The sequence below is a fragment of the Balaenoptera ricei genome, chromosome 11 (assembly GCF_028023285.1).
Source record: "Balaenoptera ricei isolate mBalRic1 chromosome 11, mBalRic1.hap2, whole genome shotgun sequence".
NCBI classification, from domain to species: Eukaryota; Metazoa; Chordata; class Mammalia; order Artiodactyla; family Balaenopteridae; genus Balaenoptera; species Balaenoptera ricei.
The window spans coordinates 3,055,483-3,199,297 of NC_082649.1; the positions used below are offsets into that span (position 1 = coordinate 3,055,483).

At 42.8% G+C, this 143,815-nt stretch overlaps 4 protein-coding genes across 12 annotated transcripts; 1 reads left to right on the plus strand and 3 right to left on the minus strand.

Annotated features, from left to right (window-relative positions):
• Positions 1-17,747: 17,747 nt before the first annotated feature.
• PRPF4B (pre-mRNA processing factor 4B) lies at positions 17,748-60,193 on the plus strand. 9 transcript variants are annotated; one of them, XR_009505627.1, is made up of 20 exons: positions 17,748-17,945; positions 26,487-27,686; positions 30,403-30,579; positions 38,713-38,868; positions 40,202-40,283; positions 41,594-41,804; positions 45,190-45,263; positions 46,491-46,581; positions 47,297-47,444; positions 49,141-49,278; positions 49,927-50,080; positions 52,673-52,787; positions 53,346-53,497; positions 54,802-54,888; positions 55,612-56,353; positions 56,867-56,912; positions 57,429-57,515; positions 57,773-57,845; positions 58,301-58,345; positions 60,008-60,193. XR_009505627.1 is itself a non-coding variant. In XM_059937828.1 (15 exons), the coding sequence occupies exons 1-15, from the start codon at positions 17,809-17,811 to the stop codon at positions 55,813-55,815; spliced, it is 3,126 nt and encodes a 1,041-aa protein (XP_059793811.1). In that variant the 5' UTR covers positions 17,748-17,808; the 3' UTR covers positions 55,816-56,912. The 9 variants fall into 9 exon arrangements, 1 of the variants encoding a protein (XP_059793811.1); XR_009505624.1 differs by having other exon boundaries at positions 57,773-58,345; XR_009505625.1 differs by having other exon boundaries at positions 58,301-60,193.
• A 4,029-nt stretch (positions 60,194-64,222) lies between these two features.
• On the minus strand, positions 64,223-72,438 carry FAM217A (family with sequence similarity 217 member A). Its single transcript, XM_059940627.1, is given in 9 exon segments — positions 64,223-65,722; positions 68,099-68,166; positions 68,264-68,338; positions 68,973-68,986; positions 69,154-69,238; positions 70,340-70,465; positions 71,418-71,579; positions 71,812-71,974; positions 72,371-72,438. Coding segments are annotated over 6 exon segments (1,506 nt in total). The 5' UTR covers positions 70,388-70,465; positions 71,418-71,579; positions 71,812-71,974; positions 72,371-72,438; the 3' UTR covers positions 64,223-64,506.
• Positions 72,439-87,004: 14,566 nt separating this feature from the next.
• LOC132375381 (low molecular weight phosphotyrosine protein phosphatase-like) lies at positions 87,005-87,672 on the minus strand. Its single transcript, XM_059940628.1, has one exon. The coding sequence runs from the start codon at positions 87,646-87,648 to the stop codon at positions 87,172-87,174; it is 477 nt and encodes a 158-aa protein (XP_059796611.1). The 5' UTR covers positions 87,649-87,672; the 3' UTR covers positions 87,005-87,171.
• Positions 87,673-89,432: 1,760 nt separating this feature from the next.
• Positions 89,433-110,862, minus strand: ECI2 (enoyl-CoA delta isomerase 2). The gene is made up of 10 exons (XM_059937830.1): positions 110,759-110,862; positions 107,787-107,949; positions 105,549-105,647; positions 105,135-105,323; positions 102,742-102,811; positions 99,245-99,347; positions 98,377-98,497; positions 92,592-92,681; positions 90,894-91,037; positions 89,433-90,242 (listed from the first exon to the last, which is right to left on the minus strand). Exons 1-10 carry the CDS (start codon positions 110,812-110,814, stop codon positions 90,087-90,089), a joined length of 1,191 nt encoding a protein of 396 aa, XP_059793813.1. The 5' UTR covers positions 110,815-110,862; the 3' UTR covers positions 89,433-90,086.
• Between the last annotated feature and the right edge of the window lie 32,953 nt (positions 110,863-143,815).

Here is a 143,815-nt window from a genome sequence, read left to right on the forward strand (position 1 = left end):
TAAAGCACTCAGGCTGGGTCTTTCTATCTTTCCTACCTGATTTTAGCTCAGAGGACATTAGCCACAGGAGAGAAAGGCCCGTTAGCAGGAACTGTCCAGCTTCTTCAGTGTGCTTGATTCACGGGCCCACGAAGACTGTCACTGTGACCACCCGGGGTTAGGATCTGACACAGAATTTAGGTCTGGGAGCACTCAGTACGTTGGTAACAGAAAAGGCATCGTTTCCAGATTTTGTTTGTTTTCTGACTAATCTGCACTCTAAAACTTGAAGTTTTCGTCTGAGTCAGTTTTCATTTCTGGTTCAAAACTGTAATGGCACCTATCATTCAACAGGAAATTAAGATGTGGTTCCTGAGGCGTTCTTTGTGTTGCTGGTGACCTAGCAAAGCTTGCACTCAGGGCTTCCCTGGTGGCACAGTGGTTGAGAATCCACTTGCCAATGCAGGGGACACGGGTTCGAGCCCTGGTCCGGGAAGATCCCACATGCCATGGAGCAACTAAGCCTGTGCACCACAACTACTGAGCCTGAGCTCTAGAGCCCGTGAGCCACAACTACTGAGCCTGCGTGCTGCAACTACTGAAGCCCGCGCACCTTGATCCTGTGCTCCGCAACAAAAAGCCACAGCAATGAGAAGCCCGTGCACTGCAACGAAGAGTAGCCCCCGCTCGCCACAACTAGAGAAAGCCCGCGCGCAGCAACGAAGACCCAACACGGCCAAAAATAAATAAAATAAATTTATTAAAAAAAAAAAAGCTTGCACCCACACGTCTCTAAGGAAAGTATTTCTCCCAAGCTTGCAACTTGAGCTTCAAAGTCTTCCCCTAGGAACCCTAGGAAAAAGGATTTGGACATTATGCTTTCCTCTGATAAATGTCAGGATCACAGGAAATGTACTGGAATTTAAATTCAAATTCATTAATTTAACAACACAGACCTACCTATGAATAGAAAAAAAAAAGAGAAAAGAATGTATAAAAAGTTATTTTAAAAGGCTGGTGTTAAATCCTTTTTTTCCCAGTTTTATTGAGATACGATCGACATACAGTTGGGTGTTGAATTTTCACTACAAGGCACACAATTTTAAAAACAATCTATTGTAAATGTGGAGGGGAAAATGTTGCTGAAATGACATCTAGTTATCTGTGACTCCACCCCGTATACAAAGACACCCTCCCCCATACACTCACAACATACAGAGGTCTACCTCACAAATTTGATAGCTAAGCTTTTTAAAAAAATAGACTTTATTTATTAGAGCTTTAGGTTTACATACAACGGAGCAGAAAGTACAAAATGTTATCGTATACTCCCTCTCTCCCCATCCTCAGTTTCCCCTACTATTAACGTCCTAAATAGGTGTGCTACATTCATTACAATTAATGGACCAATGTTGATACATTATTAACTAAAGTCCATAGTTTACTTTAGGGTTCACTTTTGGTGTTGTGTGTTCTATGGATTTGGACAAACGTACAATGACATGTATCCACCATTATAGTATCACTCTCGTAAAAATCCTCTGTGTTCAGCCTATTCATTTCTCCCTCCCCTTGGGCCCCTGGCAACAACTGTCTCCATAGTTTTGCCTTTTACAGAACGTCACATAGTTGGAATCATACAGTATTCAGCCTTTTCAGACTTCTTTTACTTAGCTACGTGCATTTAAGATCCCTCCATGTCTTTTTGTGGCACGATAGTTCATTTCTCACTATCTTGGAATAGTATTCCATTGTATTGATGTACAACAGTTTGTTTATCCATTCACTTACTGAAGAACATAGCATACAGAGATCTACTGCACAAATTGCTGTGTTTGCAACTGCAACATAAAAAAAAATTTTAATACAAAATGCTCTGACTTCTAGGCAGATCTTACCTAGAAGGTAATTTTATGTGAAAAATTAAATCATCTTTCCCTAAACTTCAAAAACATTCTAAAGTCACTGAGAAATGACATATACATCAAAATTCTAGTTTGATCAGTCACGTAAAGACCTATAGTGAAAATTACAAACTCTGGAGTACATCTGGTGGAGTACTTTGTAACAAAATGTAAAGTTGAGGGAGATTTTTTTTTGCCTGGTATTTATTTATTTATTTGGCTACGCCAGGTCTTAATTGCAGCATGCGGGATCTTTTTCTTTTTTCAGTTGCGGCATGTGAACTCTTAGTTGTGGCATGTGGGATTTAGTTCTCTGACCAGGGATCGAACCTGTGCCCCCTGCATTGGGAGCACAGAGTCTTAGCCACTGGACCACCAGGGAAGTCCTGAAAGAGGAATTACTGGGGCAAATGGCATTGACATTTGTAAGGATCTTGAAGCACATTACTAAATTCATTCCTACCAGCAGTGTATAAGCAAGCCCATTTCACCAAACTCTTGCCAGCACTGAGTACAGGAATTTATATAAGTACCTGGAATTTGAGAAAGCAAGAATGTGTAGTTATCCAATTTTAAAGAATAATAGGTTGCGGTTGGAAGGTACAATGAGGCTCTCGTCATCACCTAGCTCCACTCCTTCATTTTAGTTGAGGAAACTGAGATTATACAACTCACTCAAGGCCACACGCTATTACTTAGCTGCAGAGCAGTTAAGGAAATTGTTAAGTGCCTCCTAACTCTTTATGTGAATTTAACGGTTTTTCTCTAATGGCACCTAAGTGATAATGCTTACTGCCAATCACCCTAAAATAAGCATGGCCTTTAAAACCTTGCCTACACTCTTCTTCATCTACCCTCTTGCCCAGAACCTAAGCGAGTTTGGTCAATCTCATTCTTAAAATGCATGCACACGCCATGTCTCCAGAACATCTGTCTCCGGCTCTACTTTCACCCTTGAACTCCAGACTTGTCTATCCACTGCCTACTTCACATCTACAATTAGACATTTAACTGGCATTGCAGTGTGAGGAGTTCCATGAACCTGCTCCCCAGCAAACCTGATAAAACGTATTTAAAACAATCACTTATAGTCTCTGGAAATTATCCTAAGGGCATGCAGCAAATGAAGAAACACTCATTCAAGAAAATCTACTATAATTTGGTAAAATCAGTGAGAGTTTGTGGTATTTGAACCAACACCTGCTCCCTCCTTCTCACCCTCCCAAATCAGAGAGACAGAAACTCCACCCCACGTAGAAGGACGTGCTCTCACTCCCTCTTGCGAGAACATCAGAATCACAACTAGTTGCTGGACAATCATGGACAGGAGGACACTGGAACTCACCAAAAAAGATATCCCACATCCAAAGACAAAGGAGAAGCCACAATGAGATGGTAGGAGGGGTGCAATCAGAGTAAAATCAAATCCCATAACTGCTGGGTGGGTGACTCACAGACTGGCAAACACTTATACCACAGAAGTCCACCCACTGGAGTGAAGGTTCTGAACCCGTCAGGCTTCCCAACCTGGGGGTCCGGCAACGGGAGGAGGAATTCATGAAGAATCAGACTTTGAAGCCTAGTGGGAATTGATTGCAGGACTTCGACAGGACTGGGGGAAACAGAGACCCCACTCTTGGAGGGCGCACACAAAATAGTGCACGCATCAGGACCCAGGGGAAGGAGCAGTGACCTTGGGGGAGACTGAACCAGACCTACGTGCTAGTGTTGGAAGGTCTCCTGCAGAGGCGGGGGGTGGCTCTGTTTCACCGTAGGGACAAGGACACTGGCAGCAGAAGTTCTGGGAAGTACTTCTTGGCGTGAGGCCTCCCAGAGTCTGTCATTAGCCCCACCAAAGAGCCCAAGCAAGCTCCAGTGTTGGGTTGCCTCAGGCAAAACAACCAACAGGGAGGGAACCCAGCCCCACCCATCAACAGTCAAGTGGATTAAAGTTTTACTGAGCTCTGACCGCCACAGCAACAGTCAGCTCTACCCACCACCAGAGCCTCCCATCAAGCCTCTTAGATAGCCTCAACCACCAGAGGGCACACAGCAGAAGCAAGAAAAACTACAATACTGCAGCCCGTGGAACAAAAACCACATTCACAGAAAGATAGGCAAGATGAAAAGGCAGAGGGCTATATACCAGATGAAAGAACAAGATAAAACCCCAGAAAAACAACTAAATGAAGTGGAGATAGGCAATCTTCCAGAAAAAGAATTCAGAATAATGATAGTGAAGATGATCCAGGACCTCGGAATAAGAATGGAGGCAAAGATTGAGAAGATGCAAGAAATGATTAACAAAGACTTAGAAGAATTAAAGAACAAACAAACAGAGATGACCAATACAATAACTGAAGTGAAAACTACACTAGAAGGAATCAATAGCAGAATAACTGAGGCAGAACAACGGATAAGTGACCTGGAAGACAGAATGGTGGAATTCACTGCTGCGGAACAGACTAAAGAAAAAAGAATGAAAAGAAATGAAGACAGCCTAAGAGACCTCTGGGACAACATTAAACGCAGCAACATTCGCATTATAGGGGTCCCAGAAGGAAAAGAGAGAGAGAAAGGACCAGAGAAAATATTTGAAGAGATTATAGTTGAAAACTTCCCTAACATGGGAAAGGAAATAGCCACCCAAGTCCAGGAAGTACAGAGAGTCCCAGTCAGGATAAACCCAAGGAGAAACATGCCGAGACATGTAGTAATCAAATTGGCAAAAATTAAAGACAAAGAAAAATTATTGAAAGCAGCAAGGGAAAAATGACAAATAACATACAAGGGGACTCCCATAAGGTTAACAGCTGATTTCTCAGCAGAAACTCTACAAGCCAGAAGGGAGTAGCACGATATATTCAAAGTGATTAAAGCGAAGAACCTATGACGAAGATTACTCTACCCAGCAAGGATCTCATTCAGATTTGATGGAGAAATCAAAAGCTTTACAGACAAGCAAAAGCTAAGAGAATTCAGCACCACCAAACCAGCTCTACAACAAATGCTAAAGGAACTTCTCTAAGTGGGAAGCACAAGAGAAGAAAAAGACCTACAAAAACAAACCCAAAACAATTAAGAAAATGGTCATAGGAACATACATATCAATAATTACCTTAAACGTGAATGGATTAAATGCTCCAACCAAAAGACACAGGCTTGCTGAATGGATATAAAAACAAGACCCATATATATGCTGTCTACAGGAGACCCACTTTAGACCTAGGGACACATACAGACTGAAAGTGAGGGGATGGAAAAAGATATTCCATGCAAATGGAAATCAAAAGAAAGCTGGAGTAGCTATACTCATATCAGATAAAATAGACTTTAAAATAAAGAATGTTACAAGAGACAAGGAAGGACACTACATAATGATCAAGGGATCAATCCAAAAAGAACATTTAACAATTATAAATATATATGCACCCAACATAGGAGCACCTCAATACATAAGGCAACTGCTAACAGCTATAAAAGAGGAAATCAACAGTAACAAAATAATAGTGGGGGACTTTAACACCTCACTTACACCAATGGACAGATCATCCAAAATGAAAATAAATAAGGAAACAGAAGCTTTAAATGATACAATAGACCAGATAAATTTAATTGATATTTATAGGACATTCCATCCAAAAACAGCAGATTACACTTTCTTCTCAAGTGCACATGGAACATTCTCCAGGATAGATCACATCTTGGTTCACAAATCAAGCCTCAGTAAATTTAAGAAAATTGAAATCATATCAAGCATCTTTTCTGACCACAACGCTATGAGATTAGAAATGAATTACAGGGAAAAAAACGTAAAAAACACAAACACATGGAGGCTAAACAATACGTTACTAAATAACCAAGAGATCACTGAAGAAATCAAAGAGGAAATCAAAAAATACCTAGAGACAAATGACAATGAAAACACGACAACCCAAAACCTATGGGATGCAGCAAAAGCAGTTCTAAGAGGGAAGTTTACAGCTATACAAGCCTACCTAAAGAAACAAGAAAAATCTCAAGTAAACAATCTAACCTTACACCTAAAGAAACTAGAGAAAGAAGAACAAACAAAACCCAAAGTTAGCAGAAGGAAAGAAATCATAAAGATCAGAGCAGAAATAAAATGAAATAGAAACAAAGAAAACAGTAGCAAAGATCAATAAAACTAAAAGCTGGTTCTTTGAAAAGATAAACAAAATTGATAAGCCATTAGCCAGACTCATCAAGAAAAAGAGGGAGACGACTCAAATCAATAAAATCAGAAATGAAAAAAGTTACAACAGACACTGCAGAAATACAAAGCATCCTAAGAGACTACTACAAGCAACTCTATGCCAATAAAATGGACAACCTGGAAGAAATGGACAAATTCTTAGAAAGGTATAACCTTCCAAGACTGAACCAGGAAGAAACAGAAAATATGAACAGACCAATCACAAGCAATGAAATTGAAACTGTGATTAAAAATCTTCCAACAAACAAAAGTCCAGGACCAGATGGCTTCACAGGTGAATTCTATCAAACATTTAGAGAAGAGCTAACACCCATCCTTCTCAAACTCTTCCCAAAAATTGCAGAGGAAGGAACACTCCCAAACTCATTCTATGAGGCCACCATCACCCTGATACCAAAACCAGACAAAGATACTACAAAAAAAGAAAATTACAGACCAATATCACCGATGAATATAGATGCAAAAATCCTCAACAAAATACTAGCAAACAGAATCCAACAACACATTAAAAGGATCATACACCACAATCAAGTGGGATTTATCCCAGGGATGCAAGGATTCTTCAATATACACAAATCAATCAATGTGATACACCATATTAACAAATTGAAGAATAAAAACCATATGATCATCTTAATAGATGCAGAAAAATCTTCTGACAAAATTCAACACCCATTTATGATAAAAACTCTCCAGAAAGTGGGCATAGAGGGAACCTACCTCAACATAATAAAGGCCATATACGACAAACCCACAGCAAACATCATTCTCAACGGTGAAGAACTGAAAGCATTTCCTCTAAGATCAGGAACAAGACAAGGATGTCCACTCTCACCACTATTATTCAACATAGTTTTGGAAGTCCTAGCCAGGGCAATCAGAGAAGAAAAAGAAATAAAAGGAATACAAATTGGAAAAGAAGAAGTAAAACTGTCACTGTTTGCAGATGACATGATACTATACATAGAGAATCCTAAAGATGCCACCAGAAAACTACTAGAGCTAATCAATGAATTTGGTAAAGTTCCAGGATACAAAATTAATGCACAGAAATCTCCTGCATTCCTATACACTAATGATGAAAAATCTGAAAGAGAAATTATGGAAACACTCCCATTTACCATTGCAACAAAAAGAATAAAATATCTAGGAATAAACCTACCTAGGGAGACAAAAGACCTGTATGCAGAAAACTATAAGACACTGATGAAAGAAATTAAAGATGATACCAACAGATGGAGAGATATGCCATGTTCTTGGATTGGAAGAATCAATATTGTGAAAATGACTATACTACCAAAAGCAATCTACAGATTCAATGCAATCCCTATCAAATTACCAATGGCATTTTTTACAGAACTAGAACAAATCATCTTAAAATTTGTATGGAGACACAAAAGACCCCGAATAGTCAAAGCAGTCTTGAGGGAAAAAAACGGAGCTGGAGGAATCAGACTCCCTGACTTCAGACTATACTACAAAGCTACAGTAATCAAGACAATATGGTACTGGCACAAAAACAGAAACATAGATCAATGGAACAAGATAGAAAGCCCAGAGATAAACCCACGCACCTATGGTCAACTAATCTATGACAAAGAGGCAAAGATATAGAATGGAGAAAACACAGTCTCTTCAATAAGTGGTGCTGGGAAAACTAGACAGCTACATGTAAAAGAATGAAATTAGAATACTCCCTAACACCATACACAAAAATAAACTCAAAATGGATTAGAGACCTAAATGTAAGACTGGACACTATAAAACTCTTAGAGGAAAACATAGGAAGAACACTCTTTGACATAGATCACAGCAAGATCTTTTTTGATCCACCTCCTAGAGCAATGGAAATAAAAAAAAAAATAAACAACTGAGACCTAATGAAACTTAAAAGCTTTTGCACAGCAAAGGAAACCATAAACAAGACGAAAAGACAACCCTCAGAATGGGAGAAAATATTTGCAAACAAATCAATGGACAAAGGATTAGTCTCCAAAATATATAAACAGCTCACTCAGCTCAATATTAAAGAAACAAACGACCCAATCCAAAAATGGGCAGAAGACCTAAATAGACATTTCTCCAAAGAAGACATACAGATGGCCATGAAGCACATGAAAAGATGCTGAACATCACTAATTATTAGAGAAATGCAAATCAAAACTACAGTGAGGTATCACCTCACACCAGTTAGAATGGGCATCAGCAGAAAATCTACAAACAACAAATGCCGGAGAGGGTGTGGAGAAAAGGGAACCCTCTTGCACTGTTGGTGGGAATGTAAATTGATACAGCCACTATGGAGAACAATATGGAGGTTCCTTAAAAAACTAAAAATAGAATTACCATATGACCCAGCAATCCCACTACTGGGCATATACCCAGAGAAAACCGTAATTCAAAAAGACACATGCACCCCAATGTTCACTGGAGCACTATTTACAATAGCCAGGTCATGGAAGCAACCTAAATGCCCATCGACAGACGAATGGATAAAGAAATTGTGGTACATATATACAATGGAATATTACTCAGCCATAAAAAGGAACGAAATTGAGTCATTTGTTGAGACGTGGATGGATCTAGAGACTGTCATACAGAGTGAAGTAAGTCAGAAAGAGAAAAACAAATATCGTATATTAACGCACGTATGTGGAACCTAGAAAAATGGTACAGATGAACCGGTTTGCAGGGCAGAAGTTGAGACACAGATGTAGAGAACAAACGTATGGACACCAAGGGGGGAAAACTGCGGTGGGGTGGGGATGGTGGTATGCTGAATTGGGCGATTGGGATTGACATGTATACAGTGATGTGTATAAAATTAATGACTGATTAATATATAAAAAAAAAAAGAAACTCCACCCCAGCCTGGTGTCACCCAAAACACGGGGCTCCCTGTCCCCCAGCTCCCAGACAGAGGGCCACCTTCTGGGGCTGTCAGCCTTTCTCGTTCTGCCCCCAGCTCCCTGTTCCTCAGGCTAAGTTCCAGGAGGATGCAGCCAAGAGGAGAGGACTTTCTTCTGCCCAGCTCCCGTTTGCGGACTGAAGGCTTTACACCTCAAGTGTGGCACCACTGGGAATACTGGGGCCCTGACTGCCTTTGCCATGGTCCCAAGGCAGAGGCACTGGGAGAAGGAGAGGACCTGTGGCTACTGTTGTCCCCTTCCACCGAGCGCCCAGCTCCTAACACAAGTGTCACTCAGAGAGAGGCATGTCATTGCTCCCCTCCCAGCTCCAGAGTCCTGGATCAGAGATTCTGCCAGGAGGGTACAGGAGGCTGTAAAACAGATAGCTCCTCGTCTCTTCCCAAAAGAAATGGCTTCATTTGCAACAGAGGAGAGGAAGTTCGAGCTTCCAGATGCTCTCAAAAACAGTGGAGGATGTGGGGAAAGACAACCCGGAGGAGATTGGTAGAATCATTGCACATGGAGGTTAAACTGTAGGCCAGCCGTTTCTAACAGAGAACCAGGCATAGAGAGACTGCTGGTAGGAACCCACCTTGAGTCAGACCAAATCTCAGACAGTGACCTTAGAAACTATCCTTTTAAATGTCCCTGAGTTTGATTGGTTTAGTCTGCGGACCAATTTATGCCCTAGGGTAATGTTTAAAACAATACAGCAATCAGCCAGCACCTAGTGGACCTTAACACCTGGGTATGGCCAGGACAAGAAAGGGGCAAAGAGAACCTTTACAAAACCACTGTCATCCCAGAGTGACTGTAGGAATCCCCAAGGCTGCACTCCCTCAGGAACAACATCAGAGACTTCACACAGCATGGGGTGAGGAAGGAATAGACTTCACTAGAATAACTGGGTCACTAAACAAATAGACAAGCATAATAATAACAAGACTGGAGAAGGGTGGAAACCAGTAACCAGAGTTGCTAAAACATACCAACTTCCAACAAAAGATTACAAGGCATGCAAAGAAACAGGAAAGTATGACCCCATACCATGGAAAAAAAGCAGGCAATAGAAACCGCCTGTGAGAGTAACCAGATGTTGGATTTAACAACGGCTTTCAAAGTAGCCACTGTAAACGTGTTCAAAGAACTAAAAGAAACATGGTTAAAGAAATAACGTATGATGACAATGTCACATCAAATACAGAATATCAATAAAGAGAAATTATTAAACAAGTGGGGGGCTTCCCTGGTGGCGCAGTGGTTGAGAATCTGCCTGCTAATGCAGGGGACAAGGGTTTGAGCCCTGGTCTGGGAAGATCCCACATGCTGCGGAGCGACTAGGCCCGTGAGCCACAACTACTGAGCCTGCGCGTCTGGAGCCTGTGCTCCGCAACAAGAGAGGCTGCGACAGTGAGAGGCCCGCGCACCGCGATGAAGAGTGGCCCCCGCTTGCCGCAACTAGAGAAAGCCCTCGCACAGAAACGAAGACCCAACATAGCCAAAAATAAATAAATTAAAACAAACAAACAAACAAACAAAAAACAAGTGGGAATTCTGGAGTTGAAAAATACAATAAATGAAATAAAAACTTCACTAGAGGGGCTCAACAGTAGATTTGAACTGGCAGAAAAAAAAATTAGTAAACTTGACAATAGATCAATAGAAATTATGCAATCAGAAAACAGAGAGAAAAAAGAATTTCTGAAAAAATGAACAGAGCCTTAGGACTGTGGGACACCGTAAAGCACACCAACATACATGTAATGAGATTGCTAGAAAGAGAGAGAAGAAAAAGGAGCAGAAAAATATTTGAAAAAATAATGGCTGAAAGCTTCCCAAATTTATTGAAAAGCCATAGAACAAAGAACTCCAAGTAGAATAAATGTAAAAGAGATCCACATATAAACACATCACAGTAAAATTGCTGAAAGCCAAACACAAGGAGAAAATCTTGAAAGCAGCAAGAGAAAAACAATTCATCATTTAAAGGGGACACTGGGACTTCCCTGGTGGTTCAGTGGTTAGGACTCCGAGCTTCCATTGCAGGGGGCACGGGTTTGATCCCTGGTTGGGGAACTAAGATGCGGTGTGGCCCCAAAAATGTTAACCTCAATGAGATTAACAGCAGATTTCTCAGCAGAAACAATGGAAGGCAGAAGGCAGTGTAATAACATGTTCAAAAGGGTCAAACAAAAACCTGTCAACCAATAATAGTATATCCAAAAAGTTATCTTTCAAAAATGAAGATGAAATAAAGAAACTTCCAGATAAACAAGAACTGAGAATTTGCTGCTGGCAGTCCCACCCTACAAGAAATACTAAAGGAAGTTCTTTAGGCTAAAAGAAAGTGACCACAGACAGTAATCTGAATCAACACATAAAAACAAACAGCACTGGTAATTAGGTAATTACAAAAGACAGCATAAATGCATTTTTGTTTCTTCTCTTAAGAGATTTAAAAAACAACTGTATGTATTCATACAATGGAATATAATTCCTCCATAGAAAGAAATGAAGTACTGATACATACTACAATGTGAATCAACCTCTAAAACAAGTAAAAGCAGAGATACAACTGGTCACATAATATATTATTCCTTTTAGATAAAATATCCAAAATAGATGAATCCATAGAAACAGGATACCGACTGGTGGTTGCCAGGGGCTGTGTGGATAGGGGAATGGGGACAAACAGCTTACTGGGTACAGGTTTTATTCTGGAGTGATGAAAATATGTGGGACTAGATAGACGTAGTAGTTGCACAAAACTGAGAATGTACTATAAAATTGAAAAAGAAAAATACAATGATTGCCTAGAAAAGACAAATCCATAGAGAAAGGAAGTATATTAATGGTTGCTTGGGAGCAGGGGTGAGAATGGCGAGTGACGGCAAGTGGGTATGAGGAAATATTACAGGGGTGATGAAAATGTTCTGACACTGGATTATGGTGATGGTTCACAATTATGTAAATTTGCTGAGAATCACTGAAGTGCGCACTTAAAATGGGTGATTTAATGATATGCAAATTATACCTCAATAAAGTTGTTTTTAAGATGCACACATGAAAAAAAGCAATTGTATAAAACAATACATTTTATGTATATAAATAATAAAATGTATTGTTGGGTCTATAACATATAGAATAGAAATGTAACATATTTGCTAACAGCAGTACAAAGGAGGTGGGTAGTAGCAAGGCTGTACTGAGCTAAAGAAATTACTCCAGATGGTAACTTGGATCCACAAAAACAAGAAATAAAGAGAAGCAGAAATGATAAATAAGAAGGTCATACATAATAAAAGCTATACAGTCGACCCTTGAGCAATGTGGGGTTAAGGGCACTGACCCCCCTCGCAGTTGAAAACGTGTTATAACTTTACAGATGGCCCTCCATAGCCAAGGTTCTGCATCCATGAATTCAACCAAGCACGGATCATGTAGTACTGTAGTATTTATTGAAAAAAATCCACGTATAAGTGGATCCACAGTGTTGTTCAAGGGTCAACTGTAAATATGTATTTGCTTTCCTTTCTTCTTTCAGTTTCCTTAAAAGATATAAAGTAATCATCATAACAATGTACTGTTGGGTTTGTAACATTTATAGATACAATATATATATAACAATTATACCGCAAAAAATAGGCAAATAGAACAAAACTATATTGGAGTAAGGTTTTTAATCTCATTGGAATTATGTTAGTACAAATTTGGAGCTAATTCTGGTAAGTTAAGATGTATGTGGTAAGCTCTAGAGCAACCACAAAGGAAACAACTAAAACAGTGGGGGAAAAAATCACTTAGAGATTAAACCACTACATTAGAAAATATTCACTTGATTCAAAAGAAAACAGTAAAGGAGGGACAAAGGAACAAAAAGACATGAGATATACAGAAAAATAAAATCATAGACATAAATCCAACTATGTCAATAACATTGAATGTGAGTGGATTAAACAATCTAATCAAAAGGCAGAGATTAGAATAGATTTAAAAAAACAAGACCCAACTACATGCTGTCTACAGGAGATATACTTCAGATTTCATAGTAAAAATCATGCAAGCAGCAACCACAGAAAGTGGGAATGACTGTGCTAATGTCAGACAAAACAAACTTTTAAATTTTTAAAAAGTTACTACAGAAAAAGAGGGACATTTTGTAATGCTAAAAGTGTCAATCCAATAGGATACAATGTTTATAAACATGCGTGAACCTAATAACAAAGAACCAAAATACATGTAGCAAAAACTGACAGAAATGAAGGGGAAAATGGACAACAATAATTGAAGTCTTTAAGACCCCACTTATAATTAGACATCTAATAGACTCTGAAATCATAGTATGACTGAAACAGAACTCTTCATTCGCCCCCAATCCCCACCAATTAAATCTGCTCTGTAAGTGGCAATTGCATTATATCTGCTCAAGCCAAAATACCTTTAAGTCACCGTCTCTCACACCCCACATCCAATTGATCAGTGAATTCTACAGCTTGTCCTTTCAAAATATATCCAGAATCCAACCACTTTTCCCCACTTTCACCCTGTTCTAATCCACCACCTTCACTCACCAGGATTACTGAGTTACACTCCTAACTGGATTCCACCTTTCCTCCCCTGGTCCCTGGCTGTCTAACTCCTTAGAGCAGCCAAGAAAACATTCTAAAATAAATTATGCCATTCTGCAACCCTGCACTTACTCTGTCCAATAAATCTTAAGTGAAATCCAAATCCCACAAACTCCCTTTCCAGCTTTATTTCCTACTCCTGTAATCACTGCACTCTCTCCACACTGACCTCTTCGCTATCCTTGGCCCGTTATGAGACTGAGTTCATAATGCAATTGCAGTTTTTAAAATGTCATTAATATATGAATGCAAGTATAAAAAAGGGAGAAAGGCTAGCTAGCCCTATTATAAAATGTGAATAATAATTATCTACAGGGAGTAGGATGACAATTTTCATTTTTTCTTACTGCAAAAAGTGCTTCTAATTTATGTATTATTTATGTGTTACTTATGTAATAAAACCATGAAAAGCTGTGTATAAAACCCCTTATACCCAATGTAGCAATAGTATGTAACTACATAGAAAATCTGGAACTAAACAAAAAAATCAGAACAAAAGAAACAAACTAAAAAAAAAACCCAAAAACCTTGCCTATCGAAATAGCTAGTATTTATCAATACATGCTCCAGGGCCTTTCATCCATTATTTCATTTAATTCTTGTAATAATGCTACATGATGGGAACTATTACCCTCTCGTTACTGAGGTGTAGAGTGAGGCTCCAAAGGTTAAACACGTGGTGAAGCCCAGGTCTTCCTGACCTGAACAGTCACGTTCTGAACACCACTGGCGACACTGCCTCATCAGAGTCACACACAACAGAGCAACACTGACCCTACTGGACACCCAGTAACAAAGGAAAGGGCCATCGTGTAGTTACGAAGACATTTACTAAAGCTAGAATTATGTAAAAATTGATAGGCATGTTACGTGGAAAAGCAAACTATCACATTCCATACAGGAGTACAAGAAATTTTAGTATTTCACGTGGAAATAGGCCCCAATAGACCCATACATTAATTTTGGTTCCGTTTGGGTAATGGAACTCTGGGTGGTTTTCGTTTTGTTTTCTTTTGCTCTCTTGTATTTTCCAGATATTCGTGAATGCATTGGAGCTGCTTTAAAACAAAGAACAAGAAACTATTTTCATGTTTTTGTTTTGTAATAAAGGAGAAACTCAATCCAGTGTTTTCCCAAGCATCTACAAATCCCAAGTCTAGATCTAAACTGAGTCAAACCTTACGGGTTACCTAAAAGGTCGTCGACATTCTTTGAATTGACATCTGGGGAGTCTGCGCGGGCCAGTTTTCCTCAAAGGACTTAGGAAGCTGTTTGTCTGAAGCCCACGCTATAACGAGCCTATGAAGAGCTTGGCGCGATCGAAGGACGGGGTAGCTTAGAAGGTCCAAGTTTAATACATCGCTCGGCACGGGAGGAACGTCACTCTAAAGCACCGCACTATTTCGGGAAGGTGCGTCTTGCAGGAAACCACTAATACTTGGAAGACGGTAAGAAAAAGTCCAGTGTGCAAAAATGCATGCTTGTCCCCAAAACCTTGTCCTCGGGCCAGAGACTGTGTCCGGCGTCCGGGCGCTGCGGTCCCGAAGATCCGTCAGCAGCACCCTCACTGGTTCGCTCGCAGGCGCTAGGCTGGCTGGGCTCCGAAGGGCGGGGAGGGGCGGGGCTGCCGCTCTCCTCAGCCCCGCCCACCCCTCCCCAGGCGCACGCACGCACGCACGCGCCTCACTGGGCCGAGAAACGCGCGCTCGCCGAGGCCCCGCCCCTCCAGCGACTTCCGGTGGGCGGGGTCACCCCTAAACTCTCCCGCGGCGCGGTTCCGACCCAGCGGCCACTACCGCGGCTGCTTTCCGGTGCAAAGGTTCCCGAACTAGGACAGGAAAAAGTAGCGAGGCTGAGAGGATGGGCTTCAAGTTTGAAAATGAAAAGTTGGGCTTAAGTTTGTCGCTTAGTAAACGTTTGCTGAATGATTAAAGTAATAAGTGGATGTTTGTTTTAACTCCGCCTTCAAAGAACCCCGTTTTTCCCAAAACTTCAACGGCAGTATATAGTTCGGGCTGAGTCCTTGACAAATCCTGTCCTAGTGCATCCTCCGAGAGTAGTACCGAGCGAGCGAAATGTGTTTGCCAGCATCATTTTCTGAAACTTGATTTTTACTATGTTCTTGTTGAAAAACTTGGTTTGTCCAAGTCTAAACTTGAGCCAGTCATAATCAGGCTCCAAGCCTGAACCTTAGTTCCTGTGTTCCCCACCTATCCTTCGCCACACTCGGTATGCTTAGTTTAATGTCTACATGAAAGCTGCTGCAAAGAAACGCGGGGGGGGTGGGGGGGGGTGGGGCGAGGGAGGGCAGGGAGATCACGTTAAGACTGAGGAAAGAGATTGGTTTATGAGCGTTCCACGAATCAGCAACAAGGAAGAGACTACAGCTTACGGACACAGAAAAAATAAGGAATTTCTGGGTGCCAATCCAGTGCTCTTTCCGTTACCTTTATTCGAAAGGAGTTTGAAAACCAAAGAGCTGTGTGGTGGGTGCTCAATAAGGGGATGTTAAACCAATGACATTTCTGTGGGAAGCAGCACAGTAAGGAAGAGCACAGACTTGAGAAATTTCAGTTCAAACCGTGGCTTGGCACCTAGGAACTGAGTCATCACAAGCAAGTCACCTTACCTCTGAGTGCCAGTTTGCTACGCTTCTTTGCCTTAAAGTATATCATTCTACTTTATATCCAAGGTGAGATCTCTTACAGGCTTGCCCTCAATTCTAAGAAGAGATCGTAATAAGTCTGTTACACTGTTTATTTTCATTTTAAAATTATTTATTTAAAAATAATGTACTAATTTTCTGTCATTTTAATAACATATTTGAGCTATTCTTAACACAATGACACATGGCCTTGCCTTCGTGGGACAGAGAATATAATAAACTGTAAATACAAGGCTGCCATATACAAAATACCTTTGAAAAGATATATAGGGATGAGAATCTAGAGGTAGGAACAATTAGTGGAACTCTGAAATCCCAACCTACACACTATTCGTACATAGATAAATATATGGTTGAAAATATAAACCATTCTTAACATATTTCTGAAAACTATTTCCTTTGAAAGAAGCCTTCTAAGTTATTATACCTGGATTTGATTATTAAGGAGAGAGAAATCCTTCATAAGGAAAACAATATAATTAAGGACCATATAAAGAAATGCAACAATGGGGGAGGGGAAACCCACAAAAAATCAATAAATATCCAGGGATTGATTTAGTGTTCCATGTTAATAAAGTCCATGAGGGGAAAACGCTTAACATTTTAACACGTTTGGGATTCCAGCCACCCAGGGACTTATTTTGTAAGAATATTTGTAACTCTTCCTCTCTGAAAATCAAGAGATATATACGAAGCTCAGATATTCCGAACTCAAATTTCTAGGTCAAACCCAAACTCAGTGGATTATAAGAATAAAAGTGATCATCACCCTGCTTTCCGGTTCCAGAGTATGGAGAAAGATATGTCTCTTTTGAGAGACAGAGAACGTAAAAACCTCCATGGTATTGAAAGCTCTCCAAGAGACAGTAAATGTTTTCTCATACAATGTTTCATTTAATCTCGTTATCGTAGATTCCATTATTATAGAAAAACAAAGTCACAAAGTTATTCGGACCAATTACAGAACCAGCGAAACTAAACAGGAGTAACGGATTCCTGAATCGTTACCCCCGTACTTAGCAACAGCTGAAACAAAGTTCAAAAGTTTCAAAGAAATGTATCAATAAAAATAGTTCCCTATGTTCTAGGTACAGCCCTACGTTTCCAGTACTCTTGCCTTTCTACAAACTTTCCCTTAATGCCGTTTCACATTGACTTATCTAGACAGTAAAAAGGCATTTAAAAGCAAAGTCATCTTGTTTGCCCCAGTTTGAGAATTTTAACCCAACTGTGGGCCCCGCAATGAAACCAGCTCTCGGAACCGCGCCCGCAAGGCAGACACCCCCTTTCTCCACCGGGGTCCTGGAACGTAACGTCGGTTCTAACCCAATCAACGCGCGCCCTTAAAGCCCCAGCCCTCGCTGCCGCAGACCCGCCCCGTCGCGGAAGTGCGTCATGACGCTCGTGCGCCCTGTCCCCGGATGCAATTTTATATCCGGATTCTCCGAGCAATTCTGAGCTCCACGGTTCCCGACGCTGTCGGCACATGCGCGACGGCCCTGCTCCTTCTTCCTCCTCCTCCAGTGGCTTCCACCGTCCGGGCGGCCACCGCCACCGCCGCCCAGGAGTCAGGAAGTTCAAGATGGCCGCCGCGGAGGCTCAGTCGCTGCGGGAACAGCCAGAGTAAGTAGTCTAGGAGCGCGGAAGGCCGGCGCCCGGGGCTGGCCGAGGGGGAGCGGGCGGAGAGCTGCCCGGGCGGCGGGCGGGAAAGTTCGGGCCCTGGGGCCGCGGCCAAACTTTGCCTCCCGCGCGGCGTCGTGGAGCGCGGGCGGGCGGCCTGCGCGCTCCGCTCGCCGGGAGGCCGCGGCTGCTGGGTCGAGGGCGGCCGGGCCTGCCGCGTCGTTGCCCCGGGAGGCGTGGGCGCGAGCGGCCTCTACAGGTCCCGAGCGCGCGGTTCCAGCGGGGGCGCGCCTGCCCGCCTGCCCTCCGCGGGGACGAGCGGGGCTCCCGGCGGCCTCGGTGCGGGCCCCCGAGCAGCAGGGCGGCGCGGGCGAGCCCTGAGACCTTCCCTCCGCAGGCGGTTCCCCTGGTGCTTTTGCTGCCCTTGTCAGCCTTAGGACCTGAAAGCAGGGAGGAGAAGGGGTGCCGGGGCCGTGCTCCTTGACCACCCCAGAGCTGCAGTTTGCGGCTGGCGGGGTGCTTCCTCCTGCCACCCTGTACTCTGTACTCTAGCATCCCCCCGATATCCCACCCCCCCTCATCCCCCCGTCGCCCCCCCCCCCCCAATTGCAGCAATTTGCCAACTTGCAAACTTGAGACAAAGTAGGATCAAGTCCTCGGTTTTGAGGCCTAGCATTTTTGGCCTGAGTTTATAGTGCTTCTTTGGGAGTACGAGTGGAAGAAGTGGAAATTGTTAGCTACTTCCAAACCCAAGCACTTCTTGTCTGTAATTAAGCTAGTATAAGGATCGATGCGGCCGAGCAAAAACAGACTTGTACATGCTGCAAGGGTAACCGTTGCTTAACTAAAAGCAGTATCTTGTTTTTCGTGTGTTCCTTAGGAAAACTCAAGAACCTAGAAGAGAATGGATTTTAAAATAGTATTCCTATAGCGACCTTTTTTTTGCATCCGCATTATCTGATTTTGTTTCTTGCTGTCTTTGGAAAGAGGTAGATACAATCTCCCAGCAACTTTGGACTGAGAGAGAGGAGAAATCTTTGCCACCAGCCGGCCCATCGCTTCATTGCTGTGCGTCCAGTTCTGGACTGCTCAGTCATTTGCTTTACTTAGGTAGACAGAGATATTTATGAAGTTTTTCATTAAAGACCTCTGAAAGCTGCTTTATTATCTTCATTTCAATTTGACTTAAAAGAGAGCAAATGGATTCCGAAGTTCTGGGTAGACTTTGCCTCTTTTTGTTTCTCCTCGAGTTCACAGTGAGGCTCAGTTCCAGTCTTCATGACAAGATGGTCCAAATCTTAGGCAACGCGGCTGATTTTTCTAGTAATCTGTGTAAAGTTCTGTAGTATTATGTCCATTTATTTGATTTCAGGGACAGTTCAGATTCCTTTTGAAGAGTGGCTCAGCCGTATTTATTTACATATTCAAATAACACTAGATTTAATAATAATATTTATTTTGGCCCCTGCAGTATGAATGACCCTGAGATAGTCTTTAATTCCACCTCCCCCCTCCTTGACACTTGTTTTGCATGGAATGTGTGGTCTGTATGTGTCCCTCTTTCACTTATTTGAAAATGTTTTGCCATAGAAAATGACAGTTTGCTAAGAAAGCAGGTACCATGTTGGCTGCCCGCAGTGAATGCTGGAATGTAGTGTCTGAATAGTTTTTTTGAGGACACACTGAGGAGTTCACAGTTACATGGAGTCTATTCCAAATGGAACATTTAGAAAAGGTAAACGTATAAAATAGTTTTAAGCTCCCTGAAGGCTTTTTAGTGGCTTTTACATTTGTCAGTCTCTTTAGCTCAGCCTTTTTCGATGGTTTTAAGCGTTTAAATTTTTATATGCGTTGACTTACTTGCACTTACCAAGACCAGGTACTGAACAAATATTACCTCATTCAGTCCTTCTAACAACCCAACGGGGGTGGATACTGTTATTTCCCACATTTTACAGATGAGGAAACGGAAGTACAGAGAAATTAAGTTAGCTTGCCCAAGGTCACACTAAGTGACAGATGCAGGATTGAAACCCAGGCAGTCTAGTTCTAGAGCCCTGCTCCTGACTTTTGTACTGTTTGGTCCCTCGCTATACAGTGTGGCTCCTTTTAAAAATAGCCTTTAGCATTTGAAATCATTTTTATTTACTTCCAGTGTCCTAGAAAGGTCCGTTTTCATGATATGACAGTTCTAACTCTTTGAAACTTAATATCCCACTTGGAAAAGATGGGGGGCGGGGCAAGGTTCGTTTTAAGACTAGTTGGTCTTTTGAATCCATTTTTATTTTTACATCTACATAGTCAGAGAAACAGGCTTAATTATTTTCTTTATAAAATGCAGTGACATTCATTTTGCTCCCCCTTGCCCCCAACTGCAAAGCATGAATTGAATGCTTCCCAATTAAGATGTTATTAAGAATACTCTTTGAAAAATATATGTGAAAGAGGAAGTTAAAATAACGCTAGAGGGCTTCCCCGGTGGCGCAGTGGTTGAGAATCTGCCTACCAATGCAGGGGACACAGGTTCGAGCCCTGGTCTGGGAGGATCCCACATGCTGCGGAGCAACTAGGCCCGTGAGCCACAATTACTGAGCCTGCGTGTCTGGAACCTGTGCTCCGCAACAAGAGAGGCCGCGATAGTGAGAGGCCCGCGCACCACGATGAAGTGTGGCCCCCACTTGCCGCAACTAGAGAAAGCCCTCGCATAGAAACGAAGACCCAACACAGCCATAAATAAATAAATAAACCCAAAGTTTAAATTAAAATTTAAAAAATAAAAAAATTTAAAAAAAAACACTAGAGGTTGGTAATTGGTCACTTTATTTTAAAGTTGTTACATGGCTGTTTTCATTGTGCCAGATGCCCCAAGACCCTGGGTTGTTTGAAGGGTGAAACTTGTACAATGTATTTAACCAAACACGTGAATGAATACTGTTTAACACTTCCATACTGTCTGCACTTTGAATTCAGCTTTGTTTCCAAGTGAGATTTGAAGGATGTTACTCAGCTCTCAGTGAGTACTGGTTTATGACAAACCTGTTGTAGACCAGTTTAGTGTAGACACTAACTAGACCTGCTAGTTACTAGACCTAGTGTAGGTAACTAGACCTAGTGTAGACCTGCTAACTGTGTAGTGTTAGGCTGCAAAATGTAAACGTTAAAGTATAAATTTATGTATATGGGATTTATATACGTGTATTTATTGTTAATATGAACCATCCAAGAAGATGATCAGGTTTCTTTACAAGAAACCTTTTCCTAAAGCTTTAGAGGAAAGTTGTTGCTAATGAACCTAAATTAACTGATCTAGCACAAGCTCGTGCATTGATACGTTACGAGTGTCACTTGCTCGTTGAGTTCAAGTTTCCCTGATTTACCTAGTCAGACTTAACTCGTTATTTTCTTTGAAATTTGCCTTGAGAGATCAATGGAAGAGGCTGAAGGTCTGCTCTCTGCCTAACCCCAGTGTAGGAGGACTCCGGGGTTAGTTATTAAGGTTAACCTGGCTGGCCCTAAGGCGCTGGTAGCGTTTCATTAGTAGCCTAGTCATTATTTCTTGAATTAACATTCATTAAGTTACAAGGAAAACTGGGGTCACTCATGGGAATGACTGTTTAGTAACATTGGGTACCGTGAGGTCAGTCCTGGTTCTCAGAAGCTTTTGGAGCTAGATTTTCTTTTGAAGGAAATTACTTCCTGTGTGGGTAAACTCTTAAGAATTTTGATTTGAAACTCCTTGGAAGACTTGTAAATTATAGGAAGCATTGGAAAAGGGTTAAAAGAGCAGATTTTTCTGCGGGAGGTGATTAAATTTAAATCGTTTGAGGGTATTGCCGTCAAGAAATAGGCGTGTGCGCCGTATGGGGCACTGGGGGTGTTAGTGAGCGAAAACAGTGTTCACCGTCCAGAGCTGCGAGCGCGCGTGCAGACAGTGTAAACCAGCTGTAGTCCGTGACACACTTTCTGTGTGTTACTCTATGTAGATCGTTTCTTTGACACGGCAAATACTTACTGAGTACCTGCTCTAGCTTAGATCATCTTATGGGCCTCAGGGATAGAGCAGCCAGCTAGACAGATTCAGATCCTGCTCTCATAGGGCTTGTGTTACAATAGGGAGAGACGAATAAGAATTCTATGAAGTGGAGGGCAGTTAAGCAGAGAAAGCGAATCTGTGCGCGCTAGGGTGGGGTAGCAGTTAAAAGGAACTGGCCCGGAGACCTGGCTGAGGAAGTGTGATTTGAGCAAAGGCCTGAGGTGGGCGAGGGGGCAGCAGCGCTGTGTCTGGGGGAGGCGTGCCAGGCCCTTTGGTGGGAGAGCACCTGCTGTAGGAAGAGAGCAGTGAGGGTGGGAGGGAACGAGGGGTTCAGGGTGGTGGACGGGTTGGGCTGATAGTATAGGACTCATACAGAGTTTAAGTTTTTGCTCTGAATAAAGTAGGAAACAGTAGTCAGTTTTCACTCAGAGTGGCGACATGACCTGACATTTTAAAAGCATCTTCGAGCAACTGCAAGAGCTCTGACTTTGAATGTAATACCAGCCTTCTCACCAGCTTGAGATACACATGCCCTTAGGCGAGTCCCGTCCACCTCCTTGAATGTGAAGTCTCATCTGTCCTGGGGACATAGGCAGAGGCAGTACTTCTTGAGCACTTTGTGTGACAGTTTTATATGTATGAACTCATTGCTGCGACAAACCTGTGATTTGCCAGTACTGTTATGTCCCCCGTTTTTACAGTGGAGGAAACTGAGGCACAGGGGAGTAGCTTGTCTAAGGTCACACTAGAGGTGTCCCATTGCAGGCAGCATTGGAACAAGGCCATTTGACTCGAGGATCCTTGCTCCCGCCAGGATTCCTTAAAATAACATTCTTAGTGTCCGTCTGCAGCCCCACAGTGCCCACAGTGGGGAGCAGATTTACCCCGTGTCTGAACAATAAGAACAACTTACTTCTGGGGCCCTACGGTTGTGCTAGGCCTCGCTACCCTTGATGTCTGTTAGCCAGCACTGTGCCGTCCTTACCGCTGCCTTGAGGTGGGTGCGGCTCTTTTCTCCATCAAGCTTAAGCTCACCTAAGGCCACACAACTGGTAAGTAGTGAGACCAGGAACTGAGCCCAGGTAGTCTGGCTCTGGAGACTTTACCACCCAACTATCCTTTTTCTTGAGGATACTTAGAGGATCTTCAGATGGTCTGTTTGTTTTTTTGCCACACTGTGCAGCTTGTGGGATTTTAGGTCCCCAACCAGGGATTGAACCCAGGCCCTTGGCAGTGAGAGCGTGGAGTGCTAACCACTGGACCACCAGGGAATTCCCTAGATCAGGGGTCCCCAACTTCCCGGCCGCGGACCGTTACTGGTGCGCCGGTGCGTGGCCTGGTAGGAACCGGGCCGCACGGCAGGAGGTGAGCGGCGGGCGAGCGAGCGAAGCTTCACCTGCAGCTCCCCATCGCTCGCGTTACCACCTGGACCATCTCCCCCGCTGCCCCGTCCGTGGAAAAACTCTTCCGTGAAACCGGTCGCTGGTGCCAAAGAAGGTTGGGGATCGCTGCCCTACGTTATTTGAGTTTTAGCTTATTGACTAGAATTTTGTACTTTGGACACTTAGGTTTTATATACCTGAAAACCCTTCCCGACCTTAAAAAGGTTCTCCGTACCTACTTCTGTATCTTGAACTAGCCTAGTTCTCTTTTTCTCAAGCTTTTCTCCCTGTAACTCAAGGTTCAGAAAAATCGACACGTAGCTCACCTTCTGGACTGTGGGCTGGGAGACTGTAGGGAAGGGAGGTGGTTACCTGTATGAGATTGTAGCCTATACAAGGATCAAAGTTGAAATGTCTTTGTATCTTCACCCTAAATCTGTGATTTTCCCCCCTCCTTGATAAAGCCATGTTGGTTTTTTCTTTTTTAAACACAAAAATTACACTTTCCTTTTCCAAGTCTCTGAGAAAATTTGATGATCCTAGAACACTACTTCATCTGTCCTGTGTCTTCTTATACCCTGTTTGAGAAAAGTGAGGCCAAACTAAAACCTGACTCAGCTGAAGACTCGGCTTCCTCTGCAGCACTGTTTAATACTTGCTCCTTTCCCACAGTGCATAGTGCCAGAAATGGACATTGGCAGTCTGGCGCCCCACATTCAAAGTTCTTGCCATGTGGTAGTTGTGTGTTCTCCATATTCTCCACACCCGCTCATTGTTGTGAGCTGGTAACTTCACAAGCACACTCCCGCTGTGTTGTGCTGCTTGCCCCGCCCCTCCCCTCCCCTCCCCTCCCCTCATCCCCCAAGTGTACTGAAGACGGAGACCTGCTGGAGGACCATAACAGCAGCATCACTGCAGACCATCCGTCCAGTAGCTTAACCTTGCAGTTCCTGAGCCTCTGACTGTCTCAACCGTGTGCTCCCAGAATCCCATGCTATATCTTTTCATCTCCTGGAGTTGGTCTGCTTGAGATCTTAACCTCCGTTAGAGCAGTCTCTTCCACAAGTTTGACGCCCTGGTAACATTGATCTTTTTTCCTATGTCTAAAGTACCCCTTAACCCTTCTGGTTAATTTCTTACTCATTCTTTAGCACAGTGTTACTCATCCTATTTTTTAATCCAAGTACCTTGTCGCTAAATTTCTCTCCCCCCAAAGTCCCTGCTGAACAGAAGCTTGGGTTTTTCTGTGATCTGCAAGATACCTTCCTTGACTGTTTCAAATTGATTTAAAGTGATCCTTCAGTGTTCCCATAATGCCCTTACTCGGGTCTTTATCATTGCAGTTCTCCAGTGTTTCATGTGACTTTCTTTTCCACCAGAAATTTCCTTGAGAGAGGCAAATATTGGTCTTGTACATTTTTATTTTCCTGTTATCTGACAATGCCTACATTACGTGTAGGTGATTTTCTTTTAAATGTTGAGATTGAATAGACTCATTAATTTTTAACTTGCAAGGAGCTATTTGTAGTATATGGTACAAATACTAAGCTTACTAAAAGTACGGGAGTATGTAATTCGGAGGACTTGAACAAAATAATCCATGTCTTCTTCCAAAAATAGTGTGATGACCTGAATCTAGATAATTTAAAGTCTGGCTTTGGTCTCAAACTCTAGGACATGATGGTTTAGTATGAAGTGATTTTAATGGGGAAAGTTAAGTAATGCTGGTGCAGCCTGTGTTTAACCTAGGATTACTGAAGAGCAAGGATTTAGCAAAATAATTTGGAATCATAAACTCTAACTCAGTCCAAACATTTAAGCACAGAAGCCACCCACCTTAGACTAAATAGCCTGCTGAGCAAATGCTTGGCTGAACCATATGAAATTGCTGAGATAGACTGTTGCTGGCGTGTTGAAGACTCTGCCGTGTTGAAGACTAATGCAGCAGAGGCCCCCTTGTGCGAGGAGGGCACGTCTCAGCACCCCCAATGGAGGCCTAAAACCAGGGATGGTACCCGGCCTGAACGTACTGCTTTTTCCTGTGTGTACATACTTATGATAAAGTTTAATTCAAAAATAAATTAGGCACAGTAAGCGAGTAACAACAGTAACCGATAATAAATAGAATAATTGTAACAATGTACTGTCATAAAAGTTACATTTATGTGGTTTTTCTCTCTCAGCATATCATGCTGTACTCTCCCTTCTTGTGATGATGTGAGATGATAAAATGTCTGTGTGATGAGATGAAGTGAGGTGAACGACCTAGGCATTGTGACATAGCGTTAGGCTACTAGTGACCTTCTGACCATATGTCAGAAGGAAGATCGTCTGCTTCCTGTCATCCTGGATTCTCAGCCGTGATGATGTGGATGGTTGGAGGTCAGGAGCAGACGATGTCCGTGATGGGGGAACCCAGGCAGGATGGCGCAAAGATTTCATCGTGCTACTCAGAACAGAGCAGGGGTACTGCTGTACCACATGGTTGCGAAGTGGCCACTTATAGGCCTAGAGCCTAGAGTCCTAACTCCTGTCAGTTCACTTTGAAGTTTTTAACCCTCGGGATGTGTTGACAATATCAACATCAGCCATCAGCCGCCTGTGCACATTGAAGGGACTGCTGCTTTTGGGTGTAGCTCTGTATTGGCTCTAGAGATTTAAATATATATATATTTCTGAATCCAAGTGGAGAAGGAGATGAGTGTCCCAATATATGTCGTTATTAATGTTTTACGGAGGAAGAAAATGGGGGGGGGGGTCCTTTGGTGTTGAGTTGTGTGGGAAATGCTGGTTTAAAAACCAAATTACTTGAGTGACTTTAAGAAAGTCAGCATTAACAATTTGTTGCACCTGGTTTGGATTCCCTTATTCTATTAAGTATAATTATGTTAACCTCCCGCATTATGTATTTCCTGTAATACTTTTGGTATTTGAGTTCAACCGTTAGAAACAAATTAAAGTTAAATCACTGTTCAACTCAGTTCTTGCCGTATACCTTTGAAATAAAATATTTCAGTGATTAATTTCATGTATCTTATTGAGGTGTATTTTATCATTGCTATTATTTTGTTATGATTCTGAATGCTTGATAAATGATGTGACTTTTAAATGTGTTTGATACATTTATAGGATGGAAGATGCTGATAATTCTGAAAAGAGTGTAAATGAAGAAAATGGAGAGGTATCAGAAGACCAATCTCAAAATAAGCACAGTCGTCACAAAAAAAAGAAGCATAAACACAGAAGTAAACATAAGAAACATAAACATTCTTCAGAAGAAGACAAGGATAAAAAACATAAACATAAGCATAAACATAAGAAACACAAAAGAAAAGAGGTTATTGATGCTTCTGACAAAGAAGGTATGTCTCCAGCAAAAAGAACTAAACTTGATGATTTAGCTTTGCTGGAAGACTTGGAGAAACAGAGGGCCTTGATTAAAGCTGAACTTGATAATGAGTTAATGGAAGGAAAGGTCCAGTCTGGGATGGGGCTCATATTACAAGGTTATGAGTCTGGCTCTGAAGAAGAGGGGGAGATTCATGAAAAGGCACGAAATGGAAATAGGTCTAGTACTAGATCTTCAAGTACGAAGGGGAAACTTGAACTTATGGACAATAAAAATAGTACAAAAAAACGAAGTAAAAGCAGATCCAAAGAACGGACTAGACATAGGTCTGATAAAAAGAAAAGTAAGGGAGGTGTTGAAATAGTTAAAGAGAAGGCAACGAGGAGCAAGTCAAAGGAGAGGAAAAAGTCCAAAAGTCCCTCCAAAAGAAGTAAGTCTCAAGATCAAGCAAGAAAGTCAAAGTCTCCTACCCTTAGAAGGCGGTCTCAAGAGAAAATTGGGAAGGCCAGATCTCCTGCTGATGACAAGGTTAAAATTGAAGATAAAAGTAAGTCAAAAGACAGGAAAAAATCCCCAATCATAAATGAAAGTAGAAGTCGCGATCGAGGCAAAAAATCTAGATCCCCAATTGACTTGAGAGGTAAATCCAAAGACAGGAGGTCACGGTCCAAAGAGAGGAAATCGAAACGGTCTGAAACTGATAAAGAGAAGAAGCCAATTAAATCTCCCTCTAAAGATGCTTCCTCTGGGAAAGAAAATAGGTCACCCAGTAGAAGACCTGGTCGTAGTCCCAAAAGAAGAAGTTTGTCTCCGAAACAACGTGATAAGTCAAGAAGAAGTCGATCTCCACTCTTAAATGATAGAAGGTCTAAGCAAAGCAAGTCACCTTCTCGAACTCTGTCTCCTGGTAGGAGAGCCAAGAGCCGATCCTTGGAAAGAAAACGCAGGGAGCCTGAACGGAGACGCCTTTCTTCGCCAAGGTAACTTGACTGCAAAGCTGTAGTGCTGCAGATTTCAGAGGAGAAACTAGAACTTGTGGACAATAAAAATGAGATGGTAATGAGTTTTATAGTGTTACTTATAATCCTGTCCACTAACTATATTAATGTTTGCACTTTTGTCAGTGAGTCTCTTGACTCTAGGTGATTTTTAAATATTGAACTTATTGACATTTTTAAAGCTCTTAATTTAGTATCTAATGTGCGGAATCACTCCTTTAAATCCAAGTAATTTGGCTGATAAGTCTCCGTATGCCCATTTTACGGGAAAGGAGATTGTATAGTTTCCAGAGTAGGGATTGTTCTTTGAACAGTATGGGCTGAAATTTTTAAAAATGGAGGTATCAGTTTAAGGATTGTGATCTGTCCATTCTTTTGAATTGGCATGATTTTGAATTCTGACAATATGATTGGAACTACAGTTGTCTTTTTTGGTCCCCAAAATATAATTAAATTAAAAGTGGAATTTTTTTTCTGTTACTAATTCATATACTTGTAATCTCATTGAAAAAAAAAATACCTCTTAAGTTTAGGAAGAATAGTGTAAGAAGTGATTTTATTTTTTATCAATAATAATGAAAATATTTCATATACATTTGGTCCATCAATTTTTTTCTCTTAAGTTCTCATGATTGTCTCTCATGAAGTGGAGTGATCCTCATACTTAATTTTTTTTTTGTCATCATTTTTTTTCACATCTTTATTGGAGTATAGCTGCTTTACAATGTTGTGTTAGTTTCTGCTGTACAACAAATTGAATCAACTCTATGTAAACATATATCCCCATAATGCCCTCCCTCTTGCGTCTCCCTCCCATCTTCCCTATCCCACCACTCTAGGTGGTCACAAAGCACCGAGCTGATCTCTCTGTGCTATGCGGCTGCTTCCCACTAGCTAGCTATTTTACTTTGGTAGCGTATATATGTCCATGCCACTCTCTCACTTCGTCCCAGCTTACCCTTCCCCCTCCCTGTGTCCTCAAGTCTGTTCTCCACATCTTCGTCTTTATTCCTGCCCTGCCACTAGGTTCATCAGTACCGCTCTTTTAGTTTCCATATATATTTGTTAGCATACGGTATTTGTTTTTCTTTTTTTGACTTAATACAGAGTGAAGTAAGTCATACTTAATTTATAAATGAGAAAGTAGATTGAGAGGTTATCTGACTTACCTAGGGTCATAGAACTGATGAGTAAAGGCACAGAAGGGATTTTGGCGGGGAGAGGAGGGTGTTGTTTAGATTAGTCCAAAAGCTACTTTAGAAACTGATTTTTTAATGTCTTTATATTCAGTAATTAGACGTGCGAAATTACCAACCAAGTTTCCCTTAAAAGAATGTCGGCTTATACCATGCAAAGATATTCTGAATTCCTAGCCATCTACTGTTGCATGTTAATGTTTTCTGTGTATGGGTATAAATCTGAACTGGCCTTGAAGTTTAAATAAATCATCCTGTGTTTTGAGAAGCTTCAAGAATGCTGTTTTCAAAGTGCTGTATCTTAAGAGATCCTGTTGACTCTTTACTTCTAAGCAGTGTAATGAAACGGCTCTGCCTGCAGCTCTGTGGAGACAGTGTTGCTGGTGTTATCTGACGTCGTTCTTAAGGTCCTGTTCTCTTTCAGTTGCTTTCAGTTTGAAAAGGAAATTCTGAGGAGTTTATCAAGGACTAGAGTTGAATATTTGAAACAAATTTTTATTTTTAGTTGCAGAAGAGATACATGCTAATTAAAGAGAAATTTAAATCATGCTGGAAGCCTGTAAATTCACTTTTTCCATCCCTCCTCTGCTGCCACTCCAAAGAAAACTGTCTCTTTCTCTAGCCCCTTGACTATGCACATACGATTGTATGTATGCGGTTTTTCTTAAGAATAGGATTCATACTATTTATGTTAACAGTGATTTTCTTTTTTCATGAAACACTTCTGTGACAATACATAAGGATCATTTTTAATTCTTCATATATCAATAATAGCAACATGATATTTCACAGTGTAGATGTACCATAATATATTTAACCATTCCCTTGTTGAAACTGATGAAAGTTGAGGTTGGTTCCAGTTTTTCATGATTGTTTGCAAAGACATCCATTGGTTCTGTGTAAAGTTTCTTTTAGAATAGATTCATGGAAGTGGAATTGCAGTCTGAGATTATGTACATTTACATTTTAGAAAGTTAACTGCCACATTTCCTTCCAGATAAGTTATACCAATATTTACTTCCATGACTAGGTGGACTGTCCTTTTCCCTAAACTCTTACCTGTATTTCCTCTTCTGAGGTTAATGTTGATTGTAAGGGGGATTTATTCTTAATTGATACATTAAAAATAAGGCTCTTAATTGCAAAGATGTCAAAAGTTTAGAAAGAAAACAGTCTTCAAACCAAGGGAATGGAATATTATTACTTACTTGGGCAAGTTTTATTTGTTTATCTGAAATTAAAATCAGTAGCTTTAACAATATGAATAATCTTTAATAATTCTTCAAATTGTGAGACCAGAGGAAATAGACCTTCTATTGTGTGTCTACTATAACACCAGATGTCACTGTGATCATCTGAATTTTTGTTAAAAAACATATTAATCTGTGTTTACTAACTTTAGGTTAATGTGCCCTTTCTTAAAGTGTTCTTTACATGTAGAAGAAATTCATTTATTCTAATTTGATTTATTCTTCTTTGAACTTGTATTTGGTCCCCTTAAGAACACGACCTCGAGATGACATCCTCAGTAGGCGGGAAAGGTCAAAAGATGCCAGCCCAATCAGTAGGTGGTCTCCAGCCCGAAGAAGAGCCAGTAGATCTCCTGTTAGGAGGAGGTCCCGCTCCCCCCTCAGACGGAGCCGATCTCCCAGAAGAAGAAGCCGGTCTCCTCGGAGAAGGTAAAGATACCCGTTTGATCCATCAAACTCTGACTGTTTTTGAAGCTCAGTTGGTAGGTTTTCTTAACGAACAGTTTTCTCTGAAAAATTGTAGCTGTGACGCCATATAGTTTCCTGTTACCAACATGTGATATTTCACACACACTGATTTTTCTTTAATAGAGTTTTCCTTCAAATTTATATAAATCCGTGTTCATTAAAAACACAAATCTTTTTTTTTTTTAAGTAGGACATTTTTTTCCCTCTGTTTTAAAGAGAGATAAATACTAAATGAGCTAGGCTTATGATTTTTCTTTTAATTAGCAGGCTAGATCACAGAGTAATAAATAAGTATCCTGTCATTTCATAGTTGCAGCTCTGTATTGATTTTTCTGTGAACTTGTATTTGGTCCTCTAAAGAACACAACTTGGAGATGATGTCCTCAGTAGACGTGAAAGACTGTTTGGGTGAAGATCTCTTTTAACTCACAGCAGTAGAAACCAGTCTTTATGTATGTATCTTTGAATGTTTTTGTATACTAGATTCTCAGAAGTGGAAATGCCTTGACAGTGTGTTTGTCTAAATTTTTTTAAGTTACTGCCATATGTATTGGTTTCATTAGTTTTTTTAATACTGTTCCTCACACGTTTCTGTTCTGCCCAGTTTCATCACATTTCTTGCAGATGGACATGGTCGAGGTTAATGTAATCATTGTGATCGTATACATACCGTTCATTCCAGAGCGAGCAGTCGGTGGGAGAGGGGAAGAGAGGACTCTCATGCTCCCAGCCTTCTGGCTCCAAGCTGACGGTAGTTTGCGTAGGATTTGCTTCCCTTTTCCAGAGTCCCTTGTTCTTCTCTTACGTTGTGATTCCGTTTCCTGTATCCAGTTTCGTGCTTTACCTCCTTGTTTGCTAATGCATTTCCAATAGCTTTTTGAGGAAAGTGAACAGAAAGGACAATCTTGGGGACCTGTGTCTCTAAAAAATGCCTGTTATTCTCATTGCTGATTTATCAAGGAATAGAATTCTAGTTTGAGATCATTTTCTTAAGAATTTTTAAATTGTTATTCCACTGATTTCTAGCTTCCCTTATTGCTATTCAGAAGTCCTCCTCTGATAAGTGGGCGTTTCTTTATAGGACTTGCTTTTTTCTCTCTCTTTTTATAAGAAATGTCCTGTGTTCCAAAATTTCACTGTAATAATGCCTTGATGAGCAGCTCCTTCTTTCCATTTATTTTGCTGGGCACTAGATAGGCCCTTTAAAGCAGGAAGATTATGGCTGCCTGTACCGGGAAATTTTCTCATGTTTTTGTTTGCTTTCTCCCCCATTATTTTCTGGGTTTTTTCCAATTAGACCTTATAAACTGTTACACTGACTTCCCCCTCTCATCTTTTTTTTTTTTTTTTAATTTAATTTTATTTTATTTTTATACAGCAGGTTCTTATGTTATTCCCAAACTCCACCACCACCGCCCCCCGTCGCTTTCCCCCCTTGATGTCCATACGTTTGTTCTCTACATCTGTGTCTCTGTTTCTGCCCTGCAAACCAGTTCATCTGTATTGTTTTTCTAGGTTCCACATAATATATGTTAATATACGATATTTGTTTTTCTCTTTCTGACTTACTTCACTCTGTATGACAGTCTCTAGATCCATCCACGTCTCTACAAATGACCCAATTTAGTTCTTTTTTATGGCTGAGTAATATTCCGTTGTATATATGTACCACATCTTCTTTATCCATTTGTCTGTCGATTGGACATTTAGGTTGCTTCCATGACCTGGCTATTGTAAGTACTGCTGCAGTGAACATTGGGGTTCATGTGTCTTTTTGAATTATGGTTTTCTTGGGTATATGCCCAGTAGTGGGATTGCTGGGCCATATGGTAATTCTATTTTTAGTTTTTTAAGGAACCTCCATACTGTTCTCCATAGTGACTGTATCAATTTACATTCCCACCAACAGTGCAAGAGGGTTCTCTTTTCTCCACACCCTCTCCAGCATTTGTTGTTTGTAGATTTTCTGATGATGCCCATTCTAACTGGTGTGAGGTGATACCTTATTGTAGTTTTGATTTGCATTTCTCTAATAATTAGTGATGTTGAGCAGCTTTTCATGTGCTTCTTGGCCATCTGTATGTCTTCTTTGGAGAAATGTCTATTTAGGTCTTCTGCCCATTTTTGGATTGGGTTGTTTGTTTTTTTAATATTGAGCTGCATGAGCTTTTTATATATTTTGGAGATTAATCCTTTGTTGATTAGTTTGCAAATATTTTCTCCCATTCTGAGGGTTGTATTTTCGTTTTGCTTGTGGTTTCCTTTGCTGTGCAAAAGCTTTTAAGTTTCATTAGGTCCCATTTGTTTATTTTTGTTTTTATTCCCATTACTCTAGGAGGTGGATCAAAAAAGATCTTGCTGTGATTTATGTCAGAGAGTGTTATTCCTATGTTTTCCTCTAAGAGTTTTATAGTGTCTGGGCCTACATTTAGGTCTCTAATCCATTTTGAGTTTATTTTTGTGTATGGTGTTAGGGAGTGTTCTGCTTTCATTCTTTTACATGTAGCTGTCCAGTTTTCCCAGCACCACTTATTGAAGAGACTGTCTTTTCTCCATTGTATATCCTTGCCTCCTTTGCCATTGATTAGTTCACCATAGGTATGTCGGTTTATCTCTGGGCTTTCTATCCTGTTCCATTGATCTATATTTCTGTTTTGGTGCCAGTACCATATTGTCTTGATTACTGTAGCTTTGTAGTATAGTCTGATTCCTCCAGCTCCGTTTTTTTCCCTCAAGACTGCTTTGGCTATTTGGGGTCTTTTGTGTCTCCATACAAATTTTAAGATTTTTTGTTCTAGTTCTGTAAAAAGTGCCACTGGTAATTTGATAGGGATTGAATTGAATCTGTAGATTGCTTTGGGTAGTGTAGTCACTTTCACAATATTGATTCTTCCAGTCCAAGAACATGGTATATCTCTCCATCTGTTTGTGTCATCTTTGATTTCTTTCATCAGTGTCTTATAGTTTTCTGCGTACAGGTCTTTTATCTCCTTAGGTAGGTTTATTCCTAGATATTTTATTCTTTTTGTTGCAATGGTAAATGGGAGTGTTTCCATAATTTCTCTTTCAGATTTTTCATCATTAGTGTATAGGAATGCAGGAGATTTCTGTGCATTAATTTTGTATCCTGCAACTTTACCAAATTCATTGATTAGCTCTAGTAGTTTTCTGGTGGCATCTTTAGGATTATCTATGTATAGTATCATGTCATCTGCAGACAGTGACAATTTTACTTCTTCTTTTCCAATTTGTATTCCTTTTATTTCTTGTTGTTCTCTGATTGCCGTAGCTAGGACTTCCAAAACTATTATGTTGAATAATAGTGGCAAGAGTGGACATCCTTGTCTTGTTCCTGGTCTTAGAGGAAATGCTTTCAGTTTTTCACCATTGAGAATGATGTTTGCTGTGGGTTTCTTGTATATGGTCTTTATTATGTTGAGGTTGGTTCCCTCTTTGCCCACTTTCTGGAGAGTTTTTATCATAAATCGGTGTTGAATTTTGTCAAAAGCTTTTTCTGCATCTATTGAGATGATCATATGGTTTTTCTCCTTCAGTTTGTTAATATGGTGTATCACATTGATTGATTTGCGTATATTGAAGAATCCTTTCATCCCTGGGATAAATCCCACTTGATCATGGTGTATGATCCTTTTAATGTGTGGTTGGATTCTGTTTGCTAGTATTTTGTTGAGGATTTTTGCATCTGTATTCATCAGTAATATTGGACTGTAATTTTCTTTTTTTGTAGTATCTTTGTCTGGTTTTGGTATCAGGGTGATGGTGGCCTCATAGAATGAGTTTGGGAGTGTTCCTTCTTCTGCAATTTTTTGGAAGAGTTTGAGAAGGATGAGTGTTAGCTCTTCTCTAAATGTTTGATAGAATTCACCTGTGAAGCCATCTGGTCCTGGACTTTTGTTTGTTGGAAGATTTTTAATCACAGTTTCAATTTCATTATTTGTGATTGGTCTGTTCATATTTTCCATTTCTTCCTAGTTCAGTCTTAGAAGGTTATACCTTTTGAAGAATTTGTCCATTTCTTCCAGGTTGTCCATTTTATTGGCATAGAGTTGCTTGTAGTAGTCTCTTAGGATGCTTTGTATTTCTGTGGTGTCTGTTGTAACTTCTTTTTTATTTCTAATTTTATTGATTTGAGTCCTCTCTCTGTTTTTCTTGATGAGTCTGGCTTTGTTTATCTTCTCAAAGAACCAGCTTTTAGTTTTATTGATCTTTGCTATTGTTTTCTTTGTTTCTATTTCATTTATTTCTTATCTGATCTTTAGGATTTCTTTCCTTCTACTAACTTTGGGTTTTGTTTGTTCTTCTTTCTCTATAGTTTCTTTAGGTGTAAGGTTAGATTGTTTATTTGAGATTTTTCTTGTTTTTTGAGGTAGGCTTGTATTGCTATAAACTTCCCTCTTAGAACTGCTTTTGCTGTATCCCATAGATTTTGGATCATCATGTTTTCATTGTAATTAGTCTCCAGGTATTTTTTGATTTCCTCTTTGATTTCTTCAGTGATCTCTTAGTCATTTAGTAACGTATTGTTTAGCCTCCATGTGTTTGTGTTTTCTACGTTTTTTTCCCTGTAATTGATTTCTAATCTCATAGCATTGTGGTTGGAAAAGATGCTTGATGTGATTTCAGTTTTCTTAAATTTACTGAGGTTTGATTTGTGACCCAAGATGTGATCAGTCCTGGAGAATGTTCCGTGTGCACTTGAGAAGAAAGTGTAATCTGCTGTTTTGGGGTGGAATGCCCTTTAAATATAAGTTAAATCTATCTGGTCTATTGTGTCATTTAAAGTTTGTGTTTCCTTATTAATTTTCTGTCTGGATGATCTGTCCATTGGTGTAAGTGAGGTGTTAAAGTCCCCCACTATTATTGTGTTACTGTCAATTTTCTCTTTTATAGTTGTCAACAGTTGCCTTATGTATTGAGGTGCTCCTATGTTGGGTACGTGTATATTTATAATTGTTTTCTCGGAGTGATCCCGTGACCATTATGTAGTGTCCTTCCTTGTCTCTTGTAACATTCTTTATTTTAAAGTCTATTTTATCTGATATGAGTATTGTTACTCCAGCTTTCGTTTGATTTCCATTTGCATGGAGTATCTTTTTCCATCCCCTCACTTTCAGTCTGTTTGTGTCCCTAGGTCTGAAGTGGGTCTCTTGTAGACAGCATATATATGGGTCTTGTTTTTGTATCCATTCAGCGAGCCTGTGTCTTTTGGTTGGAGCATTTAATCCACTCTCGTTTAAGGTAATTATCGATATGTATGTTCCTATGACCATTTTCTTAATTGTTTTGGGTTTGTTTTTGTAGGTCCTTTTCTTCTCTTGTGTTTCCCACTTAGAGAAGTTCCTTTAGCATTTGTTGTAGAGCTGGTTTGGTGGTGCTGAATTCTCTTAGCTTTTGCTTGTCTGTAAAGCTTTTGATTTCTCCATCAAATCTGAATGAGATCCTCGGCAGTTAGAGTAATCTTGGTTGTAGGTTCTTCCCTTTCATCACTTTAAGTATATCATGCCACTCCCTTCTGGCTTGTAGAGTTTCTGCTGAGAAGTCAGCTGTTAACCTTATGGGAGTTCCCTTGTATGTGATTTGTCGTTTTTCCCTTGTTGCTTTCAATAATGTTTGTTTCTCCTGGGGTTTATCCTGCCTGGCACTCTGCGCTTCCTGGACTTGGGTGGCTATTTCCTTTCCCATGTTAGGGAAGTTTTTGACTATAATCTCTTCAAATATTTTCTCGGGTCCTTTCTCTCTCTCTCTTCTCCTTCTGGGACCCTTATAATGCAAATGTTGTTGCGTTTAATGTTATCTCAGAGGTCTCTTAGGCTGTCTTCATTTCTTTTCATTCTTTTTTCTTTAGTCTGTTCCACAGCAGTGAATTCCACCATTCTGTCTTCCAGGTCACTTATCCGTTGTTCTGCCTCAGTTATTCTGCTATTGATTCCTTCTAGTGTATTTTTCATTGCAGTTATTGTGTTGTTCGTCTCTGTTTGTTCTTTAATTCTTCTAGGTGTTTGTTCTTTAATTCTTCTAGGCCTTTGTTAAACATTTCTTGCATCTTCTCAATCTTTGCCTCCATTCTTTTTCCGATGTCCTGGATCATCTTCACTATCATTATTCGGAATTCTTTTTCTGGACGGTTGCCTATCTCTACTTCATTTAGTTGTTTTTTTGGGGTTTTATCTTGTTCCTTCATCTGGTACAAAGTCCTCTGCCTTCTCATTTTGTTTCTTTCCATGAATGTGTCCTCTCTCATCTTTTATGTTTGTCCTTTTGTTCTACGTTCAGTCTTGAGAAGCTTTCTCAATCTACCTTCTTACCTTTCTGTTGATTTTTTTTTTTCTCCCTTCTGCACACTCATAATTTTTTAAATTTCCAAGACCTTGTTGGCTGTTTATTTTTTAAGAACATTTTACTCTCATTTTATGGAAGTAGCATCTTTATGTCAAAGATGATAATGAGTTTATTTTGTGGAGCTTTTGTTCTTTATAGTTTTCTTCTCTTACCAATATATTGTTTCTACCCAGGTTTCTTTTGCTGCTTGTTTGCCTTTTCATTTGAGGACTTTCCTAGATCAGGTGGATCCTTCCTTGCTGCCTCTTCTGATTCATCTGCCTATCCTCTCCATGAGAGCAGGATCTTAGGTCCCCGACCAGGGATGGAACCTGGGCCCCCTGCCGTGGAAGTACAGAACCCTAACCACTGGACCGCCAGGAAAGTCGCAAATGACTATTTACGTACTTATTTATTTATTTTTTTATTCTGGTTTAGAATGCTAAATGGAAGCTTTCTTCCATTCTGACAACCTGGAACTTGTGGATTGGTGGCGGATTAGCGTATCAGTGACTGTAGATCTTTCCTTTTGGGCTTGAGAGTTTTCCAGAATCTTCTCATCTGCTGGAGAGTAAGACATGGCTGCCAGTAGAGTTCCGGTCCTAAATAGTGTGGGTCCCCCCTTAACCCTTCTCTTCCCAGTGCAGTGCCCTCCGGTACCGTGGGCCAGTTTTCACAACCACCACTACCTCTCTGTAAAGTGAATATTAGGTTTCCTGCGGTAGTGTGGGGAGGGGCGGCTGGTGGCATTCTCCACTGAGTCAGAAAGGAGAATATACCAAGTCAAGCTGTTCCTAAAGGATTTCAACCAATTCTCTTTAGCTTTTCCCTCGTACTCCATCCTTCAGAGGATACGGTATCTCCAGATCTTGAGGCTTTCTGGGGCTTTGTGGCAGGCACTGACTTGTTTCTTATTTACCTTGTATGTCCCTGTTGGACTAAGATTTAGATTTGATCTGCTACTACTTTTCTGTCCAGTTTGCATGTTTCAAGCTTTTATTGGTATCTGTTGTCACATCTCTTCACATTGTCTTTGACTGAAGGTTTTATTTTGTCATTGTTCCCTTTAATGTTGTTTTAGTAAGGTTTCCGAAGAAATCTGAGATAAACATGGTCAGATGTGACATGAACAGTTTACCAGCCCTTTGTAGACTCACAGCCTTTTCTTTTGGGAGTCCCACAGCACTTTCAGACACAAACTTCCACCTTCATACTTGAACTCTGATGTCACTTTCTGTTTGGTTAACAGGGTATTTATAACAATGTCTGAGGGCCATATCAATTAGACTTAGAATTTCTGTCACCTTTGTCTTTCCCGTACTTTATTCAGCAGTGATCTTTTAAAAAATCAAGTTTATTGAGACATTATTTACATAAAGTAAAATTCACCCTTTTTGTTGTAAAGTTGTGAGTTTCGACAGATGTGTGGTCGCTCAGCTGCCATCATCGAGGTACAGAGTGTTCCCATTGCCCCGACAGTTCCCTCGCACCCCTTTGTAGTTGGTAAGAAGAGTAGCTATGGTTTAGTTGTCATCAGTTAGGCTGGGTATCTGAATCTTACTGATGGTATGTTAATTTTGTTTTAAAATTTTAACTAACTGTTTTTAAAGATTTGACTTTTAGAACACTTTTGGATTCACAACAGAGCTGAGCTTTTGAAAGGTACAGAGAGTCCCTGTACTACCCCTACGCCCAGCAAACTCACAGCCTCCTCAACTTTAATTGACCTTTAAAATTTGTCTTCTCCTCAAACAGGGACAGAGGTCGAAGGAGCAGATCACGCCTGAGAAGGCGGTCTCGGTCACGGGGTGGTCGTAGACGTAGGAGCAGAAGCAAAGTAAAGGAAGATAAATTTAAAGGAAGTCTTTCTGAAGGAATGAAAGTTGAGCAGGAATCTTCATCTGATGATAAGTAAGAACGGAACTTTCCTATAATTTCCTTTTTCCAAATCAGAGAAACACTGTGTGACTTGGAAATCTTTAATTTCCATCTGAATATTTTAAGCAAATCCATTAATTTGACCCTGAATTTAAGTTCATCTTCTGTGCAGGTTTTATAGGTTATGTGACAGAGGTCATGGTTGTCTGAATTTTGGTTTGGCTGGAGTGAATATGGGCTGTCACTTTATCACGAGCCTTTCCTTCTATATTTTCATTAGGAACCATAGAGGTATCCTGCCAATCTCAGTTACCAGTTTTGGTGGGGGGATTTTTATACTAAGTTTAGACTTTCCATTTTGTGTAAACGATACACACTTGCTATGCCTGTTACAGTGTGAAAAATGCAGAAATATTCAGTGCCTAATAAAATAGTGGGGAAATTTTTTTTAATGCAAACTTCGTTGTCTAAATGGCACATCTCAAAAATAAATGAGACGAATTTAGAGCAGTGGTTCTCAGCGGGGGGAGATTTGCCTCCCAGGGACGCTTTGGCGATGTCTGAAGACCTGTTTATTGTCACCTAGTAGCGGGAGGCCAGGGACACTGTTCTGCACCCTGCAGTGCATAGGATACGCCCCAGCACACAGCGCTGTCCTAACGTTAGCAACGCTTGCGCTGAGGAGCCCTGGTTGGAGCTGGGAGATAAGGAAGTTGAGTGGAGGGAAAGTGTCCTGCGTAGACCTGGTACCTTCAGAGTGCAGGTCGCTTACACCTCTGCAGTGAACGTCCAGCAGGTCGTAGAAAAGGCTGCGCTGGGAGGGATCATGAAGAGGGCGGGGTTCTCTGGGGGTACCATCTGAACCGGTCAGGGGCAGTGTTGGGAGGCAGAGCCACTTTCCCTTCAGATTGTATGCAAATGTCTACTTGTGCATTTTTGGTGGGGAAAGGATCTATAGCTTTCAAAGGCTTCTGTGACCCAGAAAAGGTAGCAGTTTACTAGTGTGTCCCAGCCCCCCTCTTGTTGTATAGGTGTGAGAACAAGGGCTGCAGAGGTGAAATGACTTTACTACAGGGCACAGCTAGTGATGACTTTTAAACTTAGGCATCTTTCTTTTGTTCCCAGTCTCTGTGCTGTGAAACAGGTGAGGAGAAAAATGAGACATAGAAGGTTAAATTACTTGCCAGGATTCCAAACCAGGATAGTTTAAAAGCAAGGATAGAGTGGGGTGGCTTAAGATTTTTGCTCAAATGTACTGATGACCTACATTTTCCAGCTTTTATTTCTTTAAATGTATAAACGTAATGCTTTTGGAGTCTCTATGTTTGAAGTTAATTACACGGATGTGTGTGTAATTTTTTCTAAGCCTTGAAGACTTTGATGTTGAGGAGGAAGATGAAGAAGCCTTGATAGAACAGAGAAGAATACAAAGGCAGGCCATTGTTCAGGTACATGGTTTCAGTAACATTTTGATCAACACTCCTTCACCACTATTTTAACAAAATTAAGGATTTTTACCTTGACAATGCAGTGACAGTAGTAGCAATTGAATAGGTCTTGAAAGGAAGGTGGCTCCTTAATAAAATTGAAATAGTTAATCTTTTTTGTTATACATGGGATTCTGATATAAACCTCTTTTATAAGACAAAATTTGGAGTTTGCTTTCTTTTTTTTTTTTTAAGTTGATGAACAAGAAAACCCTCATAAGTGAGTATAAATAGGAGGAATTTCCTTTAGCACAAATTTATAAATAACCTGTTAATATGTGGAAAAGATTTTTTAATGCCTTATAAAATGGCACATTTTCTAATGCAGATGTGAATGTTTAAATGGAACATCTCAATAATTGTAAGACTCCTTGAGAGCCGAGCGATGCAGGGATTGGGTGGGAAAGGGTGTCAGACTCAGGCCTAATGGTAAGGTGAGCTGCCTGGGAAGGCTGCTGGTTCCCCCTGCCATCCTGAGATGAGGCCTGGCCACTCCAACCTTGGAGGATGGTGGTCCCTGTAAAGCGCCTTCTGTCACCATCATGTGATGGGGGTGAGTGATGGAGCTGAGAGGAAGAATTCTGGAAGATATGAAACATGCTTGGGTGCTGTTAGGAGGACAGCAGACAAGGAAAGGACAGTCGTAGCAGCTTGGGTAAACAGAGAGGGCAACCACAGCATTTCAGAGTGAGGGAAGGAATTTGAATCACCTGAGTATGTAGGGCATAACTAGAATTCCATAGGAAACTTACCTTTGTGGGGCACTGATGAAACTGGTATTAAACTGATATCCCTAAAGACTTGGTTGAATCTTTTTTTGTTCTTACCCAGGTCCACAATCCCTTATCTCCAACCTTTGGGGCCAGATGTGCTTCAGAACTCAGAAATATGTGAATTTTAGAAAGGTAATGTGGTGCATATATGTATGTTCCTTTGCCCCAACAGTGGGGTCTAGCACAGCACCCCATTATCAGCCCCTAGGAGAGTTTTGCAGTGAGCGAGGCGCGTCACGTTCACGCTGGGGAAGCTCAGACCGCTCAGAGCGCCACGTCTCTGCAGCGCAGGTCTTGCCGCCTCATGAATGTGCACCAGACATAGGAAAGCGTTCAGTTTTGTGGATTTGGAATTACATATAAGGGATTGTGGATCTAATTCAGTTAAGACTTCAATACCTTTAAAACTTTTTTAGCATTCCTCGACACTTAACTTTTCAGTTCAGGCCCTCTTAGCACCAGATGTTGTGACAGTAATACTCTGTGTCGTTACCGCAGAAGTACAAATACCTTGCTGAGGACAGCAACATGTCCGTGCCGTCTGAGCCCAGCAGCCCCCAGAGCAGCACTCGCACCCGCTCTCCCTCTCCTGAGGACATTCTGGAAAGGGTAGCTGCCGACGTCAAGGAGTATGAACGGGAGAATGTTGATACGTTTGAGGCCTCAGTCAAAGCCAAGCATAATCTCATGACAGTCGAACAGAATAATGGTGAGTCAGTTACAGTTTTGTTTCGACCATGCTTTTCTCTGAATTTGCACCCCTGTTACTTCATAAGGAGAGAGGTTATTTGGGGATGGGGACGGGATGGGGACGGGAGGGGGACTAGGAAAGCTATAAGCATGACCTGAGTGTCGCCCTGAGCCCCACATGCGTGTTCACTGCCTTTGGTTTGGCTTGCTGGGCTATTTTCAGGCAAATCCCAGCCATGATTTGATTTCATCTGGGAATACTTCAGTTTGTATCTGCTAGATAAGGACCTTTTAAAAAACATTACTTACATTTGATAAAATTGATAATTTTTAGATATCTGATGTCTAAAGTTGGTTGGTTTGAGTCAGAATCCAAATAAGATACACGTTATGTTTGGGGTATACATCTCTGAAGTCTCTTTTTTAATAGTTTTCTCACTGTGGTGTGGTCTGTCCCCCGCCCCCCGACGCCCCCTTTACTTCTGAAGGTGCTAGGGCCTGTGTCCTGTGAACTTTTCTACTCTGATTTTGTCTGGCCACATTCTTGTATTATTTATTTCCTCTCTCCTCTGTATTTCTTGAAAACCAGTAGTTAGTGTTAGAGACTTGAATAGGTGTCGGTTTAATTTTTTTCGCAAGAATGCTTCATTAACTGGCGGTATGTACTCTTACATCACATCTGGCGGCACGTGCGGTGTGGTGTGGCTGTCCTGTTTTTACTGGCACTGAGGTGGTGTGTTAGGTAAGATACTCCACTGAAGTTTCTGTTCAGGTGTCCGCCTCACGCTTTTAGCGGCCGTTGATGGTCCCTGCTTAGATCCGTTATTTCATTGGGGGCAGCAGGGTTTCCAAAGTGGTGATTTTTAAAATCTCTATCATTACTTTTGAATTATTAGCTCTAATTTTGTAAAAGAGGAGGTTTCCATTCTTTGGTTACCCCACAATATAGTTCATATAGGAAAGGCAGGTTAAATACTTGATTATTTTCGCTTATTGACCAGTTTTTAGCATAGCATAGAGTTGGTGCCTGAGCAACCTCCAGAGGTGACCAGTGAAATTTTGGTTTTTTTGTTGGGTTTTTATTATTTGGTGTCATTATGCTCTTGTGTTTGGATCCACTGCTGCCATTTTTCTTTTTGAAGCTTAGATTGTTCTCTCTTCATCCGAGGAGGGAGCCCCCCCCCTTTTTTTTTTTTTTTTTTTTTTTAAATAAATGAATTTAGGAACTAAAGAAAGATACTCGCCATGTATTTCTTCTTTAGGTCTTTTTTTTTTTTTAACTTATTTTCATATTTATTTTTGGCTGTGTTGGGTCTTCGTTTCTGTGCGAGGGCTTTCTCTAGTTGTGGCAAGCGGGGGCCACTCTTCATCGCGGTGCGCGGGCCTCTCACTATCGCGGCCTCTCTTGTTGCGGAGCACAGGCTCCAGGCGCGCAGGCTCAGTAATTGTGGCTCACGGGCCCAGTCGCTCCACGGCATGTGGGATCTTCCCAGACCAGGGCTCGAACCCGTGTCCCCTGCATTGGCAGGCGGATTCTCAACCACTGCACCACCAGGGAAGCCCCAGGGAGCCCCTTTTAAATGGGTTTCTGGTGTCTTTTTGAGGCAAACCCTGCAGTATTTATTTAACATGGCTGTTTTACTTTCTAGGACAGGGGCTTTCTGTAAAATATTCAATATTTTAGGCTTTTGTAATTATTTTAGACTTTTTTCTCTGGTCCAACTGCTGAGCTCTGCTCTCGTGCAGAGCGGCTGGGCCAGCACAGCTGGATGAGCATGGCCACGTTCCCAAAACACTGGATGGGCTGAAGTTCATGTGGTGTTCACGTGTCAGGGCCATACAGGAACAAGCAAGGGGCAAATTCGGCCCAGTCTGTAGTTTGCTGACTCCTGTTCAAGGCAGTAAGACATCATAGGCTCACCTTGTGTGCATCTTGCCCCAGAGCAGAATCAGTTATTGTTGCAGGGATCCTTGGTTCCACTTAGTAGGAAATGCCGCTTGGAGACTACAGGGCACTTAGGGATGCCCGTTACTGATGGGCCTTTTCAGTGGACCAAACTAGGAAATGCATACATTTTTGGAAAGGAGGAGTTCATACTGATTTGCCAATTCAAATTCGAGATTACAGGGTTTTTATTAACTTTCTTGACTTTGTATTTCTCTCTTTTACAGTAGAAAAACTTGGTTCCTAATAAACACAGTTACTTAGGTTATTTTGAAACTTTCATACGCAGAGTTATCACTGCGATTGTCAGTATTAAATGTACTGAATGCAGTTTGAAAATGTAATGGTTTTGTCCTTAGGTTATATTTCAAGATGTATACAAACCTGTGTTTGTTTTAAAGTTTTTTGAAGTAGTTCTCCTCTGTATGGTTATATCACCAGTTTGATTTGGTTTAGGCTTATTTTCATTTGCTTTTGATTTTTAGGAATATTTTGGGTTTTTAAAAAATCATTAAAACATCTTTCATATGTGCATGTGTTTATATTCTGTCTACACATGCACACAAAAAATTATACTCATCTGTATGAAGTGACCTTCATTCCTTTTCACAGCTGCATATTACTCCAGTGTGATGAGTGCGCCAGTTTATTCAGTTAGTCTTCTAATGGTAGATGTTTGGCTGTTGATTGGAGCATTAATGATAATAGCGTTGTGCATTAAGTCGTTTTTTTCTGCTTGTTACTGTGTCTTTGGAATGGTTTCTTAGAAGTGGGATTGCTGGGTCTGAATGAATATGTCATTTTGCTGTATACTTCCAAATTCCCCCCTGTAAAGGTTGTACAGTTTTGCCATCCCACAAGCAATGTCTGAGGGCTTTTTATCCAGGGCCTTGTTAACAGAATGTTGTCATACTTTTAGATTTTTAGCCAGTCTCATAGGATGGTATTTCATTGTGATTTTAATTTGCGTTTGAGATGGGCGTATGAGATCAGGCATGTGTTCATATGATTAAAGCCCTTGCATTCTTTTTTTCTAGGAGCTCCTTACATTTATTCTTTTGCCCAGTGTTTTAATGGGGTTATTAGGCGTTTTAGGAGAGAAATACGTAGATCTGTATTCATAGTGCGGGGTGCTAACCTTCTGAGAGAAATTGCAGTTTAGAGAGGAGCTTCCCTTGTAATACCTAATCGTTGCTTAGTTATTAGCATATTAATTCAACGTTAGTGGAAGTATCGATATTAAGTCTTTCAACTTTCTGAAGTGCATTCTCAGTAAAAAGTGGATAGCTTTATATGTCTTAGTGTTACAAAGTGATTTTAAGTTGGGTATTGGTGAAAAACGGATGTGCAAGAGGAAAAAAAAGTTTGAATTGCTGTTAGTGATTTTCCATTGATTTATTATTTGTGTTTCAATTTGTATCTCTTCATTTTTCAAATATTAATGCTAATTTCCATTAAGGTTCATCTCAGAAGAAGCTTTTGGCACCCGATATGTTTACAGAATCTGATGATATGTTTGCTGCGTATTTTGACGTGAGTAATTTTAAGTCATAAAAACACAACTGTTAATCAAAAAATGGTATATAACAAATATGTATTTCAGTGGTATATACATATAGAGAGAGAAAGAAGGATAAAGCAAATTAATGCTAACATTTGGACAGTCTGGGTGAAGTGTATCTAGAATCTCTTTATACTAGTTGGCAACTTTTCTCTGTCTGAAATTAAATCAAATTTTAAAACAAGTACAGCAGAACAATCTGAGGGCTTCATAAAAGTTAAATACCAAATGACTTAAATGTGTAGTTATTTTCTTTTTAAACAACTTGCTTCTTGGATTTACAAGCCTCTGTGTATGTGTGCTGTAGTTAGGGGAGACGAGGTGATGTCAGTAATTTTCAGGCCTAGAGTCCACTTTGGGCCTCTACATTGTAGGCGATTGGGAACTTAAGGATTTGGAGCCTAATAGCAGTCATGGAAGAGTTGGAAATGTTATAAGGAGTGGAATAAGAAATTTTGTACCTTTAGCCATTTTATCAGTGGTTTTTCTTGAAAAGATTTTCTTGAAAAATGGTCTCAAAAGTAGCAGACCATTTCCATCATAAATTTAAAAGAACATGAGAAATACAGAGGCTTTGATGAAGGGAGGTGGGGGAGATAAACATATAACAGGGAGATTAAAAATAGACTAGGATAAGCAATAATGTCCAGGACCCTGAAGACACCGGTGATTGGCTTAAGTAACGTGTCCCGTGTGTGGTGTGCTGCCACAGGAACACGCAAAAAAGATGGGTTAAGAAAGGGTGAAATGATTTTGAGCCAGTTAAAGTATTGGCACCCATCATCCACCTGGGTGATGTTGAAGGGCTTTCTGGGTATCATGGAGAGTGATGTGAGTGATGTGCAGTGAAGACTCTTCAGAAGGACCAGATGTTCTTAACCTCATCGTCTAGCACAGCCAGTGACATTCCATCCATAGATGGGAGGAGACAGGGAGGGGGTGTTACGTGACTAGGGCAGGAAAAGAAATGTGAAGATAACTTGTTACTTTTTTTCTTGAGCATTATTGTGATACAAGAGACTTAGATAATCATGTTTCTGCTATGTTGCATTTACGTAAGTCATAGTAAGAGTTTATTTAAGTTGGCATAAAATGTTATCAAATTTTAGCTGGTTTTGCCTGTTTTTCTTTTAAAGGAAGTGCTTTAAATGTCTGCCTGTTTGGTGGCTAAATAGCTCATGTTGCTGCCTTAATTTCAGAGTGCGCGTCTGCGGGCTGCTGGCATTGGGAAAGATTTCAAAGAGAATCCCAACCTCAGGGATAACTGGACTGATGCAGAAGGCTATTATCGTAAGTTCACAGTTCTTTTTTTTTAACTTTTTATTTTCTGTTGGAGTATAGTTGTTAACAATGTGATAGTTTCAGGTGTATGGCGGAGTGACTCAGTTATACATGTATCTATTCTTTTTCAATACAGTTCTTATTCATTTTAGAGTTCATTGTAACATCTTGTAAAAGTATGTGGTCTAATGCCTTCACACTTGGGAGGACTCTGAAAGTCACATCACAGTGCCGTTACTTCAAAAGTGTGGCACATCTAGCAGCTTCATGAACCTGTGTTACAGCCCAGAAGCATCACAAATTGAAGTGAGGTGAAGACTTGATGTGCAGCTTAAATCTATTCAAAGTTATTTTCGGCCGTGAGATCCTCCTCCAGAGGGAAGGGGCGCCAGACACGCAGACCACAGACAGAAACCCTGCAGGGAGCACAGCTCTTCCCCCCTCAGTGTTAGGGTCGTCAGCGGTTGCTAGGAGAGCAGAAAGTCTTCCTGCAGTGGTTGGCAGCCGGCAACTTGAACCACATTACTTACGCAGGAGGGTCACGATGGGGGCGAGGCCTTGAGTCTCCGTGGTGTCCAGGAAGCCAAGTACACAGCAGAGATTTGACACAGTTTTTAAGTGACTGCACTGTGTATCCTACTTTTCGACTTTTATGATGTATCTCACAGTTTTGTTCAGTAATCTATTATGGTCAGAATTCTAATCTTTTAGCTTACCTTTTTAGGTGTGAACATAGGTGAAGTCCTGGATAAGCGTTATAACGTGTATGGCTACACGGGTCAAGGCGTGTTCAGTAACGTGGTCCGAGCCAGGGACAATGCGAGGGCCAACCAGGAGGTGGCCGTGAAGATCATTAGGAACAACGAGCTCATGTAAGTTCAGGAGACAGAACAAAACCTTCACCAACACGGGTGTTCACAAATAAGCCTGTTTTTAAATAGTGACCACAATCTGTGTAGGACAGGTATTGGGCTTATAAAATGACAGAGCAGCTCTGGGTATTTAGTTGATAGTCACATGTTGTTCTGTGTGAGGCACTAGAACCGTCGGCTGATTGTATTTAATTCATTTCAGTGCATTTCAGCACTTGCTTTGTGCACTGATGTCAGCTCAGACTCCTTCCATCTACCGCTTGTCTTACGACCGTCCTTTGCTGTGAATAGCTTAAACTCAAGACGAAAGGTGAGAAATCAAAAGGTCAGATTGATTAGCTGTCACTGAGCATATGGTGGCCTGCAAAAGGTGTGAAATCAGATAGTTCTGGGAATTATTTGTATCTTTGTCTGTTGCCTCCTCTCTTTATGAGCAAGGAGGTAACTGCCATACCCATGTGCTTTAACGCATAATCTATGCCACACACTGAGCTGGCATTAAAGTCAACTTGGTACTGGTTTGGAAACACAAGAAAGAAGTGTTTAGGTTTATACTGAAGTCTTAGGTTGCCTAGGCTTAGAAAGTTTGTTTGATGGAAATCCCCAACTTCTGTATTATAGACACTAATTTTAAAATGTAGCCTATTGACAGATTATAACTAGAATTTCAGAGGATAATATTTGCATCAAGACATCTTGAGATAAAATGTGCAAGATTGATTTCCGTTCAAGCAAGGTGGGTTTATTCCTCGATGTTTCTGTTTTGTTCATTGATTATTTTGGAAATTAACTCCATGAAAACAGTATTTGGCTAAGAGTAAAGTATTGTGTGAATGATATAGAGACTTGTGTTCCTCAACAGTTCTATTATTAGTACTTAAAAAAAAAAAACCAGACTAAACACATCACTAAATAAATACATATTATTTAGTTTTCCTAAATTCTTTTTTTTTTTAATTGGGGTGTAGTTGTTTTACAATGCTGTGTTAGTTTCTACTGTACAGCGAAGTGGAGTTCCCTGTGCTATACAGCAGGTTCTTATTAGTTACCTGTTTTATACATAGTAGGGCATATATGTCAATACCAATCTCCCAGTTCATCCAACCCCCCCACCCCCCCGGCGTCCATACATTTGTTTTCTATATCTGTGTCTCTATTTCTGCCTTGCAAACCAGTTCATCTGTACCATTTTTCTAGATTCCACATATATGCGTTAACATATGATATTTGTTTTTCTCTGACTTGCTTCACTCTGTATGACAGTCTCTGGGTCCATCCACGTCTCTACAAATAACTCAATTTCGTTTCTTTTTATGGCTGAGTAATGCTCTATTGGATATATGTGCCACATCTTCTGTATCCATTCATCTGTCACTGGACATTTAGGTTGCTTCCATGACCTGGCTGTTGTAAATAGTGCTGCATTGAACATTGGAGTGCATGTGTCCTTTTGAATTATGCTTTTCTCAGGGTATATGCCCAGTATTGGGATTGCTGGGTCATATGGTAGGCTCTATTTTTAGTTTTTTAAGGAGCCTCCATACTGTTTTCCGTAATGGCTGTATCAATTTACATTCCCACCAACAGTGCAAGAGGGTTCCCTTTTCTCCACACCCTCTCCAGCATTTATTGTTTGTATAGTTTTCCTAAATTCTTGATGTATCCAATTTTGACCTAATTTTCTTTTTCATTTCAGGCAAAAAACTGGTTTAAAAGAATTAGAATTCTTGAAAAAACTGAACGATGCTGATCCTGATGACAAATTTCATTGTTTGCGACTCTTCAGACACTTTTATCACAAACAGCATCTCTGCCTCGTGTTTGAGCCTCTGAGGTACAGTGTCAAAACTTGTACATTACCCTGAAAACTCAGCTTCTTTACCTTTGCCAACCTCAGTTCAGATAAGTGCCGTGATAAATTTTCTGGGTATTTGATGTGTTTTTTCCAGTTGGCTCTGGGTTTTGTTTTTTAATTATTGGTGAAGAGCTAGCTTCTTGACAGTTGTTAATGTGTAAACAGTGATTGGCTGTGTACTGTGTGTCACACACTCACCTCGTGTGGCCTTCAGCTCAGCAGAGAGTTCTCTGAAAATTAAATACTTCAAGAAAGGATTAAGCCATAGTGAAAAGAAATGGGAATAGTGGAGTAGGAATATGACGTCCATCTTCAAAACTGGCTTCATGTTTACGCTTTCGAGCGGAAGCCCATTCCAAATCAGTAGGAATTTTAGCACTGCATACCTTCCCTTCTCTTCATTTTGAAAACTGTGTTGTGTACACACAGTTTCATGCGCTCTCATTTCAGTGTAGGATAACTTATCAAACGTTTGGGCTGTGGGAGGGGGTTCTTGAACAGAGTGTTTTCATTGTAATTCATGCTTTGAACTTGATTTTACTTTATGCTTGAAAATGGTTTTGCCTTTCTTAATTTCCATTTTGCATTTTAACCCCTAATTTTATTTGTTTTTTTCTTTCCTAAAAGTATGAATTTACGAGAGGTGTTAAAAAAATATGGTAAGGATGTTGGCCTTCATATTAAGGCTGTACGATCCTATAGTCAGCAGTTGTTCTTGGCACTAAAACTCCTTAAAAGATGCAATATCCTCCATGCAGATATCAAGCCAGACAATATCTTGGTAAGTCAAACGATCAGACTGCCTTGTACATCCATGTAACTTCTACTATAATGTGATTACCACTGTGTTCTAGAAGTGACGTCTTTGAAGAATAATTCAGTGTATTACCCATTACAAATGACTTTACCAGTTTTTACTCTTCTAGAAATTGGGCCATGAAATTTTATAGTAAAGTATGAAGAGAGAGGAGGTAGGCTGCTGTCCCAGTTTTTTCCTGTTGACTGATGGATTTGATGAGTGCACACAGACCCCAAGAATGCTTTGATGTAGTAACGATGGGCTTCCTCGGGTACCTAGAAAAATGCTGCAGTGTTGCTGTTTTGAAATAAGGAGTGTTCACAGTCCTTTGTTCTCTAGTTTTATAGACTGACAGAGAGAGCGAGGGACATTTAAGGGAGTTACCCTCTCTGAAGTAGATGCATGGGGTTGAGTTTAGGGTGTCCAGGAATAATTCTTTTTCATTTATTCTTTATGCTTTAGAAGCTGTGGCTTCTGGCGGCCACACCCAGGAAAGCTCGGTTGTTCTTGGGCCTTGTATGGAAAGGAGCCTTTCCCAGTCTTGACCTCTCCTAGCTCGTGCCTTCTGGTGTGGTAGATGCAGATTTCCCAGTGTTTATGTTTTTGAAACTTAGAAACACATCTCATCACAGTGGAGTGATTGGCGTGTGCGTGCCCCTTCCCTCCCCAGCCCTTTCTCTGTCATGCTGTCAGAGTCGGGGGCGTGTTAACAGCTGGGGGATTCTAGCTCGTCTGCCCATAACATGTTCCACATGTTTTAAGAAAGATATGATCCCGTTAAAGTTTGTTTTGGACTCCTTGTCAGTAACTTAGCTCTTAGTTCAGATTTCCCTTTCTCTTCTTTTTTAATATCTTAAAATATCTCCTTCCAGGCCACCACATTAATGAGGCGTTCCATTTTGTACGTTTGGTCTGAGTAAAAGGAAGGTACTGCATCTCTCACGTCACCTGAGGTTAGAGTGGCTGAGTAATTTCAGTGAACTGGTAGATACAGTACAGGTTGTAGGCTTGCGGAGTCCACTGCATCGTTGATTTTTACCTCAATTTTTCTTTCTCTTTTTTGAATTGTGAAATACACCATCCATATCAAAGAACGTATAAACTATGTATAAGGTAAAGGTAATTACGCACTGAACATCTGTGTAACCACCGTGGAGGTTAAGTAATAAGACATTTGTTAGCATCTTAGAAGCTCTTGTTTTTAGAGCTTCATTTTCCTTTGAGTTAGTGCTAAACTAGTATAGGTTTTCACGTGGATTTCAGATAGTTTGCCCTTCTTCCTGAGAACGGAACAAACAGACACCTGCAGCCACGTGGTGCTGTTTGTCAATGAAAATCCAAAGCTTTTAGCCCAGGATTTCAGCCGTCAGTCCGGCAGAAGTGCGCGTTCCCCGCGGGCGAGTGGAGGGAAGTGTCCGAGTGTGGGTCGCTGCTGCTGAGGGCATTTCACCCAGCCCGAGCGTTCCCCCGACAGACTCGGATTTTAAAGTGGCCCCGGGCTTTTCTCCGCTTACTGCAGCTGCACCCTTAAGTGGCTGAATGCAGTTTATATTTAAAAACTTTAAAAGTACTTTTCCTGTATTATCTTAATTCCGTGGATGTGGTCTGTAGTGGACCAGTCTGTAGCGCTGACCAGGCGTTATGATATCCCAGGAGAGACTGCCCGGGGCTGCTTATTTAAAGTGTTAATGTTTCTTTGGGGTGGGAACAGTAGGCCAAGTTCAAGTCCCAGCTCGGAATTTGTGTGTGTCTCTTTTGAAGGGGGGAAGGGACTCTGGAATGTGAATTATCCTCACTTGGTAATCCCGAACATGCTTCTGCCTCATGAGTGGCAGCAGCTGTGGGAACACCTCCAGCCTCTCAGCAGATGTCACTGTCACTGTGTATGTGGGAGTATTTACAAAGGAGAAAAGAGACAAATGACTAATACAGTGTTCGTGTTTATCCGTCTTGCCAAATATATTTAACATCTTCCTGACTAATACTTTCTTTACATTTAAGGGATTTAATATTTTTTAGACTCGAAGTGAGTGCTAAATTTGGGATGGTCTAGCAGCTTCGGATGAAGAATGTTTTTATTCTCTTTTTGTCCAAATTTAATCTGAATCATTCTGCTTTCATTGCCATCGTAATTTTCTGGCAAATGAAAGTTAACTTAAGTCAGTTGTAAGTTAATCTAAGTCTGATTTCTTCTCAGTGACAGTCTTCGTGTTCCTTTAGGCAGTAACTTGATTGGTTTGGGTTTCCTGGGGGTTTTTAGAAGATGCTTTGCTTCAGTGCTTTCTGTTACTATTCCACCCTTTTCTAAATAGCTTTGGTTCAACTGACTTGGTATTATCTCTTATTTCCTCACTGAAGAAAGTTCTTTTACTAATTTATGATCAAATATTTGAGAGCTCTTAGTTCTTCATAATTAGGAAATTGAATTATAAAATAATTAGAAAAGGAATTTTCAAGTGAGTGACTTTGTTCTCAGTATTGGGAATAACTTCTCAGAGCCAGTTTTTTTAATCTGATCATGTGTCTTAATTTCTCCTGGCGTGAGTTAAACTTCAATTATAAAATGTTTTGCAGGTTAATGAATCAAAAACTATTTTAAAGCTCTGCGACTTCGGGTCGGCTTCACATGTTGCGGATAATGACATAACGCCTTACCTTGTCAGTAGATTTTATCGCGCTCCTGAAATCAGTAAGTTTCTTCCGACGCTCTTGGACCTGGGCCGCCGTGTGCAGTGGGAGCAGCATGTTGACTGTCTAAGCTCTGTTCTCCGTCGCACTGCAGCAGCTGCTTGAGTCACTCACGAGGAAGGGAACCCTAGCCAGTTCATCCTCCTCAGGTGGGATGACCGTAGTTGCGGCAGGTGTGGAAAGCCCTCGGCTTCGGGAGACTGCTCTTACTTCCGCAGGGTCTGACTGTCACATTTGTGCATTGTCTGGGACCTGTGTTTTTCCCCTTCTTTTGCCTTGGCTGAGCCTGGTTAGCCCCTCCACCAAAGGCGAAATGAAAAGATAGAAGAGATACACACCTTCTTCTGCCCCTTCGGTTCCTTCCCCACGCCCTCATTTTTTTAACGTTTTTAAGAGTCCCGATTAAGAATTAGTGGGAAAGAATCTGTAACTAATGTGGAAGTGAGGTACTCAGATTGTGGTTACAGAGTCCGAGCTAAATTGATGCCCCTGTTAATGGAAGTAAACAGTAGTTGATTGTTTTTATCATCATGTGTTAAAACTTGTATTATGTTTTCAGTTATAGGTAAAAGCTATGACTATGGTATAGATATGTGGTCCGTAGGCTGCACCTTGTATGAACTCTATACTGGAAAGATTTTATTTCCTGGCAAAACCAATAACCATATGTTGAAGCTCGCCATGGATCTCAAAGGAAAGATGCCAAATAAGGTAGGATGTTAGTGTGAGCTTGTTTCCAAGGTCTTAGTGGTACCTTCCGATAGATTCGTGGGTTGCTGACACTCATCTCTAGTGGTTATAAAACAGTTTCTGAGAGGCAGGTACATGGCTACTCTGATTCCTTAGCTCTTTCTCACTTCTGGTGTTTAAATTAGTGGTTCTAATCAGCCAAGAGCTATCAAGAGAGAATAAGAGGATCCCCATTTTCCTTTTCTTGTCTAAAGTCTGTCTTTGTGCTTTTCTTCACTCTCCTGAATTAAGCAGAAGTGTAGGGCCTATAGTTTAAGGTAGAATTGGAATTGAGGGAGAGAGGATACACGCGACTATTTTCACATCTCTGTCCTTCCCTTGTTCCACTGGTTGTCGTTCGGTGATGGGCACAGCAGCGGCAGGGCTCCTGGGAGCACGCCTTTATTGGTAACAGCTGCAGTGAGGAAAGATGCAGGTCCAGGTAGGCAGGTGGCGGAGGAAGGACTCAGTCATCAGAGAACGAGAGGGGGACTTGGCGGCAGTCCGTTTATAGAGGTTGGAAGCTGCTTGGGAGAGAAAGAAGGTACCGAGAAAACTCACGGAAAATGACATCTTTTTAACCTGAAACTCACTCTTAATGCTTGAGCTGTAATATTTGTTTGATTAACACAAATCAAGAATTTTATAGGCATTTATAAAAATGTCTAAAGACCGTATCTTAGGCTTTTATGATTTCAGCTTATGTGCTGACTTTCTGAGAGATTTACAGATTTTTCTCCCTATAGGTCAGAAGCCATTATGTATTTTAAGTTCTGTCCAAATTCTGTTATGTTGGACTCGTTTAGACTGACATACACAGAAATTAGCTATGTCGGTACTTGTTTTAACGAGGCCTGACCTGCTATCACTTTAGGGCTGTTAGAACATAATTTTTTCAATGTCATTAGGTTTCTTAACTGCCAAGAGAGAAGGCCCCAATTGTGTAATATTTTTCCCAGGAACCACTGGTGTAAGTCTTTGCTTATTAGTCTTCAGTTTTGAATAGTGAAAGCACAACATGATATTTATTGTAATTGGTCTAAGTCACTGCCCGGGACAATATAATTTCATGTTGTTAAGTAGTCTTAGGTACAGCATTTGTATGAGCTTTTCCGAAGGTGTTATTCTCTCGAGAACAAGGAATCGGAGATCATTCTCAAATAAGGAAGCAAACCCAGAGAGACTAAACAGGAACACTTGTGTGACTTGTGTATCGGGTCATCGGTAGACCAGGCTACCGATGTTGTCTAAGAGCTCAAAATCCAACTGTTCTGTTTTATTGCCAGATGATTCGGAAAGGCGTATTTAAAGACCAACATTTTGATCAAAACCTCAACTTCATGTACATAGAAGTTGATAAAGTAACAGAGAGGGTAAGTGTCCTTTAGGTGTGCTACATTAGATGATTATCTTATTGTTAACGGATTGCGTGCTGGGTGGTTCTAGGAGATGCGAGTATTTTAAAACACTAAAAATAATTCCTGTTGCTGTTGGCCAATTCCTGAATAAGACACGTCAGGTTATGGAAAAGATTTTAAAATGTTTGCCTAGTATAATGAGTTTATTTTTTATCATATTTAGGCCCTTTTCTCTCTCCTTGGGTCACTTTCTTGGTCTGGCTTCCCATCCAGCTTCCGTACTGCCGCCAGAGTGATCTTTTTAAAAACAAATCTGATCGTGTTACTCTCCCTGCTTAAAAATTCTTCCTTGGCGCCCTCTTACCTATAAGATAATGTATTTAACTCCTCAGAAAGACTGCCGTCCTCAGCGGTTCCCCGTCCTCAGCGGTTCCCCGTCCTCGCGGCGGCGTGGACCCCACCATTCCGCACCTGGCAGTGGGCCAGCGGGCATGCTGCGTGTTCGAGACCTCCATGCCTTTGTTCACACACCATCCCGACCTTCATTACTTAACTATGGTTTGGAATTCTCATAGAATTCCTTTCTGTTGTCATTCTGATCTGTTTATAAAATTAAATTACAGAATGATGTTTAAACTATCATGGCTAACTTGGGGTTGACCTTGTTCATTCAAGTTTTTTAGGTTATATGTGTTTAGTAATTTATTTAGAGATACACATTTAAAAAATTATTTGTAGGAGAAAGTTACTGTCATGAGCACCATTAATCCAACTAAGGACCTGTTGGCTGACTTGATTGGGTGCCAGCGACTTCCTGAAGACCAGCGTAAAAAAGTGCACCAGCTGAAGGACTTGTTGGACCAGATCCTAATGTTGGACCCAGCTAAACGGATTAGCATCAACCAGGCCCTGCAGCACGCCTTCATCCAGGAGAAGATTTAAACGAGATGAAGACGCTCCAAGGGTTTGAGTAATTAAATACAAAGACTGAAGAAATTTCACAGCAGTTTATTAATGTATATAAACTTATAAATATTTCTCCAGCAAATTTGAGGAAGCATGATATATTTGAATTAACACCAAGGGTGATATTTCTTTTAGAAATGCTAGTTCATCTGTTTTGTGTCTTATGTGGAATTTCACTGTAGAAATGTTTCAGTTGCCAAGACTGCACAGCGTTACAGTGCTAATGTAAACGGTTGCAGTTCTCGTAGAAGACAGAAGCACCTGTTAGCAAATGAGTAGTAATACTGGGTGGTTGATTTATTTTTAGCAAACTTGGCTTCATTTTGGTCTTCAGATAAAATGGCCAGCATAAATGCTGTTTATATTCACGTTTTCCTAGGTGTGTGTGTGCAGGCCACAGCAGCATGCCCTGGGTGTAGTCAGTGCCGAAAGGGGTCTGTTCCTTCTTGAGCCTGCCTGCAGGGATGGTCTCCTCTTTTAAAGCAGGTTGTGTACAACATTCAGTACACTGAAGGTAAGCTAAACCATCAACATCACTGGTGTTTTAAGATGTTATTTTATTGGAACAATTGACAAATGAGGGATATTAGCGTTGTGGCAGAATTCCCTGCATGTGTGATAACTGATCTTGTTTTATTTTTTGGCATTGCAACTGTGGCATAGTTACAATTTCTGTTCTGTTCATCACATTTAAAATTTGAAGAGTATGCGCTTGATGGATAGAGCGCCTTCAGTGTACTGTTTCTTATTAACTTTAATTTTTTTTAAATCAACTTGCTATAGACTTTATATACATTTTGTTAAATACAGTTCCTAGTGACATAGAAACAATGCGTAGTTTTCATTTACTAATAACAAATGTTGAGGCCTAATTCTGGAAGTCCTCATATTTAAAAATTAGATAGACAACATAATGAAATTTTTAACTATTTGTATGTCATTTTGAAAGTGTACTGCTTTATGGTAAAAGTGTTTTTCATTTGTTCATTGTTTTCATTATTTGTGATCATGTTGTCTTTCAATACAGGCATAAACCTTCCACTCTTGAACAAAGCAGCTGCTTTTTAAAAGCGGTAATTGCTTCTTTACCTTTTATTTCTTTTGTAAATGAAGCTTTTCTTTAAGAATGTGACTTTAAAGTGTTGTCTATTGCATAAAACAGTTGACACTCACTTATTGTAAAGTGAAGATTGTTCTACTGCATGTGACGTGGACCATGCAGATTTCTGTATGTTCTCAGTATGCATCACTAGGTAATAAAGTCTTTTGTGAACAAGGCATTTGTAGCCATTTTTAAAAGTTTTTGTCTTCAGTGCTGGTAAGTCAGATAAACGATATAGAGTTAAAAGCAACCTTGCGTTTCTTCCTTTAAGTCTTTAACTGAAAGAATTATTTGTTAAAGATGTAAACCTACCCAGAAGTTTATCATTTTATTAATAATTAGGATCCTAATTATTTCATCAAAAAATTCTACCAGTAGTGTCAGCTTTCAGTGTAGTGAGGTAATTCCTGTAGGTTATGGGGTATAATTCAGGATTTAACTAATGTTTCTGCTATTTTCTCACTTTTCCTTCTGATGGTGCGGAAAGAGAAAAAGGAAAACGGGGCACAGGCCACTCACCGCCTTCTCCAAGGGGTCTGATTTGCTGAGACACCAGCTTCACCTTCTTAACAAGGTTATTTCTGACAGCATGTGTAGATAAACATTTAGCAACAATTTAAAACAAAATCATGTAAATCGGTTTGGTTTTGCAACACGAAGAAATTAGTATTTTTTAACGTGATAGCAGAGAATTTTCAGAAATGTATGTAATCTTTTCTGTTTGGGTGGTAAAATTAATGCTTGTCTCCCTGAGGAATGTGGAAAATAATCAGATTTTAGGGGTTTAAATAATATTTTAAAATTGTAAATGGGATTTTTTTATTCACCCAGGCACCTAATTACAACAAGCATGCACATTTTGGTGCATTCAAGAATGGAAAATCAGAGTAGCAGCATTCTTCTGGTGGGTTTTGCTCCATTTAAAGGCATGAAATGAACTACAGCCAGGAAGGTGATAGATGATACGATAGGCCAGCTTTGACTCTGTACCCCCGTCTCCTCGTGGTTTAGACGTAAACTGACGTAAATTTGACCAGGTGGTGCTCATCCTCAGGTGGTGACGCCCTGTAAACAAGGCGTCACAGGTGCAGCCTTCCTACCTGAATGAAACGGGTAGTGATTTTCCCACCACTGTTTACTTTGGTGATAATATGCTGCATAGTCAAGTCTTTCCTAGTTTTTTTCACTCAAAATATTGATAGTTAACGTTTGTATGTTTCTGGTGATTTTCATGGCTTCATTTTATATACTTATTTAAGTAAGTTAACTTCCACTAGAGACAGTTCATCTTATGCCTTCAAAACTGTTACGTGTTCTTTAAAAAACAAAGTTGCTTGTTACTTGTTCTTTGTGTTTTAGGTGCAGCTCAGTGGAAGATGATGACAGCGGAAGACATGAGCTAAGGTTTCTGTCCTATAAAAGATTAAAAAAAAAAAGAATCCTCCATTTAATTTTTGTCTGGTTTTTTAGTTTTCAGCATTATGATTTGGGGTGCGTTACTGTGGTGCTCCTGTGTTCATTGTAAAGTTTTCGCTTTATCATGCTTCCTGCCTCTCCCCCACTTCCCTCCCCTAGGATGAGAATAGGGGTCAGATCTAGCGATGTTGGCCACGTGGATGGTGAGATTCCGCATCACACGTGGTTGTCAAAATTGGTCCCTAAGGATTATTAGAAAAACAGTAGCCACCAAAAGAGCATCCATCTGACGGTGTAGTCTTCCACATTAGGTGTCACGTCTCCTTGGCTGATGCACAAGGGTAGAAAGGAACCCTACGAGCACTGCTCAGCTCCTGGGATGCCCTCTTCTCCGGCTCACCCTCAGTGTCTGCGTTCAGCCAGTGCCCCGGTCACGGGCTTGAAATAGACCAGATATCCAGAGCACTGCCAGCGTTCCTTCTTAAGGGAAATGCGAGGGCACGTTCTGTCGATCTTTGAAATTCCCAAACTCAGCAGTCCTTGATTTATCTACTTGAAAGGAACCCTGTAAGCAGTGTTTATCCACACACACGTAATTGTATTGGAGTCTGTAATGTTCTAAGGCAGAGAGATGTGGAGCTCTGCAAGCCCTCTGCTAGGTGGGCCCAGGGCACGAACAGTCCTCCGCAGACGCGCAGTCAGTTGCTGTGTAGTTTCTCTCACGAAGGTATTGCTGTATTTCACTTTATGGCAAAAATGGTGCCAAGTGATTGTGAGACTTCAGGCTCCATAAGTCCTAGGACGTAACCCACAAAGATGGCGTAGTTCTCTCTGTGGTTGGGGGAGTAGTTGAGCTTACGCATTTTAGACGCCGTTCTCTGGGTAGACCTGTTCTCAAAGGTTATCAGAAACTAGGCTGGAACGTTGGGGTTTTGAAGGGGGTGTCTTGTCATAAACCTCAAGACCCTCCCAGCATCTGCGTTCACCCTCACTTTCCAGTCCTTACTAACAGCGTCCTGTTTCTGTCTGCGTTCCCCAGTGCCTGCTTCATTCCACTCTACTTTTTCTCAAAATAATGTTGTGTTTAAAAAAAAATTTTTTTTGCCATTATAATTACCCCTTTCTTTTCCTGACTAAAACAAATACTCAGGACATTTTTACAGTCATAGTGTTGTGGGTACGTGGTGGAGGCAATGAGGCGCACAGTTCCCAGGTTCGCCCCTTTCTGCATTCTTCCCCCTCCCCTCACCTGGGCGTCTCCAGCTGGCCGGGAAGAGGGAGAATCTCTGGACCGGGAATCACGTGTCTTCAGATTCAGGCCGAGCAGTTGAGGGAATCCCCTTTGAAATGTCGAGATAGGAAAGAAGCCAGATGTCAAATGCGCAGTTACTTTATGTTAGTTATCATGACACTGTCAGAAGTTGGGCTTCATAAAGTGTTTTCTTTTTCATAGAATCCTAGTTTAGGCATATATTTAACGTGAATTTTATCATTCTTTTCTGAGACGAAACGTCCTTATAGAAATGCTCACTACAAATTCATGTGTTTTACTTGTCAATTAATGTACACTAAATTGACTTTTAAAATGCTTTCCAGTTATTTTGATAGATATCATCATGGTATCTTTAATTTTTCTTCTCCTATGTGTAGGGTAAGGGACTGTTCTTCTGAAGAATCTTTCCATTTAGTGATCAAGATATGGAAGCTCATCTCTGAAAATACTTGACATGTATCCTAATTATTCCCAGTGTCATTTGAATTGTAACTTGCATTTCAGCAGCAATGTTCCCAGTTGACTTACTAGGAAAATGTAATAAAATGTGCCTCTTGTTACCATACTGCCTCCTAAGTTTTCATTGCTGAGTTTGGTATCTTACATGTAGCTTTAAGTCAGAAACACTGTTTCTTAACCTGATCTTCATAGGTGTGCTTTGCAAAGTGTTCTGTGCTCAGATATGACTGGGAACCGCCAGGTTAGGGAGGCTCTCGGAAGACGTCCAACAGGCTCTGCGAGGCGCACAAAGGGGAGGGTGGGGAGGAGGTCCCGCCGAGCGAGCTGGATCTGCCCCTCGGAACCTGCAGCCTGGAAACTGCCGGCAAGCAGCTAAGCGCAGAACACACGCCAGAGGGTGTTGTGTTCCCGTTCCCGTTACACATACTTGACTTCGTTTTCCTGGGGATAGAAACGACGCGTAACGGGATAACCCCTTCCTGTAATGACTTAAACCAGTCAGTTCATTGCAGGCAGGGAAGCCTGACGAGTATTGGACCCCTGTCCGCTTCTTCCCATTCTTTATTTTCTCCTAAGGAACTGTCTTCAGCTTTAAACAGAACAGTGATGAAATACTTAAGAGGAACAGGGAGGTCGTGTGAACCTTCAGCACACGCAAAACAGGACCGGAGGGCGGAGGGCAGAGGGCAGAGGCCCAGGCTGGCTTTGTAGAGCACGTCCGACCCAGCTGGAGCCCCTGCCGCAGGGTGGCCGGCCAGGCCATCTGGTCAGGTCGTGGTGGTTGGAGCGATGGGCTGAGTGGCAGTGGCTCTGGAGAGCCTTGTAAAAGCCCCGGTTGTGTTTCCTGTTCGGCCTGTTACAGGGCTAAGGGCTACGTAGTCATCTATCCAAAGTGATGGGCAGGGGTCATGAGATCCTGTTTTTATTAGGGGAAGTAGTATGTAGGGTGGATTTAGGTTGATGACAACCTTCATCATGGGCTTTCTTTTACGGATGAGAAACTCAGACTCTACCTCAGTTAAGACCCGAAAAGGAGCCAAGAAAAAGTGTCAGTGCTGGAGGGCTAAATGTGGGACTCCACGAGCAAGCCGAAAAGCCAGATTTAACTAGAATTTCCTGAGCAGGATTACTTTGTACGTGTCTGTTACAAACTTTGCCAAATGTTTCTTCAAAAACAGCGGTAGAAGTTGACTTCCAACAGGTCTGGGAAATAGCAAAATGTCTTGAATTTGTTGATAACTACACGTCAACCCCCCTCCGTGGTGAGTTTTTCTCCTCACCCGTTTGTATGTGTTGCCTGTTTTCCCCCATTGTTCTACGCGGTGCCTCGTTCTAGGGACTCGGTTTAAGCACCGGAAAGAGAATCCCAGCGACTCTGCTTTAACCACGTGCTCGTGACATGTTACATAATTACTAGTCCCTTTGCCTCATAACTGAAGTCAGCAATGCTGCTCACGGTTTTTACATAACTAACATTTAGAGCAATTTGGGACTGTTAACCGAAAACTATCCAGTAGGTGTTTCAGTTCTTTTCTTTTTAAATTTTTTTTTTTCTTTAGGTCCAATGGCATCCTAAATAAAACAGTCTGGTTATGTCCCCAATAAGAAATTTGCCGTTACCCACCTCTAAGACATTAAAGCCCAGAATCCGTGTTCCCGCACCCCTCACTCCAAGAGATGAAATCCTTCAGTGCAGGATTCTCACGGAGCCCCCGGCAGACGCTCCTCCACGCCTCCTGCGCCCCGTCCCCCGCGCCCGCTCCGGAAGCCAGGGTGTACGTGCCTTACTCCACACCGCGTCCCCGGTGCCCGGCTCGTGCCTCCCGAGAGGTGGGACGCGGTCTATCGTGAGCTGTCACATCCGGTGACAGTCCAGTGCCGGGGCAGCCCACTCCAGCCACTGCCCTCCTGTGCCCTTCCTACTCTCCCTGATAACGTGCCTGAATTTGCCAGGCACTTCATTCAGTTGATCTCACGTGATTATATGAGATAAAAGGTATCCTACTCGCTTTACAAATTGGGTAAGTGAAGAACAGAGAGGTTAGGGAACCTGCCTGAGGAGTTGGGGCTGTTAGTGGCGGAGCCTGGGAGCGAGTGCTCGCAGCTGCTGTGCGAACGTCACAAGCCTCTGTGATGGGAGAAGTCCACTCCAGTCAAACACCTTAAAGGGTGTCTACCACCTGCCAGGCAGTGACCGGGCTGCAGCAGTGGACAAAATGCATGTCCCTTCCTGAAGGGTTTACAAGTAAAAATTAGATCATTCCAGCTCTAAAGGTGAGGGGCTAAAAATCGAAACACGTAAAGAGGGAAGAAATGAGAATGGATACAAAGGGCTGGTACGTAAGGTTCAGGACTCAGAATTGTAGGCAAGAGTAAAGAGAGCTAGCTGGTGGAGGAAACGAGGAAGGTCACTGCAGGTTGGAACTGAGTGAAAGTACAAGTCCATGTCTGTATTACAATCTGTGAACGGGATGTTATACCATTTGGCTAACGACACTAATTATATGGGATTTAGGTTAAAGTCTATTATAATAAGGGATCCTGAACAACTAAGTTTATTTGTTATTGCTGTTGATGAGGTTCCAGAATGTTCTTTGAAATTAACCTAAAAGCTAAGCATACTCTGACCCCTGCCTCTAAATACTATTTGAGCCTTGTTCTTTTCCTAATGATAGAATAGAGGAAACAAGCTACCTCTTGTTTCAAACAAGTTGCCTCTTCAACATTTATTTCAATTGTACTTTAATTCATCTCACCCATCCCTAATTCAAATATTCCATCTTATTTAGGGGGATGATATACAAAAGCTTAATACTGACTGCCTTAGTTGGGGGGAGGAGTTTGGGGGTGGGAAGAAGCCTTTCCCTTTCGGTAATGTTTGAAGTTTTTATCAAGTGTGTGTGTTTTTTTAACATTTAATAAAAACTAATTTGAACTCACTAACCATCCACTAAAACCAAAGCCCACTACCCCCCAAAATATCCAAACTCTGATCCATGCATGTTACATCAGGTTTTCCCCTTTACAGTGTTTTTCAAGTATGTTCCAAGAACCACCTGCAATAAAATCACCTGGGATGCCTTTTTCTGCAAAGTGGATCCCTGGGCCCGACTCCCAAAGATTCTGTTTCCGTAGGCCTCCAAGAGAAACCAGGACTCTACTTTTTTGTTTCCTTGATTCTTAAGTACAGTAAAGTGTGTCAATTACATAGTTTCCCTTTTTCACCAGTTAATGACTTAAGCTTTAGCTGTTTGAGCTTCATCTAACCAAGGTTAACACTTCCAGCAACAAAGAGCCATCGGGAAAAATTCCATGAACAAGAGATTTGGGCTGCTCTGTGGACAGTGACCTCTTCCCGTTTTCCTTCAATATCCTAAAACTACTGGATCTGAGGGAAGTGGGTTGTTTCAAGCCTAAACATGTAGCTAGGCCCCAAAGAGAAATGATCTTGCTTTCATGTATATGACAAAGGGCCTGGGGAAGGGAAAGTTTCTAAGGATTCATGGGAGGACCTAGAGGATCTTGTATGTTAATTTAACAAACTGGCAACTTCTTTAGCTTTTAATGGCCAAGCAAATACCCAAAGTTTAGGTCAAAATGACAGACAAAGGAGATTTGTCGAGATGGGAAGGGAAAGAAGAAAGGGTACCTGTGGAGGAAAAAAAAATCTCTGAGAGAGACAAACACCACATGATGTTACTTACATGTAGAATCTTAAAAAATGATGCAAATGAACTTACTTGCAAAACATAAACAGACTCACAGACACAGAAAACAAATTTATGGTTACCAAAGGGGAAGGGATAAGTTAGGAGTTTGGGATTAACAGATACACGCTACTATATATAAAATAGATACACAACAAGGACCTAATGTATAGCACAGGGAACTATATTCAATATCTTGTAATAATGGAAAAGAATCTGAAAAAGTATATACATATATATGTATAACTGAATCACTTTCCTGTGCACTTGAGACTAACACAACATTGTAAATCAACTATACTTCAATTAAAAACAGAAAAAAAATCACTGGCTCTTATGATTGTTTAATAGAACAGAATAAAAGAATAATTGTACCAGCGATAAGTGTATTATGCCATTTATTGATGATGGAATTATACTGGGAAACAATCACAACAAAAGAACCATCTTGAATAGAATGGCTTTCTAAGTGAAACAATCCTTTGAAACATAACATGTAAGAGACTCAAATATGTCATCAGGGAAGCCCTTGGTTTATATGTAGACATCTCAGCCGTGACTGTCACAAGTTCCACTCCACAGCACATTCAGGAATATTGTGTGTGTGCGTGTGTGTGTGTGTAATACCTGTATCTCGGAATAAGGAACCATATTTTAGCCAGGCTTCTTGGAATAGACTTGCTCACGTTGAGATGCAGGAAAGAAAAGAGTTATTTTTGGTCAATGGGTGAGCACTTATCCTTAGCTGTCAACGAAGGTGATTAACAGTTTAGCTTCTGAATACAGAATGGTCTGTTCAGTACCATGTCTTTTCGGTAAAGTTTCTTTCTGGTCCTTGGTGGTGCCTTAATTTCTTCCCTCTGATTTTCAGGAAAAGACAGAGGTATAGGTGAAACTGGTGTAGGAGACTTTGGTGGCAGACATCTGGTTGAGACCATTTTAACCAGCAACTGAGTTGTCTGGGCAGGAGCAGGCTTGGCTGAGAGTTCTTGGCATGGGTTTAAAATGGAGACCTTGGGGTTCTTAAAGTCGTCGTAAGCTGCAATCACCTGTTTTGTGGTGGGTGAGGTTTTCAGAGCTGGTCTAGAATTCCACCTGTATTTCCCAGCACGGCTGCAATTCCACTTGGGAGCATTGTATTCAAGCTTGCAAGAACCAGAATTGGTTTTCCTTTCCTCATGACTTTTCTCTACACAAGTTGGCTGAAGACCCACAGAGTCGGAAGGTTTGGGCTGTCTCATTTTGGGTGCAGCTTTGGAGGAAGCAGGTCGTTCGGCGGCTAAGGGAGCACAGAAGGACGTCTGCAGTCTCGGCCGTTCTCTCTGAATAGTCACGCGCTGCAATCTCTCCATGTCCAGTAAACGAGCTACCAAATGTTCCAGAGAGCTGTCTAGGGACTCCATTGTCATTTTCCAATTTTCAGATTTTGAGATGGCTAATTTGTGCAAGTCCAGGGTATTGAAAGGAGGGGGAAGAAAATCAGGATATGGAAATACTTCACTTGGTTCTTCTGTGAAAGAGTCTTCAACATTTTCTATTGTTTCTGGCTTTAAGTTCAGGTCCATCTTTTTAAAACAGCTGAGTAAAGTATCGTTTGCTTTTTCATTTTCTGATAAATCACTTTCATCTGTTAAATTTTCTTCCACACTGCTGTTTCCATACTTCAGATTCCAATTTGGCGCAGTTAAAAGTTCGCCACTGTTGTTTCCTAGAGTTGAGCATAAATTAATATGAGGCTCATTTCTGTCCTTAAAAAAGTCTCCATCAGCATAAGGCCAGCAGTGACTTAATGGCGTCTGCAGGGCAGGGTAGGAGCCAACTGGTTTGTCCACCGAAGCACTTGTCAGTGAGTGGTTCACAGCGAAGAGCCTTATGCGATTACTGGTCACATTACAGCCAGTTTCCATTGAAGATTTTTTGAAATCCCTTAAAAAATGATTTATTTAATAAATGGTTGGTTGCCTAGAATTAAAATGCTATTAAAATGATAATGAATAAGAAACCTTTATCAAAGACGAGCTAATGTTTGGTTCCCAATGGCATACGTGTATCTATCTGTAACAGAAACATGTTAATTTTCAAATACGCTCTAATTATATACAGCTATATACATTTTTTAAAGTATAGATTAAAACAGTAACTGGGCATCCCTTTGTACATGCACAGGTGACTAGATCATTATACCTACAAATGGCTAACTGGCTATGAATGGCCACTAGGCTGAAAGTGTCTAATTATAGCTATTTGCCTATGAATATATTGTATGTTCAACTATGATGTCTGAAAAGGAGGCTATCCAACTCAAATTGAAATTATAGTGAAATGTTATTGACCCAGAATTAGATAAAAGGAAACTCTCAAAGAATGTAGTTAGGTTACTTAAGAAGGGCTTCTACTTTAGCCACTGTGGTTTTTTTAAAATTATTCTAACAAAAAAGGAAGCAAAACAATGTCTGTCAAACAAAAATTATCCCAGATATAGTCTATTGTAATTTTCATCGGATTGTGCTCTTTTATTTTAGGACTAATACTTCTAGGTATTATATTCAAATGAAAACTGCAAAAAAGCCAGGCCACAGAATACTGAGTTTACAGTTAGTATTTTTTTAAAGCTTACTAGAAATACTGCCATGGAAAGATCTGATGCGTTAATTGACATATTTATAGCCCCATTATCTTCCTGCTGCTTTTAAAGCGAATTTACACTAAAGACAACAAAGCAGTCTTGAAGGATTTTAAAGAGTACAGAAAATAATAAAAATTTATTTATTTAGCTAATAAATACTACAGGTTTACTGACTTGCCTCTGAAAAACCACAGGAAAATCACCTTAAATCTATAACTGGTAACAGACACAATCCATGTAGTACAGATAAAAAAAAAAAAAAAGCATGGAATCTGGATGTGGAAGACCTAAGCTTGAACCCCTTTGCCACCAACAAGCAAAATGGAAATTATAATACCCACCCTGGAGGTGGTCTAAGAGGCAGACAATTATATGAATGTACTTTGCAAATTGTTAAACACTAAATGAAGGCTATCGTGACTTTTATTCTCTTTCCTTGTTGACAGCATATTGAGGAGAAACATCTCAGTAGTTAAATGTCTCCCTGACCCCAAGCTTCCAACTCTGCACCATCACCAGACCTCCCCAGTATCAATCACGAACACCCACCAAACGCGTGATTCTGTTTAGTCCTCACAACAGCCCCATGAGGTCGGCAGTTCCATTCTCTACCTTTGACAGACGAGGGAACTGAGGCCCAGACTGGCTGAGGTCGCACATCTCGTAAGTGGTGGAGCTGGGATTAAACCCCGGCATTGGGTCCCACGTTCACGTCTCCAACCACTGCGCTCTGCCGACTCATTTACGTCCTCTCACTTCACTTGACCTCTTCCTTTGAGTTCCTTCTCGTAAAAGCAGGCTTCCTCCCCCCATCACCACCCGCATCCCCAGGACGTGAGTCACTACGATCCCCTTCCCGCCTCTTGGTTCTCCCCTCAGTGTTAGCGCTAGGTGAGCTGTGTCCCGAGCCGCACAGCGGAGAATCCTCAGCCGAACAGACAGCGGCTGTCCAGGGAACCACACAGTTGTTAAAAATGGGGAGAAAAGAGAGGAACGCAACTCAGCATCCCCGTTAAATAATACACTATGTAAAAGTAACACCCAGCGGTGCTTGATACATGTTAATTTCCACGGTGCTTGATACACGTTAATTTCCCAATAACAGTAACCTGCGTTTTGAAGAAGGCTTCTAGCTGCTTCTCACGCACACCAGAGTTTAAGAACCAAAAAGTAAGAATTCAAATCCCAGGAAGGGACTGAAGCAAGGAAGGGGGTCTGAGAGCATGAACCAAGCTTTCACATCCTGGTTCAACCGTCTGTCACTTGTCACCTGCTCCCATGTCCCCATCCGTAAAATAGGGACAATGGCAACAGCACCTCCCTTACAGGACTGTCCTGAGGGTTAAATGAGTTAATACGCGAAGGAACGAAAATCATTCCTGGCACGTGAATTATTACTTTCCTATTACGGCTCCTTTTCACTCCAACGAGAAGTCCGAACCCTCTCCATCTAGACCCTCCTTGTAAAGGCCCAGTCACCTCTTCACCACACACTGTGCTGTCTGCCAGCCACGTCCTATTTTAGGGCGCGTCTCTATAATTTCCCAGTACTTGCGCACAGTACTTTTCTCTTCTGGTTGTGTTTTTGGCCTCGTACTTCAGCTGAGCAGTTAACTCATCTGTATTTAGATTTATTTCAGTAATTTAGGGGTTTACAAACATAAATATTCTCTCACCTGTTTTCCGTGGCACTTCCTTTGCTGAGAGGATAACTCCATAACCGGAATATCCCTTGTTTACTATTCTAAGAACAGGAGAACCATGGGCAACATTTTAGTCAGTAACTGCATGCTTTTTTTAAAAAAAATAATACTTTCAGAGTGTGATGGATAAAACCCTACCTGTGTTGTTTTGGGAGCATGCTCTGACAAAGTAAGTTCCAGCATGAGTTGCTCTACTGGAATTTCCAAATGGTTCTATAAAGCAGCGGAAGACTTTTAAACACACGACATCTCTGTTCCCGACTCTTGTTCTAAGAATGTATAGTTCTTGTTCTAACCAAGCAATATATAGTAAAGTCCTATAATACTCCCTCATGTCCATATAAATGGTTTTTACTGACCTCAGTAGGAATTAGTATAATCTGTTTATAAACATCAACTAAACAGTGTTAACTAATAAGCCTTGACTATCATTAAGATTGTCTTTATTTTATTAAGTTAACTGTTTTATATTTTGATCAAAAAAAGTAAATGAAAGATTAATTTTTTTCACTACTTCAAAACAAAATATAACCATTTCAGCTGCTTCAAGATATCTTAAGGGCTGAGACCACTTCCCTTTTGGCAGTGACTGGAAAACATTATCTTTGCTACAATGTTAATTTCCATTTATAACACTGTTATGCTGAAAAAAAGTAATATAGTAAGATATTTAATGACCAATTTGCAGCCTTGTAAAATAGTAAATAAAGGCTTTGACTTGTTTGAAGAACTCTATAGAAATAAAATTTAAAAGTTTAACTTTGAGGAAAGAAATTTTCTTTAAGGAGCATACATGGTAATGTTAAAATGTTTTGTGAATTACTTAAAACCAAATATTTATCCTTACCTTGTTAATTTTGCCTGAAAGAATGTGTATGAAAAAAAAGACAATTAATAGGTACATAAAACTGGTGATATTCAAAACAAGCCCCCTTTAATATGAGTGGTTGTTCATATTGTAAATTAGAATATAAATTTTCATATATTTATAAATATAAGTATAAATAGACACATCGAGGATTTCTTACCACCTGTGGCACCATCCCTTTCAGGTGGGAAGTTTTTATTTTCAGGAACGGGTACTTCTGTATCCAAATTCCAGTGAGATAAGTTCTAAAACAATATTTGTTTTAGGATAAACTTAATGTAAGAAAACTTTAAAAGCTCAAATACATAATTTTACAAGTCCCTTGGTTAAAATATGACAAAAGGCACAAAGGTCCATGACCGGCCCCCTCCCTCCTATAAAGGACACTCAGCATTTGTGAGGAGGGGGCAATGCTCTCATCAAACTATTATCAGCTGGATAACTAACACCTCTTAGGAAATGAAAGGCTTTTATAAGAATTTATGATTTCATTCACAGTTTGTTAAAAATAATGGCACACAAGTTTTCAAAACTTGTGATTTAAAAGATATGATAAAACGTCCAGTTCACAATGGCACAGTCACCAGATTTTATATATCTGAGTACCAGATCTGAAAGAGTATAAGAATCTTTCCATCAACCGAACAAAATTCTCACATACTCCACACTGACCAGCCCACCTCTCATTCTAGACTCCAGACGCTGAGAAACACTTAGGAAATATTTTTTAAGGCAAAAAATGAATAAGGATAGGTACAATATCTATTGAGGATTTATGTTCCAGACACTGTGCTGAGTGGTATGCGGTAAAAGCATGGGGTGTGTGCAGGAGAGGGAGGTGATCGTTTATCCTGGAAAGGGAAAGTGAGGGATGAACTCAGTTTTTTTTTTTTTTAATCTCAAATGAGAAAATCCTTTGCAAACTAAACTCCAAGCAATATACAAATGAAAGGTAGTACTAGGTATTATCTCTGCACTAAGGAGAAACAGGGACAAATAAGCTTAAGTACAGGATGAGGATTTAATTGAGCCACAAGGAAGTTATCTCTCGATAGGAAGGAGAGTTGAACATTGGCACGTGGGCTGCAGATTATCTTTCTCCGGAGGTTCTCATGAAAAATAAAATTAACAAAATTCTCTGCTCTCTGAGATAACATGCATTGGATCTAGTCACCAGGGGAGCTCTTTAAAAATAATAGTTGAAAAAATGGCACAGATTCTGATTCAGTAGGATGAGGCCAGATATTTGTATTTTTAAAGCCTCCTGACAGATTCTCAAGCTTCTCTCAGCTCTGGAATCCTGGTTCCCTAAGGTACAAAATAACCTGTGAGAGAAATAGCCTTACCTTAACAGGATAAAGGGGAACTGATGAAAACCATGTTGTTGAGGTCATAGAATAAAAGTAACCAACTTCGTCAGCCAGTAAGGAAGGCTGTCAGTAGCCCGTGAAGTCAGCCAGACTGCAAACTGCCTACAGGGTGGGCATTGGTTCTACTATTTGATATCCACCTGCCTTACCAATATTTTTCACAAAACACGTGTGAGAAAATTTAAAAGGTGAGCACTGCCCGACGGTTCAAGGTGGCATGTTTCACCAAATCCAACTGCAATTAGAAATGCTTGGGGGATTTCCCTGGTGGCGCAATGGTTAAGAATCCGCCTGCCAATGCAGGGGACACGGGTTCGAGCCCTGGGCCGGGAAGATCCCACATGCCGCGGAGCAACCAAGCCCGTGTGCCACAACTACTGAACCCGTGCTCTAGAGCCCGTGAGCCACAACTACTGAGCCCACGTGCCACAACTACTGAAGCCCATGCGCCTAGAGCCCGTGCTCCGGAACAAGAGAAGCCACCGCAATGAGAAGCCCGTGCACTGCAACGAAGAGTAGCCCCCACTCGCCGCAACTAGAGAAAGCCCGCGCACAGCAACGAAGACCCAACGCAACCAAAAATAAATAAATAAATTAATTAATTTTTTTTTAAAAAAGAAATGTTTGGAGATTTACAAAGAAGCTGGTTAGCTTTTCCTTTGTTAAAAGACAAAAATTTTCTGGGAACTCTACTCAGTACTCAGTAATAACCTAAATGGGAAAAGAATTTGAAAAAGAATAGATGTTTATGTATAACTGAATCACTTTGCTGTACACCTGAAACTAACACAACATTGTTAACCAACTATACTCCAATATAGGATAAAAATTTAAAAAAAAAAAAAGAAAAAAGAAAAATTTCCATTCGGTATCCCAAATGCACCAAGAGGTGAAAGTACAAGCTGCTCCCAGAGGGAAAGCAGCGGGGGACGTGGCAGGAAGCCTCCGCGGAGTGAGGCCTTGACCGCCGGGGCTGCTCGCCGACGCTGCGCCCCCGGCAGCTGCCGCACCTCTCGGGAGACGGACGCGCGCAGCCTGGGGCCGCTGTCCTCACCATTTCTCCCCCCGTCCCGCTTCTCTGTTTCCGCACAATCCTGCACAGGTGGGGGCCAGGCACGCTGAGGGTACGGCACGAGGCTGATCTCAAAGAGCGCGTGAACTTCGGCTCCGCATCCAAAGGGGGTCAGGAGAAAGCGTAGGACGCGGGAGAGGGGGCCTGTGGGGTGAGGCGGGGTAGCAACAGGAAATTAACTGGAAGCCAGAGGCGATCAGACAAAAACGGGGGGCACAGAACAAGCCAGGTGGAAGGTCTAAGTGACAGAAGAGTAGGAAGTGAAGGTCTGAAGTGAGAAAGGAGATAATTTCAGACAGGACGATAAAACACAAATTAGAAAAAGTATGGTGAATTATCTGGAATTAAAACTCAGGGTCATGAACTCTGCTCTTACTGATTTAAGCCAGGTGCTCCGTTTGAAAGCAGGATGAACCTTACGCACGGGCACAGCCGACACTCCCACATGCCGCAGAGGTACCAAAAGGCCCACTGTTTTCCACCCGAACTATCCTGCTATGGCGCCCACTCCTGTTTAAGGCAGAAGTCTCCGAGAACTACTGTGTAAGAAAACAAGTGAAGCAATCTTTAAGGCGTTGCTTAAACGGATTAAGGCATTGCTTAGGGCATGGGTATCCGCAAAAAACCACAAACTGAAGCCACCGCAGTACTCAGTGTCTTTGCTAGTCGTTCACAACTGTTTGTCCCCTAGAGGAAGGGTGGGCCCTGAGGACGCGGAGAACGCAGCTCAGGGATGCTCTGCATCAGTAAGAACCGACCCACCTGCGCCGCGCCCGGGCGGAAGGAGCGGGAGGGAGGCGCGCGCGGGCGCGGGGGATGCGGCGCCGCGGGGTGTGCGGGGTGAGCGCCCGGCCCGGCCTCTGGGACGGGGACCCGGGGCGGGGCCGTGGGGGTGGGCGTCCGGCAGGTGCGGGCCGGGCCCAGCCGCCTCTTACCGCTCGGCGCCGCTGGCCCCCGGCTCGTCCCCGGCGGCGTCTCCGCGGGCGCTGCCGCCCCGAGGCCCCGGCCGCTCCGCGCGCACAGCCTCCGACTCGGCCCGCCTGCAGGGAGGACAGAGGGCAGCGCGCAGCCGGGATACGGCCGGCGGGGCCGCGACCCCGACCCCTGACCCCCGACCTCGAACCCACCCGCGGCCCCGCCCCTAGCCCCTCGCCCGACCCCTGACCCCCGCCCCTGGCCCCGCCCCCTCCCCCTCGCCGGACCCGGACACCAGACTCCGGCCCTGTCCCCGACCTTGAGCACAACCTCGCCCCCGGCCCCGGCCCAGACTACGCCGGGCCACGACCCTGATCCCGATTCCACCCCCGCCCCGGACCTCTCCTCGGACCCGGGCCCCGCCCCCAAGCCGGCCCCCGCCCCGCCCCGGCCCCGCCCCCGGCCCACGCCCCGCCCCCGCGCCACCAGGCCGGGCTGTGTGTCCAGTGCTGTCCACGCTGCCAACATGCAGTGTCCCCATAACTGACGTGAGAGCAGGAAGGTGTCCCCGCCGAGCGCAAGCCCGCCTCTGGGCGGGTCCTCATGAGTCCAGATTCGATTATATGACAAAGCACTGACATTTGAGCCAGAAATGGGGGTGGTACTAATGCATTCTGTGCGTGTAACACCCCAGTGAGGCTGGTAGTACTGGTTATGCCTATTTTATAAATGAGTTACCTGGGCCTTAAATATATTAAGTAAGTTTTCCCAACTTACAATTACTTGAAAAATAGTGAGTTGGGTAAGTGTGGGGTCCACGTATCCCCAGCTAACACTTCCTATAAATATATCTAGGTGGGAAAGATTTTTTCTGTTCCCTGGCTGGGAGACAGAAATGATGTGTGTATGTGTACATGTGTGTGTGCATTTCACATGTGTAGCTTACACTTCTCCCATCTTCCTTGCTCTCTGTTTCTGCTTTTACCTTTTGTTTCAGAACTTGAGATGCTTCCTGAGCCCTTTAAGTCCCTCTGAGACGTGTCATCCAGGAATACATCCTCCAAGATCCTCTTTTTCTTCCTTCACAGAACATACTCTTAAAAAGCCTCCTTTCCTATTATCGTCCCCGCTTGACACTTCTTCCTTCCTCTGGAAACTTTCTGAACGCTTTGCATCAGCATCAAAATCCTACTTCCTTCCTCCCCATCACTTGTTGAACTGATAAAGTTTTTAGCGTCGCACGTTTAACACTATGGTGACAGCACAGACCCTGCGCGGTATTCACGGGGAGCCAGGGGACAAGGGCCAGATGTGAAATGTCGTGGATATGGAGGAATGCAGGGAAACAACCAGAGAGCTTGGGTTGAGGCTGGTTCCAGTCTGGTTTGCCTCTAGACCAGCCTTGAGAGCCAAGGCATGAGTTGGACGTAGGCTGTTTTCCATAGCAGCTCAAGTCTTCGGCCCAAGAGAATGCACTGTCCTTCTTGACCATCCCAAGGCCCCCGTGGGGATTCAGTTTTGAGTGGTAGCTTTAGCCTGTCTTACTTTGATCCTGTATCTCTTTATTAACCCAGTGAAGCAGGGCCAGGTTGACCCTGTCTCATGGCATTTAACAAACTCTTCTGTCAGTTACACCAGAGGTGGTCTGAATGGGTGGAAGAGAAGGAAATCCTAGGAAATCCAATCACCTAGTGGATAAGATGCCTTGCTGCCCACCTCGGTTTTTCCTGCTGTGACAAAGGTGACAACATTGACCACCAATAACTCTTTTAGAAAGCACTTTGATGTACATTCCTTTTCATTGTCCAGGTTTATGCAAAACGTCAGGAACAACAGTGCTTGCTTTCGATCAGTAGTTATTCTGGAGGGAAAAGCTCTCTATTTCAGCCTCCCTCTGTCAATCCCTTTCATGGTTTACATTTCCATGCATTTGTCTCCACCTCCCTTGATTTTCCCTCCAGTATTGCCAAGCTCATGGCTGCTCGTGTTCTACAGTAGAATCTTGTGCAGCGTAATTAGATACATGTTTTCAGAAAGTCAGGACAATCTTTTCTAATTAACAATGTGCATTTTTGTTCTCGAATAAGATGCTAAGTCAGTGGGAAACATTCCAATTTAATTATGGGCAATTTGTATTCCGTATATTTAGATAACTAGTCTTTCCCATGGCCAATCATATTTATCCCCAATTTCGGACTCCATTTCTGTGAGCGTTTACCTTAAATAGCCTAACTTTCTTGTCTGTGTATAATTCTGCTCTGAGAAATATACATGGAAATGTTTTTAGTTAGAAGTTGTGTTTTTGTTTTAAAAATTAACCTTTAACACTTTTCTCCCTTATTTGGGAGGCCTCCATTTTGTCGCAAAAATATAAGAAATCTTGATTAAAATCTATTTATTCCCAGAAGGCATGTGATAGTGATGTATATCAATATATTTCCAGATGTAAGATGAACGCAAACATCAGTAAATTCGACATCTGCATCTGTTGCAGCTCGGGCTTTTGAATCAGTTCTCAATCATATATTTCCATGTTTAGATTTTTCTGCAAGATTTGATTTCTGCAGTCCAAGTTGCTTTATACCTCTTCCTGTCCTTCAGATGCCTATTCTCTCTAGCTGTGTTTTCTTAGCCTTATATCACGAATTCACTTTGAATTTTGGTTTGGGTTTCAGGATCAGAACTTACTTTCTGGTGCCAGGAAAGCTGTAGCTTGGATCCTCTTTCTGATAGCTGGGACCTTCCCATCTCATCTGCTTGGAATGGAATGCTCTCTTTAGGATGCTCTCTTTCAGAAACTTTGAGATGATCTTTTCTCTTTGGATGTTACTGAATACCCTGCCTTCTGGAAGCCAGCTGATCTTGTCACATCCACCGTGGCAGAGCGGGAGGGGAAGGAGTTCGGGAGACACGACAGCCCTCTTTGGAATAAAAAAAGGAATTGCCGTTTACCTAAGAGTTGTGAGTAAGAGATCAGCCTACCTAGAAAAACAACCCAGAGTCCTGCAGCTGCTCTGCTGTGGGATCAGTTTAGTTAATAACACACGGCACCTGCACGGGGCTGCTGGCCTTCAGAGCAGTTCAGCGTCATCACAGTAAGAGAAGGAGCACGGGCTGAGGAGGAGTCTTTCTGATCTTTTCTTGGGAGAAAATAACACTTGATCACAAATTCAGTTTTGAAAGGTCAATATACCTACCGGTCACTGAAGAGTAGAACTGTAAATAAGAGGAGTTCGAAGCAAGATACACAATGGAAGGTTTTGTCTCAGCAGCAGCACCGCAGGCTGAGACCTGTTTGGCTGCTGTGAAGATCACACAGCTAGTTAGCAGCTGGGCTCAGCAGCCTCTACTCTCAGGTAAGACTGTCAACTCCCACCCCCGACAGCGTTCTTGCCATTGCACCGTAATCAGGGAAAATGAATGAGATTTGACTCCTTGAAGAAGACGTACCCATGGCAGGAAACATTTCTCCCTTGGACAGTTTATTTAAAAATAAACGTGATCATTGTGGCCTCCTGATTTCAGCCAAGGTCAATAAACTTCAGATCGCTAGAAAGAGTCCAACAGTTGTTATTTAGATCAATGGTTAAGAACATATGGATCAAATAGAGAACAGACTTGTGGCTGCCAAGGGGGAGGAGGGTAGGGGAGGGATGGAGTGGGAGTTTGGGATGAGCAGATGCAAACTATTATATATTGGATCGGTAAAGAACAAGGTCCTACTGTATAGCACAGGGAACTATAGTCAATATCCTATAATAAACCATAATGGAAAAGAATATGGAAAAGAATGTATATATATGTATAACTGAATCACTTTGCTGTACAGCAGAACTTAACACATTGTAAATCAACTATACTTCAATAAAATGAATTAAAAGAAACATATGGGTCAACTTATGTGGATTGAAAAAAATCGATTTTAATAGATCACTTCCTTGGCCTGTTGAATGTCTTAAGACATGGTTTGTTCCTTCCTATTTATGTAAATGAGGATTTAGAGTAATCTACCCAAATCTGCTTGGAAGATAGAAACTTCTGGCTACCAGAATATTCTACCCACCTCACCTCCACCAATTCCCTTCTCGCTCCAAAAACACCCATGAAATGATGAGAATCACATTCTATTCCAGTAGTTCTCGTTAGTTCTATACCATATTTTAAATATAGTTCTATTTAAAGTATGCCTTTGTGTTTACTTTTTAAAGTTTTACTTTTTTTTTAACTTATTTATTGGAGTATAATTGCTTTACATTGTTGTGTTAGTTTCTGCTGTATAACAAAGTGAATCAGCTATATGCATACATATATCCCCATATCTCTTCCCTCTTGCGTCTCCCTCCCACCCTCCCTATCCCACCGCTCTAGGTGGTCACAAAGCACCGAGCTGATCTCCCTGTGCTATGCAGCTGCTTCCCAGTAGCTATCTGTTTTACATTTGGTAGTGTATATATGTCCATGCCACTCTCTCACTTCGTCCCCGCTTACCCTTCCCCCTCCCCGTGTCCTCAAGTCCATTCTCTACGTCTGCGTCTTTATTCCTGTCCTGCCCCTAGGTTCTTCAGAACCTTTTTTTTTTTTTTTTTAGATTCCATATATATGTGTTAGCATACGGTATTTGTTTTTCTTTTTTCTGACTTACTTCACTCTGTATGACAGACTCTAGGTCCATTCACCTCACTACAAATAACTCAATTTCATTTCTTTTTATGGCTGAGTAATATTCCATTGTATATATGTGCCACATCTTCTTTATCCATTCAATTAAGAAGTGGAATTTTGTATCTCCTGTGCTGGGCACCATGATACCATCATGATTTTTTTACAGCCCTGGCCGAGGGTTTTTAAGTTTGGTAAAAAGCTGGCAAGCACTCCCAGCCTTTGCCGCGGCACCCTTGGCTCACGTGGCTTTCACCATTCCTGACCACTGTGGAGTGTGATTGTCTAGCCAGTTCACAGAACAGAGCAGTTACGGTGAGCCTGGCTTGGAACACGCTGAAACGAAGGAGACGCTCTAACAGACCTCATTGTTTACATTTTTGTCCCAAATCTGGGAGTAGTCCTTGGCAACTTCTGTCTTTTTTGGGGGCTGTGCTCTCAGGTGTGGTGGTTTAAGATTATTTAGTACGTCTACTGTCCCCTGCTTTTCTTTGTTTCTTTTTGTTTTTTGATTTCTTAATTTTTTAAATTTATATCTTATTTTTAAAAATTGAAGTATCGTTGATTTACAGTGTTGTGTTAGTTTCAAGTGTACATCAAAGTGATTCCGTTAGACATATATATATACACATATCTATTCTTTTTCATATTCTTTTCCATTTAGGTTATTACAAGATATTGAGTATAGTTCCCTGTGCTATACAGTAGGTCCTTGTTGTTTCCCTGTTTTATCTTTCCTCTGCTTTTGGTCCACAATGAAGAATGGCTTCTACAGTAAAGCCAGAGCTGAGAATTTTTGTTTGTTTACTTTTGTTTCCTTGGTGTTAGTTTGGACATGAGAATAAGAAGCAGGTGAGCTTCTTACCTGTGTTAATCTGGACATTTCCCCGGTTGTGGACGAGGAAGCTCTTTCCCCAGTTCCGCTTGAGAACTGCGCTGATGTAACCACACTCCCTCAGGGCCGGGTCGGTCTGTGGAGCCTAAATTATGTTCACACAGGGTGCACGGGGCCCAATGGGAAAATAACACTGATGTGTGCCCACCGGGTCCCCCTTTCCTTTAGGAAAGCACCCCGTCTTCCTCAGATACTGTCCATGTCCAGACAGGAAACTGGGGTTTCTGCCTACAACCCCTGTCAGACTTGGGATATTTGTGAAAGGCTGATTTCCTCTGGTGGGAAGATGCAGGGTGAGCTGCCGGTTCCAGGCTAAGCTCTGGGCCATTGTGACCATCGGAACACTCAGGAGTCAGAGACCAGAAGACAGTTTCCATGGTACCTTCCTGGAGATGAAGGAAAGCTCGGAGAGAGAGCACTTGCGAGGGACTCCAGCCTTCAAGTTCTCCGTGAATTCTTCTCCGTAACTTAACGGGCCAGCATGGGAACAGCCAGGGACAATCAAGTTGAACTGAAACTCCCACTCCTTGAAAAACCTAAGACCCCGAAAAACTATAACCATCCTGAGGTTCTCCGTCACACCTTTGAGACTCTGTCTAACCTTCACAAGCTGCTTCCAAATCGTATGATGGAGCTGCTCTTTTCCTACAAGAGTGCAGAAGACAAGAAAAAATGTATGTGGGCAGAGGGTAGGTGCCAACTCTTTAGAAAGCGTACACTTTGTCGTGGTACCCACGGCCCCTCCTTTAGCCACGAGTGAGAATTCAGTCTTAGAGAGCAGGTGTGGTCCATCCTTGAGACCCATGGCCCATCTTGATCGTGCTGTGGGACCCCCTGCTCAGGGCTCATGTGCAGTTTACCCACACACTGACTTGACTTTCCCATCGCCTCCTCAGGTTCCTTCTGTTTAAGTTGGTCTTTTATGAACCAAGATAGTTCTGTCACTCTTCTTCAGGCAGAGCGTACCCGTGGAAAGATGGAAAGGGGACTGAATGGGAGATACCAGTAAATGTACAATTTCAGCTTTAGATCTGATTTTAAGATTAGTGAGAGAACTTCCCAGTTGAAGGTCAGGCTTTGAAGTTTATTCCCTGGCTCTATTTCCTACTCCTCCTTTCTGTCACCAGGATTGTACCACCCCTAGGGAAATGCTGGCCATCTCCCCGGGGCATTCTAGGCAAACTTTGCCTTTCACAGTATGGAGTGGGCTGCCCCCTCCGGATTCTGACCCAGAGGGTGATAATGGCTGACTCACAGAGCTGGGTGCAGCCTGCCTCCTGGGGGGTTCAAGGCCAAGTGAAGGGCAGAGGGAGATGGCAGCCACTTGTGCCCCAAGAACTTAGGGAGCAAAGTAGCAGCTGCCACAGTGATTAATACACAAGTCCTGGGTAGGAAGGTGGGTATTGGGGTAATGATTTTAAAACATTATGGCCAATTTGGTCATTTGTATTCTAATTAATCCCTAATCCCTGAATCCACAGTATTGTGAATCAATTGCAAGATCCAGATTACACTAAAGATTACCTAAAAATCATCAAGAAAAATGTAAGCAGCCTAATAGAATAGATAAGCGTTATAGACAGGCAGTTCACAAGATGAAACACAAGCCGTCAATAGGCATGAAAGATATTCAAGCACTCTGGTAATCAAGGAAGTAAAAGATAAACCAAGGAGATCCTTTTAGGCTATCATCGTGGTAAAATTTAATAATAAACATGTGGGGAAGTTAGTATCCTCACAATTGATGGCATGTTCCTTGATTCAGGCTCTTTCAAAGAAACTGTCAAAATTTTAAATGTATGTTGCTGGCTTATTGAATGAGTTGAATTTGGTAAAGAGTAAGCAGAACGTAATTTTCTTCTTCTCACAACTGCCGCCTTGTACCCATTCTGTTGATCTTCGCTCATCACCTTTGGGTGAAATTACAAGCAGATCTCATAGCTTTCCTGGTCATGCTCAGGTAATAAAAAGTCCTCCCTTACAGCCAAACTCTAAACCCTCGTCCAGTTTGAAGGCTCTCTGCTCTCCACTTCACCGGCCTGATTTAAACTCAGAAACTGGCAGCAGGTCGGGCCATGTGCCGGATTTCTTCTTCTTGCTCTGCCCCCTCCCTTGGTGGCTACTCTTAGGTTGACAAGGATGAGGGTGGGAGGAATGGGAAAACTTTTCCTCGATTGGAGAAACATCACGTTGTCATCTGTCATTTGTGGTCTCTGGAGGGTGGCTGCCTTCAATAGCTGACATTTTCTCTCCGTGGCATTTGTGTGGGTTCTTTGGGGGCTTCCACTGCTGGGGGTCTCACCTGCACAGCCTCCTGCTGACCTCTCCTCCACCCCACCGCCGCCCTAGCGTTGGCACGGTACAATTCCATCCTACTTCATCCCAGATTGCGTCAGCCTTTAACAAAGTCCTCTTGAATCCTATGCAAGATAACTCAAAGCTGACTCCTTTCTGGGAGCTCGGAGGAAATTTGACCCCTGTCCTCTGACCTTCACCCGGTTGGTGAAAGTATAGCTAGTTTCCTGCACTGACCTCTTTTCTCTGTGGGCACAGGCAGCTGCGGTCCCAGCCCTTTACCATTAGACCTTTCTGGGTGTTACGGGTTGAACTGTGTGCCCCCAAAGATATGTCTAAGTCCAAACCCTCAGTATCCCGGGATGTGACCTCATTTGGAAATAGGGTCTTTACAGAGGTACAGATGTGATTAAGTTAAGATGAAGTCATACTGGAGCAGGGTGGGTTCTTAATCCAATATACTGGTCCTTATAAGAAGACAGAGACACACAGGGAGAAGATGGCCACGTGACGACAGAGGCAGAGATTGGAGTGATCCATCTGTAAGTCGAGGAACACCGAGGATCCCCCGCAAACCCGAGAAACTGGGAAGAGGTGAGGAAGAATTCTCTCCTAGAGGCTTCAGAGGGAACACAGCCCTGAAGACACCTTCCTTGGCTCTGGATCTCCAGCCTCCAGGCTGTTAGACGATACATTTGTTGCTTAAGCCCCCAGTTTGTCATACTGCTTTATGGCAGCCCCAGGACACTAATACACCAGGTGTCAGGGGACGCAGCCCGGCTCACGTAGTTCTCTTAAAGTACCTTCATTTGCCAGGGGGAGGGGGAGATGCTACAGTACCCAGCACTACAACAGCTTTGCCTAAAGAAGTCTTCATGTGCCAAAGAATGTTTAGCTTTTTCTTAGACAGGTAAGTTTGTTGCTCATAGCTGGGTATCTGGCGCCACTGGATTTTTTCAGACTGTGTGGCCTTAGGACAAAACTGAGACAACAGAAAAATTCACATTTTAACATCCTGCTATATATGCGTGCCCTTCAACTTAGCAATTGCACTTCTAGTTAGTGTCCTAGAGGAATACTGGCACCCGTGCACACAGATGCAGGAACAAGGGTGTGTGCTGAAGCAATGTTTATAATGGTGAAAAACTGTAAACAGCCGAATGTCATTCAACAGCCGAATGGTTAAATAAACGGATACGTCGGTACCGTGGAATACTGTTAAAAAGAAAGTTGACATTAAAATATCTGTAAAACACACTGCAGAGTTTTAATAAACAAGCTGCAAAATAAGGAACAACGATTCCATTTTTGCCAAAAGAAGACTATGTATTTGTAAATGCAAATATGTATATAAATGCATAGAAAAGAGTTCCAGAAGGAGACACAGCAAATGCAGGGTGGTGCCTACCTCTGAGGAAGGATAGAGATAGGAGGGAGAAAGATGTTCCCTTTGCTGTTGACTTGAACCAAGAGGACCGCCTGGTATTTCTCCAGCAAAGACGGGTTTATTCAAGATCAGAAGAGAACCGCAATTCGGGGTCTGCAACCTTGGTGAACCACCGGCAAGTCTCCACATGGCATGGGAAGGAGACCGTTTTATAGAGGGGAAAGGAAGTTAGGGGGGCAACAAAAATAGTAAACAAAGAGTCTGTGGTTGAGTCCTAGCAGGAAAGAAGGGAATCTTTCTTCTTTCTGGTTGGGCTCAGCTCTGGATGCAGGGGTGAGAGCTCCCCCTGCTGGTCTCCCGGCTCTATTTAACTGAGGTTTCTGTTCATTAATTTTTTACACTATGTATACTTCTTTAAGTTGTTTGATTTTATTTATTCCAGTGGAAATCTTTTCCTGTGTCTTTAATTTTTGTAACTAAAATGCAATTTTAAAATCGAAAATACAGTGAGCATTTATGTGAGGTTGGAGAAGTGGGTTTTGATTTCCCAGTGATATTCCAGTTATATGTTGATTTAGAGTTTGTTCTCTTAGCCTCCCAGTGTAGACATGAATAGATATTGATACATCTTTAGCAACTGGCAGTGTTCCTGCCGTGTAGACTGCTGTCTATGTCATTAGATTTGAAATTCTGACAACCAAAGCAAACCCTATGCCCTTCCTATTGTTGGGGCAAGCCCGTGGGAGCTTCCGGGTGGCCCAGCTGTGCGGTCACTGAGCTAATAAACTGCTGCTAAGAGCCCTGGCCTTTGCCCGCTGGGCCGGAGCTCCATATTCCAGGCCTGCTCTTGCCTCACTTGGAGTGGTTTTTCTGGCCTCTAAGGATCAATCTATTCAGCAAGTCATTAAGCCATTTAGTCTGAATGCCAACCTATGGTCCCTTGAGCCAATTCTTTGTTCCTTAGGTCTCTGTCAATTACCCTGCCTGGGAGGGACCTTCAGGGATTCAGCCTGAGAAATGATGGGGGCTGGACGAGCACTGATCTAATTCCTAATCCAATGCAGGGTCGCCCTGAGTCTCTCTGAGGCTTAGCTTCTCTTCCCACGGTAGGTGTGTAACAGCTTATTTTCTACGCACCCAAATGGATTGCAGAGATGCTCATAGTACAGCCTGCAAACTGGCTTTTGCTTCTCAAATTGTTACCAGTTGGCAAAGAGATAAGAAGCTTACACTACAAGACAACTCAGCTATGTCACTAAACACGCTGCGTGGTTCAACTGACTCCCCTTCTCCTTCCCTCCCTCCCTCCCTCTCTCCTTCTCTCTCTCTCCCTCTTTCTCCTTCCCTCCCTTCCTTCCTTCTTTTTGGAGAAGATGGTTTTAATGAAGGAAGGAAGCAGTGTACTGGATTACATTCTGGCACAAGCTCTTTGTCTCACTACGGATGGGCGATTTGGTTAGGGGCCAACTGAGGTCAGTGTGAAGCAGTGGATGTGATGTAATGCAGAGTGTGGTTAATATCGCTGAAGATAAAAATAGTCCAGTTACTTACCGTTCGTTTGAGAATCATGCAGAGTACACCAATGACCGTCAGTACCTGTGGTAGTACGAGCGCACCTGCTTTGTTCGTTCACTCACTCATTTCTTGCTGTGCATCTATTAGATGTCCAGAACCCGGCTAGGTCTAAATGTTGCTCACTGCTATTTTTGGAATGAAGAAATGGCAGAGACCTAAACAGCGATTAAGTGGCACAAATAGTCTTTCTCAAATTAATGACATCTTACTCTCGCTATGCAAAGATGGAAAGGAACATTGAATTGTATTAACGATTGTTCTATTACCAGGTGAGAATTCTGAATTCTCTGGCTTAGAAAGGATCTTAGAAAGACATCAATTTCCCAAAGAGATTAATCTGACCCCCAAACCAAGCAGTATGCCCCTGTGGAGAAGAAAAGTCAACAACAATGCAAATCAGGGGTGGAAGAAATGCCATTTGTGGAATAAAAACACAAAGGAGCCTCCAATGTCAACCATAGTTGTCAGGTAGGTGTCTGATTTTTGTCCTATGCAGGCATATTTAGAGATGTATAGGATGACCACAAACTCTCTTCATGCCTTAAAAAGCTAAAAAATGACTTAATGTTGTCTTTGGCATATACGGTGAGTGTGAAAACAAGCATTGCTCTGTATAAAAGCACATGAGCCCCGTTTTCACACCTCCCAGTGTCTGCAGGAGCCCTCATTGGGAGAAAACTCATGGAGACTGGAGCAGGTGCTTAGGTTCCCCATGGGCCATCGCATTCCGGGTCAGTGAGCAGAGACCTAGCAGGGCTGGAGAGGGATTCCTAGGGACCCAACCACCGAGCTGTAGGGCTTTTATGCTGCATGAGTTGGGAAGCACCAGCCCACCCCAAGCATGACCAGGGACCTAGGAGAATATCATATGAGTGGTAGAACTTTGACTTTACACCTAGTCTACAAGATTTCTTCTTTTTAACGTAAGCACGTACAGCTATAAATTTTCCGCTTAGCACCGATTTTCCTTTATCCCACAAGTTTTGGTATGTTGTGTTTTTATTTCATTTGTTGCACGATATATTCTAATTTCCCCTTTGACTCATGGGTTGTTTAAATGTGTGTTGTTTAATTGCCATATATTTGTGGATTTTCCAGTTTTCCTTCTGCTGTTGATTTCTAGTTTAATTCCATTGTAATTAGAAAAAGATATTTTATATGATTTTACTCTTTTTAAATTTATTAACACTTGTTCTGTGGCCAAACATATGATCTTTCCTGGTTAATGTTCCATGTGCACTTGAGAAAAATGTGTATTCTGTTGTAGTTGGGTGGAGTGTTCTGTACACATTGGTTAGGTCCAAAGGATCTATGGTGTTGTCCAAGTTCTCTATTTCCTTATTGATCTTCTGTCTGGTTTTCTATCCACTATTGAAAGTGGGGTATTGAAGTCTCCTACTATTATTGTAGGCTGTTTCTCCCTTCAATTCTGCCAATGTTTCCTTATATATATTGGAGTTCTAATATTTAGTGTGTAAATGTTTATAATTGTTATATCTTCTTGCTGTTTTGACCCTTTTATCATGATATTATGTCCGTATCTTGTAACAGCTTTTGAGTCTATTTTGTCTAAAATAAGAGCCATCCTCCTCTCTTTTGGTTACTATTTGTATGGAATATCTTTTTTTCATCCTTTCACTTTTAACTTATGCATGTCGCTAGATCTAAAGTGAGACTCTTATAGGCAGCATATAGTTGAACCTTGATTTTTTTTAATCCTTTCTGTCAATCTGTATTTTTTGATTGGAGAGTTTAATACATTTCAAGTAATTATCAATAAGGAAGCACTTACTTTTGCCATCTTGTTTCCCGTATGTCTTATATCATTTTTTTGTCCCTCATTTCCTCCATTACTACTTTCCTTTGAGTTGAGTTGATATTTTTGTGTTGACATATTTTGATTCCCTCCTCATTTCTTTTTGGATATTTTCTATGGATATTTTCTTTGTGGTTACCATGGGGGTTACAGATAACATCCTAAAATCATGATGATCTGTCTTAAATTTTCACCAACTTAACTGCAAAGAAAAACTACTGATTTACAACTCTGCCTCTCCACTTGTTATTGATGTCACAGATTACATCTTTATATATTATATACCCATTAACATAGATTTATAATTATATCTTAAGCATTTGTTTTTTAAATCCTGTAGAAAATAAAAAGTGAGGTTACAAAGCAAAATTACAATAATAGTTTTATATTTGTGTGCATGTATTTACCTTTGCTGGAGAACTTTTATATTTTCATGTGGCTTTGACTTACTATCTAGCATCCTTTCATTTCAACTTGGACTCCCTTTAGCATTTCTTGGAGGGCACATCTAGTGGTAATGAACTCCCCCAGATTTTGTATAGGAATGTCTTACATTTCTCCCTCATTTTTGAAGAACACTATTTGCCAGATGTAGAGTTAGCAGTTGACAATTTTTTTTGTTCTTTCAGCACTTTCAATATATCAATATATATCCGTTGCCTTCTGGCTGCTGAGAAATCTGCTCATAATCTTATTGGGGATCCCTTGTATATGATGAGTTGCTTTTCTATTTCTGCTTTCAAGATTCATGCTGTCTTTGTCTTTGACAGGTTTGATTATGTGTCTCAGTGTAGGTCTCTTTGTGTTTATCCTACTTATAGTTCATTGAGCTTTTTGCATTGTATATCATGTCTTTCCTCAAATTGTGTTAAGTTTTTAGCCATTATTTCTTCAAATATATTGCTCTGTCCCACTGTCTCTCCTCCTCCTCCTGGAATTCCCATTGTGTGCATATTGGTCGCTTGATGGTGTCCCATAAGTCCCTTAGTCTCTGCTCACTTTTGTTCTTTCTTCTTTTTGCTCCTCAAACTCAATAATTTCAAATGTCTTTAAGTTTGCTGATTCTTTCTTCTTCCAGTTTGAGTCTGCTGGTGAACCCCTCTAGTGAATTTTTCAATTCAGTTATTGTAATTTTCATCTTCAGAATTAATTTTTAAAAAAAATAATTTCCATCTCTGTTAATATTATTTTGTTCATACAATGTTTTCCTGATTTCCTTTAGTTCTTTGCCCATGTTTTCCTTTAGCTCTTTTGAACATATTTGACAGTTGTTTTATTAAAGTCTTTGTCTAGTAAGTCTCATGCCTGTGTTTCTTCATGGACTATTTGTGGAGATTTTGTTCCTTTGAATGGGTCACATTTCCCTGTTTCTCTGCACGCCTTATGGCCTTTTCTTGAAAACTGTGCATTTGAAAGAGCAGCCACCTCTCCCAGTGCTTGCACACCGCTGTGCGAGACCTTGAAATGGTGAGCCCATGAGTCCTGAGATCAGCCCAGGCCTTTTCAGGTTTAACTGGGCATGATTCCTGTCTGGGCCTGTGTGTAGGTTTAATTTTTGTTTTTGTTTTTTTTAATCTCCCCCCCACCCCACTGCTTTTAAATGTCTTCATTTCCCAAAGAGTCTCATTCCAGCTTCTTCTCAGGGTCTTAAATGCTCTATTGTCTTCCTCTGCTTGTAATCTCTTTCTCTGCATCCATGGGTGTGCAATCAGCTTGTACTTTTCACGTGTTTCACCGCCTTCTGTGGCTTCTAGCCCAGGACCCAAACTATGCCAATGTTTCCATCTGAACTCTGAGTCAGGCATGATAGCAACCAATCCCTCAGGCAGCCCAGACAGGCCAGAACGTTGCAAACAAGTTCCAGTCTGTTCCTTACATCCCAAGAGAAGGAGGTGGAAATTAGGCTAATTCCTTCCAACCACATCATGCAGTGGAGTAGGTGGGACAAGAGTGAGCAAAAATGTCACAAAATCTCCTATCACTTCTTTTTTTTTTTTGTCTGAATCAAAATTTTTTATTTATTCTTCCACCAAACGCAACAACTGATTTCCACCTACAATTATTTTTTAAGGTAAGAAACAGTGAGTCAACTGAAGAAAGGGCTGCGGCCTTGGCTAGGGAATGGTGACACTGTGACACCTGAGAATGCGGGCCTGTGGGAACGAGCCTGGGCCGCAGCAGGACTGGACCCGGGTCAGCGAACCTTCTCCAGGAAGCCTCTGCAGCACCGCACACACTGCTGGTAGACGGTCTCAAAGTCAGCGTCATTACCATAATAAGGGTCTTCAATGATGAACTGTTTCTGTGGGTCATAGCTCCCAAGCAGTTCAATTTTCACTCTGCAGTTTCTAACTTGATTACTTTTCCTATTCAAATCTCTCAGGTTGCTTTCATCCATACATAGTATATAATCAAAAGTGGCAAAGTCTTCTTTGGTAACCTGTCTTGCTTTATGGGCTGTGTTAATGCCATGATCTCTTAGGCAGCTCACAGCTCTTGGATCTGGTGACCGGCCCATGTTCCAGTCAGAAACAGTGCCACTGTCAATGACCCAAGTATCTGAAATGTTTTGATCAGTTACAAGTTTCCTGAAAACTGCTTCTGCAATGGGTGATCGACAGATGTTACCCAGACACACGAACAGCACTGACTTGGTCACCTGTTCGGCCATCTTCCCGCGCTCATAGAGGCGCCCACTAATATCTCCTATCATTTTTAATGTAATTTTTTTCTTGACTGGACATTCACTTGTTTGCTGTAGATGTCTGACTGGTATCTGTAGTTGATGATTTGATGTTTCTGTTGGGCAATGAGGACCTGAAACTTCCAACATCTTGCTGATGTCACTCTGCTTATTTTTCCTAGTATTTTTTTCTCTCTGTACTTCACATTGCTTAGTTTCTATTCATTTATCTTCTAGGTTCTTTGACTCCTTTGTCATCTACATTCTGCTAGAGAGTCCCTCAATTTTTTTTTTTTTTTTTTTTTTTGCCACATCATGCACCTTGTGGGATCTTAGTTCCCCAACCAGGGATTGAACCCGGACCACCGCAGTGAAAGTGCTGAGTCCTAACCACTGGAACACCAATGGAATTCCCTAGAGAATTATTTTTAAATTTCAGATTTTCAGTTCTAAATATTTTATTTGGTTCCTTTTTTTGTAGTTTGTTTCTCTGATGAGAATTCACATAGTTTTAATCATTTCAAGTGTGTTTTTCTTTACCTTGTGGTGCACAGTTATGAGAACTGCTTTAAAGTCTTTGTGGGACAATTAGAACATCTAGGTCATCTCGGGATTAACATGTGTTGTCTTTTTTCACCTGAGTGTTGACACTTTCATGGTCTTTTGTATGTCAATAATTTTGGATTGTATCATGGACACTGTGAATATTATGTTGCATGGACCCTGCCTGGGTTTTGTTGAATTATCTGGAGAATGTTGATGGTTTTGTTTTAGCAAGTAATCAACCTGCTTAGGTTGAGACTACAAGCTGTCTTCATCTTGTGTTTGTGGTGCTTAAAATCCCAGTTTACTTCCCAAAGCCTTTACCATGTTGGTTTGAGCCTGTCCCACTTGTGAACCTAGGCTGTGTAGGTTCATACCTAGAATTAGGGGAGCATCTCACTCCTTCTCTGCTCTGGGATTCTCCTCTCCAGCCCCAGGGAATCCTTTTCCTGGTTAGATGTTCTTCTTGGCCTCAAATTTTGTTTTGCCCATCACACCATGGCAACCCCTGCACTGCTGCACAGTCGGGCCTGCCTTTGGGGCATACGTCCCGTGCTCAGGACAGAGATCCCAGCAATTGTTTCCTAGTGTCCCACAATCTCAGAAACTCATGGGCAGATGCTTCTCCATTTTGATGCCTTACCACAATCCATCTGCTTTTGTTTAATTTCAGCATCCTGAAACCGTTGTTTTTCACCTTTTGTCCAGAGATGTTAGTTGAAGTCAGTGGGAGGGATGGGTGGCAGTTGGCTCATGGGGACACAGTGGGGCTGGGACTCTCGGACCTTTACTGGGACTCTGACTCTGGAAAAGCTACTTACATCTCCATGCCTTGGACTCCTTACTTGTAAATGGGTAGCAGCAACAGTTTACCTCATTTTAAATTTTTGGCATTGTTTTTTGAGGACAAAATGTGCTTATGGGCATTAAGCACTAGAAACAAATAGTAAGTGCTCAGGAAACATGAATGGGTTATTACTATGAATACATTTCCTATAAGACTGAACACTTTGGATTAGGATTACTGGAATAAAAAAATTAAGAACTAAGAAGTTAGAGGTTCGGTGGGTTGGCTATCTGGATGCTGATGCTTGAAGGAGGTTAAAAAGGAAGGAGGACATTTAGAAGAGCAAAATATTCCATGCCAATCCTATAGCCATTGGAATTAGACTCTTGTCAAGTGATACATATGGCAGCCATCGAAACAGAAAGTCACAAGGACAGTTAAGGCAGCTTTCAGGTGTGCTTTTTATAAAGTACCACATTAAATGAGAATGAAGACTATACGATAAATGAGGAAATAATCACTGATACAGAACATCACTTTCCAATGAAACAATCCAATCCCTTCATCCCTTTTTATCAAATTATGGGGGGGGGGGGATGAAACTAAGATTCTAATTTATCCTCTAGTAATATTGCTCCTTCTGTTTGCTCCCCCTGCCAGATGGGTGAAAAAGAACATGCGACCCACTGAAGATCTTGACTCGGTCATCCAGAGACTGTCGGTGTTTGGGCCGATCAAGTCAGTGAGCCTGTGTGGACGGCAAAGTGCAGTAGTGGTTTTCGAACACACGGTCTCAGCCTGCAACGCTATGAATGCCTTTCCGAGCAGGACGCCGGGCACAATGTTTCAGTGTGCCTGGCAACAGCGATTCACAGCGAAAGACGTAAGACTCCCCACTACCAAAAACCTACGTAAATTCTCAAAGCTGGTTTCACATCATTTGTTTTTCATCAGGGCTCTAGTGAAGTATAATTATCATAACTGATATTTTAGCACTGAGAAAAGGCACAGCGAGGTTTACTTAGTTCAGGAACTGGAAAGCAGAAAGAGTAGCACATCCCTTCCTTGGAAACGTTTAGCTTTGACGTGATGGTCATCACAGCTTCGCTTTTTTGGACAGGAAGTTCACGATGGCATTCATGCACTCATCTGACAGCCATCTCTCCTGCAGGATACTGCTTTCTTCAGCATTAATCGCGTGTAACTTTTCTTTCTCCCTGTTTCTGATGACCTGTTTTGAAATTCTCATGGCCTGGAAAAACAAAACCAACAGTAAGGTTAAGAGGTATCCTAAGAGGAGTGGGATTATTCTAGAATTCTGATGCTTGTTTCCCTGTTGTTCATTTGATCCTGTGACACCTAAGAAATATGTGTAGATAAGACACTGCTTCTCAAACGTTCGTGTGTGCACACATCCTCCCAGCAGGTGTGGGGCAGGGCTTGTGATCACACATTTCTAAGAAGCTGTAGATAGAAACCAAAGCTTCTGGTTCCAGGATCACATTTTGAGCAGTGAGAACATGAGAAAATCAGTCGCCAGCTATCACATATAAAAACGAAAGTGCTGCGTGGTCAGGATCTCCTCAAAGTTAACCTGTCTGGCTGCTCACCTGGATTCAAGGATGAAAGTGCTGGCAAAGGCTGCCTATCAACCTCCTCAAAGTGGTGCCCAGAAAGAGCTGCCCCCCTGTCTCCACAGCACAGAAATGGAATGCCTATTTGATAAGTTCTGTAAAAATCAGTATTTCTAACATTATTATGCTTACTTTTAATCTCAGATTTAGATGTGTTCAGAGTCAGCTAAGATGTCTTGTTTTTTAAATTGCTTATTCTCTTAAGGCAAACAGATGATTTCCATGGTTCTTACAAGCAAAACAAAACAAACAAAAAAACGAATACTAACATTTGGGGGGAGCTTTGAATATGCTTTCAGCCTGACCCAAACTTCTTTCTGAAAAGTGCTGTCGGGAAAAACTTCAGTAACAAGTCCTTGGGTACATGCTTCCCGGGCTGTTAACTTCTTCCCAAAAACGAGCATCTCTGTTGCCTGAAATGAAAAGCAGGATTGAGACGTTAACTCAGTGAAACAAGGCTCAGCTAACTTCAGAATGAACTGCTTTCAGCAGACATGGGGACATCTCCTTCTGGTCTTTGAGGTCGCCAGTATTTCTCATTAAGGGAGAAACTGATGGCGCCACAGGCAATGGTTTGCCAACTGTGTGCTGAGACCATTAGGCTTTCTAGACAGTTTGTAGAGGTTGCCGCTTCTGTGTGTGTCTGTGATGGGGAGCAAGAGCTGGGAGCCTGGGGCAGCAAGGCTGTGAGGCAGATGTTGATTCTACGACACATGGCAGCAATGAGTTCCTGGCTTTACACACTATAAACAATTATAAAACAAAAAGAAAAATCACGGTCATAGGAAATGCCAACCAACATTCAGGAACACCAACTGTCAAAATTCCCTTCCCTGGGGACTTCCCTGGTGGTCCAGTGGGTAAGACTCCATGCTCCCAATGCAGGGGGCCTGGGTTCAATCCCTGGTTGGGGAACTAGATCCTGCATGCCTCAACTAAGAGTCTGCATGCTGCAACTAAAGATCCCACGTGCTGCAACTGAGACGCGGCGCAGCCAAAATAAATAAATAAAATAAATAAATAAATATATATTTTACACAGTGGTCTGGCTCTGACAGTTTTCTTTACCTGCCCAGGTACTCCAATGAGCTCCACTTAACTGAAGGAAAGTGAGGGAGATGGATGTTCAGTTTCTAACAATACTGGGGGCACCAAATGGATATCCTTCCCTATGTTTGCAATTTCTCTTCCAGAAAAGCAAAGACTGTTTCAGAGTCAAATGTTCTAAGCCTTAGGGTTGGGCCTGCCCAAATTTTCAAAGTTCAAATCTGTATAAGAATTCAGGGCACGTGACTGAAGAAAGAGATTTAAAAGGGGAATTCCTCGGTGGCCTCATGGTTAGGATTTCAGGCTCTCACACTGCCGTGGCCGGGGTTCAATCTCAGGTCGGGGAACTGAGATCCCGCAAGCCACATGGCATGTCCAGAAACAAAAGAAAAGAGAGAGATTTTAAAAATATACATTTTTTTCAATGAAAACCTAATAGCAACGAACAGAGGCTCAGTTCCCACTCCCCCCCTTCCAGATCCCGAAGGATGTTTGCTAAGCCTCTCCCTTCCCCCGGCTCTCGGTCTTGTCATGATCCCCTTGGGGTCCTGCCCACCGAGGGTGGGCACCTAGGTTTCCATAACTGCAGGGACAGACCCGAGTGGCCACTGGGCCCCTTGGAGCCTTGCTGCCCTGTGGGACAGTCTGGAGAAAAGGCTGTGGAGGCCGGGAGTGGCGCTGGGAGCGCCAGGCACCCAGCTGGGAGTCGCCCCCAGTTTGGGGACAGAGCGTCTAAACTTCCCTGCAGACCAGATGCTTCCCACAGCCCGGTTCCTCTACGTTTAAAACTCTTGGAGTTGGGGAGCAAATAATTCGCTTCCGTCTGTTGTCTCTATTATCGAGGGAAAGAACAGAGAGTGTGGGGTTACTTTTGGAATGGAGATGACATTACATTTCGTTTTAAGGTTTCCAAAAATTACCTTGCTTGGGCCCATCATCTTCGGAAAAGTGTAAGAGGAGCATCCTTCCGGACTCTGGCCTAGGTGACTGAATGGAGTATGAAATGTTGCCTATTTGAAGAGAGAAAAAAAAGAAAGAAAAGAAATTCATCTTTTCACATGTGATTTCAAAAAAATTACTATTTGTTTCTATCCTCCTTACAATATTTAATTGAAGAACTTTAAAAAAAATTATGGTTATTGTATTATTATACAGGCAGCCCTCCTTTTATTGTGCTTTGCTTTACTGTGCTATGCAGATACTGCATTTTTTTTTTTTTTTTACACAAATGGAAGGTTTGGGGCGACCCTAAGTCGAGCAAGTCTGCTGGTGCCATTTTCCCAACAGCGTTATTTTTTAATTAAAGCTGTTTTAAAATGTCTGATTGTTTTCTTAGACATTGCATGTTGCTATTGCATGTTTAACAGACTACAGTGTAATGTAAACATAACATTTATATGTACTGGGAAACCAAAAAAGTCCCGTGACTCACTTTATTGCGATATTTGCTTTATTGCGGTGGTCTGGAACCAAACCCACAGTATCTCCGAGGTCTGCCTGTGCACACGAAATCCACTCTCTTAACCTATGCGGTTCGATGAGTTTTCAACAAATGTATAGTTATGCAGCCACTACCGTGATCAAGATACAGAATATTTCTATCACCACCCCCCAAAGTTTCCTCACGCCCCTTCTGCAGTCAGTCTGTCTCGCACCCTTAAGCAACCACTGATCTGTTTTGTTCCTACAGTTTCACCTTTTCTAGAATGTATATAAATGGAGTCACACATTCTGTAGCCTCTTCTCCTTTTGTGGGCTTCTGTCCTTTGCAGAAGGCTCGTGAGTCACCACGTTGTTACTGCACATATTAGGGTTTGTTCCTTCTTATTTCTGAGCAGTATTCCATTGTAGGGATGTGTCATAATTCGTTTATCCATTCACCAGTTGGAGCCATTGTGGTATTTCCAGTATTCTGGATATTATGAATAAGGTTATGATGAAGGTATATTTTCAACTCTCTTGGGTAAATGCCCAGGCATGCAATTGCTGGGCTGTGTGGTTCATCTTTCTGAGACGTTGCCAGACTGTTTTCCGAGGTGCAGCAGGGAGTTCCAACCACTCTGCATTCTCCCTAAACCTGTGATTATCCTTAGTCTTTTCAATTTTACCCACTCTAGTAGGTGTGTCGTGGTGTCTCGGTGTGGTTTTAATTTGCTGTTCCCTAATGACTAATGATGTTGAGCATCTTTTCCTGTGTTTATCAGCCATTTGCATACCTTCTTTGGTGAAGTAGCTTGCAATACTTTGCCCACTATTTTTAAGTTGGATTGGTTGTCTTTTTTTAAAATTAATTAATTAATTAATTAATTAATTAATGGCTGCATTGGGTCTTCGTTGCTGCAGGCGGGCCTTCTCTAGTTGTGGTGAGCGGGGGCTACTCTTCGTTGCGGTGCGTGGGCTTCTCATTGCAGTGGCTTCTCTTGTTGTGGAGCATGGGCTCTAGGCACGCGGGCTTCAGTAGTTGTGGCATGAGGGCTCAGTAGTTGTGGCTCGCGGGCTCTAGAGCACAGGCTCAGAAGTCGTGGTGCACGGGCTTAGTTGCTCCTCGGCATGTGGGATCTTCCTGGACCAGGGCTCGAACCCGTGTCCCCTGCATTGGCAGGCAGATTCTTAACCACTGCACCACCAGGGAAGTCCCTACAAGTCCTTTTCTTAATGGTGTCTTTCTCATGTGTTTTTAAGAGCCATTTATACTTTCTTTTCTGTGGGCTATTTATTCCTCTCTGTTGTGTATTTTTATATTAATTTGTTGATCCATCACTTTTTTTTTTAATTTAAATTTTTTTGTGTGTGTGTAAATATTTTTTTCACACACACACTGTATTTTATTTTTACAAGAGAAAAATAGACTGACACCAAGCATTGTACATGGATGACCACAACAGAAGCAACAATGATTGCAATTACCAAACATGAAACACACTCATACTATGTCATAATATTGACATTCAGTCCAGTAATCCTCCACTGTAACAGCTCCTTTACTTTGCAGTGAAAATTAATTTGTATATTTTTTGCCTCTGAGTCCTTGTGGGATTTTTTCTTTTTTTAAATTCAAACAGAAAGTCACATCTGGTCATCTTCATCTTTTGATCATCTTGATCTTTTGTTAGCACTTTTATGAGCTCATCAGTTTTTCATTAGAGTTCTGAAAATGCTTATTCATTCAGTTCAGCAGTACAGTCAGTTACCAGAAACCTGTACTTGTCAGAGTCTTTTCCATGAATTTCCTGAAGATGAAACCCTTTTATAGGAACATATTTACAAAAGCATCAGAGTACACCCAGAACTGTCTGTAAATGACAAAAGACTTAAAAATGACCACGGTTAAAGATTTGATGAAAGTTCATAATAATGCAGTTGACAAGAAAATTAGTTATTTCTGAGATATACATTTTAAAGTAATAACTAGGATTATGACTTATAACATTATACCAGAACATATAAGGTTTTTAGAAATTTCATGTAATGTCTGAAACATTTATATTACCATATTTCCATACAAATAACCCAATGAAAGTTCAGTATTAGTTGTTTTGTTTGTTTGTTTGTTTATACTGCAGGTTCTTATTAGTCATCAATTTTATACACATCAGTGTATACATGTCAATCCCAATCGCCCAATTCAGCACACCACCATCCCCACCCCACCGCAGTTTTCCCCCCTTGGTGTCCATATGTCCATTCTCTACCTCTGTGTCTCAACTTCTGCCCTGCAAACCGGCTCATCTGTACCATTTTTCTAGGTTCCACATACATGCATTAATATACGATATTTGTTTTTCTCTTTCTGACTTACTTCACTCTGTATGACAGTCTCTAGATCCATCCACGTCTCAACAAATGACTCAATTTCGTTCCTTTTTATGGCTGAGTAATATTCCATTGTATATATGTACCACAACTTCTTTATCCATTCGTCTGTTGATGGGCATTTAGGTTGCTTCCATGACCTGGCTATTGTAAATAGTGCTGCAATGAACATTCGGGTGCATGTGTCTTTTTGAATTACGGTTTTCTCTGGGTATATGCCCAGTAGTGGGATTGCTGGGTCATATGGTAATTCTATTTTTAGTTTTTTAAGGAACCTCCATACTGTTCTCCATAGTGGCTGTACCAATTTACATTCCCACCAACAGTGCAAGAGGGTTCCCTTTTCTCCACACCCTCTCCAGCATTTGATCCATCACTTTATAGACACATTTTAAAAAATATATTAGAAAGGTTAGCCTCTATTGTGTGAGTTGAAAAATTATTTCCTCAATCTGCCATTTGTCTTGATTTTGCCCCAGAGGCTTTTTGATTGGTTTTAAACATCAGAAACTACTTTAATATTGGTTATTTAGACTACAGAGTCATTTGTAGTTTTTTTCTAGATGTCAGAAATAGTTTTGTGTGTTTCTTGATGAATGAAAAGTTCTTATGAAAGGAAATTAACTTATAATCAACAATTCCGTAAACAGCATATTTAGACTTCATTTCCCATAATCAGGTATGGCGGGTTTTTTTAAATGAATATTGCTAGAAGATATAAACATATAATGTGCAAAGCATACAAATCAAAATAATAAAAGTATAAAGTAAACAGTTATTAATGTCACCTATCTTCTTTTCCCCCCCAAAAGAAAGCGTATTGGAGAAAATGTGCTGAGAAGTCACAGCCTAAGGAACACAACCAGAAAACTGAAAGAAGCCGCCAACCTTGGTAAGAGCCACAAACAGGTAAGTGGAAAGCTGATAATAAGCAGCATTTAATTTACTTATAAACATTATTATAAGCAAACACTGAGCTAATTTTCAGAAATGGAGCAGTAGATATAGTTAAGGGTTAGATGCTGGCGTCAGGCTGCCCGGTGACCCTGGAGCTTCTTAACTTCTCTGTGCCACGGTTTTCTCATCTGTAAAATGGGATGAGAGCACCTGCCTCGCAGGGCAGTTAACGTGGGCGTTTACTGAACACATATAATGTGCATCAGCAGAGTGCCTCCTAGATACTGAGCACTCAAAGATCTATTACTGTTATGATTTCTGCCTTTTTATTAACTCAAAGAGGAAATGTGCTGTTTGCTGACAGAGAAGCTAATAGGCAGAGGCACTACTTATTGCCCATAATAAAGAATAATTTGGTTATATGGGTTAAATGTTAACCCACATTTAATATGGTATCTATTCATGAAGCCAGGAATGAGAAACCCTGTAAAATGAATTCCTCTCCACAGCTTCTTTCTTCTGTCTTTCCCTGATTTTAAATTGAACCTTGGTTTAATTCAGTTGGGTGAACTCTTAGCAGTGGTCACTATTTGTCAAATATTTTACTTTGGGCCCAATCTTTTAGCATATATAACATATATGCATTTCAATTTTAATTCAAATTGTATCATAAGATGGGAGTCCTAGAAATCTTTAAAAAGATGATGTACATGACAATCATTTGGAATCCAGTGGGAGAATCAGGACAAGATTCAAATATGATGACATCTGGCCTCCAAGTACTGAAGAATGAGACCCCCAGGTTCAGGTCAAGAACTCCTGATCCCACCCTGCTCAAAGCAGGTCAATTAATTGGTCATTTAACCCACAGAATGTGACCGAAGACTGTTAATTTCCGCCTTTGAGCAGAAACTTCCACCTACAAAGGTTAGGTAGCCTAGTGTCTAGACTTGCATTTGCTATTTTTATGGGAAAATTATTAGTAAAAATTAGATCTGACAATACGCCCAATCTCATTGAAAGGAATCCAGTAAAAGGTAAGCCAAAGAGTTAAGGACCCTAATATACGGTCCTATTAGTGGAGAAAATACCTCTAAACAAAACCAGGAATCTCTTCAGTGGTAAAAACCAAATGTTCCCTGCAAGGCTGTATGTACACTAGCAAATTTTACTGCCACAAAAGCAAAAGTCACTCTAAGAATCTGATAACCCTAAGAGGTGGTTATTAGTTCTACAGTAAAAGTTCTAAGATAAACGTTCATCACATTTTTGTTTATAAGGGCAAAAACTGGAAATATTCTAGGGTTCCAGTGTCAGGGACTGGTTAAATTAGATAAATTAAATAACCCAAATGTTAGCACTGCTTATCTGAGTGGTGAGATAAGGAGTGACTTTTAAATTAACTCTTTTCTTTGTACTTTTCCATATTTTCCAAAATTTTATTTTCTACTATGACATATATTATGACTGTAGTAGGAAGAAAAATTAAAATCTATATAATTCAATGGTGAACATGACTTCTCTGAGCTTTGGTTTTCTTATCTGCAAAGGAGGGAGTGGAAGAATAACGCCTGAAAGTTCTTCCTTATTCTAGATTTATAAATTCCAGGATTCATTTACTTGGAAAAAATGATCAAATAACTCACTTGCATAACCTCCAAAGCAGCTATTTTTTGCTCCCTTCTAACAAGCTTTGAAGGTTCCTGACTATTTTAGAGTAGAAATGAACAAGTGTTGTGTAATAGGATTAGAGCACAGAGCCAAAAGAGCTGGGGCAATGTTCACAACAATATTCGTGTCTAGGAAAATTCAAGTTAATAGTAAAGGAAAAATAAAACGTTGTCATATTAGACTAATTCTTTGGGAAAAATTTAAATTTGGTCCATTCTACCACAAACCATATGTAATCTGTTTACTACTAGCAACAATAAAGGAGAATTCAGAGGATCTCCTTTTTACTTGTGTAACTTCATACATTTCTGGGAGCTGACTTACCCTGTCGGTCGCATACACGATATCAAATAGCCCGAGAAGGGTGACGGAGATTCCTACAGCTGGTCCGTTTACCACTGCAACCAGAGGCTTCGGAAAATCTATAAAACAGTCGACAAAATCCCTACAGACATGGAAATATAAAAGCATGTTTAAATATGCCAAAGTAGCATCACTGAAGTATGCAGGCGAGACAGGGTGAGTCTGGAACATGCTTTTCTGGCCAGGCTGGTGAGTTTCCCATCGCCCAGCAGTGCCTCTCTGCCCTCCCACCTCCCCTGCCTCTCGCACCAGGTTCCTCCCATCTGAATGCAATTTGAGGGAAACTCGCTGAGTCCCACAGGTCAGCCTTGGTTCAAATCTTGTGTTCTGGGCATTCGGTCAGGGACGTAAGCCAGCTGTAGACTCAGAGGCTAGGGTGGCCGCCAGCTCGTGCTGCGGTATCACAGCTCAGTGGGCACCAGAGACGCAGTGGGGACTAATGAGGTGGGAGGAGATGCCTTCGTGCCCTCTGTGTTTTCCGAGACCATTTCAAGTCTCCTATGAGCAGCGATCATGGCAGTCACGCCTTCCTCTGGCCAGAGGAGAAGTTGCTAAATTCCTCTGCCTCAATATGGGAGAATTTAATTTGTAGCGGTAGTTGACTTGAATGCTTTCCAATCAAATGTGGTGTAGGGAGGCCAGGAGAACGGGTAACAGAAGTTACAGTGATGGAGCAAATGCCCTCTACTGATAGAAGTTTGGAGAAATATGCTTGCCTAAAGTCACAGCAGATTACACGGAACCTAAGAAGTATTTCTTTTACTTTTGAGCAGCTGAAGACCACATTGATAAGGATAAGCCCCCCGGGATGAGACAGACAGGCTCTCACCTCAGTAAAACAGCCCCGCTTCTGGCTCTCTCCTCCACTTCACCAGGGGGAATATCCGTGAAGTTGGTCAGATCATTCCCACTACAATAATAGTCCCCATTGCCTGTAAACAAAATCCATGGATCCACCACTCATTCGCTCTACAGTAGTTACTGGGCATCTTGTATGTGCCAAGCTCTGGAAATACACTGGTGGACCAGCTGGGGTCCTGCCCTAATTGACACACTAGGGAGTCAGCTGGACCTTGATTTAAAGACACATGAATAACTGTAGGCAATGCAGCTATGATGATGCAAAGGGACACGAGGACAGGAGAGCAGGCAACGGGGCTCTGCTCTCACCTGGGGGTTCAGGGAGGGACTTTGCTAAGGCGGGAATGACTGGACTGAGACCTGAAGGACACAGGCAGGGGTAGATGGAAAGAGGGTGGGGGGAATATTCTGCAGCGGTGACAGCATGTGCAAAGGCTCTGGGGCGGGGGAGACCCGGCGTAGTATGGGCTGAGAGAAATAGATGCCTTTAATTTTCTTTTTTCAGTCCAGACAGACAAATTAGAAAACAGAATTTAGGAAATCTAACATGAATTAGAGAGGCAAGTCTAATTGATATAATTGTAACTCTATACCTTAAAAATCAAGAATGAACCTTTATTTTTTAAAAATTTCTCTTTTATTTAAAACATTTTTTCATTACTATTATTTTTTTGGCTGCACCATGTGGCATGCGGGATCTTAGTTCCCCGACCAGGGATCGAACCGGTGCCCCCTGCACTGGGGACACGGAATCTTAGCCACTGGACCACCAGGGAAGTCCCTGAACTTACTTTTTAAGTGTTCCTGGATGATATAAAATATTGGCCATTTTTTTGATTCTTAATCTTCAAGGCAGAGATTTCAATATATAGCTAATATACATGAAATTTTAATAGATTCTAAAAAAAGTAAAATTAGTAAAACCAATCATTTCTGATTATAATACAATAAACTAGGAATTGATAACAGAAATGGAAAACCAAAAAAAAAAAAAAAATCCTTTCTGGAAATTAAAGGACCTATTATTACAACGTTTAGATCAAAAAGGAACTAGAAAACGAAAGTGAAGGATATATAGAAAATCACTACAGGAAAAGCACTATTTATCAGACCTTAATCTTTCAGTTTTCTCACCTGTAAAATACGAGTAATAATAGGGCCTAACCTCACAGGGTTATTGCAAGAAAGCTTAGAAAAGTTAAGAATCAAAAAGCTATAAATGAATTAGAATGCTTAGACCAGTGCTCAGCAGACAGGAAGTATGATATAAACGTCAGCCGTTATTACCATATTATGAAACCCAGCAACTTCACTTCTAAGAATATAGCCTTTGGATACTTTTGCACATTCGCTGCAACACATATGTCCAAGGATACTCCTTGCAGCATGATTTTAATAGCAAAAGACTAAGTACAGTCTACCCATTCATCAATAGAGGAATGATGAAATAAGTTATGGAATCCCAAAAGTTTCATACTTTGTAGTCCTGCAGAGAAAAACTTAGATGTATATGTGCTGACAGAGAACAATTTTTCGGGATATGCTGGTAGGAGAAGGTGGGTATAGTATGTGTGTATTATATGCTTCCTTCTCTGTTTACAAGAGGCGGGGTACACACACGTACACACATAGGCAGTTTCTGGAAGGCTCAAGAAAAGCTGAGTTTTTCTAGGAAGCAGGACTAGGGGTTCCAAGGAGAGTGAGATTTAGTTTTGTGATATGCCATTTCATAGTCTTTGGATTTTTTAAAAAACCATGTGCCTGTATTATACTTTTAGTCAAAAAAGTTTTTATGTATATGTATAGCTGATTCACTTCGTTATAAAGCAGAAACTAACACACCATCGTAAAGCAATTATACTCCAATAAAGATGCTAAAAAATTTTTTTTTAAATTAAAAAACCAGAAAACATTCTTCTCCTGTATCAAGCCAACGCCACCTCTAGACTGTTTTTGTTGTCTCCATTCTTCTAGGTGTATTTGTGAAATACAAGGGCCATGTTCAACTCTTCCGTTTCCTTTACCCCCTCTCATCAGCTGTTAGGTATCTTTCTCCCCATCTCTCTTTTTTACTAAAAGTTCTCTGATATCTCTATATAATACTATATACTTTACAAATTTTAATGAAAATTAAAAGAAAATAAAATCACTCTGGGAATTCCCTGGTGGTCCAGTGGTTAGGACTCCGCACTTTCACTGCCAAGGGTGCAGGTTCAACCCCTGGTTGGGGAACTAAGATCCCACAAGTTGCGTGGCGTGGCCAAAAAATAAATAAAATAAAATAAAATAAAATAAAATAAAATAAAATCAGTCCTGCTTCCACTGCATCAACACACAGTAACAGCTCCCATCTCTCAAGCACCTGCTGTGAGCCCTGCCCTGCACTGTCTCGTGTCACCGCCTCGACCATTCCGTGGGGTTAGGAAGACACTGTCTTCTCCATTCAGGAAGCAGAGGTCGCCCACAGGTAGTAAGGAATGAAGCCAGGATTTAAACTCCAGTTGATCTGAGTCCTGACCCTCAGCTTGCACCACCACACGCAGGGCCCCTTCCAAGTTCAATGACTTCCACTCTCCGAGTTCTCGTCAGCCCAGGCCCCGGAGCAGCCATCGTATTTTCCACTTACTACCACAGTGCTGATATAATTGCTAATGTTTTTTATTATATCTTAAACATTTGCTATACTGTTGGTCTCTAGAGTTGTAAGTTTTAATACTTGTACAGTATATAGTCTACTGGATGTTCTATAATGTGCTTTATTATTCTGTCATGCAGCATATTTACAATGTTTTAACATTTTCACAATTATAAGTAATGCTGCAAAGATTATCTTTCTTGCATAAGACCTTTCCTTTTTCTTTTTTTTTTAAACATCTTTATTGGAGTATAATTGCTTTACAATGGAAACCTTTCCTTTTTCTTGGATAATTTCCCTAAAATAAATTTCCATAAGTGGGATTCCTGTATCAAAGTATATGAACATTTTACATACTGTCAAATGCCCTTTCTTTAGCTACTTACACTTTTTATAGCCATTTATGCTGCTGTCAGCAAGGGATTAGAGGCATTTATTCTACCATAACCTTGTCAAAACTGGGTATAACATGAAATTTTGCTAATTCAGATAAGTATAAAGTGGTATCTCATCATTTTGATTTGTGTTTGTGCTTATTAATCTGGTTGCATTTTCCTTGTTTCTTTAATGCCCGGACTTTCTCATATAAATTATCTGTTCATTTTACTCACCCGTTTATCTAATAGGTCTTAGTACTTTTCTTACCAATTTGTATCTGCTTTTTATGTGATAAAGATATCAATCCTGTGTCTATCATATTTTTTATGTATTTAAGAATTAGAGTATCTTAGCACTAGGAAAGATATTAGAGCTTATTTACTCAATTTCCTACCTAGATGAAAATCCCCCCAGATAGAAATTTAACCAAGAAATCTAAGAAAATGTCTCACCTGTTAAAACAGTTATGGCTGAATCATCCTTGCTTGCAGCCTCAAGTGCAAGCATGATGTCGTGATACATCTGTGTGAAAGGGGGAAGATGAGGAAAAGAAAAAAACTCTGAAAATGATAACCATCACCCAGGGGCTTCACTAAACATCAGTCTGCAAGCCCACCCTCTGCAAAGTGCCAAACACTTATGTTGGCTGTATTTATAGAACCAAAAAGGCAGCCCGAAAGACTGAAAGGACTTTCATTCCTTTTATGATTACGTGGTGTGTATTCCGTACCAAGTGCTATGCTGGGGAATATATCCACGTTTTTCCCCCAAAATGAACAAGTAAGACACAGTCCTTGAGCTTTTGGAATTAACAGATGGGGATAGCTCTAAAATGGGTGGAAAGTACAAAGCAGCAGAAAGCTCAGAGGAGCTGCCGGTACTTTCCTAGGGTGGGTGGGACGGGGCGGGGAGCAGAGGAAGATTCCCAGGAAGCAGTTTTTCATTTGGGATGTCAAGAGAGAGCATGAGTGTGGCAGGCAGTCTGGGAGCGTTATGGAGGGTGAAAGGCTGGACTCGGTCAAGAACAGTGGGCCCAATATTTCAAATCAGCAACGTCTCTGAAAATCTTGGACATGTAGCTGTCATAGCTTTCAAGGCATTTAAAACAGGTGCAGTTTCTACCTTAGATGAGGGAGGGAATGGTGAAGAGGGCTGACATTTACAGATACACATCCCTTACTGAAAAAATAAACGCATGGACTTTACATAATGTATGAATGGAGGTGAAATCACTTCTACTGAGGGAGGGAACGAGGAAGTAGTTCCATTATGACCACAGGGATGATGGTGCAGCATGACGGGGTAAGTGGGAAGAGCCAGGCTTAAGAGACGGATCGATCACGGTCTCAACTTAGATCTTCCTGGTTATTAGTCATGTGAATTGGAGCAAATAAGTACTTAACCTAATTATTTTATTGTTAGGTAGCAATAATGGTAGGCTCCTGGTGGGAATTAAACCTCTGTGTGGAAAGTACTGACACACACGCGCCACTCTGTAAAGAGTAGTTATTACTATTGCTACCATGAATATATAAAAATGAGTCAGGAGAAAAGGAAAAAGTTTTGAGACTCGAATGCTTTGTTAACTGCATAGTGCATATCCAACTTCATGGAATCCTTATTTAAGACTATTTTAAGGTAGTGTGCTTTTTCTACTACAATAGAGGTGATACATCCAGTGAAAAGGGGTTACAGCCCTTTTGAATTTTACTCCCAGTTCAGCACCAAGTATCCAATTTATTCTCTACTTTTTTTGTCAAGGGGAAAGGGCTGAAGTGGCTATTTTTTCCTTAAACTTCGATTTATTTTTTTTTAAATGAGCTATAACTGACATATGTTTGTTTCGGGTGTATAACATAATGATTTAATATTTGTATACATTGTAAAATGACTGCAATAAGCCAACGTCCATCACCACACATTGTTACAATGTTTTTTCTTTGTGATAAGAAATTTTAAGATTTATTGTCTTAGCAACTTTCAGGCATGGAAAACAGTATTATCGTCACTGTGCTGTACAGTATATCCCTGTGACATATTTATTTTATAACTGGAAGTTTGTACATTTTGACCCCCTTCACCCCACACCTCTGACAACCACCAATCTGCTGTTCTCTGTATTTATAAGTGAGATCATACGGTATTTGCCTTTCTCTAAGCTATTTCGCTTAGCATAATGCCCTCAAGGGCCATCCACATTGTCACAAATGGCAAGGTTTCACTATTTTTTATGGCTGAACAGTATTCCACTGTGTATACGTACCACGTTTTCTTTGTCCATCATCCATCGATGGACACTTAGGTTGCGGAAGTGGTTATTTTTATTATCGTTCTAGTTCAATGACCAATTCAAAGACTAACAGTGCCCTTGTGAAGCAGCTCATTTCAAGCAGAGCTGGGTTATGATCTGTTTAAGTTCTTCTCTCCTTTTTTCCTCTACTTGTACAAAATAAAGCTCCATGCAAGTAGATTAGTACTCACTCTCTAGTCTAAGTGACATGAAGATACGTCCAGGGAGCGTCTATGCCAACCTTAGAGAAGCCCTCTGCATCTTCTCTTACAGTGATGTGTGTTTCATTTATATTCACATCATTTATCTGTGTTTCCATCATGAGAAAAGTTGCAGTGCCTTCTGGGCATGTAGAACCTACCTGAAGCTCACAAATTCTAAATAATGAATGTCCCACTCTGCTGTATGAAGTAGCCACAATTATTAATCTTCTGCACAAATCAAACAAGAGCTCTCACAGAAACAGGAAGGATGCTGACACACTATAGTTTTTGAGTGAAACAGACAGAGGAAGAAAAGAAAAGCAGGACGGACTCTTAGGGCAGGTCGTGTTACCTGAGGGGTGAGTGCATTTTTTTTGTCGGGCCGGTTCAATGTGATGGTTGTGATGCCGTCTTGGGAGGTCACCACCAGGGCGTCACTTCCTGGTTGCTTCCTGTCTGCTGCAGGTGTCACCTGGCCGGAGGACTCCGATGAAGCACTCAAACTGGACACCAAGTCCACGTAGTTCTGCCTGGCGGTTTCCTGAAGACAGATGACAATTTCAGCCCATGGTCAATGAACAAGCATTCTGAGAAACTTCCTGTGCTAATAAGGACACCTGGCAATGAAGAAAGAATAGAGGTTCTGGTTCGGTAGAGGGATCTCAAGATCCAGAAGGCTCATCTGTAATGGCTTAATAATGAGAAGCAACCCCTTCCCTTAGGAGCACAGCAAATGGAATAAAAGCAGAACGACAAGTAACTGTACCTTGGGCAGACTGCCAAGAGCGCGCCAAGCATCCCACTTGGCCTTATTGATAAAGTCAAGCACACCTGGTTTGGGCACATTACAAGGTCCTTCAGTGGCCTGTGAAAAGGAGAGGGCAATTACTGGTCAAACGCCCATGCAAACTGGAGCCTTAAATAGCTAAGACCCATAAGATGCACGCTAATGTGAATGCACCTTCCCCTCCCAAGGTACATAAATTGATTTGAATTTTCTTCTCCCTTTGCTGCTGTTGCTAAAAATGCACAAGCAAGAGAAAAAAGACTGGAGGGACAAAATATGCTATTGGCTATCAGTCCCTAAAATAAGTTATAACTGCCTGTGCATGAAAATAATGCAAGATTAGGGTTTTGGGAAAGTACTGAATACTTTTTAAAAAATCGTCATCGTTCATTAGTTTTATAGCGATGGTCACATTCTTCATACATGATCAAAATCTTCAAGCAAACAATCTTCAAAGGTAACTCGCCCACAAACATTTAGAACACAGAGTGTATTCTGAAAGCCCATTCAAAAGAACCACCCTCCCCAACCCAGTTCCGTGGCAGATATCTGATAACTGAGCAACACAGCTGCAGCTGGGTAGGAGGGGGCGGGGGGGGGGGGGTCATCAGAGCCGCTGGCCCGTAGGACACTTAACTGAAGGACACGCGAGCAGAAAGCAAAAAGCAACTAAAGTTTACTTGTTTGAGGGTAGGCGCAGTGAGTGTTTTGAGATGAAAAAAGTATGCACTCAGTTATCTTCAGAGATGGCAATTTAAAACTCCATTTAATAACCAGGTTTTTCAACTTCGTAATATAACTAGCTAAAAGAGGAAAGAAGAAAGAGGCTTTGAAAAACAAAGGCAGCAAAGGAGGCTAAGACTCTCCAAAGAAAAAGAGGTAAGACTCACCTTGCAAGAGTTAGCCATCTGAGAAATCAGAGGCAACGCAGGCCGTAAGACTGCCCCCCTCCACTTCTGACACCAAGTGCAAGATTGGGGGGCTCCCGAAACCACCCTCGGGTTCAATAATCCGCTAGAATGACTCACAGAATGCACCGAAAGCTGTTGTACTCTTGGTTACCGGTAATTAGGGGGAAAGGATATGGCTTAAGATCAGCAAGGGAGGATGCAGAGGGTGGAGCCTGGGGGAGGCGCGTGTGTGACACCCCAGCCCCCCGCCAGCCGGCCACTGTGGAGTCAGGAGAGCGCACTCTTCCAGTGCCAGACTGACGCGTGACCACACACAGAGCACTGCCCACGAGGGAAGCTCATTCAAGCCTCGGTGTTCAGAGTTTTCACTGGGGCTCCACCACCTCGGCATGGTTAAAGTGTAAGGCATGGTTAAAGTGTAATCGCAGTCCCTACTCTAAATGCCACTGTTAGACTCTCCAGGCAAACAAAGACACGTCTATCACTCTTGGCATTTCAAGGGCTTAGAAATTACCTCCCAGAAGCCAAGGGCAAAGGTCAGACCTCTTTGGGGGCAAAGTTAAATTCTTTACTATACACACCAGCATGAAAGTAAGAGAGGCTCATATGCGTCACAGGAAGAGAAAAATAGAAAACACACAGGAACCCAGAGGGGCTGACTTCCCAGGACATTTTTCAGACACTGTAACTTAAAAACTTGAGTTTTAAAATTTTATAATAAAAAATTTCAAACATATACAAAAGTAGGATACTGTAATGAACTCCCGATATTCGTCACCCAAATTCAGTAACTCTCATTTTTGCCATACTTGCTTCATCCATCCTTTTCTTTCCTTTTTTGCTTCGTTATTTTAGAGACTGCCAAACACCATACTATTTTACCCCTAGGTACTTAGTATGCACTCCGAAAAAAAAAAACAAACAACATTTTCTTATATAACCATGATGCCATTAAGAATAATTCCTAGGTATCACCTAATACTCAGTTCCTAATCAAATTTCCCCAATTGTCTCAAGACCACTTTTTCAGCTGATTTATTTTAACTAGTGGCCAAATAAGATCTACACATTTGGTTGTTATATCTTTTAAGTCTCTTTTACTCCGGAGTGATCCTGAGGAGTTACTTTTTGCCTTGATAATATTTTGAAGTCTAATATAATAAACTCTCATGTATACACTCTTGGTAGGAAAGGCAGCAACACAAACCCTAAAAGCCTTAAGGCTGCATTTTAGTACAACACGCAGCATGTCTGTCTGAGGTCCCAACTGCTCAAAATGTCTTTATATCGCACCTTAGGCATTTACCTGCGTATACAGTGCATAGAGTTTCAGCTTCACTTCATTTCCTGGATCCTTCTTCGAGACTTTCACCTGATTCATGGCGTTTTCAAAGTCCTTCTGGCTGGCTCTCATTGCTGGGCCACACACATGCAGCTGAAGTGCTGGGAAACGAGTGACCTGCAGAGGACTGCAAACAGGCAGGCTGACTGTAATCGTTCCCAGCCCTTACACGCCAGAATGCTACGTCTCTCCAGAAATATTTTCCCTATACTTCCCCAGCCACCTGGCTGTGAATGGTTAGTGGTTTCCAAAACTGTCCCGAGATAAGAAATCAGTACAGAAGCTAACGGCAGTAATGTAGCCTTCAAATTAAACAGAGAAAAAGCAGCCAGAAGCCGAGGAGCCGTGGAATTTTGCCACAGGCAGGAAGCCAGTGAGAGGCCTGTGAGACGGAGGACAGCAGGAGTCCTGCGTGGGGTGTGAAGATCGCAAAGCCACTTGTGTACAACTGAAGTGAAGGCAAAGACCCAATACAGCTGTTTTTAGAAGTGAAGTGGTTTTGATATAAGAATGATGTGAGCTGTGTCAGGCTGACATCTCATCTTTCTGGTTGGTAACCACTCGGAGCTCAGCGTCTGAGGGGTCCTGCAGGGGACGTATTGATAAGAGCAGATGAGGCGACTATGGGGAGGGGACATTCAGACTATAAATACCCAGAGTTTGTGAGGACCGTCCAAGAGTTTCAGTCTGGGCAAAGCTCCCCTCTGCTGATCCAAATAGCTCTCCAAGACCTTGGGGCACTAGCTCCTGCCATGGTAAAGGGGACTCTTTTATCAGCAGTGGTGAAAGCCATGTAGCGGCCACCGAAGAATCAGCCTGCCTGGCCACACCAGCAAACTGCTCCAGCATCAAGGGACTTTTATTTTGGGGCTGGCAGCTGGACATCAGCTCTTGGATGGCAAAGTCAAAACTCTTCACTGGCTTATGAAGAGGCATTATCCTGTATGCTACTGGCTTGTGAAATTATTATTATTCCCGCAGTGAACCTGTGTTAAAGAAAACAGTGGCAAAGACAATCTCAGTCTCTGAGTTTAATATGCCTGCCCCACCCCCAAACAAAATAAAGATACTGGGATCAAGGGGGTAAAGTACAAAGAATTCAGTCATTTGGGTCCCAAGGTCCAGAAAGAGTCTCTGCAGTTGAAACTGAGTCCCCCTGAAACCGAGTTTCCTTATCGAGTCTGTGAGTCATCCCTCTATCCAAAACTTTATTCCCTTTCTTGTCCCCTCTGACCTCAATCCTGGGCTAACTGAGCACTAATCAACCAGAGTCAGATGACTAAAATTGCTGCTGTCGATACATCGTTTTTGTACTAAAACTGCTATTATAGACATCCTTGTTAAGGTGCAGACTCAGGTTGTTTCTCCAGAGCAGGATGAGCTCACAGACCCCTGTGCCACGGACCACCTGGCCAGAGAGTTGTAAACCAGAGACATCCAATGATTAATAAATGTCACAAGAGGATAATTAACTTCAGCTTCTTTGTTCTTCCCCTCAAAAAAAAAAAAAAAGCCTGTAACACAAAGATCAATTCGGAGTGGACCTGAGGCTTGTCCTCTCACTCCCATGTTTAGTGCCCTGCAATAAATCCTTACTTTGCTGCAAACCCCTGCTGTCAGAATTTGGTTTTCTGCCCCTCAGGCACAAAAGCCCTTTGCTCAGTCACATAGTCACCGATCAACAAAGTATAAACTTTTATCAGGTCAATTCCTGACTCTCTGCTCAGCAAACGTGTGTCCCAGCACACACACAGGTGAAAGGAGGGGAAAATGAAGATGAAAGAAATATTCAGAGGAGAGATGAGCAGTTGCTGGCATTCCAGACAGACAGCACTTCTTTCTTAGGGAGGTGGAGGACCTACCTGGGGGGAATCTACCTGCCTTGGATGCTAGGCTTGAAGCCTGCAGAGCAGACGTACTCAGCCCTCACCCAGAGATGTCTAACGAGCTAGGCGCAGAGCAGAGACAGCAAGTGCTACCAGGTAAGTAACTTTTGAAGCACACACAGTAAGCAGAGGGGAGGGGAAAGCATCAATGCACAACAGTGAGGTCACAAACAAACAACGGATGTTCACAGTGATGACCCTGAGAAATAAAGTTAAGGGCATCAAAGATGATTAAAATAATACAGTTACAAATAAAGCCCAAACCTAACAAATGTATCACCTCCTCTGCAATAATGTAACTTTCAAAGAGTTAAGTTCAAACCTTGAATTAGCCTCATTCAGTAAAATTAGCCTTCTATGAGTTTTACATTAATTGAATCCGTTTTTTTTTTTTTTTTCCAAAAAGGGAAAAACTATGCATCTTACATGAATTTGGCACCTGGCAAGTTACAAGCAGAAAATGAAAGGAAAACTTAAAATGTACATAAAGGGCGAAATGTGCAAGTTCTCACAAAACATGGCGCAAACTTATTTTTTTTAAATAGTTTTTTAAAAATTACAAAACCCGACCGCTTAACATATAAAATCGGGAAAATCATAACTCCACCCCCGAAGGCAACCAGCACGTTCCAGGGTTTTCCCCTTGCCGCTGCACAGCCCGGTTCTGGTTTCCACGTGGCCCGGCTGTGCATCCCGCCACCATCACTAGGCAGGACGTTCTCCACGAAGCAGACGGGTCACCCCAACCTGACCGCGGGGCGCGCTCCCACGGCGGGCACGAGCCCGCAGGGCCGCTCACGCGACCCCCCAACTCAGCAAAGCATCTCCGAGCCCGGCGGCGGGGGCGGGCGGGGACGCGCGCGGGGAGACCCGGCTCGGCCGTCCTGACCCTCCGGCCCAGAGGAGGGCGAGCGGGAGAGGGGCACCTGACGTCACGCTCTGCTGGAAGCCCGCAAACCCTGCTGCTACCGAGACGCGATGACAGACAGCGCGCCCCCCGCAAGCACGGCGGCGTCCGAGGGCGACCTTGGGCCCGGGCTCGGCACTTACCTGCGCAGAGCGCCCGAGCACCACCGCCTCGCCAGCCTTCCGGCCACTCCGGCCATGGCTGCCCCGGGGCGTGGGCGGGGCTGCGGGCGGGGGGGTGGGGGTGGGGACTGACTCCCGGACGGGGCCGGGACACCATAGGTCTGAGCGGGGCCGGGGCGGGGCAGGGCCTGAACGCGATAGGTTGGAACGGGGGCGGGGGCGGGGCATGAGCCCGTGGGGCGGTCCGGGGCGGGGCCTGAAGGCGACCGGTTGCCGCGGGGCCGGGGGCGGGGCCCGCGCGGTGGGAGGGGCCTGGAGTGATAGGTTGGGTCGGGTCAGCGGCCGGGGCGGGGCCGGGGTGGCCGGGGCGGGGCCGGGGTGGCCGGGGCGGGGCCGGGGTGGCCGGGGCGGGGCCGGGGTGGCCGGGGCGGGGGCGGGGCCGGGGCGGCCGGGGCGGGGCCGGGAGGCGCGTGGCTCTGCCCGAGGGCCCTGGTGGCCTGGCTGGAGCACCGGCGGGCGCCGCGTTAGAGGCGGGAGGCTGGGAGGCAGCCGAGGGCGTGTGAAAAGCACGTGTTTGCTCCGCAAGGTGAGCGGCTCGCAGACCCGGTAGAGCGGGGGCGTCAGACGGTCTCTGTCGAACAGTTTAAACCCAGCTTTTCAGGTCAATCACCGTCTGAGGGTGTTTTTGAGTTCTGCCAAAGCATTTAACAGACTGTTTTTATAGGGAAGAAACCCTGAGAGTTGGAAGGGCCTTTGTCGCTTCATCCAGGTCCCAGAGGAAAAAACTCCGATTTTTAGATGAAGGGAGTTGACACCTGTGGACCAGCTAGAGCGAGCCAGGCTCATTGTTATCCTCTGAGCAGGGAAATGCTGTCGCCCTGTTTTGCTGATGTGTAACGTGAGGTCCGCGAAGATTAATTAGGTGACTTCTCCGAGGACCTGAGACTCGCAAGTGGTCAAAGTCCCAAGTAATTTTATTATTTGTGCTTCATCATAGGCGGGGGCAAGACTGAAGGCCGTGTAGAACAGTTTGGACTTATTCTGAACCCTTTCTTCAGATGTTACAAGGTGATGGTTGGTAGGCTGAGCTGAGCCTCTCAAAGACCTGAGACCCTCTCTCAGGCTGACTTAAGTAACCCTCGGAGGTAATGGAAATGCCTGAGAAGAAATTGAGATACTGGAAGACTCCCTGGGCTCCGGAAGGTGAAACACCGCTCATAGAAATATTAATTTTAAAAAAATCCCTTACTGGTAAGCATATTTGGATGGTGAGACTTTTCGTAAGACAAGTGAAATCTTCTCAGGCTTATGCCTACTATATTTTACACAGAAAAGTGGGGCATGGGAAATTTGCTGTTTTTGTCAAAGTATCATTTAAAAAACATAGGAGCATGTGTCAAAGATTTACCTAACCCATTAATTAGGGAACCAGCAGGATGATAAAAAAGAATTTGAAACACTGGTTTATAGAGTCAGTGTAAAAATGAGTGCTGGAGTAGACTGCAGGGTTAGGTACAAAACTGGCTAATGTCCTACAGAGCAGTAAGACCTTAACCTCTGGGGCAAACATTTTTTTTTCCCTATTGGACAAATCAGGTGCATCTCTACTGGCTGTCATTTACTGAAGACCCATTCTATGCCAGTGTTTGAGTGAGGGGAGGTGGTGGAGAAGACAGACATTCCAGGCAGAGAGTTCATCTTGGGTCCACCTTTGGTCTGTTAAACTGTTCCCAGGAGTCCAGGCCATGCCGTTTAAACGTGGTTGCTATGGCCTTGTGGGTGGAGACCAGTACTCGGCAAAAGGGAAGCATTGTGAGTTTGTTCAGTGTTCCACCTGAGCGTGAAGATCCTTGTATCCATGCCCAGGAGACTGCACTCTCTGTTGAGGCCAGTGGAGATCCACTGAAGGGAAAACCAGTGTGTCTGTTCATCCAGTTCTTAGTGCAGTCATTTGCTCCCCGTATACTCCCACTGTGTCCTCGGAGTGTAATGCTTCTGGAGAAGATTAAGACACGCGGAAGCCCAGCCAAGACCTCACCTAAAGCTCTAATCATCCCTCCCTTGGCTGAAAATCTCACAGTGGGACCCCTTCGCCTCCGAACAAATCCAAACTTCTTAGCCTGACCTATAAGGTCCTCAAGACTTGGCCCTAGCCTACTGCCCAGTTTATCTCTCACCAACCCCACACTTGAACCTTTTCGTTTCCGGTGAACTTGGGATGCTCAGCTTCTCTGACTCTCCGTATTTGCATGTTCTCTCGTGCCAGGCACTATCTTATCTAGGAAGTCTCCTCTGACCCTCCACTGGGTGTGTCCCCTCCTGTGATTTCACAGCAGATCTCCGGTGATCTCCTCAGGCTTCTCTTTCTCAAAGTAGCTGTCACTGTGTTATGTGTGTGGTGAGTCATTTGTCTTATTCCTCACCCAAGGGATACCTGGGGAAGTCTCCTACCCTTACGGTAAACCCCACTGCCCTTCTCCTGACACACTCCGTGACACAAAATACTCTGTGAATGTGTGTTAAAAGTTCTTATCTCTGCCATATTTTTCCATGCTTGATAATATGTTGTGAGTAAATTGCTCCCTTTTTATTAAGTTGTCAGAAGGAATTAACATCAGTGTTTTTGTGCTTTGAAATATTTCTTTTTCAGTGAGTGGTAGCTCACGGAGAAAGAATTTGACTATTGCTAGGTTCCTGCAGTAAAACAAACTAGAAAAAGTGGTACCAAGGAAACTATGGTATTATTAACTCTATAAATTTCTGGGGGGAAAATATGTTATGTCTTCCATTAGTCGTTAAAGATCGTTAGTCATGTTCTGTGTTCTGTATCACAACTGTTTCCTGCAACGACATTGCTTGAGATCAGTTAAACCTATGCTGTTATTATGCTTTCTTTTCCTAATTAATGCTCTTTTTTTTTTTTCCTAGTTAGGCTTTGTATCATCTTCCTACACAGCCTTGTATGTTCACGTCGGAGATATTAATGGTAATCTTCTGGAATCTTATATGCTTTTGAGTGTTCTTTCCTATTCCCAATAGTTATGATTTAGAGAAGAAAGACATTTCAGAAGTAAACATTTGGCTCACTGTTTTACCCCTGCCTTAGTTCTCTTAGTTCCCATCACCTGTGTGATGTGTTCATTCACCCAAGGCTGGTTTTATCCACTTTTTTGGGGGTGTTTGTGCAAACATTAAGCCAGCCTTGGGCTCTAGGATTACTTTTCAACTGGCAAAGAAATCTCCCTCAGGCATCCCCGTCTGAGAATGATTGGAACTGGTAGAGATTATTGTGTAAGAAATGGCAGGTTTTTTTCCAGAGTCCTCCCAGTTTCTCACGTTTACACCAAAGCTTAACTTATAACCTGTCCAAATGCATAGAAAAGAACAAGAACAATGGCCACAATAAAAAGTCAGCTGAAAAGAGCCACAAAAAAATCATAAGCTCTGTATTCAGCACAGTGTTACATAGTGTACATTGGTTCCAGGGTTTTGAAAGAGAGCATCCCTGTTTGGTGGAACAGAGGGCGTCCTTGCTGACCAGCAAAGGTGACCCAGACTCTCCTTTCTGTATAAGAAAGTTTAAAGTTCTATTCGTAAACCACCACTTTAAGACTTTAAAAAAAGATTGAAAAGACGCAGTCAGTCCTCACTATTCTCAGATTCTGTATTTGAGAATTCACCTAACTTGTGAAAATTTATTCGTAACCTCAAAATCAGTACCCCCCGGGGCTTCCTCTGTTATTTGCAGAAACGTACAGACTTGAGTCTCCCTACACGCCTGTTCCCAGCTGAGACTGATCAAGGAGACCTCTGCCCTCTTGTTCTAGCCCACACTGTAAATAAATGTCCTTTTTGTGGTCTCTTTAGTATAATGTTTTCCACATTTTTGTTTTTTGTTGTTGGTGGTGGTGGTGCTGGTGGTGATTTTGCTGTTTAAATGGTCCCCAAGTCTAGTGCTGAAGTGCTGTCCAGTGTCCCTAAGAGCAAGAAGGCTGTGACATGCCTTACGGGGAAAATACGTCATTCAGGCATGAGCTACAGTGCTGCTGGCGTGAGTTTGATCCTAATGAATCAACACTATATATTAAATAAGATGTCTTTAAACAAAAATACATATCAAGGTTCTGTGTTGATCAGTTGATGAAAATGTTGTGACCAGAGGCTCACAGGAACCTGGCCTTGTGTTTTTCCTAGGAGCCATGGGTCACTATCCGCTAATTCTGTATTCACTAACTACATCGACTTTGGAGAATCTAACTTCCGTGAATAACAAGAATTAACTGTGCAGCAGTCAGAGCTTGGGTTCTCCTAGAAGCAGACCCCAAGAAAGGAGTTTGTTTGGGAAATGATCCCAGGAGACGTTGGTGTGGGGTAGGAAAGTAAGACAAGAGAGCAGAGGCAGCCAATAAAGGGTGAATTATCAAGCAAATTACTTCCATAGGCAACTGATGGTCAACGCAGGCAGCTCTGGGAGCCAGTGAAGAACATGTGCCTTGGAGTTTAATTCCATTACAGTCCAAGAACAGAGTTTGTATGAATTCAGTTCCTTTAGATTTGCTCAAGTTTGTTTAGCAAACCATACGTTGAGAGCATATGGTCTATCTTGGTGAAGTTTCCACGTCCCTTAGAAAAGAATGTGTATTCTATCATGGTCCGATGGATATTCTCTAAATGTCACCTACTGATTTTCTGTCCACTTGTTTTGTAGATTTCTGAGAGAGGGATGTTGATGTTTCCAAGTACAATTGTGAATTTGCCTATTTCTCCATTCAGTTCTATCAGTTTCGGCTTCATGATCTGTTGTTAGGTGCATACAGATGGATGATTGTATGTCTTCTTGATGAATTGCCTGTTCTATCATTATGTATTGTCCCTTTTTATCTCTGATAAATAATTTTCCTTGATATGAAGTGTAATTTATTTGATATTAATATAGACAATACAGCTTTCTTTTCATTGGGATTTATGTGGTTTATCTGTTTCCAAACTTTTAATGTATGTGTTGGGTTGGCCAAAAAGTTTGTTCGGGTTTTTCTGTAACAGCTTATGGAAAAACCCGAACGAACTTTTTGGTCAACCCAATATATCATCATATTTAAAGTAGGTTTCTTGTAGACAGTATATAGGTTTCTTTGGTTTAGATCCAATCTCACCGTCTTTGTTTTTGAAATGGTGTGATGTAATGTGTTTATCCATGTGGTTGAATTAGTCCCACCATTTTGTGATTTTTCTGTTTGTTTCCTCTGCTTTTCCTTCTTCTGTTCCCCCTTTCTGCCTTCCTTTGAGTATTTTTTTAGTATTCTATTTTAATATATCAGTTAGTTTTTTGCCTGTATCCCTTTGTGTTTTTTTTAGTGGTTGCTCTAGGGATTATAGTACACAGGTCTAAGTTTTTACAGTCTAGTTAGAGTTAATTTTTTTTTTTTTTTATAGCTTCAGGAAAAACCTAGAAGGCTTACAACCACATAGGTCTCTTTACCCTCCCCCTTTATCTTACGGGGTCACATGTATCATATTTACATACACTGACAGCTTCCCAGACAATGTGAAATTGTTGCTTTCAACCTTCATACATATTTTAGCGAACTTAAAAAGAGAAAAATATCACTTAACCAGATATTTATCATTTTTATTGTGTTTCCTTCATTCCTGAAGTTCCAAGTTTCCCTCTGGGAACATTTTCCTCCAGCGGAAACTTCCTTTAGCAATTTCTCTTAGAGCAAACATACCAGTAGTGAATTCTTTTGTTTTCCTTCACCTGAGAATACCCTTATTTTACCTTCACCCCTGAAGGATATTTTCACTGCATATAGAATTCTGCGTTGGTATTTCTTTCAGCACTTTAAAGATTTCACTCCACCGCTTTTATGAATTCTAACAAGGAATCCTTTGTATTCTCCAGCATCTGTGGTATTTGATTATTATTCCCCTACACATAATGTATTATTTTGCTATGGCTGCTTTGAAGACTTTATCTTTGGTTTTCAGCAGTTTAGTTTTGATGTGTATATGCATGGGTTTATTTATTTTTTTGAGTTTACCTTATTTGGGGCTCACTGAACTTCTTGAATCTCTAAATTTATGTCTTTCACTAAATTTGAGGAGTTTTTAGTCATAATTTCTTCAAATATTTTGACCGTCACACATCTTTCTCCTCTTCTTAGGGACTCCAGTGATATGGGTGTCATCCCACAGGTCCCTGTGACTGTTTATGTTTCAATCCTTTTTCTGTCTGTTCTTCAGATTGGATCATTCCTATGGATCCATCTTCAAGTTCAGGGCACTTTTTTCTGTCATCTCCATTCTGCCCTTGAGCCTCCCAAGTGCCTTGTTTCTTTCCGACATTCTATTTTTCAGTTCTAAAATTTCCATTTGGCTCTTTCTTATAGTTTCTCTTTTTCTGCTGGCAGTTTATCTTTATTTTCATTTTAGAAGTGCTCACACTTACCTCATGGAGGAAGGTTATAATGGCTGCTTTAGATTATCGACTCCTGTTGGTTTTATTTTACATTGCGTCATGTGTTCGGTCTCTTGCATTTGACCCCTTGGATTTTCTGTTTCTGATGCGCCTGCTTCGGGCTGCCCAACCCTCACTGCCCAGTCCTGCACTGGGCAGTGGTGCACTTGATGATGCCATGTCTTGGGTTCTCAGCTAGGCTATTAGATCTCTGCTGATTAGATTAGGACCGTTGATTCTCCTTCTTCAACAGTGTCTTTGATCCTGCTGGACAGTTTGAATTAAATTGAAGTAAGCGGATTCATTGTAGAAAATTCACAAGGCCAACCCAGCCAGTGTAATACTTTGTTTATTACAATGTAATTATTATCTTGAATAACTCTTTTCGTTCTGAGCATCTGTGGGATTTCATGGGAAAGAAATATGGTGCACATTCCATACCACCCAGCATTTTCAGCCCAATTAAAATTGCAGGCAGCCTTCATGAATATCACTGTGTACTTTGCAGAGACTCCACAGGTACCCAGCCCAGATGGAATTAACCCACTAGTGTTGCTGTCAATCACAGGAAGTTGAGACAAAGTGTTTATTAACATTATTGACCTAAAAGGAAGGATCTGCCATTCATCTGCCGTGGTCACCTGTTTCATTAACTTACTGGCAGCATTTAGCAAGGCTGGAAAATTGATTGATTGATTCATTCATTCATTCCCGCCTTCAGCAGACATTTTTTTTTTTCTTTTTGCCATGCTGTGCAGCATGCGGGATCTTAGTTCCCTGACCAGGGATCGAACCTGTGCCCCCTGAAGTGGAAGCGCGGAGTCTTAACCACTAGACTGCTGGGGAAGTCCCAGCAGACATCTTTTGATCGTTCATTATGTGTCAGGCGGCGGCAGCAGAGGATTCTGCTGAAGTGCAGCTGAGCCCTGGGTGCCCACGGAATGACGAGTTTGTTGAGGAGAAGCTTTGGGACGGCAGGTCTCCACTCTTTCTGCTGAGGCAGAGAAGGGAGAGTGAGGCTCCAGTGGAACCGGTCCAGGAAGCCACAGGGGAGGGAGGGTCTTAGCACCCGTATTTGCTATAACAACATCAATAGGAGTTCAGTAACTCTTAAGTTCAATACCTTAAGCAATATCGGAAAGCCGCAATGTGCCACACGTATCATCCAACATTACCACAGAGGTCGGCGTAACTATGTTTGTTATTTTACAGATCAAGAAATTGAAGCACAGAGAGCCTAAATAGCTTGCCCAGCGTCTCCCAGTTAGTAAGTGGATGATCTGCTCTGGAAGCTCAGACACTGAACCACAGTGTTTTTTCTGTGTGATCAGAGAACCAAGGACATGGATTATGGTGAAAACATACATACAGAGTTTCTGGTGAGCAATACTTTTTTTAAAACCAGAAAATACAAATATCATGTCAAAAAAAAAATCAAACACCTTATTATTTTAAGCTAAGTGAGTCTACTCTGTGTTAAATTGAATTCAGGTAAATGAATTTGATATAAATGGAGAAGGATTTCCGATTAGGGAGGTTTGATGGAAAACTCTCAGGAAAATATGTTCATGGGTTTAAGACCATCTGACATTAATATGTGGAGATTTTTATTAAAGGAAATGGATGAAATTAATGAATTGTAATTATTGCTGATTGTTTTTTTAAATTCTGCCAAAATACACATAACATAAAATTTACCTTCTTAAAGCACTTTAAGTACACAATCCAGCTGCTTCAAGTACAGTGACAACACTGTGCATTCAGTTGCCAAAACTTTTCATGTAGCCAAAATGAAACTCCGTACCTATTAAACGACAACTCCCTATTCTTTCCTCTCCCAACCACTTCTCTACTTTCTGTCTGCGACTTTGACTCCTCTAGGGACCTCATATGAGTAAAATCATACAATATTTGTCTTTTGCAATGGGAATATTTCACTTATCATGATGTCTTCAAGGTTCATCCACATTGTGGCCTGTGTCAGAATTTCCTTCTTTTTAAAGGCTGAACAATATTCCATTGTATCTGTAGATGACATTTCGTTTATCCTTCCATCTGTTGATGGACACTGCTTCCACCTTTTGGCTACTGTGAATAATGTTGTGTGAACTTAGGTGTACACTACTTTCAGTTCTTCTGGATATATGCCCAGTTGTTGATTATTTTTAACCAAGGTTCTCCAAATAGTTCTGAGTCTCTTTCCCAACAGATAAGCTATCTGTTATAACAAATAGGGAGAATAGGTAATTTCTGCAAATTTTCTGGGGGAAAACCTCTCTTGGTTTACAAATTGTATGAGTTAGCTTTCCATTTTCTTTTATTTTTTTCACTTTTTTTCTTATTGAAGTGTAGTTGATATACGATATGAGCTTTCCGTTTTCTACTAGAAAAGTAAGACTAGAAAATAATTGTCCCTCATTGAACCAATTGAGTTAAGAGAGTTGTGATTAACTATTAACTCGGGCCCATAATTTCTGCCCCAGAGCAAGCTGAAAGGCTCTGAGAACCTCCTTGCTTTGGAGGATGTCCCACCAGAGGGAAGATGTTCAGATGGAAAACGCTGCTGCCTTGGTCATCAACTCTCAGTTAAATACAGAGCACCGTCCAGACCACTGACCGGAGTACCCCCTTCAGGCAGAGGGCTGGAAGCAGTGCGGGCATTAGCTGCCTTAGTGTGGGAATGAAGGGACCATAAAAACCCTTTGGGCCAGTCTCTGACCTCTGATATCCTTCAGTTTCCATTTCTCTTCAGTGAAAAGAATCAGATTGGTCTGGGAGGAGAGACCACCTTCTTGTTTTGCAGGTCTGAGGAGAGTTGAGGAATCTTTTTTTTTCCCCAGCCTTAATCCACGTGGTGCACGTGTATTTGGATTAGAAAGGGTGCCTCAGCCGGGCATATGCAACCCCACGAGAACCTGGCTTGGCGAACTGAGCTGGCTTGACTTCAGCCCTGCTCTTTGTCCCTTCGTCCAGGTGCCCTGAGATAACACGCATCCGTGCACACCTGTGCTTGTTTCACGGCACTCTGGTGGCCCTGATGTCAGGTACGTTGTGAGACAGTAAATGTTTTGTTCATTATGCAAAGTGCCTGGTTGTTTGGCCCAGTGAAGAGTACAGAACTCTTCCGACAGGCAGACGCGGGAGAGCTGGAGCTGGGAGCTGCCACTGTGGTCCGGGGTGGGCAGGGGAGGCCTTGGGGCTGTGGAGAGATGTGGGTACGTGGCAAGTGGGGAAAGATGCTCTATCTTCAGAAGATATTTTATCCGATTCCTGTTATGAGCCAAAGCCCATACTACCCAGTACAGAGCAGGCCTTTAGATCAGCAGTAGGCACTGTTGTAGGGTAGACACTATAGTATGCTTTTTTGATCTTTGGGAATGCCATAGAAGGTAGAGAGCTCTAAAATTATGTGTCTTTCAGAGGATTCTACTCTTTAATATATTCAAGGGAACAAGGACTCAGTAGAAGTGTATATTTTCAAAGAGAAATAATAGAGAAAACATGAGATGATCATGGGATGTTTCACCTTTTCTGTCACTAATGCTGGGTATTTAAAGGCAATAAATTCCTTCCTAACTCAAATAAAGTAATGGCAGATACACCAAAGGCCATACATCTTTTTAATGTAGCTGGGGTTAATTTGCTTAATTGTATATTTCTAAGCAACGATTTCTTAAAACTTTGTACTCAGTTGATTTTCAGAAGCTAAGATCAACTTCTCTGTCGCTGCTCTACCTTTCTGAATTCATATTGAGTACTAATTGCAGATCTCAAGCCCATTAAGAAATGATTACATTGAATCTGGATAACTATATTCCTTTCTATTGAAATTTTCCACAGGAAAATGTTTACTTTTTCTGGTAAATTACAGATATTGAAAATTGCAGTTCATTCCTCAGCGTCTTCGGGAGGTGCTTATGAATGGTTACCATGAGCCAGGTGTGTCCTAAACACCAGGAAGATGGTGGTGAACCAGAGTCTTGCTTTCAGGGAGCTCATATTTTGGTGCAGGGAGGTGAAAAATAATAGACAAATAAAATAATTTCAATATTAAATATCGTATAGAAAATACACCAGGGTCCTGATTTTAAAAGGTGCTGGCTGGGGCTTTGTCAAGAAAGACTTCTCAGAGGAGGTCAGGTTTGAGTTGAAAGCCAGATGATGGCAAGAAGCTACACATACGAATGTCTGAGGGGAGAAGGTGCCCAGCAGAGGGAACCAGTGCCAAAGCCCTGCGGCAGGAAGAAGCTTGGGAGTTCAAGGAACAGAGGAGAGACTGCTGAGGCTTTAATCTAGCAAGAGATGGGGAGGATGCACAAAGCCGAGGGGGAAGAGTAGGAAATGACCACGTCATTTAGGACCTTGTAGGTTATGTTCAGAGTTTGGATTTTATCCTGAGATTAAAGAGAAATTATTGGAAACGTTTAAGTAGGAAGATGTCTTTAAAAGGCCAGTCTGGAAGCAGAGTTGGAAATGGATGGAGGAGCGAAAGAACAGTCAGGGGTCGATTTAATTCAGATAAGAGATGAATTTGAACCAAGGTGGAGCAGTGAAGATGGAGAGAAGGAAGTCGACTTGGCATGTGTTTTGGACAGAGAGGCTTCAGGACCTTAGGACGAATGGATGGCTGTGGGGTATGAAAGAAGGATATGAGTTAAGGATAACTTCTAGGCATTTGGCTTGAAGATATGGTGGTGCTATTTCGACAAAATTGAAGGCTAGGAGAGGGACAATGGAATGAAGTGGGAGTGAAGGATTCATCTTGACGTGTTACCATAAGATGCATATACCAGAACAATGTTAGGGAATAATTGGAATAGAATGTGACGCAGCTGTTGTAAAAAATGCACTTTTGACTTCCAAGCGGAGGAGTTAGGTTGCAGTTAAGATACTTAAACTCAACCATAGCTCTTGAGCACCCTCTGTGCTTGATACTGAGAGGGACCAAAGTGAAGCAGACAGCAACTCTGCCCTCAGCAGCTTTCCGTGTACTGTGGGATTCAGATAGCTAGGTAAGTTAACAGGAAACTTTAACTTGTAGGAATTTTAACTGCTGGAAGCAGCCCTGAGAGCCCCATGGCCTGTAGAAATGTGCCGGGGAGGTATGCACCTCCTTCTGAGGGCGGCTGGGAAGATGGCTGGCTGGCCTCAGGCTGAGCTGCAGCAGTCGCTCACGCTGGCCTCGCCAGGCTGCCTCGGGTCTTATCTGCGTCTCAGCAGTGTCTCTGGTTTTAAGGTTTCCAGTGAGCTCAGAGCCATGAGGAGGTGAGGTCTGAGCAGGGCCCAGGGGGATGGGAAAGTCCTATTAGGATCTCCACTGCTGCATCTGCATCCTACAGATATGTTGTATTTTCATTTTCATTCTGTTAAAAATACTTTCTAACTTTCCTTCTGATTTATTTTTTTATTTTTTATTATTTTTTAATTGAAGTATAGTTGATTTACAGTTTTATATTAATTTCTGCTGTACAGCAAAGTGACTCAGTTATATATATATATATATATATATATATATATATATATATATATATACATTCTTTTTTTATATTCTTTTCCATTATGATATATCCCAGGACATTGAATATAGTTCCCTGTGCTGTACAGTGGGACCTTGTTGTCCAACCATCCTATATGTAATAGTTTGCACCTTTTGATTTATTTTTGACCCATGGATTATTTAGAAGTATACTATTTAGTTTCCAAATATTTGAGGGTTTTTTTTTTCAGAGATCTTTCTACTATTGATTACTAACTGTGGTCAGAGAATGTACTTTGTATGACTTGCATCCTTTAAAATATGTTGAGACTTACTTTACGGCCCAGAATATGGTCTCTCTGGTAAATGTTATGTGTACACTTAAAAACGTGTATTTTACGATTGCTGCATGAAGTCTTCTATAAATGAATTCAATTAGGTTGATTTGGCTGATGGTGTTGTTCAGGTCTTTTATAGCCTATGGGTTTTCTGTTTATTTTTTCTACCACTTGTTGGGAGAGGGGTATTGAAGTCTCTCACTATTACTGTGACTTTTTCTGTTAATCTTTGTAGTTCTATCAGCCTTTGCTTCTATATTTTAAAGCTTCGTTATTACATGTGTAAACATTTAGGATTGTTATATCCTCTTAATCATTATCTTTACACCTTTATCATTATAAAATAATCCTTTTTAATCTCTGATAATATTTGTTGCTCTGAAACCTACTTTGTCTGATATTAACATAGGCGCTTCGGCTTTCTTTTGATTACAATGAGCATGATATATCTTTATCCATCCTTTTACTTTTAACTTATTTATGTCTCTTTACTTACAGTGAGTTTCTTGAAGGCAGTGTGTAGTTGAGCAGTTTTTGTCTTTTAATTCAGTACAACAATCTCTGCCTTTTAATTGGGGTGTTAGACCACATACACTTAATGTGATTATTGATATGGTTGGGTATAAATCCACCATCTTGCTGTTTGTTTCCTATTTTTTCCATCTGTTTTTGTTTGTTTGCTCCTTTGTTCCTCTCTTTTCTGCCTTTTTTGGCAGAAAAGATTGATTTTATTTTATCTCATTTTTTATTATATTTTATCCCTTTTGTTGGCTTATTAGCTATTATTAGCTGTAAGTTTTTGTTATTTTAGTGGTTGCTTTAGGGTTCACAGTATACATCTCTAACTTTTATCACGGTGTATCTTCAGATGATATTGCAACACTTCACATATAGTATCAGAACCTGAAACTGTACACTTCCATGTATTTTCCCCCTTTGACTTTTGTGCTATTGTCACATCTTTCACATCTGTGTATGTTATAAATGCCACAATACACTTTTATTGTTAATTACCTTTTAAAGAGATATAAATAATAGGAAAAAGAGTCTTTATATTTACCATGTAGTTACCGTTTCTGGTTCTTGGGTTTTTGATGTAGATACAGATTTCCATCTGGCGGCATTTTCCTTCTGCCTGAAGGATTTCTTTGAATACTTCTTGAAGTGCAGATCTGCTGGCAGTGCATCCTTTCAGCTTTTGTATGTCTGAAAAAAACCTTTATTTTGGTTTAATTTTTTAAAATTTTAGAATAATTTTAGATTTACAGAAAAGTTATAAAAATAATAGAGAGAGCACCCATATGCCCCTCACATGGTTTCCCTGATGTTGATAACTTAACATTGCCACTGTACGGTATATGTGTCAAGAAACCAATATTGATACATTACTATTAACTAAACTCTAGACTTTATCCAGATTTCACTTGTTTTCCCACTAGTATCCCTTTCCTCTTCCAGGATCCCATCCAGGGCACCACATGGCATTTGGTCATCACGTGTCCTGAGTCTCCTCTGGTTTGGGACAGTTTCTCAGCCTTCCTTTGTTTTTCATGACCTTTCCAGTATTGAGGGGTCCCAGTCAGGTATTTCACAGAATGTTCCTCAGTTTGGAGTTGTCTGATGTTTTGTTTATGACGGGACTGGAGTCATAGGTCTCTGGGGAGGATCTCACAGAGGTGAAGTGGCCTTCTTCTCGCATCATGTCAGGCATGCTTTCTGCCAACACAGCTTCTCACCGTGATAGTAACCCCTATCACTTGGTGAAGGCAGCATTTGCAAAGTTTCTGCAGTACAATTACTACTTCCCTCTTTTCATACTCTGTTCTTTGGAGGCAAGAACTAAGTCCAGCCCGTGCTTGAGGAGGTAGGAGGTGAAGCTTCACGTTGTGAACAAGGAGTATCTGCTTAAGTGATTTGGAATTCTTCGGCAGGAATATTTGCCTCTTCCCTCCCATTTTAAAATTTGAGCCATCATTTATTTATATCACTGGGGTAGGCTGAATATTAGCCCCTCCAAAGATGGCCATGGCCTAATCCCTGGAGCCTGTAAGTTTGTTACCTTACACAGCAAAAGGGATTTTACAGGTGGGACTGAGTTAGGGATCTTGAAATGGGAGGTTATCCTGGTTTATCTGGTGGGCCCAGTGGAATCATAGGTATCCTTTTAAGAGGTAAGTAGGAATTTCTGCCCTTGTCTCGTTGTTCGGCTCTGCTCTCTGATGCTCAGTCCTGTGAACTTTAGCTGCCTTGGCCTCCTTGGACTCCCTCAGTTCTAATGCCTCCTCAGCTCAGCGAGACCCTGGGCTCTGACTGAGTCTCCCTTTCTGTACCAGGGTCTGGAAAATTTCTCAAGGCAGGAAGCTGGAGGTCATTGTAGACATCATTTTATTTGTTTCCCTTCTCTCTGGGGTGACTGTCCTGTGCTACCTGTTATCCAGTGTCTGAAAACCTCTGTTTCATGTATTTTGGCCATTTTTCCAGTCATCTCTGGTGAGAGGGTAAATCTGGCCTCCCTTACCCCATCTTGCCTGGAAGTAGAAGTCTTCTTATTCTTCCCACAAATAATTTTTAATGAATGGCTGAACTATAATTTACTTAAGAAGTGTCTGTTGTTTGTGATTGCTGAATGATTTTCATTGTATTGATGTGGAATCGGTTATTTAACGGGCAACCTATGGTTTGACATTTGGGTCAAGTTTTAGTTTTCCTTTTTATAAACACGTCTACGAGACTATCTTGCAGCCACACACTGTGACCTGCATGCTTATTTCCTTATGATATATTTCTAGATACGGAAGACTGGCTCGTGGGGTGTGCAGCACCTAAAACCAGTCTTGTGTCGTCAAGTCGTGCTCCAGAGAGATGGAGCCAACTTACATGTTGCCCAAGTGTAACTTCCTCAAAGTCACCTTTCCTCTTGGCTTTTTCATGTCATCTTCTTTGGTACGAACCTCCTCATATTGGTGGGACCCTCTGTCATAATAATTCTGAGTTCCAGAATTATAACATCTGGCACTTTGAAAAGATGAATATTTAGACCATTCCATTAGTCTTGATTAACCCTATAGTAATTACATTTCATATTTCTCTGAAAATGTGTAATCTGAGCCATGAAGGAATTTTAAAAAGCACATGTCAATAGCTCCTAACCTCGGTTGGGCTATAGACTGAATGTCTGTGTCCCTCCTGATGTGATGGTGTTAGGAGGTGGGGCCTTTGGGAGATGATTAGGTCATGAGGGTGGGGCCTTCATGAATGGAATTTGTGCCCTTAGAAAGGGATTCCAAGGAGCTCTCTCTCTGCCTTCTGCCCTGTGGGGACACAGCGAGAAGATGGTCATCTGTGAACCAGGAAGCAGGCCCTCAGCAGATGCTGAATCTACCAGACCTTGACTGGACTTCCCAGCCTCCAGAACTGGGAGAAAAAGCCTTGCTATGTGACAACACAGCCCCCAGTCGATGGCATTTTGGCTACAGCAGACTGAGCAGACTAAGACAGTAGACCCTCAAATTAGAAACATGTAGAAATGTGGGCCAATAGAACAACAGCAAAGAGCAGATGCATTCCACCTGTCTGATCAAACTGCAGCCGGAGGTGAGAGACAAAGCCAGGCTCTCTGGTTGGTGCGGGGAGAGCGGGGATGGGAGAATGTGGGGAAAACCAACAGCCCAGGACCACACTGCAGTGCTGGCAGGCAAACTGTGCCCTGTCCCTTTTCACTGTGTATGTTTCTTAAGAAGGGTTTATATGTATTTTTTTAATTCCTATTTTTTTTTTATTGAAGTGAAATTCACAAAACACAACATAAACCATTTTGAAGTGTATAGTTCTGTGGCATTTAGTGCACTCACAATGTCAGGCCGCCATCACCACCAGCTGGTTCCAGGACATTTTCATCACCCTGAAAGAAAACCCCATTAAGCAACCACCAGTCTGCATGTGGTCTCTATGGATTTACTTATTCTGGAAATTTCATACAAGTGGAAGCATACAGTATGCTTCTTATGACTGGCTTCTTTCACCAAGAATAATGTTTTGGGACTTCCCTGGCAGTCCAGTGGTTAAGACTTCACCTTCCAATGCAGGGAGTGCGGGTTCAGTCCCTGGTCGGGGAACTAAGATCCCACATGCCTCGTGGCCAAAAAAACCAAAAGACATAAAAAAAACAGAAGCAGTATAGTAACAAATTCAATAAAGACTTTAAAAAAAAAAGGAATAATGTTTTTAAGGTTCATCCATGTTGTGACACGCATCAGAACTTCATTCCTTTTTATGGCTGAATAATATTCCATTATATGGATAGACCACAATTTGCTTGTCCATTCACCTGCTGATGGACATCTGAGTTATTTCCACCTTTTGGCCATCGTGAATAGTGCTGCTATGTACATTAACATACAAGTATTTGTTTGAGTATTGGTCCCTATTTTTAACCCAATTGGGGACATTATATTTGCCTCGATATTTCCCCACATTGCAGCTTTGGCTCAACTGTCTTGCTCAGGGGTTCTCAGTACTGTATGCACATCACCCAGGGAACTTTTAACAAATGTATGCTGGGACCCCACCCCCAAACAATGAAATCAAATCTTTGAAAGCTCCCCAGGTGACTGTACCTTGTGGTCAGGGTGGAACAGCATGGGCCCCTTGCCCAGCGTTCTGATTTTACCATGCAGCAGACTCACCTGGAGGCCTTGTGAAAACACAGATTTTTGAGATTCTGTCTCGGTAAGTCAGGGGTGGCACACACACGTTTGTATTTCCAGTAAGTTACCAGGTGATGCCGATGCAGGGGCCACGCTTTGGAAATCACTGGCCTCTTGCCCATCAGAACGGGGTGGGGGCATCAGGGTCACTGGGAAGGTCTGGCAACTCCTTCCCGTCTTTCATGCTTTGCTCTGGTTGGCAAAGGCAGCATCTGTATTTTAGAAACTTCCCAGCTCACTTTGCTCACCCCCTCTCCTCCCACTTGCAGTTGAGAACCGTCCTTCAAGCTTCCATGTATTTCTGGATACGGCTTCTCCATCCATCCTGTTTCCTACCCCTACCAGCCATGTAAGCCCTCACCCTTGTATTCACGTTGTTCTTCCGTCTAAAACGCCTTCCTCCTTCTGTTGTGATGCTTTAGTGGGTGTCTTTCACCCACTAAAGCATCACCCTGCTATCTTCTCTGATGTGCTCCCCAGTCCCTGAATTCTCATGGTATCTACAAGGCTGCGAGGCACTAGGGTGTAGAACACAGTGTACTGTTTTCAGTTATTCACAGATTGTTTCATCTGGGCAATGAGTTGCTTTGTGTTTCTTTCATATTCTCCTTGGTACCTTTTCTTGTGCTATGTACTTATTAGGACCTCAGTATAAAGGAGGAAAAGATGTTAGAGTATTTCTCTAGGAGAGCATTTGCCCAGTCATCCTATTATACAAAGATTGCTGAGTGAGTGACCTTGAATTCTACCCAAGGGGCCTGGTTACCGAAATGCCTTGTCGCAAGGCAACTTGCCTACAAAAGGCTCCACAGCACAGGGACCAAAGGCAGGGTTTTTGCAGGGGCCAGCTGTGATACTAGGTCTACTTTTTCTACATACAAACAGTGCACATTACTAATTAAATAATAAACAATTTAGAATTGTTGTTTTCCTTGGAAACCACGCAGTATCTCCCACAGGGCAATTAGGAGAAAAATCCCTGTTTTTCTCAGAAGCAAATTGGATAAGACATAAAATGAGGTGTCAGGTGTGGTGATACCTAAAGCTTTGAACTTGTTCTGACTTGTGTCTCTGTCCACTCACTGGGCCTGTAGTTCTCACCTAGAATTTTACGTGCTGCCCAACTAATGACGTTGAGAAGGGCACTGTGGATGAAGCTCTGTCAGGGGTCGGCAGACTGTGGGGCCTGGGTCAGATCTGGCTCCCACCCCTTTTTTAAAAAATTTTATTTTCTTTATGTTTTTGGCTGCATGGGGTCTTAGTTGTGGCATGCGGGCTTCTTTCTAGTTGTGTCACATGGGCTCCAGAGCGTGTGGGCTCTGTACTTTGTGGCGCACGGGCTCTCTCGTTGAGGTGCGTGAGCTCAGTAGTTGAGGCGCGCGGGCTTAGTTGCCCCAAGGCATGTGGGATCTTAGTTCCTCGACCAGGGATCGAACCCGCATCCCCTGCATCATTGGAAGGCGGATTCTTTACCCCTGGACCACCGGGGAAGTCCCTCCCACACACTTTTGTAAATAAAATTTTACTGGAGCATTCCCATCCATTTGTTTACCTCGTGTCTGTGGTGGTTTTCTCTGTACAAAGGCAGAGTGGAGTAGTTGCACAGAGACCGTGCATCAGCCTGCTGGGGCTGCCATAACAAACAACACAGACTGGGGGGCTTAGCAATGGAGATTTATCTTCTCACAGTTCTGAAGCCTGAAGTCTGCAGTCCAAGTGGCAGCAGGGCTGGTTTCTTCTGAGGCCTCTCTCCTTGGCTTGTAGACGGCCGTCTTCTTCTGTGTCCTCACACGATCGCCCCTTGGTCTGTGTGTGTCTGTCTCTTTTTGTGAGGACATCAGCTGTATTGGATTAGGCCCCTCCCTAATGGCCTCATTTTACCTTAATTACTTCTATAAAGACCCCCCTCTCCAAATAGTCACACTCTAAGGTATAGGGTTGAGGCTTCCACACATGAATTTGGTTGGGGGCACGATTCAGCCCATTACAGACCGAATGGCCACAAAGCCTACAATACCTGCCATCTGGTCCTTCACAGGAGAAGCTGTTGACCTCTGTGATACACTTTGATTTCTCCTATAGAATACAGTGAAATACAACTCCAGATGAAACCGCCAGAGTTCTTCTCCTCCTCCCTTTTCTCTTCTCTCCATGAGCAGCATTGGTCACTGCGACAGTGTCCTGGGCCACGCTGCCACATCTCTGAGCAGAACTTTAGTGGGTCCATTCCCATCGGAGACCAGAGCCACAACCGTGCTGTAATTAGCTAAAACCTCCACCTTCTGGAAGAACCGTTATTTCCTTACACCTACTGAGGCAGGAGATAGATGGGCTCCAGGCCAACTGGCCTCCTGTTCACACCTCCTGGGAGGGAGAAGAAGGTGGGCTCCAGGCCAGACATTCGTTACCAGCCCGCTGTTTACACTTCCTGAGGCAAGAGACAAACGGGCTCCAGGGTTTATGACCGGACTCCTGTCTATATTTCGAGATCTGCACTTTGATATGAAAAACAGCAACAGGAATAGGGTAGATAAGCAGACATTGGGCACTTTTACAGCAGGGACAGAGAGGGGCTAAACCCCGTTAAAAGATCAAGAGGTTGTACATTTCCCATCCTTGGGGCGAGGGAGACATTGCACATGTGCAGAAAGGCTCCTTGGAGGTCAAAAAAGAGGGGATGCCAGACCATGGTAAGTCTGCTGTCTCCCCCCCAGAGGCCTTTGCGATGAAATCCATCTTGATTGAGGGGTGCATGCACACCCAGGGGAGGGTCCAGAGACAAATTAGCCAGGGGGTCAAAACAATATGACTGGCCAAGGAGAAGACAAAGACCTGGAAGACTGCCCCCTTAAAAAGGATTTAAACCCCCCAAAGGCGCAGCTCTCACGATGCTCTCGCTGAGCTTGCCCATGCGTCTGTCTGCATGTATTCTGCTTTCCTAATAAACACTTGACTTTCTTCTCTACCTTCCGCCACCTTGTCAGAGTCTTCCTTTCAAGATAGGCAAAGGACTGGGGACTTAGATCCTGACTGCTGGCCCCGTGCTCTAGCGGTTAAGATCCTGGTTCCCATCCAGGTGACCTGGGTTTGATTCCTGGTCAGGGAGCTAGGATCTTGCTTCCAGCTACTGCTCGCTGCTGCTCGCCGCCACCTGCCGCGTACTGCCACCTGCCGCGTACTGCCACCTGCATCTGAAATGACTATATCCCTTTGTTTTCAACTTCCACCACCAGCATAAGCAATGGCCCTTTGGGGGAGCTTTTTTCATCGGAGAAGTGAACTTTTTATCCCTCATGATGGTTGGCTGAGTGTGCCAATGGGGGGAGAGAAGAGCAAAGTGGTTCCTCTGTAGCTTCTGCTACCCAAATGGGGCCCCAGAAAAATCACCTGTTGTTCACAGGACGTAGACCTTTGGAGAGAACTCAACACTGTGCTGTGAACTAAGAAACTGACAAGCTTCCTCCGTTATTATCATTCGAGAAGTAATTCACCTGGGCCCTGGTCAGTGTAAGGTCCACGAGAGACTCAGCCGTGGCATTCTAAGGCGAAGTTTAAGAATCTAGGTGAAAACTTCTATTATTTTCTGTTTCCTTTGGAGACTGAGATACGTTAGGTCTCCAGCTGGGACGGGGCTGCTCTCAGGCCCGTGTCCCTGGCATTATGACCCGTCTTTAGGAGCAGTAGAGACTCTATCCGTCCAAACCTCCTCTTTCTACTGAAGAGGAAACCAAAGCCAACAAGTGAAGAAAGACCTGAGGGAAGGTCACGTCAGATTGGACCTGACCCTGGGCTGGCGCCTCCCCTCTGCGCTGTCCGGTGTCCCTGGAACATGCCCTCTGGCCTGCTGCCCTCTGAGGCCACAAAGGGTCCCCTGGGCAAAGTCACTCGTTGCAGCAATTTGGAAGCTGACAGAGTGGCAGTGTCGTGGTGGAGTTAGGTCAGAGATGGAGAGGACTGTGTGTCTGTTGGGACATGAAGAGCCTTCTGAACGCGGGTGGCAGCCCACGGCACTGCAGTCAAAGTGCAATGGAACAGGTCCAAGGGAGCTGGTTTTTGCAGGTCAGAAGCGTGAATTTGCTGGAAGGACATTTGCAGAAAGAACAGGTGCTGTGGTGCTCCAGCGCTCCCAGGCTCTCCTGTAAGAGCCAAGGAGAGCCGCAGACGGTGGGACCAGCTCAAGGCACCAAGAGCCAGGGAGCAGGGCGCTCCGGCCTGCACGCAGCACACCGCTTCACCGTGGAAAGAGCCGGGGCCGAGGTGGACATTCACACGGTCATCCATTCAACTGTTGAGCTCCTATTGTATGCGAAGTCCTGGAGTTGTCACACTGAGCGCAGCCCTTTGTAGCTTTCGGGAAAGGGAAGAAGGCAGACATTGATGAAATAAGCTCAGGAGTAAATGGAAAATCACGGTGGTGATCGAGGCCCTGGAGGAAGGGTGGGTGCAGGGTGGAGACTAGAGAAAGGGACCCTCCTGAAACAGTGAGGATACCGAGGATAGTGGTACAAACTGTAGCTGCTGCCCGGACTGAGCCTCCCCTTAGGGGTCTGTTCCCAAGGAGTGCTTACTGTGAGGTGTGTGGAAAATGGTTTGTTGTGATTGCCGAGCGTTTGTATGAGAAATGGGATCCCAGACTCAGGAGGGACTTCAGTGGCTTCTGATCAAATATCCATCCAGCTCCAAGCGAGAACCATCTCTACAGCATCCCTAACGGGGGTTACCCCGTCACCTCCAGGCACGGGGAACAGAACACTGTGTCACCGTTCTCTTAGGCTTCTTGGGACACAGGTCAGGAAGTTGGGGACAAATACTTGGCTGGGACAAAAGCAGTCCGAGAAGAGAGAAGTGAATACTCTGAGCTGGAATCCAGGCCTAAGGGTCCCCGGGACAGTGGGGCCGTGAAAATGCACATTCAGAAAACAAACCGCTCTAAAACTGGCGTATCACTGCCTTTGGGGAACGCCAAGGAAACGCCAGGCAAGTGGACCAGAGTGCATTTGGAATCTAACAAATTCCCCTCTCCTCCCGCCATTGAGATTCCTATCCTGGTGTTTAATTGAGAATGATGTATTCAAATCAGTTCCACGCTGTGGTGTGCTTATTTTTTTTTATTATCATTACATATTCCTGTTTTTATTCCTATCGTAAGTATTTCTAGAAGTGGGTTAGAAGTTATGCACACTTCCATTTTAATAAATTATACAAGTGGTGCACTTATTTTTGGTATCAGTAGATGCCATGGCGGTTTGACATATTCGATGCCAAGAGCAAAGGCAGCACAGTCACCTAGACCAAAGGAAGGTCAGTGACTTGCTTCCAAAGCCGGGGACGGAAGTCACAGAAGTCCCTCTGCTGCCACATACTGGCGACAGCACTGCAAAGTGCTACAGGGTCTTTTGGGAACAAAAAGTTTTAAAGCACATTTATCTTTCCGAAAGGAAGCTTGTAGTTCCTTCCTAAGGCTCTATCTTGACTAAAATTAAAAATCATTTTTAAACTCCCAAAATTCTTACGCATATTTAACAAAAATCCGCACTGTAAGGGATTCATCATCACTTTCAAGAACCTAGAAGTTTTGATCAGCATTTCAGGGAGTAGACAGAAAATGACTTTAACAAAACAGTCTCTAAAAATGCTGCTGCATTTATCTAAAAAACATGTCTCCGGCTCTTCAGCACTCAAATTCCTCTATACCCCTGGGTATAGTCACCTGAGGCTAGGGGCTGTAAAATTCGGTCCCCAGTTGGTGGTCTATAGCTTTTCCTTCTATAGCTTTCTCTTTAAGTGGTGTCGAAAAGGATTTTAAAAATAGTTGTGATTCTGATGTCTGGGTGATGTTTCCAGTTATGAGGAAAAATAAAAGAAAAGGGACATGAACTCCTGGCTCCCTAGGGGTGGTGGCTGTGCCGTATTAATCTCTGTCCATTGTTCCGACACCAGCTGGGTCGCAGTAGGTGCTCAGTAAGTGCCGATGAATGTGGAAGGGGCAAGGGGCCGACACGTGCATGGGTCCCTCCTAGCTGGTCCAGGCTGGATTGGAACTTTTTAGTACGGTCTCTCCCTGCCATGCTCTCGGGCGAAATGCAGCATGGTTGGAAGCCCCTGCCGCTCAGAGGTGGGCACTGAGGGGAGAGAAGGGGCACAGAGAGCCTGGGGGGGTGTGTGGCTATGGCTGCCCGACTCTTTCCCCCTCCCCTTCTGCTCCAGAAAGTGACACTGCTGGAGACGAGACAAGCGTGTCAGGGTTCTCCGGAGAATCAGAACCGACAGGACGTGAATATATACAGAGAGAGAGTTTAAGGAATTGGCTCACCTGACCGTAGAGGCTTGGTAAGCCCAATATCCGCAGCGTGGCCAGAAGCTGGAGGCCTCAGGAAGTATGTCAGTCTGATCCAGAGGTGTCTGCGGGCAGAACTTCTTGTTCTGGGGAGGTTAGTCTAGGTTCTATTCAGGCCTTCGAGTGATCAGACGAGGCCCACCCACATTATGGAGGGCAATCTGCTTTACTCAAAGGCTACTGCTTTAAATGTTAATCTCATCCAAAACACTCCTACACGGAAGCATCCAGAATAATGTCTGACCACCTGTCCGGGCACTGTGGCCCAGCCATCTGGACACATACGATTAACCATCACAGCTGGCACCAGGAGTCACTCAGAAGATGCGTTCAGTGGTCACTGGTTGGACATGGTGGGCCTCCCAATAGAGAGCCCGCTGGCTGTCGACCCGGAGCACGAAGCCCTCTGAGTCAGGGTGGCTAGGAAGGCTCTGCCTTCACCTGTGCCTTCACTCTCCACAGCACCGTACGGTGTAAGAGACACTGTCACAGTACATTTCCCAGGACGAGTTTCTGCCATCGTTTCTTGAAAACGGGACTGCACGAATGCATGTGTCTATGAATATGAAGACACGAGACGTTATCCTCTGGGTCCGGGACTGGAGAAGAGCAAGGGGAAGGAGGTGGGGACCCGCAGGCGTTTCCAGACTTCCTGCCAGGATGTGCTCCCAGGCTGCTCTGGGTCAGGGCACGCGGCAGTCTTGAGATGACCGAGCTCCATGGAACAGCCTGGCTTTCTATCAGGTTATGTTTTCACCAATTTGCTGTTTATGCAGCTATTTTGCAAACTCTCTTCAGTTACTGGGTGTTTAGCAACGTGACATATACACATGTGTGAATATAAATACACATTAAAACAAACTAAAATGAATTATGGAGGAAGAATTTTTTGGGGAGAATTTCATGTCTTTACAGTGTGAAAACTGAAGACCTTCAGCGTGTTGAAAATATGCAGTTTTGGGATCCCAGGAAAAATGACTTCAGGAGTCCATTTAAAATTGTCTCTGTGCTCTGTAATGGCCTATATGAGAAAAGAATCTGAAAAAGGGTGGTTATACGTGTACGTATAGCTGATTCACTTTGCTGTACAGCAGAAAGTAACACAACATTGTAAATCAACTACACTCCAATAAAAATTTAAAATATAAATAAAATCGTCTCTAATCTTTCTTCTGCCTCCACATGTGGCATTAGGTCAAAGAGTAAATGAGGAAATTTACTGCAGTTGTCCCACTACACTCAGGTGACTCTGCGCTGTTTCCCTTTGTTAGCACAAGTATCCCTGACGGCGTGGCGCGTGTCCCAAAGAATAGGGACTGAGGGCTGTATTCCCAACACCTGAACTTTATAGACGGCTGGTGAATGTTTGATGAATAAATGAATGAAGGGATTATGTTGTCATTTTTGCTGATGTTTATTTATACCTGGGGGGGAGGGTCGATTTGGGGTTTTAAGACCCCGGGAAGCCTCCTGAGAACCTCAGACTCAACACGTCCTAAACTGAACTCACCATTTTCTTAACCCTCTCTCCAGCTGCTTCTCCCCCGCCTGTCCCCCCACCATGCGCGCACACTTAGTCATCAAGCCAGAAACCCTGTTATGACCCGGACTCGCTGCCCCTGTTTCCCACGTTCAGCTGAGCCCTGGGGCTCCAGCGCTTCACCTTCTTGGTCCCTTCCTCCCACCTTGCTCCCCATCACTCTTGACCTGGATCCCGCAATAGTTTCCTAATAGGTCTGTCTCCTGCCGGGTGCCCCCTCCCAGCCAGCTCCAGCTCTGGCAGGGAGCTTTTTAAAATACAAACCCCATCAAGTCTCCAACCTCCTGCCCCAAACCTTCCAGTGGCTCTCCAGGCTGTCAGGACAAAGCACAGACTGTGGCTTACTCAGAAAGTTCTTCGTGGTCGGCCCCTGCCTACTCCCCTTCCTCAATCTTGTCACCCCCGACACGGGCCTTTTGCTCCAATAATCAAGCAACTGTATCTCCATAAAATTGCCTTCCTCCCCACAGAGCTAATTTCTGTCCTACTTTCTGGTCTCTTCTTGTTTTATCATCAGCATCTCTTCCTGCTTATTCTTTAGGGGACGTTTTCTCTCCACCCTTATGTGCAGGAGTGTGGATCTGCCCGTTACAGGCTCTGCACTCCCCTGGCCACGGGGAACATCTGGGACTCAGGCTGGGCCCCTGGATCCTCATCTCAGGACTTGGAATGTGACTGACGTGCCACAAGGAAGGACAGGAAATGCTGGGAGCTCCTTCCGTTATCTCTGAAGCTCTGACTGATGGTCAGTAAGTCCTTGCTGGCTGGACCCCTGGATCCTTGGATCTGCTCTGCTATTGTCTTTCCTGAGTCTGTCTTCAGATTCTTTCTAATATGATCTTGTTTTGCTTGAGTTGGCCAGAGTCAGATTCTGGGCTTGCAACCAAAAATCCCAAATCAACCCCCTCTCACCCTGTACAGTGCAGCTTCTGGGAGCTTCCAGACCCGCAGCCTGACCGAGATCCCTCCGTCTTCTGCTTCCAAAGGCCTCGCCTGGTCTCGGCAGCCGGTGAATGCCTTTATAGCCCTGATACCCAGCGCTGTCTCTGCCTCATCATTGGCACATGGTGAGTGCTGGTTACACGCCTTCATTACAAATAAACAGAGAAAGTAATCAGGAGAGCACAGTTTCACACAAATCAAGGAAATAGATGCTTACTTTTTCACCATTTTTAAATTTGATAACAGCTTTAATAACTTCCCACAAAAATATAATTTTATACACATTTATGCATTAATTTGGGTTATATGTCTTTTTTGAGCTTAAGGTATGAGTTGTGTGTGTGTGTTTTGTTGGAGGATGAATCTTCAAATCTCTCTCACATTATTTTTATTATTATTTTTGTTTTAATAGTGGGGGACTTTATTTTTTTATTTTTAAAAATTTATTTATTTGGCTGCGTCAGGTCTTAGTAGCGGCACACGGGATCTTTGTCGCGGCACGCGGGATCTTTCATTGCGGGCGTGCGGGCTCAGTAGTTGTGGCTCGCGGGCTCTAGAGCGCAGGCTCAGTAGTTGCGGCACACAGGCTTAGTTGCCCCGTGGCATGTGGGAATCTTCCCCGACCAGGTATCGAACCCGCGTCCCCTGCATTGGCAGGTGGATTCTTAACCACTGACCACCAGGGAAGTCCCTCTCTCACATTATTTATTTCCTTATTAAAATTTTTATTGGGGTATAGTTGATTTACAGTGTTGTGCCAGTTTCACCATTTTTAATGAAAATCTTAAAAAAATATATAAATCCTCTGTTTTAAACAACATAAACTGAACAAACTTCAGCCGTTTCTTGATGACTTGGTGTCTCCCCTCGGCTGCTCTGAGCTGGCACGCGATGCTGCCTTAGCATCTCCTGAAGTGTCTGTAGCCTCTCTCCTGTCGCCACTGGATTAGCCCTTGTTTGTCAGTGTTTTTGTTGATAGGTTATTCAACACATTTTTTTATGGAAAGCATATCACGTGCCAGGCCCTGGGTTAGGTATTAGAAGTGCAAAGATGTGGCCACAGTTGTATTTGCAGGAGATCACAGTCTGGGGAGGGGTCAGGCAATTGACCAGAAACACAGACTAGAGATAAAGGTGTGTGCTGGCGCTGGGAGCACACGGGCAGGCACTTAATCCAGACAGGGAGGTGGTCAGAGCAAGTTTCCTTGAGGTGAGCCTCGAGGGAAGATGGGAGTTATCCAGGGGAAGAGCTTTCTGGGCTAGGGCTGGGCATCTGTGTTGGGGACGCCAGCCCCTTCCCTTCCTCTGGGAACGGCTGCTCATCTACTCCAACTCTGGTTCTCCGGGGCGCTGCCATGTTCCTGGGGTGCTCTCCCCTGTACCCCACACAGGCACATGGTACTGTGGGTGGGCTAAGGGGAGCCCCCATCCCCTTGACCACAAGTCAAGGTGGGCACGCCGAGAGTCCTTCCCCATCTGGAATATTTGAATTGTCCCTGGGACATAGAGGCTCCTTCTGAAGGGGGTACTCAGGAGTCGGCCCGTGTGGAGAAAGCTCCGTAGCCAAGAGGGAGCATGGGGGCTACTGCAGGGAGACACAGACAGAAGTGGAGGGTCCTGACACATCCAGACGCTGACTTGTCATCCCCGTTTTTCTTATGGCTTGCTGGTCGACCCTTCCCTGGATCGCATGAGGCATTCTAGTACCTTCCAATAAATTCTTAATTATCTAATAAGTAATTTATAATAAATAAGTTCCTAAGAAATAGCTTAAGCTAGTCTCAGTTGGGTTTCTGTCATCCACAATCAAAAGAGTTCTGACAAACGCAGTGTCCTCACCCCTGGGACCGTCACTCGTGAGTCCGTGGGAGCAGGAGGGCAAGGGCTGTCGCTTAGGAAACCAGCCTGCCTTGTGGTTTCACGGGCATGGTGGGGTTGTCATGCCAACAGTGCAGACAGGTTTATGAATCGGATTCATTGGAGCCGTGTTGGAGGCCGTAGGGGCATGCAGGCTACATGACTTAAAGACCATCAAGGGGGGCTGCCACGCGCTCAGTTCTGAGACCTGGCCACCCAGAACGAACCCCGTTTCCCGCCCTTGCCTCGTCTTGAGCCCTGTCCCCTCGATCTCAGACCGCCCTTGGCTTCAGAGGATCGCAGCCGTCATCCAGATTAGAGCTGTCTGCTCCTAACTCCGTCCTGGACCCCAACCTGCTTCTCTATGGCACAGCCTTGGATGACGGGCCTGCCCATTCACTAGTATGACCGCACTCTGGATTATCTCTTCAGCTTTGACTTCTTATGTCCAAACTGAAAACTTAAAGGGACCCGTGAGCCACGAGGGGGCCCTACCTGTGTGGGAGCTGCTCAGGGGCCATCCAGACACTCAGCAGCTGAAAGATGTGAAATCATGTACAGTAACCCTTCCTGGACCTTCGGAACAGCTGCAGCCCAGCAGGCCACAGGGGATGATGATGGAGCCTCTGAAAAGTGAAAAGCAAAGATATTTTTTAGCAAAAATAGCTAAAAGGAGAAACATCTGGGGTTCATAAGGAGAGGGTAGGAGGGTAACTTGGGGGTCAGGGTAGCTACTGGGGCCAAACCCTAGTGAGCTGTCATCTGAGTCCTCGATTGCCCCAAAGCTGGTATGGTCTGGGGGAAATGAGTCTTATATCCATCCTTGTTTTGAGATTTTCCAGGCAGCCCTGGATGAGCATCTACACCCACAGTTGGGGCTCAGCCCTGGGTCCCAGGTGCTGACAAAGAAGTTCAACAAAAGCCTTGACTCCAGTCCTCATGGTGGGAACAAAGTTCAGTCTAGTTTCAATGCCAATGTCAACTCTGTCCTTGCACTTTGCTCTCCCCCCACAAGCCTCTTAGCGGCACAAAACAGGTCAGGAAAACAGCAGGTCTTCTGAGACACTTTCATCTCAAAGTGCAGAGCTGAACAGGCTTTCAAGGGTCAAATTCACCCAGACAGAAGAACGCCACGCAGATTCTCTTGTCCCTTCCTAAGCTCTGCTTGTCCGAAAACGTGAAAGAGGTTTCTCCCATCCTGGAGAAGTTTTCTGGAAAGGACTTTAATGGGCAAAGTGAGGAATAACAGCCCTTGACCCTGCAGCCTTCCCTCTGTCCCCTTCACACCGCTGGACGCTTACCTGACGCTGGGTCATTGCCGCCTTCTTTCTCTTCCTGCCAAAAGAAATTTGCAGGAGAGATCAGACAAGATATTTTGGTGAAACAGCTTTTAAGTATAGAGTCAGCTCTGGCTTCTCTGAGGCGTAAGGAGCTGGGGGGCTGATCTCGGGGGGCTGATCTCGGGTGGCCTCGGCCTGCAGCGGGTTGAAGCAGGATGTCGGTTCCCTGGCCAGAGACTGAAGCCAGGCTGCGGCAGTGAGAGCGCTGGATCCTGGCCACTAGGCCACCAGGGACAGTAGCCAGTGACAAGGCCCTGGCCCGTCGGCTTTGTGGAAATGAATTTCCACAAAGAGACAGAAAGTAGTGAAACAAGTGAAGTGTTTATTAGGAGGGAAAAGAGTGCTTGTGAATAGACACACACAGGCGGGCTCAGAGAGAGTCACGCCCTCCTGGCAGTTTGAATCACTTATGTGGGGCATTTCTTCCGGGTTTCCTCTGGCCAATCATGTTGCTTTGCCTGGTTCTGAGTTCGTATTTGGTTTATCTCAGGGTCCTCACCTGTGTGCATGCGCATCTCTTAGCCAAGATGGATTCCAGCGAAGAAGCCTACGGGTAGGTGGACATCGCCTACTGTGGGGTGGCGCCCCCTCCCTTTTGACCCCCAGGAGCCTTTCTGCGCACGTGTAGTCGGGAAGGTCTCCTTGAGTTCGAGAGTGAGGAGTATGTGGTCTCTTATCTGGGCGGGGCTCATCTCCTCCTCCCACCTGCTAGTCTTCACCTTGGAGCATCTGTCCACAGGGGACAGACCCCTGCTGCTCAGCCTGGGGCCCATCTCTCTCCTGCCTCAGGGCCAGGGAAAGCTGTGAGGTCCTGTTCGGGGGGGGGGGGGGGGGGGTAGCAGCCTCCAGGGCGCTGAGTGGGGATGTGGCTGGGAGGCAGTAGCCGGAGGGATCAGGAGGGAAGTGAAACAGCCCAGGAAATTCTCACCCGGAATCCACCCTCGAATTAACAAAACATGGTGCTGGGTTAAATTGGAAAAAGTCGGGAGAAATGCTGAATGCTGAATGACTCATCTTGAAAGAAGTCGGTAAGGCAGGTTCTAAAGTCTCAGCAGAAGCCTGGGGGGACCGGGTACAGGGGGTACAAAGAGTGGGAGCTGGTCCTCGCCCAGGGACTGACACCTGGATTTGAGTCAGGTGAGGCGACCTCGGTGCAGCTCAGGTGGCAGGAGGTCCCCAGCTCTACCCCTGTCAAGCCTGGATGTGACGGCTCCAAGGGGACAAGCCCCTCCTAGTTCCGAGGGAAAGGGGCAGTGTTCCAAGCCGACAGTGAGAAAATCTATGGAGTATATTCCAGTGCAAGTAAAGGCATCTTTCAGAATTATTATGTAAATTATACACAGGCTGGTCTCCTGCCCATGTATTTACTGAGACTCTGCGATGGAGTAGAAGCTGGAGGGTGGCAGCCACGGGGGGGTGAGACCTCCAGTGAAGGGGCCCACGACAGGCTGGAGGCGGCTAGGCAGCCCCCTGGTGTCGGCTGAGAAGCCTTCCATCCAGCTCCACACCAGCTGCACCTCCCCCCGGTGTGTCTGCCAAGAACAGTGGGCTGAGAGGGTTACTGCAGGGTCTCCTCAGGCTAGAACGTAGACGGGGAGCCTGGAAAACGGGCTCTGTGCCCACTCACCCCCGATGACTCCCTGGCCCTGACTGCTGGGCCCCTGACCATAATTCGTGAGTCTCAAGCAACAACTCTGCAAACTGGCTTTTGATGAATCAGGACTCTAGTGACTTTGGTCATTTGGTGAATTACTTTCTGGAGAATTGATCTTTGGAGGAATGCGGGGGACCCCTCCAGGGCCTGTCTCGGGTCTAGTGGACGCGTTGAGATGGGAAAGTTTACCCAGACAGAGCTCGGCCTCTGGGCTGAGCTGGGGCTTAAAGGTGATGGGTTGCGAGTGGGCAGAATTTTCCCTAGGGCTCTGTGCCCTGCAGTCGCCCGAGGCTGGGAGCTGCACTGCTGCAGAGCAGAGGGTGGGCATACAGGGGCAGGCGAGGCGAAGAGCCTCCGAGAATGGACTCGAAGCGAGGGTGCTGGGTCAGGGAGGAAGGGAAGGAGCTGCTGGGGGAGGGAGGGTGAGGGAGGGGTCCCACCGAGCACCGTGTGTCTCTGCTGCTGGGCTGGGCGTGTGGGCGAGCCTCCCTCCCTCACGTCCCTGCCTTTGGTTCTCTGCTTGCCAAGGCCGTGCTTATCCGAGCCCGCCTACACCTCCCCGGAGGGAAAATGCTCCTTGGTCAGAGGGCCTGGTGGCTCTCCCTGGGCTCTCAGGCTGCTGTCTGTACCCGCAGCGCCCTGCTCTTATTCCTTCAGGATCACAGCTGACCCAGCCCTTCCCACGGCAGTTTCTTCTTCTTGCCCTGGGTTGTTTGTCATTTTCTCTGCAAAGGTGTGCTTTCTGCTCCCCAGATGCCTGCCTCTCCCCACTCACCCCTCCTCTTATGAAATGAAGTTTAGGGACTTCCAGTTAAGAATTCTTATGTCTGTGCAGCTGATGAGCTGGGCGCAGGCCGGGGGCTCACCGCCACACCTCCCCCACCCCACCCCGGGGAGGAAGATGGAGTTCCCCTTTCCTCTTCTCTCTTTTCTGTACAATGATGGGAGTGCAGTTAAATATCTTTACATTCTCTTTTTTGTGTTAAAACATCTTTATTGAAGTATAATTGATTGTTAACCATATGGCCTTGAGTGAGGTCTGGGGAGACCAGATGCAGATCAAGAGAAAGAAATCAGGTAGAGTTTTACTGTTTTGTTATACTCACAGCTCTCTGGAGACGGCGCTGCACACAGGCAGGGACACATGGGGAAGCACCAGGTCCATCAGGAGGCCAGGGAGGGGTGAGCTGTGGGAAGAGCCCCTATTGTGGTTTCAGTGGGAAGGAACAGGCAAGGCAGGGTGAGCAGGCATAGGATTGGCCAGTTTGAGTAATTTCAGAGGACTCTAGGGCACAGGGGGTGTCCTGGTTGTCTGGTCCCTGGTCCTGGGGTGATTAAAGCAGGTGGATGGTGGCCCAGAGTGTGAGAGTCTGATGAGGGAGGTGGTAGGGGTGTGGACTTAATTAGCTGCTAATTAAGAAGGGGAGCTGGAGCTTCCCTGGTGGCGCAGTGGTTGAGAATCTACCTGCCAATGCAGGGGACACGGGTTCGAGCCCTGGTCCGGGAAGATCCCACATGCCGCAGGGCAACTGGGCCCGTGAGCCACAACTACTGAGCCTGCGCGTCTGGAGCCCGTGCTCCACAACAAGAGAGGCCGCGATAGTGAGAGGCCCGCGCATCGCGATGAAGAGTGGCCCCCGCTCGCCCCAACTAGAGAAAGCCCTCACACAGGAACGAAGACCCAAGACAGCCAAAAATAAAAATAATAAATAAATAATTAAAAAAATAAAAAAATAAAAAAAAAAAAAGAAGGGGAGCTGACCAGCTTCTAGCCAGGGCCTCAAAACTGAGTCAAGATGGCGTTAAAAAACTATATTACTTTGACATAAAATAAAGTATACAGTTTGATGATTTTTGATATACATAAACACTTGTGACACCGTCACCACAATCAAGATAGTGAACATATCCATCCATCACCCCAAAGGTTTCCTTGTGCCCTGGGGACCCCACCTCCCCAAGTAGCCAGTGATCTGCTTTCTGTCACGGTAGAGGAGTCTGCATTTTCTGAATTTTACATAAATGGAGTCACACAGTATGAATTCTTTGTCTGGTTTCTTTCACTCAGCATTATGACCTTGAGATTCAGCCGTGTTTTTGCATGTGTCAGTAGTTTATCCCTTTTTATTGGTGAGTAGTATGCATTGTACAAATGTACCGTTTACCCATTGGGTTAATGCACATTTGGGTTATTTTCAGTTTTGGCTGTTACTACAAATGAAGCTGCTATGATATTCATGCACATTTGTGCACATACATTTGTACGCATATATACTTTTGTTTCTCTTGGGTAAATACCTAGGAGTTGAATGGTTGGCTTGAATGGCCCACGTATATTTAACCTTTCAAGAAAGAACTGTTTTCCAAAGTGGCTGTACGAGTGTACATCCTCACCGACACTGTGCAGGGAAAGGGCTCCAGCTGCACCACA

Excerpts from the sequence above, each read along its gene's own strand:
- PRPF4B (XM_059937828.1), top strand. The coding sequence starts at position 17,809 with ATGCGCGACGGCCCTGCTCCTTCTTCCTCCTCCTCCAGTGGCTTCCAC. Across the intron at positions 50,081-52,672 it reads TCAAGCCAGACAATATCTTG|GTTAATGAATCAAAAACTAT; the intron begins GTAAGTCAAACG and ends AATGTTTTGCAG. Across the intron at positions 53,498-54,801 it reads AAGGAAAGATGCCAAATAAG|ATGATTCGGAAAGGCGTATT; the intron begins GTAGGATGTTAG and ends TTTTATTGCCAG.
- ECI2 (XM_059937830.1), bottom strand. The coding sequence starts at position 110,814 with ATGGCCGGAGTGGCCGGAAGGCTGGCGAGGCGGTGGTGCTCGGGCGCT. Across the intron at positions 107,950-110,758 it reads TGCTCGGGCGCTCTGCGCAG|TCCTCTGCAGGTCACTCGTT; the intron begins GTAAGTGCCGAG and ends GCCTGTTTGCAG. Across the intron at positions 105,648-107,786 it reads TCTATGCACTGTATACGCAG|GCCACTGAAGGACCTTGTAA; the intron begins GTAAATGCCTAA and ends TCCTTTTCACAG.
- LOC132375381 (XM_059940628.1), bottom strand. The coding sequence starts at position 87,648 with ATGGCCGAACAGGTGACCAAGTCAGTGCTGTTCGTGTGTCTGGGTAAC.